The sequence below is a fragment of the Pseudoliparis swirei genome, chromosome 9 (genome assembly GCF_029220125.1).
Source record: "Pseudoliparis swirei isolate HS2019 ecotype Mariana Trench chromosome 9, NWPU_hadal_v1, whole genome shotgun sequence".
Classification (NCBI taxonomy): domain Eukaryota; kingdom Metazoa; phylum Chordata; class Actinopteri; order Perciformes; family Liparidae; genus Pseudoliparis; species Pseudoliparis swirei.
Window position 1 is genome coordinate 6,684,019 of NC_079396.1, and position 132,856 is coordinate 6,816,874.

General features: G+C 43.0%; 5 protein-coding genes and 1 non-coding gene across 7 annotated transcripts; 4 read left to right on the plus strand and 2 right to left on the minus strand.

Annotated features, from left to right (window-relative positions):
• Positions 1-17,441: 17,441 nt before the first annotated feature.
• On the plus strand, positions 17,442-17,513 carry trnaq-uug (transfer RNA glutamine (anticodon UUG)). Its single transcript has one exon. It is a non-coding gene; the product is annotated as a tRNA-Gln (tRNA).
• Positions 17,514-27,667: 10,154 nt separating this feature from the next.
• On the minus strand, positions 27,668-53,450 carry calcrl2 (calcitonin receptor-like 2). The gene is made up of 13 exons (XM_056423503.1): positions 53,351-53,450; positions 41,358-41,415; positions 40,353-40,527; positions 37,249-37,356; positions 36,845-36,957; positions 35,754-35,842; positions 35,309-35,438; positions 35,016-35,169; positions 33,754-33,814; positions 33,342-33,408; positions 32,443-32,661; positions 31,885-31,926; positions 27,668-30,629 (listed from the first exon to the last, which is right to left on the minus strand). Exons 1-13 carry the CDS (start codon positions 53,398-53,400, stop codon positions 30,348-30,350), a joined length of 1,548 nt encoding a protein of 515 aa, XP_056279478.1. The 5' UTR covers positions 53,401-53,450; the 3' UTR covers positions 27,668-30,347.
• A 1,454-nt stretch (positions 53,451-54,904) lies between these two features.
• itchb (itchy E3 ubiquitin protein ligase b) lies at positions 54,905-77,380 on the plus strand. The gene is made up of 24 exons (XM_056422949.1): positions 54,905-55,049; positions 57,689-57,780; positions 58,243-58,384; positions 60,504-60,628; positions 62,391-62,525; positions 62,788-62,833; positions 62,927-63,102; positions 63,249-63,543; positions 64,790-64,885; positions 66,278-66,452; positions 66,898-66,967; positions 67,413-67,497; positions 67,626-67,754; positions 69,450-69,522; positions 70,392-70,463; positions 71,164-71,252; positions 71,482-71,641; positions 72,305-72,438; positions 72,924-73,064; positions 73,283-73,403; positions 73,572-73,676; positions 74,061-74,157; positions 74,400-74,472; positions 74,710-77,380. Exons 2-24 carry the CDS (start codon positions 57,711-57,713, stop codon positions 74,807-74,809), a joined length of 2,709 nt encoding a protein of 902 aa, XP_056278924.1. The 5' UTR covers positions 54,905-55,049; positions 57,689-57,710; the 3' UTR covers positions 74,810-77,380.
• A 1,300-nt stretch (positions 77,381-78,680) lies between these two features.
• Positions 78,681-86,352, minus strand: znf341 (zinc finger protein 341). Of its 2 annotated transcripts, none has more exons than XM_056423034.1 (16): positions 86,313-86,352; positions 85,512-85,622; positions 85,048-85,238; positions 84,374-84,523; positions 83,797-84,234; positions 83,513-83,696; positions 83,338-83,431; positions 83,153-83,243; positions 82,163-82,343; positions 81,720-81,949; positions 81,400-81,608; positions 81,151-81,247; positions 80,941-81,073; positions 80,596-80,707; positions 80,421-80,491; positions 78,681-79,578 (listed from the first exon to the last, which is right to left on the minus strand). In XM_056423034.1, exons 1-16 carry the CDS (start codon positions 86,341-86,343, stop codon positions 78,968-78,970), a joined length of 2,934 nt encoding a protein of 977 aa, XP_056279009.1. In that variant the 5' UTR covers positions 86,344-86,352; the 3' UTR covers positions 78,681-78,967. The 2 variants fall into 2 exon arrangements, with proteins under 2 accessions (XP_056279009.1, XP_056279008.1); XM_056423033.1 differs by having other exon boundaries at positions 81,720-81,946; positions 86,313-86,343.
• Positions 86,353-86,563: 211 nt separating this feature from the next.
• On the plus strand, positions 86,564-94,481 carry e2f1 (E2F transcription factor 1). Its single transcript, XM_056423963.1, has 7 exons — positions 86,564-88,395; positions 88,595-88,694; positions 89,170-89,389; positions 89,464-89,616; positions 89,704-89,818; positions 89,963-90,245; positions 90,839-94,481. Exons 1-7 carry the CDS (start codon positions 88,144-88,146, stop codon positions 91,078-91,080), a joined length of 1,365 nt encoding a protein of 454 aa, XP_056279938.1. The 5' UTR covers positions 86,564-88,143; the 3' UTR covers positions 91,081-94,481.
• Positions 94,482-96,028: 1,547 nt separating this feature from the next.
• Positions 96,029-106,598, plus strand: LOC130199852 (protein-glutamine gamma-glutamyltransferase 5-like). The gene is made up of 15 exons (XM_056423663.1): positions 96,029-96,062; positions 96,528-96,722; positions 97,429-97,665; positions 98,156-98,274; positions 98,370-98,498; positions 98,658-98,835; positions 100,769-100,904; positions 101,063-101,166; positions 101,326-101,568; positions 101,671-101,712; positions 101,815-101,850; positions 102,633-102,887; positions 102,997-103,157; positions 104,076-104,215; positions 106,013-106,598. Exons 1-15 carry the CDS (start codon positions 96,029-96,031, stop codon positions 106,215-106,217), a joined length of 2,214 nt encoding a protein of 737 aa, XP_056279638.1. The 3' UTR covers positions 106,218-106,598.
• The last annotated feature ends 26,258 nt before the right edge of the window (positions 106,599-132,856 follow it).

Sequence of the window (132,856 nt, forward strand, 5' to 3'; positions counted from 1 at the left end):
CTTGATTTTTCAGCTGCAATCCCAACACCAAAAAAAAAGAAGGGAAATGAAAAAGCACAAGGAGCAGCGCAACAGCACAAACATGTAGCCAGGAATGCGCTCTTTGCGGGTGGATCGGTAGCAGCGTCACCCTCGTGCGCCACACAGATGATCACACAGTGCGTGGGAGGGAGCTGCCTCAGTGACCAGCGGGCCTTTCCCCGTGGCCCCTCAGCTCTGCCTCAAAACCCCGGAACTCCTGAACAATGTCGTCATCGGCCTCCAACATCAATAAACTCAAACCATATTCACAACAAATTCGCTGCATTCTTTCCAATCAGACATGGGGGGGGGGGGGATTTGATATTGCTGAGGAAAAAGACCCAACATACTTGACAGTAAGACGAGTATTCCAAAACAAGCAACCGGTGTGTTGCAAGTGTCAGTTTCCCGACCACTGAAGAGAGGAACATAGTTCTTTTGTTTTGTTAAAAGAAGAAACTGATTATATACACATTTTCTTTATTTAAAAAAAGAAGGAATCTCTGTCTTCCTTCATTGTGGAACACACTATGATACTATAATACACCAGTATACTACATAGCTCTGATGAAGTAAAGGTTTTAATACAACAATGTAAGATTACTACTTACTACAAAGTCCTTCACTTTACTTGAAGTACAACAGTGTTCAGCAAACTGTATGTCAGATATAAAAATGCTAGTGTAAGCCGCCCTAATTGCTGCAAAAATAACTCAGGTCCTAAACATATTTTGCATTCATTGTGTATCATAATGTGACGTAGACGAGTGGAAAATAAAAAGTTTCCTGGAGCCAGTTGACTTGGAGGAGAGAAGAGGGAGAGGCTCCGCGCTGCAGTCGGATGAGACAACAGACTGCCGCGTCATCAGTCCAGAGCCCTGATCAATGTCGAGCTGTTTCACAAGACCCCCCCCACACACACACACACTATTTTGTCCCCCTTTCTTGCCTTGCTCCTTGTCGCGCTTTCTGTCGTCCTCTTCCGCCAACAGCAGAAGACGGCCAAATCAGGATTCAAATGTGTCATTTTTTGATTATTCAACCAATAATCAAATAGCTCCTATAGCGGTCACTGTAGTGAGTCGTCTCACGGCGGAACCTCTTGTTTCCGTTTTTTGCCCGTTGTGGGCGAACATTGAAAGGAAAATGACACTCTCCTCTTGCTGTTTTTCGTTCCAGCCCTCCCTCTCCCTCTGCTCCCTCGTGACCTCTGCCCTAGTCGGATTCGTCACGAGTGGCGAAGAGGAGGTCCGAAAATCACGGCTTCAAGTGAATCCGTGTGTGTTTGCAAACAGTAAAGCTCCCCTCCCACAACAAACAGATGGGAGGTATTTGACTTCTGCAAGCATTCGGAATTCCAGTCTAATTGGTGCTCCCTTCTGTGCTTAATTCCCCCCCTCCCTTCTGAAAGCATCCCTCGTCCCGGTGCCATGTTTCATAGAACGGTGTAACGTAATGCTCCCCCGGCATTGCGTCAGAACCAAAAATGGATCCTCACATGACAAACAACACATTTTCTGACTAGGGTCCCCGGCCAGAACGAGCTCCACAACCGCCGCGAAGAAACACGGTGAATCTCATGTATAACAGATGAGGATTGTCCTTTTAGAACGCACAGCTGCCCAGCAGGGTTAGGCTCTTTTTTGTTGTTGTCTGAGTGCATTTCTTGGCCTCTATTTTAAAGATTTTCTTTTTTTATCGTGGCATTTTTGTCCCTATTTTTTATCCAATTTCAGTGAACTATGAAATCATACACTTTTGCGCCAATACTGGCAATTTCCTCCCGCGAGGATTTCTGTTTTGATGTCGTTCCCCACGGCTGGAAACTGGCAGCAGGTTTCAAAGGACAGACCGGATCCTTTCTCCCTTCAGCCAGTCCATCCTCAACCTCCCATTGTTGGTTAGTTCATTTTTCGTTGACATTGTGGCTCCGGTTGGCCGGCATTCCCTCCTTCCACTGCGGGCTGTGTGGTGTCAACAACTTCTTTATTGGGCTTCATTCTGTGAACTTCTCTATTCTCTCTTCTTGCCTCTTTTTCCTTCCCAGAATCCCCTGCAAAGTATCCCTTTCACATGTCACTCACATTGAGGCATTTTTCTCTGTCTTACTTGTATTTCCTGTATTTTTCTTTTAATCCATATCCCCCCAAACACAGACACGGATGACGCCACAGATCCCCGTTTGCTGAGATCTGTATGAAGCTATTGCTGGACGACTTTCAGGATTTCTGCCGACTTGTGCAATCACTAAGTGAGGACACAGACGAGTGCACAAACAAGTTCTCCTTGTTGTCAACAGGAGACAGCTTCAGCCTTTAGGATGGCTTCAGTGCTTAACTCCTGCATAGGCTCGGGCATGAGGACGGACACGTTCAGCAGCGGATCCTAACATCCTGAAGCACATGCTGAGCTCCAGGGGTTACCGAGAGCACGGAGCATGTGACTGCAGGAGCACACATGTGGAGGATAAGAAAGCTGAGGTGATGACGTGGATCGTTATTCAAAGGGCCATTTGTGACATACCGCTGATATGCATTGTGCACTAGCATGCTGTTGGATATCCATGCAGCTGGGTTGCATAGGTCACGTGCATTTGCAGTTCTATACCAATAGCGTTGGTTTGACTTGAGCTGATCTAAAAGGTAACTTAACGGATGTTAATCAACTTCAACTGAGCTGGAATTTCCGACTCAAATAATACGTGCTCAACACAGAAGACTAGGCTAGATTAAGCTAGCAGCTAACAGTGCAACAAATGTCAACAGTGCTTTGCATTCCAGCGATTATATTGTCAAACATATACAGATAATACTTTACTTAATGGTGCTATAAATATATATATATATATATATAAATAAATAAATATATATATATATATAGCACCTTTTACAAGTGAACTGAATCTTTTGCATTGAGCATACGTGACTTTTAAAACGCTATATGTCGGTTTAGGTCACTGCAGTGTGCACAGCAGTAATAAAGGCCCTCACACGATCTGGAAGTCTCATTATCATAGCTGAAACAACAACAATTTGGATAACTAGTGTAGACCCTGCCCTGACCTTTAATCTGTCACAAATACATTGAAAGTGGTAGAAAACGATGTGCATATGACATTCAAATGTGCCAAGGAAACGCACATCATAAACGATCAGTTACGAGATTAATAAGACGTGATGCCTTTTGGCAGTTGTTGGTGTTCTCCCGATACCTGCGTGCGTGTTTCAGACAGAAACTGCATGTCTGCCAGTACACTTTGATGTGTGGATGCCCGAGTGCATGTGTGCACGTGTTTGGTTACGCAAGAGGATGTTTGTGTGCGGCTGCACGCGTTGCTGAGGTTACTGCCTCTGTCCTTGTGCTCCGGCAGCAGCGGAAAAGTTGCAGGAGCAAAGTACAGACTGTGCTGATGTTATGTTCTCCTCCCCAAGACAACAGGTGCACTTCTCTGTAAGCTTAACTGCTTCCTTGTGTATTTCTGCTGTGCGATTTGTGTGTTCAGATCTCTTGTTCAAAGAGGGGGGGGGGGGAGAAGAAAAAAGAAAGAAAGAAGAAAAAAACATATTCTGGCAACCCTGACCATAATGCCTCGTAGCTGGAGTTATACATAGACAATTACACACTGCTGTGCCAAGCCCTCCTGACTCAAGCCTGCAACTGGATACAGGACACAAAGAGACACACACACATAAACACGGACACACTCCAAACGGATGCATACCTTAGAAAAAACATTTCATAAAACAACACAAAATAAATGGGGCACCCGAAAACAAACGCTCGGCCAAATCACCACGCACCCTGACTTATTAAAAATAATCAGCATTAGTATCATTTTGTCCTTTTTTTTTTTTACATCCCGGTTTTATATTTACACCGCGGCTGAAGTTCTGCCGCCGCTACAAAGCCACATGGCTGTTACCCAATCCAAGCCGACTGGCTATTCATTTTTTTTATGTGGACTAAAACGTGAAAAAGCTGTGAGGAAGAAGAGGGAAAGCGATATTGTTGGAGCTCGCCCAGCAAAGCAATAAGCTCCCTAACATTCTCAGGTTGAATCTTTCATGCTAGGGCGGGAAAGGGAGTGTGTGTGTGAGTGAGTGATGGGGGGGAGGATTAACTTGGTTAATCATGTCAAACTCGATCTCTGAATCCTCAAGTTTTAGTAAAAACAGCTCTTCCAAACGTGCGGTCCAGACTTTTAAAACGTGAGGTCCGACGATTGGGCACTCAACCGGGAGGAGAGAGTAGAAGCAGCGCTCCCCAGACAGCGCCCGCAGCTCCCTGACCTGCTTCGGGTAAATGTTTGAGTGTCGCCGCCTGCCGCATTTGTTGCACGCTAAGCGTGCAGAAGGACGCCAGAGAGTGGCGCAGAGACAGCGGGATGAGCACGCTTGAAATCAACCTGAACTGAGCTTTTTCCAGCTTCCCGTGTAGCTACTGCACCGTTAGCTATACTGTGCTCACATTTATGGATGTTAGATGCATTTATGCGGTTATATGTTTACTGGATCTGTATGTTCTTGCCCGCAAACTAACACGTCAGCTCTTTTATGTGTTGATTTAAAGGTGCCAGGCTGGAGATTGGGCGTAATGTGACAGCCTCCGAATGGCTTTCGACACGGCGGCTCGCGGCTAACGGCTAACGGCGCAGACTACGGCAAACAGTTCAATTCAATTCAGTTTATTTGTATAGCCCAATTTCACAAATTACAAATTTGTCTCGGAGTGCTTTACAATCTGTACACATAGACATCCCTGCCCCAAAACCTCACATCGGATCAGGAAAAACTCCCAAATAACCCTTCAGGGGGGAAAATGGAAGAAACCTTCAGGAGAGCAACAGAGGAGGATCCCTCTCCAGGATGGACAGGTGCAATAGATGTAATGTGTACAGAAGGACAGATTTAGAGTTTAAATACATTCAGATATAGCTGAGAGGAGTGTTTACCTGAGGGTGGGTGCTTTAAAAATAAATGGGAAATACTGTCAACTCTGACAACATTTCACATAAAACAATTATACTGTGTGTTAAATGTTGCTTTTTTTGTTGTAAATCAGTGAAACAGGACTGAAGGTCTTGTGAGTCATTTAATTAGTCTCTTCCTTTGGTGGTCTGCTATACATGCTGCTCCGAAAGCTTTTCCAGCCGGCGGGGAAACACTGTCTTCTTGTAACGTGGACGCGTGGAAAATAGAAAAATCTTGAATCTTAGGTTCGAAGTTCTGACATTCCTTTGAGGTTTTCAGTCACCACAGACTGTGGAACGCTCACAAATAAAGAGCATGAAGTCCAGCGTGTGGTCACTCAACTGTTAAAGTGCTAAAATGAGACCATTAACACTGTTGCTCTGTAAGAAAAACCACTTAGCCTGCCCTAACCTCGAACGGATTACAGTCCAAGACGTTGTAAGCCAATCAGACAAGAGGAATCCCTGACTGAACGGTTACTGCAACACGAAGCCCCCGCGAGACTGTTTTGAGGTTCTGGGAGTTAAATACGCCACGATCGGAACTTCTTCTCAAAGACCCTCAGTTTGACAGTCTGATTAAAAAAGAGTGGGCATCCTTCCTAGAAATAAATGATTCCCCAGAGTCATCACCGACCCTTCTATGGGAAACAGGGAAAGCAGTTTTAAGAGGAATAATCATTTCATTTTCCGTCTACAAAAAAAAGAAAGAAAAAAAAGAAGAAGCTGAATTGGAACAACAAATCAACCAACTTGAAATCATTAATGCAAGCAACCCAACATTGGAAACTCAAAACGAATTGAGAAAATATAAATTACAAATAAATGAAATAATAAATAATAAAACTCAATTCCTAATACACAGACTTAGACAAGAACATGTTCACCATAGCAATAAATCTGGTAAATATTTGGCAAGTCAAATTAAACAAAATAAGGAAAAAACTACAATCACAATCATTAAAGACTCAACAGGGAATCCAACAAATTCACCCGATGAAATCAATAAAATCTTCAGAAGTTTTTATGCCAAACTTTATTCATCTGAAAAGGACCCACACCCAGAAGACATCCATTCATTTCTCAACAGCATTGATTTACCACAGATTAACAAAGAACAAAATAACACACTTGACTCCCCATTAACACAGGATGAACTTTGTACTGCCCTCCATCTCATGCCCAATAACAAAGCACCCGGACCTGATGGCTACCCTGCAGAGTTCTATAAACACTTTTGGTTCATCATAGCTCCACTTTTTCACAAGATAACAGAAATAAAACAAAATTTGCAATTCCCAGCAAGCATGAATACAGCCTGTATATCACTTCTCCTCAAACCAAACAAAGATCCAACTCTTCCATCAAGCTACCGTCCCATTTCCCTCCTCAATGTAGACATTAAAATCATCACAAAGGCACTAGCTCATAGATTAGAAAAAGTCACTCCATTTATAATTCACCCAGATCAATCCGGCTTTATCAAAGGTAGACACTCATACACTAACACACGCAGACTGTTTAATTTAATCAACTACTCATCATTACAACAAACCCGAACCATCATCGCCTCCTTAGACGCAGAAAAAGCATTCGATAAAGTAAATTGGACATTTCTCTTAAGTGCATTAAAAAGATTTGGTTTTGGGGAGTCATTTATTAACTGGGTCAAAATTCTATACACTGCACATACAGCCACCGTCATCACCAATGGACACACCTCTCACAGCTTCACACTGCACAGGGGGACAAGGCAAGGATGCCCACTCTCCCTCACTTTTCATCATTTTCATTGAACCGCTAGCTGCTGCCATTCGTCAGAATACCATCATAAAAGGAATCCAAACACTCAATACCCATCACAAAATCAGTCTTTATGCCGATGATATATTGCTCTTCCTCCAAAAGCCATATTCATCGTTACAGGAAACTATTAAAATTATAGACACATTCTCCAAAATCTCTAACTACTCAATTAACTGGAACAAATCATTCATCCTTCTATTAGACAGTAACAGTTGGGATGGGGCAGGCCACACACCACCTATTCCTTTTTGCACTGGTGTCATCACTTATTTGGGAATACATATTTCCTCCAGGCTGTCAGAGCTGTTCACACTCAACTTCACTCCACTACTTAAAACAATAACCGACGACCTCCTCCGCTGGATGAAACTACCACTGTCACTCATGGGCAGAATAGCAACAGTTAAAATGACAATTCTTCCTAAAATAAATTACCTATTCACAATGATTCCATCTCAACCCACCCACTCCTGGTTCAAATCTCTTGACTCACTCATTACTAAATTTTACTGGAAAAATAAGACGCCAAGAATAAAACTGGCCACTTTACAACAAACAAAAAAACAAGGAGGACTTGAAGCTCCAAATTTTTCTCACTACTCACTAGCAAACCAACTTCAATACATTCTTAAATGGATCCACCCCACTCACTCAGACAACACATGGTTAGACATAGAACAGACAGTATGTAAGGACATCCAGATTTCAGACCTACCATTTCTCAGCCAATCAGTCAAACGCCATCCTTGCTTCAAAATGGTAACAATAGCAGAAACTCTGACAGCCTGGTGGAAATTCCACAAAATCACTAATGTCACTTTTGCACCCTCAAATTTCACCCCTATATGGAATAATCTGGACATTCTAAGCAGTAATAAGCCTTTAAATCTCCACACATGGTCCACTAAAGGCATCACTCATTTGAAACACATCTTTAATCACAATACCCTGGTTTCATTCCCCCATTTGGTTCAGAAGTACGGCATCGGGAAAAATCACTTTCTGGAATATCTACAACTTAAATCATCCCTTCAAACAAAATTCAACATTAAGGTCGAAGTATATTTTTAAACTTTGGGAAAGAAAGGGAGAGGGGTGAAGACTTCCCCTTGTTTCCAAAGTGAAAATGTTTCTTGCTGTGAGGGTGTCCGCAGCCTTATGCTCCACCGAGTAGGAAACTGTCTGTGTTTCCTTTCCGTCGGCCAAAAACAATTATGATCTGAACGACACTTTAAAGCTGTAAAGCACAGGGTCAAAGGTCAAAGTCTGCATTTTGGAAAAACGACGTGCTTTCTTTTATGAGAATATGTATACCATCCCGGTCTCTGGTTTGGGTTAGGTCTCCGACTGCTAGCCCCTCCAAAGGTTCCTAATTGAATTTAAGATAGTTGACTATATTTGTGGTTGTAAGGAGGGTAATGTTATGGCACGTCACAGCAGGGAACGCATATGTGGAATCGAAATCGTCGACAAATTAGCCGACCTTGACGGAACTGCGCCATCATCGTCGATGCGTGTTGTTCTCCAAGCTCGACGGACGTTTAGTTCGTGCTTTTAAACTTCGCTGGAGCATCCCGCGCAGAATTTCAAGAGCGGGACAGCTCCTCGACCGAGCCACTTCCCCGTGGAAGCGGGACGCGAAGACCACCAAGAAGAAGAAGAACAATCTGGACTCTCATGTCTTCGCCCTCGAGCCCAGCGTGCTTTAGGACACCCTGCTGCATGTCTATTATGTGCACAGTCTAACATATACTATAGCACCATCAGGTGGTACACGGCGATGATGTCATTGAAGTAAGGGCAACATTGATCGCTTCCTAAGTCATAATCTGTTCTGTTCCAAGTCCCCTCTGCGATATCTGCCTCTACTCGCAGCCGCTCTGCCAACACCTCTTGCCACAGGATTATTTGGGAATAAAATATAGATCTTTTTTTTCTTCTTCTCAATATTACCCTACTTTATTGAAGTGAATAATTTAGACGTGCGTCCATGTATTTTCTTATGTCTCAGTTTTATTTGTCTAACCATCTCGCTCTCTCCTCCTCACACACACACACAGTCCTCGCTTACAGTATGAGCCTGTCTGTGGGAGTTCTCCTCGGTACAGTGTGCCGTCTGTGGGTTTAATCATAGGTGTCCCACCTGGAGGGGGTCTGGGTGCAAAAAGACAGCTTCAGACAGATTTAGAGCTCGTCGTGCTCCGCAGGAATGAATGGCCGGTGTTTGTGTTGCGTGGGGTTTGAATAGTTCCTTTTTTTTCGGCGCGAGTCTCCCATTGGTAAGTGGTTCCTGGAGTGTGAGGATGCATAATGATGCTGTAACGGGTAAATGCCTTGCATCCGCAAAATGCCGACATGCGGTTTTGACCTTCAAAAATAAATACATAAAAAATAGCAGGATGGGCTCTGATTTGTGCGTTGTCTTTTAACGGTGTTCAGACTCTACCTTTTCCCTTTTCCAATAAACAACAATGTTCTCCTAGCAGAATATCGGCTTTTAGTGAACTGAGAGAAATGTCAAAAGCCCCATTGGAGCATGTTTTTTTGGAGGACACAAACCACAGTTGGATTTATGTTTTTGGCCTGAGGACCATTACTCTACTCACCTCAGCCCTTTTTTTAACGTTTTGTTTGGATAGATAGATATTCTCTTAATTGATGTAAGAATTGTGCCATGTATGGTTAAATTAAGTCCTGCTAACTAAGGTAGAAAAAAACAGAGCTACCAACTTGTAGTTCATTAAAACACTTTTTCTTTATACACATGGTTACTATTCCTTATGAATAGCATGTGTATTACGCTTTTTTTCCCTTTAAAAAAAAAAAACTTTGATAATATTACATTTTACAATCTAACAATCTACAGGAGAGGTCTCACTGTCGGGCTGTCCTGCTGGTTTATAAAGACGCTGACCATTAAATCCGGTTAAGGACCTTTGTTGCATGCCCCCCAGCCTCCTCTGCCCTCTCAATGCCTGTCACTGGCTTCCTGTTTGGTATTGAATAAAAAGGGTTAAAAAAATCCCCCACAATATTTCCTTTTACATTCATACAATGTTCAACATCATCAATTATACTTGTGAGCGCTACCTTTGTTGCGTAGCATCCTGTCCATCAGTTCACTTCAATTACTCATTCGTAATGATTATTATATTTATAGAGTCCAGATCTAGCTCGAAGGGATTTACAAAAAAATATTGAAATAGAAATGCGACACACACTGTATAGATAACAAACACACAGTAGATCCTTGAATATTACATTTAAATGAAAAATGAGAGAATTATTAAGTGTGACGATGATTATAAATTCATTAATATAATTAATTCTTATCTGACTTGATGATTTTTGCAAAAATAGCTTTTCTGCTGTTCAAATGTTCACAATTCAACCAAATTGATTCATATTGCATTGTGCATGTTGCGACTTATGTATTACAATACAAAATTAATCTTTAACATGTGTAGTTTATTATATCATATTTGTGGCACGCACATACATATAACCACATCTTGGACATTGATTGAATTTGATAGTTATTGTCACCAGTGAAAAGTGAAGAGAAATAAAATCCAATCGGCACAATAGCCAAGCTAAAAGTGGAAGGTTAAAATAGTGGAAAATACCACTTTATCTTCAGTGTTTTATAAGGATTTATTTAGATTTATTTTAGGAAAAGCAGTCTGATAAGTAACTGATTTAATGCAGACAATAAATTCAAATCTGCTTAAGTGCTCCATGGTTGGTAAACTGTAGATATGATTTGAAAATGTCATCATCACCACAAATACAAATCACAGAGGCACTGCAGTTTGCTTCAGAAGCAACCATGTCTGCCAGCTGACTGCTGATGGTATTTGGTGGCGGGTGTTAAGTTCAGGGCCGGACCACAACACACAAATCAGAGTGTCAGAGGTTAATAATCATCCTCAGAGAGTGCCACTGCGACCTTTAATTCTACACAGTGATTACAGTGCAGAAGGGAAATAATGAGGCAGTTGGGACAGGGATGCTGGACAGCTGTGTGACAGGAAGGACAATCCTGGGACAAATTAAACTCAGTGGTGAAAGCAGTTTCTATTGTGAAATCTTGTGATTTGTTATGATGCTTTTTATTAAATTATTAGATCAAACGACCATGTGGTCTGCGAGGCGAACTTGCGGTAGTGTTTGGCGAATGGGAGGTAAAAAAGAGGCGATGCAGCAATACACAGCAATAAAATAAAATTAGACTTTCAACTGAGGGCAAAGAAAGTCTCAAACTGTGTTCACATGAACCAGAACACAGAGCTTGAAAGTATTTTGCACATTTAAGAGAAAACAAAGTGAATAACTTCTTGTCTATTTTGGATCTGCTTCAAGGAAACAAATTACAATGTGTCAGAATTTATCCTGGAACACTGAGTCCTGGAATAAATTGTCCCTCCGCTGTGTTATAGTGATCATAAATAGCGAATTATCTCAAATACATCTCAATCTTTTAACAAATGTATGACCTCATAATAACCTACGAAAAGTCCTCCTTACGTGCATCTTTTCTAAATAAACTATCATCTTCACAGGAGAGGACTTGGTTAGGTTAAGGCTACACAAGTACATGTTAGGTTTAGGGGAAAAAATGTAAAATTTGGTTTAGGAAACAAAATGAATGAGAAAAGATTGTCATTTGGCTTACGGGTTAGAAAGGGCCCTAACTACGGAAGTTACGTGACACATAAATCTACGTCTTCTCGTTTCACACAAAGAACAAACAGCGTCCTCTTGGGTGACAGGTCAGCTTGTTTGTTTGTCCAATCCATCGCCCCTCCCGTGTTTTTTCTCGGTCATGGTTAATGATTACGTGGATTTCACACAACTTTCTTTCATATGATGTGTATGAATCACAGCGTGCAATTTTTTGTAGGTAACAGTACTGTGGCAGCGGGGGGGTGTTTAGGCTTGGCTGCAGAGTGGGTGGAGCGGGGGTGTGGTTCAGGGAACGGTGTCTGATTGTCATCAGCTGGTCTTTATGGGTAATTAGTCCAGCTGATGACAATCTGTGTTTTGTGTATCTGCGAGGCTTTGTCTTTAAAGGAGCTGGATGGACTAAAGACGGGAGTGGAGTGCCGAGCAGAGACACTGTCTGCGGTCTGGAATAATAAAATATATTACCAAATATCACTCCGACTGCTCATTCCGTGGTGCTTATAGGGAGAACCTACTAGTGACGGCTAGAAACCTGTCACAAGTACGAATGTTGGATGAGAGCATCCGGCCCGGTCGCAATTCAGTACGGCGGTACCCGACGTCGGCTATATGCTTACACGCCCTCAGATAACGAAATTGACGTCCTCGAGGGCGTGGAAAGTACATAATTGGCCTAAGAGGAAATCTAAAGCAACGATGCAATAAAATGACATGAGAAAAAGAGGCTTAAAAATAAATGTGGCCAACACAACATCTGAAGTCCTGATCTCATTCGGGTATCCGGTTCATTCCCCCAACAACGGGACAACCCCAACCCGGAGTCGGAGGATGTCGCTTTCGTTTGCTTTCAGCGACGACCGTCTCCTCTGCTGAGGTCGGACGGGTTAGGCGCGAAGCAAAAGACACAGAATGACAAGATGACATGTGGCAGAGCGCGTCAACCAGCGCGAAGGGAGAGGGAGGCAGGAGAGCGAGATGATGGCGGGAACAAAGACCGAGGAGGAGATATGGAGTGAGAAAGGCCAGTCGCTGTACACCGAGGTGCAGCCTGAGAACGAGAGGATACGAGTACACCGGAATGAGCAGCAAGTGAGGCGTCAAGGCGAAGAGACCACGTACTGCGCGCCGGAGAGAGAGAGAGAGGTGATGAAATGAGATCAAAGGAGATTACGGGTGCGTAGCTGAGGAAGGGGGAAGGGGGTCCAAATGTGCTAATCTGGGTCGGTGCGCGTTGTGCAAACACTGTGCCTGCCAGGTTGGAGCGAGAGCGCATGATCCACAGCCAACTGTGTGCAGTGAGGAGGATGCCAATAACACGCGTGGTACATTACGAGGGGGGGGGGGGTCAGAGCAATCGGATCGGTTGGCCTTTCGAAAAGGTTAAGTCTCGGTTACTTGACAAGGTTTCTTCGTCCGTTGATATTTTGCTAATTTCTTCAACGTCAACTGTGACATACATGTATTGAAGAGAAATGAAAGAGAACTTACTGAGGACATTACATGTGTATTGTGATGTCTTGAGAGGACGGGATCGTGAGGTGAGGCGTGGGTACACAAATCAAGACGACAGGCGAAGGTTTCTTTAACTCAAAGTTTTTGTCATTAGATTCTTCTTCACAAAAAGGGAAACTTAACGCCAACAAAAGTCGTTGTAAAAAACAAACATAAGTGCTTCAGTCTTCTCCTGGTTCATTGTCTTTAACATGATATCAGAACGCTCCTGAGCTCCTCGCAGGCTCATCAGCCTCATCCCTTTCAGCTGTGCAGCAGCCTTGGCCCGCCTGCACTGCTGAGTGGGAATTGTAGTCTTTTACACTGGATGTCATGCTGGTTGTAGTCCCTGCTGCAACCACCGGGAAGGAATGTACCTCCCATTAATCACCATTCCTCTTATGACATCACAGTATCTAGACATAAAAACGTGACAACATCTGATATTGTTGGAAATAAAAAAGGTGACCAGAATGGAGTTTGTAAAAATAGCTCAATGCTAACTAAACTAGCTAACACGCTCACGTCAACAATGCTAGCGTGTTGATGTTTCGCAGGTTGTCGTAACCTAGCACGTTAGCTCATTGGCTGAGGGTGGTGGGAGTGTGGGAGTGCTTTGAGTATTTGTACGCACTTTCAAATGTAACACGGAGGAGCGTACTGTCAGTGGGAGAGGGCTGCACAGTTATGTTCAAGTTGGAAGAACAAAATGTGTGACACACAAATGGGGGGGTTATTTTCAGATTAGGGCTACTTTTTATTTCCAACGCATTAAGCCTCTACGCACATGCAGGACACCATTTTGCTCGGCCATGCATCCGTCCATCTTGTTCTATGAGTGACATTTTTGTCACCTTTTTAAAAAAAAAATAGCTGCCGCCCCAAATGGGATCCTTACACTCTTCATGCCCAGTGTGACATTTGAGAGGCCCGTGCTCCTGGGGGCGGCTGGTGCTACCCGGTTATGACTTTGGCATTAAATAAATCCTTTATCTGAAACCCTGACCCTGTGAGCAGCAGCAGAGGAGTCACTTTTATTTGAAGTCCTGCTCACTATTCCAAAATGAACGGCCAACGAAAACAAACAATATCAAAGCGCTAGCTCATGTTGTTTCAAACCAATTTGAAAGAATTGTCATTATATATTCTGACGCAAAGCTTTTTGCAATAAGTTCATGCAAACACAATTTTAAATCGGCTACAACTCAGGCAACCGAGGAGGTGACGTAAAAGGAGAATGTGGTGAAATGAGTCACATCATTTCGAGCATTAAAAACGTTTTTAGACTCATCTTATGTGTATAATTGTCTTATGTTGCCTCTCTCCTCGCTGCCTCTTTCACTGTAATTGTCTCCAGCAAAAAGGGGCCGAGCATTATTATCTTAATGTTCTGCTCTATGATTTAAAATAATGCTATAATTAAGTTTCAAGTTTCAAGTTTCAAGTTTTTATTGTCACATCCCCTTTTATACAAGTATAATCGGTTTGTGAAATTCTTATGTGCAAAACACCCGACAGCAGTAGCAGACTAAAAAAAGAATAAGAATGAGAATAAACTATACAATATCCACACAAAAAAAAGAAGAAAGTATTAACAATATATATATAAAACAATGTAATAGAATATACATCATGACAATATATATATATAAAACAATGTAATAAAATATACACTTTTTGAGACAATATATATATATATATGTATATACATACAATATATATATACAATATATATATATAAAACAATGTAATAAAATATACACCATGGCCATAGATATTCACAGAATATGTTCTGGTGTATAGTGTTAATGAGGGTCTCAGTCCTTGTTCAGCAGCCTGATGGCCTGACTGAAGAAGCTGTCCCTCAGTCTGTTTGTCGGCACTTGATACTGCGGTATCGCCTGCCTGACGGTAGAAGGGTGAACAGTTTGTGGCGGGGTGGTTATTGTCTTTCATCATCCGTTTGGCCCTGGCCACGCACCGCTTGGTGTATATGTCCAGGATGGAGGAAGCTCACCTCCAACGATGTACTGTGCCGACCGCACCACCCTCTGTAGTGCCCTACGCTCCAGGGCGGTGCAGTTCCCGTACCAGACGGTGATGCAACCTGTCAGAACACTCTCGATGGTACTGGTGTAGAATGATCTGAGGATGCGGGGGGCCATGTTGAATTTCCTCAGTCGCCTAAGGAAATACAGGCGTTGTTGGGCCCTTTTCACCACGTGAGTGGTGTGCGTGGTCCATGTGAGGTCCTCGGAGATGTGCACGCCGAGGAACTTGAAGCTGCTGACCCTCTCTACTGCAACTCCGTCTATGGAGATGGGGGTGTGCTCTCCTCTCCGCTTCGACGACTTTCCTGTTCTGGATTTCTAGCTCTGAGTTGTTTCTGAAATGCTGCTTCTTTAATATATATATATATATATATATATATATATTAAAGAAGCATATATATATTTTTCCCAAATATGTTCTGGTACCATAAAAATACCACAGAAATTTGTCACGTCATCTAATCCACATGACTCTGGTGGTCAAATTTAGAGATGTCGATAAAGTAATTTTTCTAAAGAAATAAAGCTAATCCGGTGTACTTTGGAACTGAGTTATTTTCTTTTATCTCACCGTGATCAGAGTAAAAAACATCTTACAGCGGACCGTAGGGGTCTCTGCTGACTCCCATGACCCAGTGACCTGTGTTTTGTTTGTAGACCCTCTGTGCCGGTGATCTGGAGCTAAATATAGACATGCCTCGCCACCCGATCGAGCAAGGGTTAAGATAAGATCAAACATATTGATCCACACATGCCACAGCAGCAGAAGTACAACATCTCTCAAGATGAAGCATGAAAGATAAAAGATGCGTGTACATCCAGACTTTACTTTTCCTTTTTTTTCTCGCCTTCTTAGATGCTGTCAAGGAAACAAGCAACAAGAATTTCATTAATTTAGAAAGAAAACAGTTCATCTTTCATTCCATTCCCTGTGGACTTTCATTACTATGTCTGAACCACTCTCACACTATAGAATTGTAGTGATTTGTTTCTTCTTTTCATCACAGGTAAAACATGTGTGAATTTATAAAATCACATATCGGAGAGTGGAAAGCAAATAATCCCACGGTATTAATTTCCTTCTGAGTGGTTCACCTATACTTCCAGCAGAGGTTTGACATTATATACATCAGAGTCTTACATAACACTGAATTGATTTCTAAGTCACATCAATGCATCCGAAGTCCAGAACCTCATCGACTCCCCACCAATCCCTCGCGCAAGTGTGTGTGTGAGTGTGTGTTTGAACACTCACGTGTCACAGGGATTGGGATGCTATAGGGATGAGAGTGTGTGTGTGTGTGTGTGTGTGTGTGTGTGTGTGTGTATGCATTAAGCTCTTACTGCTGCTATTGGCTAAACTCTGGGACATCAGGTAAGTATATCCTCACATCACCTCTCTGCTGAGCCACGGATGAATGGAGATGTATGGGCGAGAGAGAGGGAGGGAGGGAGGGAGAGAGAGGCTGAGCAGCAATAAACATTACGCTTCTTTGAGCCTAATGCAGAAATTCAGTGACCATGGTAATCTGAATTTATTTTAGATTAAATGAAAGTTTAATCACCGCATACAGGAATACAATTAAAAAACCGTTGTAGAAGTAAGAATGTTGTAAATGTGTGGTGGTGTTCAAATAATAGATAGATAGATAGATGGATGGATAGATGGATGGATGGCTAGATGTAACAGATCATCTGCTGCCCCCACGTGGCATATTAGTGACTACAACTCCGTGTGGCTAGAATCAAAGATACAAAGGCATCGAGATCGCTCCCCCCATTACAGCCTATGGATATGGTCGACATATGTTATTGTTCACCACAGTTGCAGAAATGAGCTTCTATACAAACTAGCATTCTGTATAAAGCATAGAAAACTATACATGTATTAAGCTTGTTATTTCTGACATGTTTGACTGGTTTCAAGCACACAGAGGGAGAGTCGTGGTTCCAAATCAAACGTGATCACTGAGACGAGTGAGTAAACTCCTCCTGTCAGAGGTCTCACGCCTATCTATTGATCAAAACAAACTCTTCTTTTCTTTTCGTTTATTACGAAACGAAAGTTAAGTGAGAGTGACGCATCTCGACGTGTCATCACACTCTTTACGTACATTAAAAGTTGAGGCTCCGTAGACAGCCACGTGACCTGAACATTACTTATTTAGGGAGCTCGTTCTACACGTTGGACGAGAGGGCTTTTGCTTCGGTAAACAGATAACCCTCCACGCGTTACTGGAACTATCATGGCTGTATAAAGAGACCCTAAACTAACGTTGAGCCAATGTCTAATTTACAGCTAATTCGCAGCTCACGTTTAGAGCTCAACCAGGTGTGCTCTCCCGAGGGATCGCTGTGTGACGCTGCAGCGGCTCTTGTTATTATAGATTCGACTCACTACGGCGACGCTACCATCCGGTCCCATGGTGTAATGGTTAGCACTCTGGACTTTGAATCCAGCGATCCGAGTTCAAATCTCGGTGGGACCTCGAACTTTTGTTTCATATCGTATCAAAAGACACGTTGCCCAGTTGTGCGCGTCAACGTGTGAAGCAAAAGTCAAATCGACTGCCGTGTGTCGAAACGGCAGCCACATCTGGAACACGATCTGTGGGTGCTGTGACCCTATGAGGCCCACAGAGGAAGAACACTTCAGAGTGGAGTGGACATGTTGCTGGCCGAAAATTAGATTTCACAATGAGACTTGGTTAGATACCAAACAGACATGGATTAAGTGGAAGGTAAAGAAAAATTTAGATTTTTTTCTGTAGGGTTCCTTTCAGAGTAATACTAACGATCTGAGTCAGTGTCAAATGCCGTAGTAACGTGGTTCAGACATCTCTGCAGAAACTCAAACTTGTGGTGAAAAATTATAAAGACAAATTCTATTTCACATCATCATTTATACATTCATACACTGAAACTGAGGCTGTTCAGTCTTGTTTGTTTATTTATTGGATCCCCATTAGCTGACGCCTTAGCGACCGCTAATCTTCCTGGGGTCCACAGAAAGGACAAAATACAATACATACAAAAACATACAAAACATATCGTGAAACCAAGTTAAAAATAGTACAACAAAGTAAAAAATAATAAAAATGGTGCAGTCAGATGCTCAGTACAGTTGAAGGATAAGATATATGTTATGTTATGCAAATCAACTTAAGTCATACAAAGAAAAAGAAAAGAAAATCAGATGACTAAAAAGCAATAGAATACATCAAGTGGTGAATGTTCTTAGGTGCGCCTTTAATTGTTTTTTGAATGATAAATTGTTACTTATGTGAGTTAAACGAGGAGGCAGTAGGTTCCAAGCGGTAATTGCACGATAGATAACAGTACGTTTGAGGAGGTTAGTTCTTGGGGTTGGCGGTATCAATTGACCTAAAATAGCATTCCTTGTGTTATGGTTATGTCTGTTAAATGTGTATTGTAACTGATTGAAGAAATATACCGGTGTCTGATTAAATATTACTTTCCTGAAAAACATGAGAAGACAAAAGTGAAGTTGAGTTTCAACTGAGAACCATGACAGGCGAGAGTGCATATATGCAGTATTAGTTCGAATTGAACACTGAAGAGCTAATCTGGCAGCTCTGTTTTGAACCATTTGTAGTTTATGTATGTCCTTCTTAGCAGCCACTGCCCATATGAATGGACAGTACATCAGATGACAAAAGACCAGGGAATGTAACACCTGATAAACAATAGGGAGAGTGAAATAAGCAAAACACTTTCTGGTCATAGCTATACCCCTTACCATCTTAGTGACAATGCTGTTGATGTGCTCAGACCACGACAACTGTTCATCCAACACTACACCCAGTAGTTTGACCTTCTGGACCTGTTCTATCGCTGAGCCAGACATCGACAGGTGAAGCTGTGTATCACCGTTAAGTGTATTCCTAGAGCCAAACACAATGCATTTAGTTTTAGAAATGTTCAGGGCTAGCTTATTCACTTTCACCCAATCAGACACTCTCTCCAGATCCTGATTCAGAATGGTAGCAAGTTCCAGTTTGTTTGAAGAATAGCTGTACAGTGTTGTGTCATCAGCATACATTACCATGTCGGAATTTTTAATTGACAAAGTCTTGGACATTTGGTTCAAATATAGTCATTTGATTTTTATTATAAACAACAGAAACGTGCTCTGAGATTACTGGTGATTTGGCGCTATATAAATATAATTAAATTAAACTCAACCTCATGTTGAACATCTGGCACATAATGTAAATATACAAATTCATTTCTGATATTGGAATATTTATGTTTTTTTTATTGAGGACAGGAGCAACATTGTGCAATTGACTATCATGTTTTTATTTGACTACCACAAACATTTAGATTCAGGTAAAACACACACAATTATGTTAAGGCAAACAGTCACAAACAGTTTGGTTTAGGCATCAAAACCATGACAATAAAACCACAACGTGTTGTTCAAATGAATATGGGTTCAAGTGGGGATTCCCGAAAAGTCTTACGAGAAAAATATATTAGGTTTGTTCGAGAAAACTGCGCCTCGCCTGGAAAGAAGACGAGTAGCAGGCGGAGGCAGCAGGAGGCGTTAACAAAAATATGTGGTCAAGTCGGAGAGTTTTCAGCTGCCTTTAAAGAATACACAAGAAGCCCCAATAAAAAGTGACTTCCTGTTGGTTCCGATCTGTAGGCTACTTGTAGTTTACAGAGCTTGTTCGGATTTATTCACGTGTTTATCAATCTATATTTATTTAGAAATGTGCGTGGACATGCATCCTCTTTTATTTTTATGTCTGACTGAAAACATTGCCGCTTGTGTTGACATGTGTTATATACATACCTGCAAACTCATGAGGGGTGAAAAAGGTGACAAGGGGGGGAGGGTCCTCCGCTCTGACTAAAGGTGCGTTCACACCAAAAGCGAAGCGATTTTTCGCGTCGCCCAAAACCCGTGAGTTTACTCGCTCGACCATTTGCCGTGTTCACGCCATAAGCGTCAAAACGCTCCGCGAGGGGCGGGGCTTATCTCAGTGTCTCGTCTCCGTAAAGACCGTTATCATTTCCTTCATCCACCACGGAATACCTAACCACTAGTTCTGCTTTATATTTGATGTGGACATCCCACACACTAACGCCCTCGTGTTTGGGTTCATGACATCACCCGTAAGCTCTCGCTTATTGCCGTTTATTCGGCCGTAGCCTCTGCTAAACAGGGAACACAGTAACACAAACAACAACATCCCCCTTCACTCACTCAGCCAATCACAAAACACTTTATATACAATAAATATTCTCACTTTTTGATTCAATTTGACTCAAAGGCATTACTGTTATGACTGTTAACTATTGATACTGTTGATATGAATAAAATGGAGAAACGGCCTGCAACGTGCAGTATAATTCTTCCCAATTTTATTCAAATGAACTAAAACAATTGTTATCTTTACTGATTGTGTACCAGAACAGATAGTAATTTATGTATCATTATACATAGATGTAGGTGCAAGGGAACAACATGTGAATGTAATAAAAGGGGGAAACTGGGAATATAATTAATTAATATCATTATTATAATTTGTATAACACTGCAAGTACTTATTTCAAAATTATCATAGAGAACTTACCAACACTGAAGAGGCAACATAACAACATAATCAAAATCATAATCAGAAACTTTTTATTGCCATGTACATTTATATATACAAGGAATGTGTCATGGTGTCAGAAAGAACCATATTGAAAATATCTACATTGTACATTTGCATTTTTACTTTGCAACAAACAAAGGTCCGGCTAAAGGGTATTGTCAGGTCCATACTGTTGGCCTGAATAGATCAATAACACTTTTGAGATATCATATAAAAAAGGAAATTATGAGATGACAAGGGCATCTCATAATTGGGAAGCATCTAGGAACCATTAGAGGTGGTGGTGGAGAACAGGGTCCTCCCGGTCGAGCACTTTCATTAAGAGACTGATCCAGATCCTCTCCAGGAGCTCCTTCCTTCCAGCTGCCATCTCACTCTCTATCCATTATCCAAACCGCTTATCCTCGAAGCCGATCCCTGCTGACATTGGGCGAAGGCATCTCACTCTACAAACAGTCTGAGTTTTAAAAATGTAAAAATGTAAAAATATATATATATAATTAATTGTGCAGCCGTTACCTTTTCTGAAGTCTCGACGTTTATTGACTGCTTTGCGGAGCTAACTCGTCATGTGCGCTCGCGGGCCCCAATGAGCTGTTGGGGATCGTATTCTGTCATGTTAGTAGTCGTCATACTTCTAGTAATAACCCCTTTCTCTATCATAAAAAAGAGTTGCACTGGTATTGGCAAAACTACCGCTTGAGAATTATCCCGTCACCCGTCATAAATAATAATAATAAGAAATAAATGAATAAGAAAAGTTCTGCTAAAATGCCAATATACAGTAACAGTATATTCGATATCCAAAATGTATATAAACAAAAAGAAATTAGAACATTTTAAATAGATGCATCATAATTGCCTCCTGCTGTGTTTTAGCCATTGCACTTAGTAATTGGGTGTGAACTGGGGTTTTCTTCAGTGCATTTGTTGGATGAATTTTGGATCAGGCTGGTAGGGTTCACTCAAGTCCAGGACACTGCTACACTCACTTCATGACGGTCTCCTCATGTCCAGGACACTGCTCCACTCACTTCATGACGGTCTCCTCATGTCCAGGACACTGCTCCACTGGCTTCATGACGGTCTCCTCATGTCCAGGACACTGCTACACTGACTTCATGACGGTCTCCTCATGTCCAGGACACTGCTACACTGGCTTCATGACGGTCTCCTCATGTCCAGGACACTGCTACACTGGCTTCATGACGGTCTCCTCATGTCCAGGACAGTGCTACACTCACTTCATGAGGGTCTCCTCATGTCCAGGACAGTGCTACACTCACTTCATGAGGGTCTCCTCATGTCCAGGACACTGCTACACTGGCTTCATGACGGTCTCCTCATGTCCAGGACACTGCTACACTCACTTCATGAAGGTCACTGTGGCTCAAACTGACTGTTCCCTTAAGAGCAAAAAAAAACTTAGCCTAGCCTGCACGTGCATGTTTTAACATAATAATAATGATTCACATAAAACAGGTAGACAATGTTAACACTGTCAACAATAATAATAAAACTCAACACAGAATCAATGTGAGACCTCACCTGAAGCCCTGATGGTCCAGCTGCTGCTTCTTCAACCTTCTTCGACCTGAGACTAAGAGTCAACAATCGAGCGTAAAGTATTGCAACTACACATACAATAAAAAAATTCTACAAAACGTGGTGTTTGTTGTCAAATCTAAGAGCAAATCAGCTCTGATGTGGCGACAGCCAGGCGTTTCCCATCACGCACTGGGCCACGCAGTCGGTGGAGAGCTAGGCTGCAGTCATCTAGTCCTTTTTGGTTCTGAAGGCGAAGTGCAATGACCCGGAAGTATCTAAGTGGCACTAAGTATGTCGTATGATAAGTGCTGGTCGAATTCTTTAAACGCAAAGGAAAGGGGCTTCATGCTTCATGGTCATGAATAGAAGGTAATTTGTTGACTATTTGATCGCTCCCGAAGATCCAGCGTTTCCTATGCTAAAGGAGCTAAATAAGGAATCATTGAAGAGCCTGCGTTGCTGCTGAACTTTACTCATTTCTATATTCTGATTTCAGCTTTTAAGTACTACATTACATTACATTACATTACATGTCATTTAGCAGACGCTTTACAATAAGTGCATTCAACCTAGAGTACAAACCAAGAACAACAAGAATTCAGAAAGTAACATTTCCTCAATATAGTCGAACTACAAAAGGACCATAATAAGAGCCATTTAAGTGCCACTGAAGTGCTAATCTGTGTTTTAGTCCAGATATAGTCGGAAAAGATGTGTTTTTGTACTATTGCTTCCCTCTATGTGGTTGACATATAGTTGCATTCACTGCGTGCAGCACTTTGTCAACAAGGAATGAATAATAACAGGGGGATGAAAACGGTTGTAATGGTTGTCTTATTTGTTTGTAACTTCATGTAAAATAATATAAATAGATTGCTCTGTAAAATTGTAGCCGTAACACATCTTTATATGTTTGTTCTTCAGGTTGTAATTGAATAACTCCTAATTATTCCTTTCCTTTCTACAGATGAGTTCAGTTGAAGAACTGTGTGTGGAGGACATCTTGAGGGTGAGTCCAAATGTTTACATTCTTGTTTACAGGTGTCTTTTGTCTTTTGCCAACACTATAATGTGAGTATAGATCTATAAGTTGGACACATTTTGTTTTCTTGACCTAAAACATTAAACAACCAGCCTCACAGACATTTTATACCATGTAAAGTTCTCACTCGGCTTCTTGTCTTGAATTTGCAGTGGAAGAAACTATCATGTGCTGTCACAAAATCCAAAATAGATAGAACAATACCTGCATGGATTGTTTTTTTGTATATAAAGGGACACCTGTTTTTTAATTGGCCCATGTGTGTAGGCTCCTACCACATCACACTCTTTTTAATCCTCTCAAATGGAGATGACCCACCCATTGCCCAGTCACCTATTCAGTCACCTAAGTAAAACAAATAATATATATAAATCATTTTCAAACATGTATTTATTTCATATAATTAGGACATTTTTACGTGATGTGATATTGTGTATTTTTCGTGTGTGTTCGCAGTCGTTCATTTGAAGCGGCACATATCAGAGGGGTAGAGTCCACCAGCTCCAGCGACTTGGAGAGTGAAGGCGCCATCAAGGAGCCAACTCGGCTCCCTGTGAGTAACTTAAACGTCAAAACCGAGGCCATTTTCTGCTTGCTCTTTTTTTGTACACATCGTTCATATTGAATAAAGGACACATAAATACACATAAACGCCGGCGCTGAGAGCCAAAGCGCTGCACCTGCCTCTGAGGGCCCCGCTCACAAGCAGCCACTGCTCAGTTACAGCTCAAAGCCACATTTAATTAGCAAAACAAAATAGGTTAAATTTACAGCGACTAAGTCAAAATGTGATATTTAGGAATTTCCTAAATCATTTAAACAACAGTGGCGATCAGGATGACTGTACAGTAATACTTACACTGAAGTTAAATTCTGTGTTCCTGGTCACATCAATTTGAAAGCTGGACCAAAGTGTTTTGATTTCATTCAATTACAATTATGCCAAATATAAAGCCTCAAGTTGTAATTCCAGTCTGGACAGTCGTTTTCTCTAAATGCCAATAGGTATAGATCTTGCCTGTCATCAAGGCGGACTGCAGGGATCTTGGGCTCAAAAAGGTTAAAGACCACTGTCCTACACAATACTACACTGATAAATAATATTTCTACTTTATACATGTTGTAAAACTACCAAAGTGCAGTTACAAATATTATTAGATTAATCAATGTGTTGCTTAAGTGACAAACATTTCAAAAAATATTTGTATTCTAATTTCACTTTAAATAATTAAGAAAACATTTCATGGTTTCAGCTTCTTAAATTTGAAGATGTGCTGCTTTTCCATTTTTCCTAATTTGAATGATTTTTAAATATTGTTATACTTGTGTTCGCCAATAGGTGGCAATAGCGGGTTTTGCCATGACTGGCACCGTAATTCTTGTCAAGCAAGTTAGATCAGCATGTCACAGACAGTGATGCAGCTATTAATGTGAGTCTGTCTGGGTGTTTACAGGTGAGACACGTCATAGATGTTTGTAATGTTTTATCCTCCCACATGAAGCAGAAAGTAATATGTTCATTCATAGGCTGCAGGGTTTTTAAGTTTAAGTTTTTTCTTGACTGGATGGAGAGTTTTGTCAGTTTCTATAACGCATAGTGTTTTTTGTATCTTTTGTTTGGTGTTCTGTGGAAGATCAAAGAAAAAAGGACAATTCATAAACTTGATGTATGATGATTAATTCAGTTATTCCATACAGAAAGCAACTCTTCATAAAACTAATGTTCTCTGCTGGACAACACTGTGAATACAGGTCTTCACCTAGTTTTCTGTGTGTTGCTTTGATTTGAATGTGGCATGGAAAATTAAATTGATAAACGGAAACAATTCAGCCATTAAGGAAAATTGCTAACTATTTCCCTTCGTAATAAATATTATGTATTAAGAGGAAATGCATAAAACAATGTGTATTGTGTTATACCTTTTTATTTCGTTATTTCCAGTGCTCTGCTAAACTTCTTTTCAGTAAATCAAAGTTTTATTTATGTTTCAGTATATCTACTGGAGCCTACAGATGATTTGCCATGATCTAAGTTTCAAGATAAATGACAGCTCTTGAAGATATTGTGGTAAACCAAGGGGTAAAGCCGAGCAGCGGGGGAGGAAACCTAAGCGCAGGTTGGGGGAGGTGATCAAGGGAGAGTACTTCCCAGTGCAGGTGCTGCAGCCAATGGGCACATGGAAGTGGTCACACCTGCAGCCCATCAGGTGATTAGAGGGAGCATTTATTCTCTGCACTGGAAAGCCTCAGGGGAGGAACTGGCTAGGCCAGGAGGTAACCGAGTACGCTCACCTATCTCCTCTGCCCAAACAGGAAGAAGGAAGACCGAACGGCGTGAGACCGAAGGCCAAAGACCCAGACTGGGAAGAATCCTTTGTTGACTTTCTAAACCCATCCCCCTTGGCCCTACCCGTTTTATTAAACGATACTTTATGTTACTTTACGGTTGAGTCTCCTGATTTTATTCACCTGTTACTGTTATTGTCTTCCTTTGCTCTCTCACTCAGTCCCTACCTTACTCACAAAGCCGGCAACCACTGTAACTCCACTTCATGTCTCTGAACACTCGATCAAGCTATCTTTAACCAGGTGTCCTCCTTTCTCCACGATAACAACCTTCTTGACCCTCACCAGTCTGGTTTCAAGCCCTCCTTGCTGTCTTTGAGCAACTTCAAGCTGCTAAAGCAGCCTCTATCTCATCTGTCCTTATCCTTCTAAACCTTTCTGTGGCATTGGACACAGTGAAACACCAGATCCATATGTCCTCCCTTCAGGACCTGAGTATCTTAGGTACTGCACTCTCTCTTTTCTCATCCTACCTCAACGACTGCATTTATAGGGTAACTTGGAGAGGATCTGTGTCTGAACCTTGCCCTCTCACTACTGGGGTACCTCAAGGCTCCGTCCTGGGTCCCCTCCTCTTCTCTCTGTACACTAATTCTCTCGGCTCTGTCATTCGCTCACTTGGCTTTTTCTACCATAGCTATGCTGATGACACCCAACTAATCATCTTGCTTCCCTAATCTGAAACACAGGTAGCAGTACGAATCTCTGCCTGTCTCATTGACATCTCTTAGTGGATCTCTGCACACCACCTGAAAATCAACCCTGACAAAACTGAACTACTTTCCCTTCCAGGGAAAGGCTCTCCCACCCACAAACTGACTACCACTTTCAACAACTCTTTGTTAGCCCCGACCCCGATAGCCAGGAAACTCGGTGTGACAGTCAACAGTCAACTCTTCCTGACTGCCAACATTACTGCGACAACACGTTCCTGTAGGTACTTGCTGCACAACATCAGAAGAATACGTCCTCTTCTTACTCAGAAGGCGGCACAGGTTCTGCTCCAGGCTCTGGTCATTTCACGCCAAGACTACTGTAACTAGGTGTACCTGCGAAGGGCATTCACCTCTGCAGCTCATCCAGAATGTAGCAGCTCGACTGGTCTTCAAGCTCCCTAAATTCACCCACACTACTCCACTCCTCCGCTCTCTTCACTGGTTACCGGTGGCTGCCCGCAATCGTTTAAAAACAGTGCTTCTTGTGTAGGCTTCCGTGCTGCGAACAGAGTGGTTCCCGTCTACATCAAGGACATGGTCAATCCTTACACCCCCAGCCAGTTCACTCCGCTTATATACCATATACCAAATGACTTGTTACTGTTTTCTGTCATGGCTCCTCACTGACAGCAGAGCAGCAGAAAGTCTCTACATCTTCTAAAACCATATCTTCTCCGACTATACCTTGCATAAAAACAGATTAGCACTTCAGTGGCACTTGAATGGCATTTTACAGTCCAGGCTGCTTCGCCAAAGCTAATCCGAAGATTATTTTAGAGGCAATTAAGAACCAAAGCAAATGCACATTTCTTAAAAAGTGCAGCCAGCTAGAATAGTGCAAAGCAAGGAGTGGTTACATAATACGCAACAGGAAAAAGAAACAGAAGATTACCCACCATGAAAATCATCACTCATCTGTACAGTGCAGACTGAACCGCTGGCCAGTGCACGACCCCGGTTACCTGAGCTACATCAACACCTAGAATCTCCCACTCGCTTCCATACAACCTGCATGGACCTTTTTAACTGGCATAGACCTTTTTAATAAAAAAAAAATGTTTTGGGGAAACCTGTTCACCAAGAGAAAAACCCAACATGCTAAGGCTAACACTAACTTTGGCCTTGCTAGCGGTGTTGCCCATTCTTTTGGCATTATTGACCTCCTTCGGCTCTTCCTTATCAAGTGCTACAGGGGCTGCAGGGTTGGGGGCTAAACTGTAAGAACATGGACAAAGTATCTTATTTGTAGTACATCTACTGAACATTGTAGTTTCAACGCCACCAGTCACGTCCATAACATCCGCCTGCAGTCGTACATTTAAGACATTTATCAACCTTGAATAATCACTCTCAGAAATAGATCTCACTGAATATCACACATTTATGTCCAAACAACTTTATTTCCACACATGAATGGCAGTGTTAAAAATGTATACAATATGCTTGAATTGAACTTTTCTTTTTTTCTGTTTTATTGGAATGTTTTTCAAATTTCTTTACAAATATGTTCAAGATAGGCGTTTTTTCTCGACTGGGCAGCATTGGCAAACGAGTAGGTTGGCGTCCCTGTACAGAGATCCGACATCCTTCAATTATGTTTTATTCCCAGTGCATCAGTAAAGCCTGCTGTATCACTTTCAATCATTAGCTATTAGAAAAACTATTTAATTAAATGTGAAGTGGCAGGGAATTGTATTTGCAAATAAAGCACATTGTAACAATACAATCCATGACAAATAGTGAAACCGACTGTTTTGACAGCCACAACAAGAACAGAGATCATTACAAAGCAATAGGAACACTAAAAATAAAAAAGTAAAATTAAATAAACCTTTGAAATTGTCTTCTTACTGTGCAGACTGAAGGGGGGTTTTATAAAAAAAGGAAAAACATTCATTCCTAACAATTTATATAAAACATTTGGCACAGTGTTGTTCTATCTGCAAAGGCTACATTTTAGAGAGAAACATTTAAAAATGGAATCCTAAACATGAACTGTCTCGTCTTTGTTTTCCTCCTAAATGTTCAGTGTATAAAATCTTTTTATCACATTAAGATTTCCCATCGTACTACAATATATGTCATAATAGAAAGCGAAGATTGTGAGATATTAATTAAGTAACATTTATTTCCCCACCAATTATAACAAAGTTGGATTACTCGTGAAAAGCACATGTGCGCACGCTCCCTATATACATTATTTCACAGGCCACAGTGTCTGTACTTCTGTTGCATGTGCACTCACTTTTACCAAAATATCCCCAAAACCTGTGTCTCCAATGGAGTAAACAAGGAGAATGACTGATATTCAGTACTATAGTGAGATTATTGCAGCACTCCACAGCTCCATTATCTCTGCACCAGTAATTATCCTGCACTAAAAGCTCTGCTACCAGTCTGAATTAGGATAGTTGTAACCCATAATATTCGGCACATCATTTAGTTCCAGGATGAGCCTCAAAATTAGCCTCCCACTGCTTTTACATAAGTCTTTTAGCTGTCATGTAGCCAAGATCTTATACCATGCTGAGATATCATAGATAGTGGCAATAATTCATAATTGCCACTAACTTTGAGCTCAAATTCAGAAGCTCTTTAAAAATGTACATCATTTTGGCAACCTGAAGATTTGTGTCACTGTAGGCTACGTAGGGTGACCATCGACTTGAGAAGCTGTTTCTTCCAACCAATCACATGTCAAGAGTTAGTTTTACTGACCAAAATGCAAACATGACTTCTGTTTTTAACATAACGACCTGGCAAATAGCTGAAATATTGACGTTAAAAAAAAGTGGTGAAAGTTGAAACCGAGATCATTCGTTAATTTACAGTTAAACATTTAAACGTAATACGATAATTTAAAAGTGACTGAACTTCTCCACGAATTAAATGAGTTCCATAAAGGTTCAGAGCTGAGACGATAGCTAATGCTATGCTGCTAAACCAAGGAGGAAACCATTAGCACAATCTTTGCTAGGTTACCATTAGCATTAATTTCTTTTTCTTCCCAATCCTAATTGGATTTTTACAACCGTGTCATTTAGTTATGTGAAATAACAAACTGAATAACCAGATCCAGATATCAGCTTTTAAATGTCTATCTAAATAGATTTAGTTTTAGCCTTAGCTAACGTCAGCTATGTCTAATCACCAGCTAGTTTGAACTTGATGTAATGCTCTTGCTTAAGCGGTTATGATGGCTGTCTTTCTGTTTCGACAACTTCTAGACAACTACAGTTTGGGTTTTATCTCAGTTTTTTGTTTGTGTATATGTTACATCCTGTTTTAGCAGAAATAATACATTTCTGGAGAGCATAATACATGTTTATAAGTCAAAAAGTCAGATTCTGGTCTTATAAGTACGATATGCTCTACAAAATGAAGTATCCTATATCAATCGTACACTTTCTCGGACTGAAATTAAATCCTCTTTCTGTTACTTGTTGTTGGGAGATTAACATGTCATGTTTGAGTCGCCTCTCATTGTAATGTGTTATTTTTAAACTGTCTGAAAGGCAGGTTAAAAGGGGGCTGCTGGCTTTTTGTTTTTTAAGGTCAGCGATGACTACACAACCTTTTTACAACAAAAATCATGTAAGAGAACATATCGAAAACATCACTGGGCTATGACATTCATCGGTCACAGGGGTGCACGGGTAAAGCCTTCCGAGATAACGGATTACACAAACAGCTCCGCACTTCATAGAGTAAAATGGAAAAAACAATAATTTAAATATAGAAGTGGAATTTATTCCAGCGACAGAACACACGTATGCAAAAGCCATTAATATACTAGATTACAGGATGACACCATAATATAAGTTTATCTTTTTATCATTAGTATATACAAGTCCACAAACTGGAGCTGTTGCTATAACCTTTATTTTGAAAATTCACCTGGCCTTTCTTTTTTAGTTTTCTGTCTTTCTGTGCGCACAAATAAGCAAGCATGTGTTTATGTGTGTGTGTGTGTGTGTGTGTGGGTTTGTGTGTGTTTGTGTGTTGTTTTGGCACCACCGCCTCTGTGTGTTTCCCCTCCGGTCAAATGTCGGTGATCTCCATCTTGTTGGGCGCGTCCGCCTCGCCGTTGCTGTCCGTCTTCTGCTGCCCGTTGGTTCTCTGCTGCTCCTGGGGCAGGAAGTGGCTGCCTTCATTCGGTTCAGAAGGCACGGCGGCAGCAGAATCCTCCGAGCAGATTGTGACTCGGCTGGTTTCGGTAATGGAGGAGTTGTGGTGGTAGCTGGTGATGGGTGTTTCATCCCAACCGGTTTTACCCCAGGCAGACTTCCACTGAGACCACTTCCTCTTCAGCGCTGTCTGAGCCTGGGATGTCAACAGAGTTCAAGTTTAGTTGAGTTCAAAATAGCTTTAGTTTACTTAGAACTCAGAACTAAGTTTTTATGAGCTGCCAAACTAAAGAACTAATAACTAGGAAACGGACAATGAGAATGGAGAAACACTCCTTATGCCGACAACGTTACGTGTCCAGTTTTAAGCTAACTATTTTTCTGTTTGTCAAATTAAAGACATTTTAACACTGTGCAACTTGTGTCACAGTGGAAAGTCGATACACCGACAAGCAATGCAGTTTGCAAAGGCCTTAGCTAACTTACAGTAGCTTGCTAATGTGTCGCTAATCAGGGACGTGCGGTCAGGGGAGGCAGGTGAGGCAGAGTATAATTATAATGATAATAACACATTTATATTAATATTTGTCCACCGATCTTTATGTATGACTAATTTCGAACATTTTATAGTCAAAATCGCTGAATTTGCCTATTTCCTGTTCAAATACAGGATGAAACGAGAGTTGAGGCAGCGACGAGTCGAGCCTCACCTCTGATTGCGCAATCCATCACAAGCTGGGTTGATACATGCAATTGGCCCGTGCGGGTTGCCGTATCTCTGCATGTCGACAATATAATGTTTGCAGATATGTTTATTTGCCCTGATTTCCCACAGTCTGGCTAAGGTCTTTAACCATGACAGTTTAATGTTTGTAAGTGACATATTTAGTTTTGCTGATGGTAAATAAAACCGCAGTGAAAAGGCACAGGGTGAGGCAGATAATACTCTGCCTCACTGAAGCGGGCGCTCGTGAGCCAACGGGTACTTGTTGCTGCTTCTTCTACGCAGAGGCGCCAGGCGAGTCAAGTCCGTTTGTTTTTGTATTTTGCTACGCCAGACTGCCAACATGGAAGAGGATTATATATCTGAGCTTAAACATGTATCAAAACTGGACTTTCATTCAAAAGTGGACGTGATTAACACAGGTAGACCAACGACGGAGCTAAAAGGTTTGCTTCAAACTTGTGTTCACCTTTACGTATCTGTAATATGTACCGTGTGCGTGTGTGCGCGTGTGTGTTGTGTGAAGAATGCTGATGAGACATGAAATAACCAGTAGCCAATTGAATAAGCTACCCTTTTGGGTTTATATATTTGTACATCTGACACGAAAGGAGTCAGTGCCTCACCAACCATGAACCTCACCGCACGTCACTGTCGCTAATATTAGCTCGCTAACAGCTAACCTGAAATATCTGCGATGCATTCAAATATGAAAGTTTAAATGTACCTCAGCATTGCAGAAACAGAATATAATTGCCACCAGGAATCCCTGTAAAGCAATAGAACATTGATTAAATATCCATATTTAATCAAACAGATTTCACAGTGAGATGGTGCTGTAAATAATTAATGTGAATTAATTGTTTTTTGAAAAGCAGGGACCAAATGAGGGATACTTTCCTTTTCTCTGGTTTTCCATGAGTTTAAACTAGAAACCTTTTTTTCTTTTCTTCTAATAATAATACAATAAAAGGTGATATTTCCAAAAGCAGAGTAGAACTTGTTTAATCCAATTCAAGAGCAGAGAGTGGCTCTACCGTGCTTTGCAGTGGGGTGCAAACTGATGAAATTGATATTAAGTTTGACATTGTCGCTTAATGGCACTTAAAATATTGTTACAGACCATGTAAAAAGCTTGTGAATTGAGATGTGTTCACGTGGGAAAAAATGATCAAATCATAAATCTGGAATTGTTTCCAGGTAACTTTAATTCATCCTCTGTCGTGAGTTGCAGCATCAGCCTTTTGTTAGAGCTCTTCACGTGCAGCTTATTGATGAACCGTACCTGGAAGTGGGAGAAGATGTTTATGAAGAAATCATAGATGGCCCGGCTGATGCGTCCCTCCGGCCTCCAGGGGAAAAGGATGAACTGGACTCCCAGCAGAGGGATGAGGATGAGGGTGGCTCTCACCGCCTTCATGTAGGCCGTGGACTCAGCGCAGTGGGTCTCCTTCAACTTGGTGATGAGAACCCGAACGATGTTCAGGAGGAATAAAAAGTTCACCTGGACAGGTTGATAATGAAATGAGATGGGAGAGACAGAGATACAAATATGTCATGATTTTATTAATATAGAGTCTTTGTCTTGACCTAACTTGAATGGGAGGGACCACCTTTTGCATTATTATCAAAAGACTGGCAATGACTGTCCTGAGGGTGGCACGATAACGACATATTTCAATCACATGTCCATGGAAGTTATCCTCCTATAATCTGAATTCCTGTTACTCATTAAATGGAGAAAGCACGGAATAAGCTTTTGTTGTCAATTTCCTGGCAACAGAACAACCTCACAGACCGGTCGAGACCACAACTGCAGAGCTATCACTAAATTTGCAAACTCCCACACTTAAAATTCACATCTGCAATGCTTTTCATACTACACTTATAAATACACACACACATATATAGTATGTATGGCAATAAAATAGAAAAATGGAAATTAATTTTGGGACTGGCACTGGTCTGGTCTTCATGACCTGGTCTTGGTGTAGGTGATATGAACCACAAAGCAGACGGCCAACAGTGTCTTTGAATTGACTGTCTTTGCGTATGTTTGCATTATGAGTTTGAGGTAAAAGCCCGGTTACGACCTCTGTTGTCACAAGGCTTTTGAAAAGTAGTCGGAGCGAGATTAAATCTATTTATAGCAATCATACATGTATACTTTTAGTAATTACTCACAAATAGTGCAGCTTGAATGGGCCCATGAATGATATAGAGCAGATGCGAGTCAGAGCTGATCCAGCACCTGAAACAAACAAACAAACAGCGGGGGAAAGATGACATTTCGTACACCATTCCGGTGGGATTGTACATGTACGGTGACATAAATAAACAAAGCTTGAAGCGTCTATCATTACTGGTGTCTCAGCAAATAATACCACTTAATTAGAAGCATAAACATTTAAAAAATCCCCTCAGCTTCAAATGGAGAAGAGGAAGGTCAGGGGGGAGAGAGAGCGAGAGAGCGAGAGAGAGAGAGAGACCTAGGCCTGTAGTTATGTTACAGTAGACAGCGACATTCCTGGCCTTGATCTGGACTGTGGCTTCACAGCTATGTCGATAGAAGAACAGCAAACGCGCTACAGCTTACTTGTCGTTGAAGTAGAGCCCGCGAGCCACGGCATACGTGATGGCAGGAATAATGGGAAAACCTTTGGATAGAGAGAGAAACACAGACAGAGATATCAGATGTTCAGCGAAAACAAACCGGCTGCCGGCCGTAGCGTCACGTTGGCCGCGCGGACCATGACGGTGGTCTTGAACTTCTCATCTAACGCAAGAAGTGAAATACATATTTCCCTCCCAAAATATTAAACTGTTTATTTAAGTTTGTAACTCCAAGCAACATACTCAACTCTAGTTGCAATATAGCCTACATATTCAGTCAAAGGGTCACGTTTGTAGAATTTGGCGGCATCTAGCGGTCAAGTTGCAACCAACTGAAACTTCTATCGCCTGCCAAGCGCGTAAGAAGTAAGGTAGCCGACGCGAAAAATGTGAATTGGTTTGTCCATTCTGGGCTACTGTAGAAACATGGTGGATTCCATGAAGAGGACCTGCTCTCTCTGTAGATACGAACGGCCATTTGACCCGGAATGACACTGGCCCTTTAAAGAAAGCTGAAGTCAGCAAGTTTTCAGCTCCTGTGCCGTTGCTCCACAACAGCGAGTTCAAAGTAAAGGTGACACAAAGGACATGCTGGTTACAGGAACGCTATACCTCACGGATATAAAAAGAAGTTAGCCTGAGAGAGAGACATAGAAGAATCCATTACTAATATATAAGAGCTGGGTGCCTGCATGAGAGCTGAAATAAAAAGGTCACTTATCTGAATGCAGGCACATCCAGCCTTCAAGATTACATTTATGTATTGAATTATGCTGGAAATATGATGTTGTGCAACAGTAGAATTGAAGGCTAATCTGTATAAAAGCAAATTACAGATGCTCTTATTACATTCAGGCGAATAAATGCATGTTTTTCCACTTGAATTTGGAAGACTGTTGACTGTTGGAAGACCTTGAAACTGTCTGTTGCAGTAACTCTATAGTTGGGGTGTTGCTCGTGGGGTATAATGAGGTTGCAGTATTGGCCTCTTATTAGTGAATGATAGCCATAACCTCCCACAAAATGCAACGTATTGCGTTTATGCAACTCCTCCATATGTGTCTTGCTGGCAGTACATCTTGTGAATGTGACGCTTCAAGGCTGTCTCTGGAGACCTTGTTTGAATCTTCCAAGTCGTCCTCCCAGTGTTAAACGGTTGAGTTGTTGTTTCATATGGATAGAATCCACAAGATGGATGTACTGGAATCCCAATAAGACTAGTTTGGAACAACCCCGGTGACTCACCCCATCCCACGATGTAGTACCAGAAGAGCTGCTGTTCCCCGACAAAGACGGCCACGATGATGAGCGTGTGGAGGTAGATGCCCTCACACAGCATCCAGAAGTAGTTGGAGGTGGCCGTGTACTGAGTCAGCACCGCCAGGACCTTACAGCTCACCTGATGGGACAGGAAGCCAGCCCACAGTGTTGAGTGACGCACTAAATCCGGACTGGAATGGCTTAAGAGCACGGCGTTAAGTTAAATGCGGAAGTGAACTCCACGAGGGTAATGGTGGGAGAGACGTTCAGGAACTCACAGGGTTGCTGGTGTTTATGGCTTGGTTGTTGGCCACAGTGAGCGAGAGCCACATTATTGTGATGATGGAGTTCAAGATGAAGGAGAGAAACATGTTCTTGTGGAGGGAGATTCTCTGGCAGCTGAGACTCCTGGCAGAGAGAGGGGATGTACTCATTAAGGTTTATTTTTTATTTTTAAAGGCTTTTACAAACATTGTCGGATTGAAATTGCATTCTAACAAGAATTTTCTTCCCGGTAATTTAAGCAATTTACTTTTTCTGCAGTTTTATCCGATAGATTGACACTAAAACTTTGCTGGTCTACATACAGGTGGCGTCTAGCGGTTTCTAAGCCATCGCACACAAACTGGACACTGAAACAGGAAAAAGAAAAGTACGAGAGGTATGTGGCGACTGTCGAGGTGTTGAGAGTCAGACGAGACACGAGAAAAAGTCCTGACTCACTTGAAGGAGAAGATCATCAGGCAGATGACCAGGGAGACGATGGACATGACGTGACCCACCATGGCCAGGTAGTAGAGACTGATGGCGAACTGCGGGGAGGAAAAGTTGTTAAATTCGTGATGTAACTTTATACATACATCAAATTCATAGACTAAAAATGGCTTTATTCTAAGAAGTAAAAAAGCATAGTAAACTGTTTTTTCTGTTCTCAAAGGCAATAGAAGCCTCTTTGAAGCAGGACGAAAGGGAAAGGAAAACCTCTGCAGAGAGAACGAGATTTTAGAAAGGAACAGTTTTCCTGAATGAACACAATGTCAGGGCAAATTAAAGAGATTCATGGAAGGCAATCTTTACAAAGAGCGCTCTGACAGAAAATGAACACAATGTCAGGGCAAATTAAAGAGATTCATGGAAGGCAATCTTTACAAAGAGCGCTCCGACAGAAAAGCCTGCGTGCAGAGCCGTGAGCTTTGCCATGCATCCACCGAGTGGAACAAATCCTAAATGACTCGCACGTTTGAGTCAGAAGACTCGCGGTCTCCGGTTCAGAACACACAACTCGGCGAATTCAAGCCCTCGGGTTCGCGTTGTTGTGCTCAGCTGTCCATGCAGGAAATAACTTCTGACTATCAGATGTCAACGTCTGTCATAAACCCTCCTGGTGTTGTTTCCTGTAGTGTGTTCAGATTACATTTAAGACACTATGTCAAAACAAAAAAAACTTAGGTGTAATGTTGCACTACGTCCTCTCACAGTTCACTCGATAGGGCTTCAAGTCAAACAGTATTGTAAAGGAAGTCCAGGAACATGAAGCAACATTTTTTTTTTTCAAGACAAGAAAAAAACACGTCAATATCAGCATTGTTGTATACTCTCCAAACAGAATATGTTGAATTTTCAATTGTTACCTAAAATGCTAATCTTTAAAACCATTCAGAATAGTGAACGTCTTTGAACGTTTTTATTTTAGTTGAGCATTTTGTATCCTCTTTCGTTTTTGTTCTTCCTGTCACCCAATTTGGTCAAAAGGGTTGAAATGTTCCGAACACCGTGAAACAACTTGCACTCCGCTCGTACACCGTGAGCTTTACCTTGAGTTTGTCTTTGGTGTAGGCCTGACACTGGGTGTAGTTAGTCCAGACTCTGTTGCTCTCTGGGTGGTGGAACCACTGACCCCCAGGATTACACACCTTGGTCACCTTCTCTGTTGAAAGACAATGTTACAATTTACGCCGACGGTAACATCGTTTATGATTTGATTGAGGTACCAAGTAGACAATGAAAAGCTGACGTTTTCATTCGAGGCCATTAGTTATTTTTTGCAAATTAACAATAAGCTAAAAAATACAAATGTTTAATGTTGACAGTTGTCTAAGAAGACACTGTGACAACCGTGGATTAAACCAAATGAATTACACATCATATAAGACACACAAAAATGAACAGCTGTGTTTGTACATGTGTGTGTGTGTGTGTGTGTGCCTTGACGCCTCACCGGCAGGGTCAAAATCTGAGAAGTATTCCGGGCACATCTGCATGACGGTCCCTGGAGCTGTGTCCCCCCAGCACAGCCAGCCGTCCCACGTGCGGTTGCAGAAATGACCTGCAGAGGACATGACATCCGAACCAGACGAGCATTTAAAATGAGACTTTGATATAACACCGCGTGGCGTTTAATAATGAGAGTAACCGCCTCCCAGCCCTAGTTTCAAAGTGAAGCATAAATAAGTGAGGCGCCTAATGTTCCCAGAAGACCGTCTCAACTGTAGCTATTTTGTTTATTGACCAGTGTCTCCCTGGTGCTGAATGCCAATTCCATAAAAAACATGATGCTGGATGTGCAGTCGTCCATTTTTTTTGTCTGTTCAGCCATCGAGGCAACAGTAGCCTCAGCTCATGCTAACCACCACTTCTTTTTTTTTTTTAAAGAAATCAAATAAAGAATAATGAGAGGCACCAATGGCATGGCAGAGGATTCCTGCAGGGACCGATTCAGTTTCAGCCCCTGCAAGTTGGCCACAAAAAACATTGTATCAAGGTCAAGGTAAACGTTATCTTGCCAGAATAGATGCAGAAACACACAAAACAGTCATGAAAAAACATATATGGTTACTGTAAAAATGTATAATTTAAATTTCCATTCAATTTCAGTTTATTTTGTCTAGCCCAACATCACAAATTAAAAAAATTTCTTAAAGGGCTTTAATTCAATTCAATTCAATTCAGTTTATTTGTATAGCCCAATTTCACAAATTACAAATTTGTCTCGGAGTGCTTTACAATCTGTACACATAGACATCCCTGCCCCAAAACCTCACATCGGACCAGGAAAAACTCCCAAATAACCCTTCAGGGGGGAAAAAAAGGGAAGAAACCTGGAGGAGAGCAACAGAGGAGGATCCCTCTCCTAGGATGGACAGATGCAATAGATGTAATGTGTACAGAAGGACAGATTTAGAGTTAAAATACATTCAATGAATATGACAGAGTGTATGAATAGTTCATAGTAGGCATATTCCACGATGGAGACCTCCACGATCCATCAGGCAGATGGCGGTGGGGAGGAGGAGTGGGCGGAGTCTCAACAGGACAGTGGCGTAGTCATGAGCAGGAATTCCACGACCCAGACGATCCATCAGGCAGATAGGATCTATGCCGTCTCATAGGGTCCGATGACCCCATGAGACGTAAAGTCAAAAGGACTTCCGGGAGAAAGCAGAGTTAGTAACGTGTGATTGAGAGATGAAAATTCATCCTTAAGGAGAGAAAAAGAGGAGATAGGTACTCAGTGCATCCTAAAACGTCCCCGGCAGCTATAAGCCTATAGCAGCATATCAAGGGGCTGGACCAGGGCAAACCTGATTCAGCCCTAACTATAAGCTCTGTCAAAGAGGAAGGTCTTAAGTCTACTCTTAAACGAGGTGACTGTGTCTGCCTCCCGGACTGAAATTGGAATCTGGTTCCATAAAAGAGGAGCTTGATAACTAAAGGCTCTGGCTCCCATTCTACTTTTTAAGACTCTAGGAACTACAAGTAGTCCCGCATTTAGTGAGCGTAGCTCTCTAGTGGGGCAATATGGTACGACAAGCTCCTTAAGATATGATGGAGCATCACCAATCAAGGCTTTGTAGGTTAAGAGAAGAATTTTAAAAGTGATTCTTGATTTTACTGGGAGCCAGTGCAGAGCAGCTAGTGCAGGAGTGATGTGATCTCTTTTCTTAGTTTTAGTGAGAACACGAGCTGCAGCATTCTGGATCAACTGGAGGGACCTAAGAGATTTATTAGAGCAGCCTGCTAATAAGGAGTTGCAGTAATCCAGTCTCGAAGTAACGAACGCGTGAACCAATTTTTCTGCATCTTTTTGAGACAAGATGTGCCTGATTTTTGAAATATTACGTAGATGAAAGAATGCAGTCCTTGAGATTTGCTTTACGTGGGAGTTACAATCTGTACACATACAACATCCCTGTCACAGGACCTCACATCATCGACTGTACGCTACTGAGCAGCCGACAGCTGATCACGCGCTGCAGCCTATCACGGTCTCGGTTACGCCTGTTAACGAACCAGGCCAAAGAATCAAGCCCAAGAACAGGATGCTCTGTACAACGGTATTTTGGATTGACTGACCAAAGATTTAACTGCAGTATTTCAGAAGTAATTGTCCCTTTAACACGTGAACTACAACAGTGGTGATGAGTCCACACTGTCAGTGACACACGTGTCAACAGAATCATAAAGGTAAGTCACCGACGGGTCGCATATGTTCTCTATAGTCTATTCAACATAAACGCTGTGTTGCCCTGACATAAACCCCTCGTCTCACTTCAGCTGGCCCGCACAAAGCTCATCAACAATCGTCGGAAACCTGGTACCAGGTTGTGCCGCGGCATGCTGGGAAAGAGACCACAAAATAACATTTCAAAGGCAGTGAAGTCCTGAGCGGGAGCACAAGAGACAAAGGGCAAGTTTCCTTTCTTTCAGACTCACTTCCTCTCTCTCTCTCTCGCTCTCTCTTAGTGTGACCACACATTGGAAACTATATACAGCCGGTAATGCAGTCGTCTAAATCTGCACAAAAATGTACCAAAAATTATATTTTAAACAAATGTTTTGTGGTGGGTAAATGTTTTTAAATGAAGCGATTGCAGTTCATCTTGATAGGGACATCGCTGTGCCACATTTCATGGCAATCCACCAATAGAGGTGAAGTCAGGGGATCGCCAAAGTCAGTACGATCCGTCCTCTGGGGACCGTGACTGTCTGTCTAACATTAAAAAGGCAATCCCTCCTGTAGTTATTGAGATATTTCAGTCTGGAACCTATGGAGTTAAAGGCTACCGAAGCACAACGTAAATGGATTAGTTTAAATATATATCCTGTCATTAAATGTTTTACTCATACTTATACTGTACTTATACTGATGTAAGAGAATAAATGAAAGCAAAGAGAGGAATATCATTAAGTGCACGGCAACTCGGGTGTGAAATGTTCTGATTGTCATTTATCCGCTGTTCGCCAGAGATGAATATGATAGCATTGAGGAAAGTTTACTTTCAGCACAACAGCTGTTAAAGGACATTGAGACGGTCTTCTCACCTTCATCTGTGCACGGCGGGTCGTGGATGATCTTCATGTAGCACTCGAACTGAGCAGCCAGGATCTGGTGTTCGGACTTTGTTGGTACGTTGACTATTTCGCTGAAGTTCTCCTGCCGCTCGTCCATCGCCTTCTCCACAGTCGCCATGGAGCCCACATCCTCACACTGGGACACCTGGGTAAAATAAATATATTTAAAAAAAGAAATCACGTTTTCAAGTTGTGATGGGAAAATGAAAAGAAGGAATGAGGACAAGACAGACAGGACAGAGCAAACGGGTTGGGAGGAACACATGAGACCGAGAAATAATAATATGGGTGAACATACATGGCTTAAAAGAAGAAGTAATACTGTGTGTGGAACAGCGTTGAAAACACACAAGGGCAAAGGGCAAAACTGCCCCTAAGAAATATAATGTCCCCCTGAGGAGAGGGGCAAAAAATGCCCCCATAATTTCAATGATTTAATAACGTTTTATGTGTGTCCTTTGTTTTGTCTTTCTTATCCGTATTGCCTGTACTATAGGTACACACACAAAAATCATAATTTTGAATTATAAAAAAAACTATGAAATGAGTTATAATTGTTAATAGTTGTATACAAAATGTAATAACAATAAATAACGACAAAGAAATACAAATAAAATGTAATATAAATTGTCTGATTTATGTTTTCTGTTCAAACAAATTTAAAAAACACTTTGAATCTGTAGACTACTGCCTATTAGTTTTATTATTGCTATTTGTATGACAATTGCTCATATACTGTAAGCCTAAATAAGTCTATTTATTATTTTTGAAAAAGGTTACATCTTATTTCACAAGTTTCAAAAAGTGCCCCCAATTTCTTTTTAAATGCCCCTGGATTTCAGTCTGTGGGAGCAAACATTGCCCCCTAAATAATATGTAAATGTCCTGCCCTGGTGTGAAAACCTGCTCAGTCTACACATTTAGCGTGTCAAAAGCATCTACACATTACAGATACGCACACATGACCGCACTCACCTCTGTGCCCAATGCCAGTGCCACTACCAGTGAGAGGGTCAGGGTCTTCCACATGTTTCTGAAAGGGAAACCAAAAAAACAGGACATGTTATTTCTTCAAATATTCTTCTGCATATGCAGCGTGACACAAACGAGACAAGTCACAACACTTCTGCACAGCTGGGCTTTGAGCAAAATGCTAACGTCAGGATGCAAATGATGAAAACATGCTTAGTCTTAGTCTTAGTCTACCGTAGGTATTTCAACTACACATACACTCGGGGGAAAAAATCCATAAACCTAGTGGCCGCTTTTTTGACTGCGAGTCCCTGAAAAAGAAAATACCAAAATGCCTTTTGTGATTTAAATTTAAATTGTTTGTGTGAACGTGTGTTCTCACAAGTGTGTGTATGTTTATTTATTCATTCTGTGAGTGTTTGTATTTTCTCATGTGTCAAGACAGGAAGTTCATGCTCCCCTCTCGGGGTCAGAGAAAGCAAATGTGTGTGTCTTACTATATTTTAAGGTGAAAAGGGCAGCAAGTTCCCCTAAGCGGGTTCTCTCTAATGAGCCAAACAATGGTGAAATGAGTACACATGAGAAGTCCGAAGAGAGAGAGAGAGAGAGAAAGAGCGAGAGAGGTGTGTCTAGAAAATAATACATGATACATAAAGTGTCTCTTTGGTGGTGGAACATGGCTTTATCTATCTTCGAGGGAGGAAACTGGATCCACGTCAAGGCCAGCATGAAACCACAAAATAACTTCAGCTGCGTCCTTTCATCTCGTTGGAATGCATAATTACGCTGCCGGCTGATTCCAAATGACGAGTATGACTCTGAAAAGGTGAATTTGTCTCCACAGCAGTAGTGAAGCGAACTGCTCTCATCCCTGTGCCCTGTGTCTCTCCACATTTAAAGAGAACCGTGAAATCAATTTAAGGATCTGAATTACAGGCGTGTGAGGGCTTCGGGAACCGGTGCTGTTAAAAGTACAAAATAATCATACATTTGGACTTTCTATCGGGGGGGAGGGTGGATAATGCTCACTTAAATGATTTTTAAGTGAGCATTCAAAGAACAACTCAATACATTCTCAGTGATTTTTGCGTCACGGCTTATATCCAGAGTGAGTGATGTGCAAAGGTTGTACAGAAACAAGCTATTTGGACTCAACCCAAGACGCACAAGTAATCATTAATACATCTGCAGTACATAAGTTCTCAGCGTTCAAGAATTTAAAGTGTTCAACCTTTCAGTCACTGTCGGCGGTGACTCATGTTTTGATGCTGGAAAGGTACTGCATGTGGATCAAATTACAGAGATATTAGGTCTGAATTTACCCTCCACAAAACACTATCTAATATTGTATTATTTCTAATGGACAACACAGGGACGACCTTTTGGTTGCAGAAGATATCTGATAGTATTGAATTGATCTATGGGAAAATAACTCTACTTCTGACTTGATTTATTCTCTCAGTAAACATTGTAAACATGAGTTTATGGTCTTAATCGCTAGTTTAAAGTCTTCTTCAATAGAGCATGATGTTCATTTAGTAAATGATGGTCCCATTTAGAGTAAAATAGACCATAAAGCAGGCTATGCTTTACCATGTCGGTTTTTGGTCTGGGAGTTTGTTTTTAGTTCATGAAAGTTGAATGCAATATGTTGGTTTCCCTAAAAATGTTGTGTCTAGAAAAAACCAAGATTGTGTCGTCAAAAACTAATATGGCGATGAACAAAATGACGGCTTCAAAACCATAGTTCACAAACCAATGGGTCACGTCACTGTGAAGACATCCCCTTCTTCTGACAATTATCTGTCATATTTTAGATCAAAATATTGAATTATCAGAAAGGTGCTGCTTTTTGCTGTCTTACCAAAATGAGAAGTATTTCATATCTGTAGCTCCGGATGTCCTTATAGCTTATCGTTAGCTTAGCAGGTGCTGTTTGTTGTGTTTCTGTATCTTTGGATTGAGCCTATCCAGCTGTTTCCTCCTATGTCAAGTCTTTGTGTGTAAAGCTAAGATTATCGGCAACTGGCTGACATTCCATATATAAAGGTCAGACATCTAACATCTTCCCATCTAACTCTTTGCCAAAAAAAAGAAGAAAAAAAAGAAAATAATATGTCCCCGAAATGCCAAACTTTTCTTTAACCCTGCTTCGTGCTGCGCCTTCCTCCACCAACCCCCAAAAAAGGCTTTGGTATTTTTGACACTGCTAAGATCCAATGTTCTGCATAGCTATCTCTGATTTCTGCATAACACTGTTTGAGTGTTTATGCTGGAGATTAGCTTGGATTCTTTGAAAGCGGAGCCTTCACCGCCAAGTCCAACTGAAGCATTTATAATTGATCATGGTGGAAGGGAAGCTCTGTAACTGACACAAGCAATACAGAGACCCGTCGAGTAGCAGTTACTCTGGTAGATGTGATACATTACTGAATGCCCTTCGGCAAGAGAAAACCTTTTACTCCATCGAGAGTTGTGTCTCTCCTGCTTTCTCTCTGTCCCACGCACACACACAGCAAACAAAGCTCTTCATCTTTACCTCCTGAACAACTTTGGCTGGAGGGCATTTTGTAATGTCCGACATCTGAAGGCTCTGCGACAACAACAAGCCACGCCAGCACATGAAACATTCTCAAGGCTGATCTTTAAATCGGTTCATTCAAATGAAAGGCAACAAAGAGAGCGCCACGATTTCACAGTAATATTGTGAAATGATCACGGCCGCTTAGCAGCCACATTGCACAAAAACTATTTTTTGTTAGGAAAACACTTGGTTAGGTTAAGAAGAAGAAAAGACCATGGTTTGTATTTAACCCTCCTGTTACCTTTCGGGTCAATTTGACCCCATTCAATGTTTAATGTCGGTGTTCCTTGGGGTCAATTTGACCCCAGGCAGTTTTTCACTGTGTCAAACATATAAGAAATATCAACTTTTTTATATATTTAAAGGGCTATTTAGGTAGTCAACAAACAAACATAAAGTACCTCACACTTAAACTTGGGAAACAATATTAATTCTAATAATTTTCTGGAGATTTTAATTGCTGGAGTCAAATTGACCCCGAGGGTAAAATATGTTAGTAAATGTAAAGGTAACAGGAGGGTTAAATAACGTTGTTACTCGTTTCACTTCATACGTAATCTATTCATCATTTAAATACATAACATAGACTTTTTGTTTAATTGGACACAGACAGTTTCCTGGGTGACAGTCCCGTGTTCGACCCACCCACGTATCCAACCCCATCCATCAGGCTGGTGTCATCCAGCACACGTAGCTATACCTGCGTAAAATAATGTGCAGTAACTCATAGATATATCACACAATGTTTCCGGATGTTATCCATGTAATCTTGGGCTTAAGAGGAGGTGGATCGGTCTAACAAACAGTAACCTTTTAGGCAGCACCGCTGTTTATTCCTTATGTTAAATGCAAAGTCAGCGTTTTAATTTAGTCACTTTGCATACTTCCGTGGTTATTTCAACCCAAACAAGGGTCTATTCCCAAACCCAACGAAGTGATTTTGTTGCCTAAACCTGAGTTTCCTGTTAAGATGGAAGTTAACTTTGAAATGGAGGATTTGCAGAAATGTACGTATATGAACCGTCTGAGGATACGTTGCACCGCTACATTTAGTTTACATTTAGGGGGAAAAACAGACATAAGACCGACTATTCAACAAAAACAAAAAAAGAAAGATGCGTGACGGTCCAGTCGAAACATAAAACGTTTGGGCATGAGCCAGACTGCTATGAAAACGGAGACTGTTAATTAAATCATCAGTCAATAAAACCAACAATGAACGCCTGTCTATCTGTCGTGTACACTGGCAATGTATTGTTATCCATCCGGAAATCTAAGTGAAAGGACACACACACTCTCTCACTCACTCACACACGCACGCGCACACACACACACAGACACACACACACACACACACACACCTAGCAGTGCTCAGTGTGCCTGACATCTGACTGACACTGACATTGGCAGCAACGGACACAGCTCCCAACCTATCAGGTGAACTGTAGCCATGTTTTGTGTTTTCTGGGTTACTTCCTTTGTGACTTCCTCTATCCAGGTTCATCGCCTCTGATCCGCAACGGAGGTGTTCGAGAGCATCAGACACAGATTAAATACATTAAGTCATAAAAAAAACCACTGCAATATAAACTGAGGAATTTGTATCGTCTTGATAAACTACTTATTTTTGTGTTCAGACATTCTCCCCCGTGGGGGAGGGGGTATTAGGAGAAAGGGAGTTTAAACACAGGGCAAACACACACACACACACACAACCACTATATTGTTCTTTCTCCTCTCTCGTGCTATCTCTCGTCGTCCTCTCCCTTTGCTGTTCCTGGACAGTCTGTCCCTCTCAACCTGTCCCTTACTCCTCTGTCTTTTCTCTCCTACACGGTCACCTGTCAGCGTTTATCTTCATCGCTCTGTCTCACGTTAGTGTCTGTGTGCCCCCTCCCTCCCCCTCAGACTCTGCTCAGCCCCTTATGGTTTTCATTTCCTTTCATGTCCTGTTGCTCAACTCGATTCCGGAAAGGGATTAGGACAATAACGCAATAATCTCTCAATGACCATTAAATGGGGAACCATACCTATTTTACACATCAACGTCTGTGTTCAGATCTTGCACTGCATTTATGACAAAGGTTGTATCAGACCTTTCGTGGCTCCAGAGGGAGCTGCATGAAGTCCGATTGTGATGCAATAGTTGAGATACAAACTCTCCATTGTGAGTCAAACAATATAGTTAAAATGCTAAATTAGTGGAGTACTCAATGCTGTTTCTGTCTTTCTCTTGGAGGCTGTAAATAAAATAAAAAATTTAAAGCGTGAAATATCGGCTGATGGAGCCAGGTTTCTGATCCAGGAAGCGTCTGGAGATATTTAATATGTATTGTATACTATCAATCAAAACCAATGACAAATACAACCAGCTATGACGTGATTGACAATGATTGCCTGCGTTTGCAAAGCCTAATATAGCATATTCCTCGTATTCCAAGTTCAGTAGTTTATCTTGCTGCTGTAAACACTCCAAAAAGCACTAAATCTCTTGAATGTCCTCTTGCTGGAGTGTCTGCGTCCGTGTAAACAGCACCACGGGCGATGATCTAAAAGTAAATCACTAATAATCGCTGGTGTCTCTGTTGGTGGATACATCTCCCGATCTCACCGCATTCCTGTAAAGGAGCCTTGATTTCTTTCTCCAGTGTGATGTTTCGACGCTCTGAGTCGTTGCTGAACTGGAATGCTTGTCTGTTTGCAGCTGCGGAAACAACACTGAGCCACAAGTACATCGTGTGTGGGGAAACTTCCACTCATAATATAAATAATCAGAAGAAAGCCGCAGAGCAGCTTTCAAAAAATCCACCTCAGACCCTGTCATTCTGTCAAAGCTGCGGCCCAATGTGAAACCAAGGGACTTGGCACCAAGTTATTTCTAATGAATGCATCTTTTGTCTGCAGATATCACGCACCGTGCAACAAGAACACAACAATCAGAACGATGAAATGGCCCTGTTCGTTTTAGGAAGCACTCAAAAAGGTGACCAAACATTCAGACAGCTTCCTGTGACCCTTGCAGCTATAAGGGTTTAAGGCAAAAAGAGGGAAATTCTGACCAAAATCTTTTACTGATGTAATTAATTTAAATATATTAAATTAAGAGATGAGGTTTTGATTGGATTAAGGAGGGACCCCAGACACAAATGATAAAAAGACATCTGAGCCTTAGGATTTCCTTCTTATTTAGAAGCATGCCAAGGAAGACAAACCTCAAATGCGGAAATTAAACCTGCATCTCCTGAGACAAAAGTAAATAAAATACCTCACAATAATAGGACATGTTAATGTTCGTGGTATTATGGCAGGGCTTTGTCTTTAAACCTTTTATTTTGCTTTTATTTTTATTTGTTGGCAAGCACAGAGGTTCAAAATGAAGAAACAGTGGCTCCAGTAACGTTCCACTTTCGCTGGGAGATATAGGACATGCAGTGTGTGTGTATGCGTAGCCATAACATATGCACATTAATATACAGTATGTGTCATCTGATAAAACACAAGGTGCACTCCTTGTTGACTAATTCTGACACAGACAGGATACTCCCAGCAACAGACAACCAAGTGAGGAAAATAAACAATAAACTTCATTTAGAAATAGCTTTGTTTTGTTTCATCCATTAAGTTACTAACTGATCCCCCCCCCCCCCCCTGATGGCTGGTATAAACCACAATGGGGGGGGGGGGGTTAAGGAAACCATAAGGATTCTCAGTGTACTTGTATGCCACTCCACATCCTCCAACCTCCCTATGAGAGTCATATCGCTCTCATGGGATCATGGGATGATGGGAAACCCAAACATTGCTGTTTTGTCACACCAGATTTAGCTCCATTGGCCATTGCACCCAGTGAAACGGACCGCAGATGCAGCTGTGACGTTTGTCGCGACCCCAGAGGTCATCATTGTTTGGGGTACTTTTTTCCCATTCTATGTCAGCGGAGTGGACGTGCACATTTGCCTCAAAAATGCTGTAATTGGATGCAGTGGCTTTTGGCGAAGTATCAAAGATAATTTGGGAAATTACAGACACACGGATGGAAGAGATGCTTCGAGGAGCACAGAACAAAAGCCTGGACGAGGAAAACCTCAATGAAGAATAACCTCTGAGGGGACTGGATTTGTTCTGCTTCTGCTGTCAACAAAAAAAGAAAAAAGATCATTTTATTTTTAAATGATGTACTTTTAACTATTGAACGTTGTGCTGCAGATGGTAGTGTTTGGCAGACATGTGATGAAATACCAGAAAGACGCTGCCAAAACTAAAAGGGATCAAAGATGAACAGCCAATCCCTCCAGAGGTGACCAGGAATGAGAAACAATGGTCTTAACCTGACATTTCGACCCGCCGCAGAAGCAGAACAACAAACTAGGACTGCAATTAACAAGTATTTTAATTCTTAGTCACTGATATTAATTCACAAAGGGAATGTCTTTCAACAAAACAGCAAATGTTGTTGTTTGGGAAGCTAGAAATTGAAAACATAACACCAATGTCCACGTCTCGAATTGACGATGAATCAATTACTATAATTAATTAATGTCCTGTATATCGTGCGTTCCATCCACTAAGCTCTTCAAACTACAATGTATACTATATTATCAGGGGGGGGATGAGTATTTGCATTGTTAAAGGAAAGCATTGATACCCTAAAAGAATGCAAACATTACCTCTCCATAACACGATCTGAATTCAAAGTATTGAAGATATGATAATAATCAGCAAATGTTCTTAAAAAAGGACACATTCTGGTTAAAAAAAAGAAGTCTCCCGATGTTATATTCTTCTTTATGACATGAGCTACTTTACAGTTGGGTCATTTTGTCCGGTGGTTCTCAACAATGGGGGCCAGGCCCCTTAAAAGGGTCACAAGATAAATCTGAAGTTGTCATAAGGTGATTAATGAGGTGGTAAAGGAGTGAATGAAAATGAAATGTAATGAATCTTTGCCATTTAGTGTACTATGGAATAATTAAACTTCGTTGGGCCTCAAACTGTTATTTAACTCGTCTGAAAAGTTCTAGAGGGACAAAGACCTTTTGATGTAACTGCTAACGACCATTCATCATGACAAGGGGCCCCCGACTACACACAGATACATTATAAGGGGTCACAAGCCAAAATATTTTGGGAACCACATCTTTACCAATTAATTATATTTCTTAAAAGGTATCACGTGTTTTTTTTAATGTAAAATCATCATTTTAAACCTGCAGTGCTATTTATCAGTCTAGACTGTTTTGGTATGAGTTACCTATACTTTTGGAGATATTGTCCGGGGAGATGTCTCGGCTTGTGGGGCCTAAAAAATAAAAAAATATTTGAAAAACTCCCTTTCCAGAAATCACGTCCTGTTTACACCAGGTAATCTATACCTGACAGACCTCGCTGTGAGCAGCTTCATGGAGGATCTATTTTCTGTTTCACTCATGAAACTGCTGGCAACGCTCTGTGGACCATGTTGATGTATTTTTTTTTGGTGCTTGGAACAACACAAGCCGAGTGCCATCTAGTCTCATATATTTTGGAGGGAAGGCAGACATCTCTCTAGCCTGACGTCTCCAACAATCCAGACTGATGAATAGCACCCCAGGGAAGAGGAAACATAATGTGTTTGGAGCAACTCTTCATGTATGTTCAGTACTTGGGTCCATGGACATAATTGGTTTCCACTATGATGAATTCCTCTCTTAAACCATCTATAACAGCTATTACCGCTCAGTTCCATCTCCCGCTGTTCACAAACACATTCAGCAGCTCGTTCAAGCGGCCTCTTCTCGTCTGCCCAAGGAGAACAGATTCAGTGCAAGTCACTTAAAGATTCAGGGCTGATGGATTCATGGCTGAATTCACCCTTTCGGCTTCCTCGAGTTCCCTCTAATAAATAAGCGGCTGTCGAACTGTCGGAGGGTTACTCTCACAGCGATCCAGGGAGAAAAAGAGTGTGTGTGTAGCCAGGGAAGGTGGAGGAAGGATGAAGGGTGAGTAGGGGATCTTCCTCTGTCGTCCCTCAACCACTTCCTCCCTTCTCTCCCATCGGCCAAGAGGTTAAAAATAGGCCATTGTTACGCGTACACAAAGGGACATGGAGGGCACTTTGGAAGTGAGGGGACCTAACTGACATCGCTAAAGTGCCTTGAGTACCTTGTAAAGCGCTGTACATATAAAATGTATTGTTGTTATTATTATTATCCTTATAGCCTTTTGATGTGGACACATCAGACAACCAAATGTTTGCTATTCCAGAATTAAGTCTGAAATCTTGTATCTGAACTAGGGCTACAATTCATGATAATTTTCTGATATTCACATGAAACTACAGCTGGAAACAAAGACGAATGTGAGCAATGCATGATATTTCAAATATGCTTGGAAACCAAAACAATTAGCTGTAGCGGATAAAAAAGATGTTGCTTAGAATTCTCTGTAGGTTCCTCACTATGGAGTACAAAACATTTCACATCATACCCATTTCTGATTCAATGCTTTATATATATATATTATTTTAATATAATTTATTTTAGGTCTATATATATACAGTATATATATATATGTACCAATAATTAGATTCAAATAAATGTCTGTAGCAAAACAAAACAAAACAGTCGGCACAAAACAATCCTGGAATGACTAAATTACAGGTTTAAAGTGGCCCTTGAAGAAGTAAGGACGCTTTGCACCTTTATAGATCAACTGTTTTTGGAGGCAGTCTCCCAGTTGAGGATTAAAGCGGTGTATCTATCTGGAACATTAGTTGATCTGCATGTATACGATATTTATACAATATATATAACGATATATAACGGAACGTGGGCCCTTGACCCTGTTGGGTCCTGCAGATCCCCCTCGAGGGCCGGCACACCAACACACACCCGGATTTACGACACGAAACCGAGCTGTCCGCATATGAGTGATTGCGGACTTGGTGATTTTCCCATAGCTGGACCCAGATATAGCTCCTGCAGCTTGGAGCGGTGCCATGCAGTGTCTGTGTGTGCTTCTTGTCCCCCGGCGTGGGGGAAGGAGGGGGGGGGGCAACAAAAGCAGCACGAGCCCTTGAAGAACGGAGAAGAGAAGCATTGCTCCCTCGACACAATGGACGAACCGTGATACAAGAGCAAAATCTCTCCCACCAGACAGCTGACTGCTGTTGTCTGTGGGCCATGGTGAGACAGCCCAAGATATAGCAATCCCCCCCCCCCCAACATCCCTCCAACCTATCAGTCAGTGTGGGAGCCAGCACACCCTGAGAGTTCTCAGATGTGGTCAGCCTGACACCACGTCCATCACCAAAGCATCGGCGCTTATTATCTTCATTTCATCTCACAGAGGGCTTTCTTCAGTCGAAGTCTTGCTCGACTTGGTCAACAAAAAAACATCAACGAGGTGTCTCTCACTGTGGGAGCAGTCTTGAATCCCGTGAAAGGAGCATCCACATTTAGATTGTCTGCAGCTTTAGTGAATAAAGATAAACATAATAGAAGGAGTTGATTATCGATCACAGGGACTCAAGCATGAGACGGGTCCACATCATTTCAATGGTGCAACATCTTTGACACTGTAACTACAACCCCCCCTGCAATTATTTGTGTGCAACCCTGACGTGTCAGTTATCGTGCCCTGAATCTAAAATAAGCACATGTTTTTTGTCAGCTTCTTGCATAGGGAGGGGGTGGGGGGGGTATGTTGGCTTGTTTGTGTTATGGGAGGGAGGAGGGGGGTGGGGATTGGGGACCGAAGTAGCTGCCAAAAAACTTATTAATACACTGTAAACTGCCTGGCAAGAGCAGGCTGTTCCAGTCTAAAACCCACTAGGGGGGCTTGGAGTAGGGGAGAGTGGGGGTAGGTGGGGTAGGGTAAAAGTTTCCCACGGACGGACACCGGGGTCAGATCGTATGGGCCAGGAATTCCGAAGTTAAGCGAGGAGCTGGTCTGAGATCGTTGTCCTGGGAAGTGGGGATTACAACTTTGCCACACTATATAGTGGTGGTGGTGGTGGTGGTGGTGGGGGGGGGGGGTTGTTGGAGGTAAAAGGGTGTTCCTGAAGATGCAACACCAGAATAGAGCCAATTACAGACGGAAACACACACAAAGCAAACATGGAACTAAAAGCTGCACTGGCGAATTTAGCAGTGGCAAGTGCAAGGCCAAGAAGGGTATTACAAAAATACAAGCGAGTGTCACGTTAATATAGAGAGTGTAACACATACGATTACACACACACATATATATATATATATATATATATATATATATATATAATAGTATACAGGTCTGCTTTCTATGTGAAACCAAGAGAGCAACTCCTGCCAATGGAAATCACCCCAGAGAAATGTAAATTCTGAGAGAAAATAACAAAGCCTGCTGGGGTTAAAGGTAGCGCTGTGTGTCTACACTGTCGTGGTCCCGTCATGGTCTCCCTCTGTTTTTGGTGCTTTGGGTGCATACTGAATATCAAATGGACGGGATGCTTAATTTGCAAACTGCATCATTCTGTCAGACAAATGTGCATCTTTTTTTTCTTCTTCTTTTGCTTGTATCAATGAGAACTGAAACCCCTCAGATGTTTATATTTAGATATTATTCATAAGTAGATATATAATGCAAGTCAGGTGACACAATAACTCTGATGTGACTCCTTTAAAAAGCTACTGTATTAGAAGCGGCCTGATTGTCGATTGAGCCCAAGATGACAGGAAATGCTCCAGTAAATGACTAAAATCACCTCCACACACCCCCAACCCCTCTTTCACCCTGAACGCTGAGCATGGGACTCTTCCGCCATATTTGAAATTAGTGGAGATAATCACAGTGACACTCTATTCAACTCTATATATTTATATTCATATACTTAAAAAATGCAACTGTAGAGGCAGGACACAAGCCAACTCGGGGAGTGAACTTGCATCAACCTGCATCCATCCTCAATAACACACGTTACGACCCTGTGCAGAAATAATAATAAAGAAATTAAAAAAACACAGGTACATTATTTTAAATGTATTACTGTGAGAACTTTCAGTCGTGTGTGCATGGCAGTCAATGGTCACTTCATGCTGACCTTAATGTGGTTTGTGATAATAAAGACAGTTATATGCTGTTCCTATAGTCCTCGTATGGTAACTTCGTCCTATACTTACACACTTTAAAATATCTTTCAATACTTTCCTTCAGGAACAGTAATTGGAGTATTATACAAACGTTGTTTTATACAAGTAGAAATATCTTCTAAAAGCACCACCATTACTGTTTGTCGCACAGCCACAGCTCTCTTTCATCCGAATTTAAGGACACGTTTCAGGCGACCACGTTCAAGTGAAACCTCAAGAAAATAAAACTGTCGCATGGGTTGTTCTGGCAGTCTGGCTTCTTTTTTCTTTCTTTTTTAAAAGAGGAACACAAAGCACGACCTTACCTTTTCTCTGAGTTTCCCGTCAAATTGTCGTTTCCTCCAAATATTCCCATGCTCGCCTGATCCGCGCAGAGAGGGGTCTCATGCTGACCATCCGACAACACTGACCATCCTCGACTGCTCAGCCCGCAGTCGAGTTGAGCAAGTGGCAAATGCACATCTTCTCCGGTTGTCACTTTCAAAATAAAACTCGCCAAAGGAAGAAGCAACTTTAAAGGTACTCATCTGCTGCCCTTTGATTGTTTATTCAGCACATACATTCAGCTATTGGAGCACGGTTAGAAACCAATAGAAACATATTTTCTACTTTAGTCATCTTTTAGATCATATGTATGACACTGCAGATGCATTATTTAAAATAAATGTATAAAAATGTGACAAATTCGTAGCATTTATTTTGACGTCGTGGAATATTTTGACAGATGAGGCTCAGTGGTGGTTTCAAGAACCAGCTGGTACAGGCACCATCGTTACAAGAGGGCTCGAGACATTACACGTGTATGTGTGCTGGATTTGTTCGTGTTCAACGAACAATCCCAATCAAGGTATTAAGAAAAAACCCAGCTATGTCACAACATATTCGTAAACTAAGGACGTGTAAGAATATTAAATATGATCAATAATCTGAATACTATTATTTATGAGACGAAGAATAAGAATAAAACACATAATAATAGCAGCAACAATAACAATAATAATACTTAATATTACTAAGAAGAAGAAAAATAATAGGAATAATACAATCATTCTATTTCTAATTATAATAATATAAACACGAAAAAGCAGTCAATATGTACTCTACTCTACTGTACACCAACAAGCAAAGCAAAAATGATGTCACTTCCTGAGTTTCATTCCAGCAAAAACGCTGCTGTTGCCAGTTAATTGTGACGCAATATTAATTTGTTGTAGGTTTACCGAAACCAAATTCCACAGAACTCGAAATTCGGTTGATGGATTAAAGCTATCAACGTCCCAAATGAAGAGACACTAATAATTGGTGACGTTGGTGTATTGTCTGCAACCGCAACCTGTGGTCATTTTGCTATGAAATACAACAATGCCATCTACTGTTTGTCGTCGGTGGCAGCAGGACCGCAGTGTCTAACAATACAATAAATAGAACAATCTAAACACAGGAGAGAATACCAGGATGGTACAATGACATCCACATGAAACAGTGTTACAGCAAGTTGAATACACAATTTTGTCATTTAAAGGGGTCTGGTACAGGTGTATCTTAGTCCATGCTGCCTTTACGTTTTGCGAGGAAGTACAGCATAACATATGTTTTGGTTTTAGTCCGATACAGACGCTGTTTCCTCGTTGTATTCTGTTCACTTGATGACGACAACGAAATGTGCGTCGACGGCACTTGAGGAAAAATCCCTTTGACGTAAGATCCATTCGGATTTTTAGAATACTTTCAATAGGGACGCCGAACGCGTCATCGTGTTTACTGGCCGTCCATTGGTCCACCCTGTCCCAACGCTGGTCCAATAACAACGCACAGGGGAGGTGGGAAGAAGCGTGCGCCCCACCTTGTTTCGATCACGTGACGTGAGTTTACGAAGATGGTGGAAGTTTATTCTTCCTCGAAGTGGAGCACTGACTGAAACCTAAACATCCCGCAGCACCGAGGGCTCGGAGTTCACCGCGGCGTTTTCAGTTTTTTTTTTTTACAACCGTCTCTCGGTTCTGGGTAAGTGGTTACTCAAAGACTAGCTACAGCTCTCACCGGCGGTATTTGGCTGTTTGTTTCTTTTCTCCCGTTAGACTTTGAGATTTCCAGCCATGGCGATGACACGAACTAGTATGCTAGCAGTTAGCCAGGCTGGGACGGAAGCGGGCTGTCAAAACCGGTGACCGGCTGACATTCAACATGTTCTCGGCCTGACTCCCTCGAACGCACCGCCGCACGCGCATAGGCGCTGCTTTAGCACCAGCGCGGTGAAGCTAACTGTTCCCCACTCTGCGGCTAACCGAGTTAGCGTTAGCTCGGTGTTGCTCTAACGTTATGTAAGTTGTGCCGACGTTCGTTGGTTTAGCATACCGAACAAAAATGAAGTTCAGAGGGTTGGCGTGAATGATTACGTCGGGCAGTTGTCAGTGGCTAATAAACACGCTGACCGTCGATTACAATGTAACTAGTTACGCTCCGTATTCTGATACGGACAGAACAGTACGTCTAACTCTATTGTTATTAAATATATCCGGTAGTTTGCTGGTCTCGCGCTCTTTGGTAGGTTCTTTCGAATCACACACACTAATTATTGGGAAAGAAATAAAGAATATACAGCAGCCATTCCCACCCCAGTGCAGTCCATTGCAGACATGATGTAAGCTAAGAAATATGTTTTGCTGATAGCAACCAAGCGCAGTGGTTGAACTTCCGGAAATAAGTTAAAGACACAATGGGGTTTTATTGTCGCCGTTATTAGGCGTTAGCAACTTGGCAGCTTGTGTGTTGTTTGTGTTCACAGGCAGTGTCACGTTGTTAGTCATCTGGTGACTGAAGAAGTAGCTGCTGTCTACGCGGACGGCCCTGCTATTGGCAATGGTTTTAGTATTAATATTAATCCATGACAACATATCCAACATCTCTTGACCTGCTTTTTTATTATTAGTTTTTAAATCTGAAACCCTTTTTGTGATCTCATAAGGGTTTTTAGTAATTCATGACATAATATGCTGTTAAGGTGGTGTACTTAAGTTCAATCCATGACTTGCCTTGGTTGGAAAATATGTTATTGTCTGGCGAATATTGTCAAACAAGACTTGTAAGTGCCGTTTCCTTAAAGCATCATAATACCTGTTATAGTCAGCTATCACAAAGGTTTGTTTTGGCGATGTGCACCATTGTTTTGTACACTCAGTCGCGTGTGAACAGTGCGTTTCCATCAGTTAAGCACGCCAATAACCTCACTGTTTTTGAAATATAATTTTACTGACCTGTGTTGCTGGTTGCAAATTAACAAAATCCAAGTCAATGCAGGCCATTGTAAAGTTTAATATTCAGCGAATAACCTCGTCTTCAGAACACAGTCGGTTCGTTCGTGAAGCTGCAAAGTCAGCAGTTGCTATAAATTATTGACAGATCCAAAAGCAGTAGCCGGAGTAAAAGTTTACTGAGGAGCTCCTCCACTTTCTTCTGCCGTGTGCATGCTGGATTGACTGAGGAACATTCATTATTCAGGGGCGCACTGACACAGATCACAGGCTTACGTTTTAATTACCAGTTTAAACGGACGCTTCTAAAAATTGTAATAACAGACATAACGGTGTGACCCTCTTTCATTATGTCGTTTACAATTGTGTACTTTATGGTTTTGTTTGCAATTAGGTATATTTTGGTTCTCGGGTAAAGAGGAGTGTAGACACAGGCTGTATTTTGGTGTCTCTCTAAAGTCAAGGATTCAGCGCTCGCTGGTTTATACAGGCTGCAGGCCTGACCTTTGTCTCCTTTTATTACCTTGTAATGATGCCACGTCTTGTGTGTTTTCACATCACATTTCATCTGACGGGTTACTCTCAACAGTGGCAGGTTCGTTTCACTTTGTGACTTGTTCTACATTTTTGGCCTTTATCTGTTCTGTTTTAGGACTAGGTCTTACAATCCCTGGTTGATTTGCACTCCTGAGATGTGAAGTGATGTGTTTGGCCTTTTATCTTAGTATACTGAATGCAAATATGAACAGTTGAACGCTGTTTCATTGTTATTTGATTGATTTCAGGAATTTATAAGTGTAGCCTCCCCATCTATTAAGTTTGATGCTCCGGATGAGAGCGTAATTACATTTCATTCACTTTTGTCCAAAGGGACCTCTAGCATTTGGCCTCCAATGAAAAAAGGAGTGTAATATCCTATAAACATACAGCAGTGGTATTTTTTATATATATAGCTGAGGACTACATGGGCTATTATGGGGGCTTTGAGAGCTATGTTTGATTTAAAATGATTACTTAAAACTGCCTCATGATCCTTGCAGAAATGGCGCAAACCGTCTGTGCAAAGTCAAAGAAGAGAGTGCGCATATTGGACGTGCACACGAGATCATTAAGAAGCAACTGCCAGGCAGGTCTTATGGTCAAATCAGTTGGCCGGTCCTTCTTTGTGTAGTTTTGTTTAAAATGTAGGTTTCTATTGAGCATTCGAATGTTAATTCTAGACTTGAAAATGTCAACATTATGACTGAAGCTTCAACATTTTCGTTACCGCCCTTCCAGCTCTTGCAAGTCTGTCATGTAGCTGCTCTAAATGATCTCACCTGTATGCTGCACATCTGCAGCAGTGGGGGAGGGAGGTGTCGTCACCCTAATGATGTGTTGTCTGCGCTGCAGGCCTTCACCCCAGCCCTATGTCATGGCAAGTGGAGTCACCAAGACGGGCACTTCCAACGGTTACCCGATGAAGGCACAGCTACAAATCATCGGTAAGTCTTCAACATGAACAGCGGTCCGTTTTTGCTTCTTCTCATTTTGAATTCAACACGATGCTATTCAGATGATGATAATAGGCATTTCTTTTTTAACATAAAACTGTGAAAATCACACGTTTAAGATCATACAGTTGATGATGGCTGAATTCTATTTAATTGCTTTAATTTCAGTGTCCTGCTATTGTGCGTGCTGGACAACGTTCACACTATCATGGCTCACTGGGACTGAATAGGGCGGAGCCATCGTTAATGTTATGTAGTAACACCTATGCTTTCCCCTCACTAAAACCGTGACGTGGGCCTACTACTGTGGGAACTTAATTGCAGTCATCTTCCCCTGTTCTGACCTTCATTTAAAAAGCGTACAAAGTTGTTGTTTTGACCATTTGTCCTTTTTCTTTCTGCACCAACGTGACTCGACTCTCCACTGGCTCGCTTTTCCTCTTCCTGTTCCAGTGCTGTCGGCGAAACTCAAAGGGAACAGGAAGAACTGGTTCGGTCCCAGTCCCTATGTGGAAGTGACGGTCGACGGACAGTCCAAGAAGACGGAGAAATGCAACAACACCCACTGCCCCAAATGGAAGCAGCCGATCACTGTGTGAGTCAAACGATTGCCTGGATTGCGAGCCCCGTTTCATCGTAATCGTGTTCATGATAATCACAATCAAATTATTCTATTGCTTCTATTAAAAAATGCGAATGCTGTGGTGTTTAATGCTGGGATATGCCACATAGGGCACACAGAGTGAATTCTAATGTTTGATTGTTCCCAGAAAGCATCCTGGAGGCAATTTAGTCGGCTTTGATAGACATCTTGCCCTAATTATTATTCTCCGTAGTGTGTTAAATGTCACCAGTCTGGTATTCCAGGCAGCTCAGAACGACCCTAACTGTTATAAACAAAAGTTCATTTCTTTGGTTCTAAGTCCTGGCATTGCACTTATTGAATTTCAAAGCTCCTGTTTTTTGCTTCAAGCCTCTATTGACGCAGTACAAGAAGCGCGGAAAGGTTCTAGCTTAGTGGCAGTTTTTTATTAGTATACAAACTCAACTTGCTCATCAGGAATGTTGCCATGCTTTTGAAATCTGGCAGCGGAAAACGTAGGCGAGCAGTAAACGGCGCGTAGTGATCGCTGTCTGAGCAGCCGGGCAAGGGACAGCCGAGGTGTACCAACGCGCCCGCCAATGTTATTGGTGCAGCATCTACTCATTGAGTGAAACCAGTGTATTTATTTTGGGTGGATGGCTTTTTTTTTTTAATGCAAAAAAAAGAAGAAACACTGCTGCCTGTAGTGTTTGGCATAGCGACTAATAATTTCCTAAGAAAACTGTGCGGACCATGAGAAGGTTCTCCAAAAGCACTCGGAAATAGACTTCCTTATTCTTGCTCAGAATAGCTGGTGTAACATACAATCCTCATAAGGAGGGTTTGCTTGCAGCGCTTTATTTTAACGAGTCACCGGGACTTGGTTTTCAGGAAGAATTTTCTCTCTCGTGTGACATTACATTAGTATAACATGTCATTGAGCCGATGCTTTTATCCAAAGCGACTTACATTCAACCAAGAGTACAAACTCGGAACAACAAGAATCTAGAAATTTCTTCAAGAAAGTCAAACTACAAAAGTACCATAAGTAATATCAATAAGTAATCCCATAAGTAGACGCTACAGATCACTGTTCGCCAAAACCTCCAGACACAAAAACAGTTTCTTCCCCCTCGCCGTCTCACTACTAAACAGCTAACCCACTGTAGCATATATATTTATATATTTATCCCTGCACTTCTCGCACTCTCCACTTCTTCTTGCACTACTGATTCACAGATACTGTATATAGCCATTCTGCCTTGTATATACTTTCTTAAGTCACTTTCTTAAACTTCCTAGACCTTTGCACTGTTTGTTTTGTACTGCACTGTTTTGTTTTTGTATTGTATTGTGTTGTAATGTATATTTTGTGTAAGCACACAGAGTCACTTTACCAAGTCAAATTCTGATCCTGATTCTGATAAGTGCCATTTCAGTGCCTCTGAAGTGCTAATCTGTTTTCATTCCGAATATAGTCTGAAAAGATGTGTATTTAGTTTCTGGCGGCAGATGTAGAGACTATTCTACTGTCCTGATGTCAGTAGGGAGCTCGTTCCACTGTGCGTGTGTGTGCGTGCGCCTACGTGTTACTGGGTGTGTGTGCGTCCTCTTGCTTTTGGCCTGTCAAGATCTTCTGCTGTGCACCGTGACCTTCTTAATATAGAGTCCTACAGTTTCTCTTGCCCCAGTTATTATGTAACAAGTGTTTACTATGGTGTGTAATCGGACCTGTGCCCGCAGATGTGTGTGTTTTTTTTTTGCTCGCTAAACAACTATCATAGTGCTGGTTATGGAGCCTCGTTGTCCCTGAATAGCCTCTGAACGTCATTGTCCGCGGGTTGCTTTCACATCAAGAGAAAGACTTTTGCTGCTCGCACAGCCTCGGTGGCCGACACACGGCCAACCCCGAGCAGCTTTCACCTTCTGAATCCGTGAAAAGAACAGTGGGGTGTCATCTGCCGAAAGCTCCGCCACATCTGGGGTTGGGGAGGCACTCCACTGAAGTCAAATGTTGATTTTGAATCAATTGTTTGCTGCGAGCAATATCGCTTAGTTTCGCAAAAATATAATTGGAATGAAACTCTTCTGGCGGGCAAAAGTATCAACAACGCTTTGTTTGTCCCAACAGGATTGTGACTCCGTTCAGCAAACTGGTGTTTCGCGTGTGGAGCTACCAGACCCTGAAGTCCGACGTGTTGCTGGGCATGGCCACGCTGGACGTCAGTGACACGCTCAAATCCAACGACTTTAAAAGTGGGTGTATGACGCGCACACACACACACGCACACACACACGCACACACACACACTGGTCACAGTGGGGTTTTGCAAAGCGCTGACAAAGAAATCACTTTAATTCTGCATCCCAACGGAAAAGACAGCACAGGAAATACAACCAGCACGCACACACGCACACACACACACAGGCAAGTAAACACCTTCTCTCATAACCACAATCATAGTAAATTGGCACACGTTTGAACACACACTTTTGGTTTAAAAAGGTCCTCGTTCAAAGCACACACACGCACACACTTTTTTAAAGAAATACTGGTCATGTGCTCCTGCAATGTAATCCAAGTTTCATGCCAAGTACTTTCCAAACAAGTGAATATTTGCTGAAATTTAACTATTAAAATGGAATAGGCTAGCATGCCTGCACAAGAGCACTTGTATTTTTTGCAGTTTTTTGGGGATTACTGACTCCTGGGGGAGGAGGCATGAAAGGGAAAGTTTCCTTCAAAGTTTCAAGGTAACGTCGGCGAAGTCATTGATATACAAGTGATCATTTTGAGTGTGAACTATTCTTTTTAAGAGACACTTTCAATCGGTCTCATCTGTGTAGACAAGCATTGTTTTAGAAAAACATTTTCAACCAAATTTGCTGACTTATCTTCTATTTTCTAAATCCTTCTGGATGAGTGTGGCCCAATTTCAACTAACAGCGTGTGCAGTTGTTGAGACTAACCAAACCTGTACTGGCTTATCTCCACTCAAACCAGACTAAGATAAATGACAAAGGGCATCGCCAGTCTACAAGCAACCTCTGTTTGAGCTCAGAGGGAAGGATTTTGTGTAGATGTCACCATGAAATGGCCAGAAAGGGAAGATTCATATCCGGAGCGTGTGCCATGTGAAACTGTATGACATTAATCCAAACATTAAGCTGTTGTCTGTTTCAGCAGTTCTGTTTCTGCCACCTACACCGGTTCTTCTTTTATTCATTTACAAACGGCTGTTTGAAATCATATTTCCAGACGTTGCTTTGTCCACACCAGAGGTTTGTACAGAGACCGGTCTGTTGTGTTGATCGTTGATGATAAAATGCCTAATCGACAACGTTTTGTTGTAATGGAAAAGCTTGAGGCTGTAAAGTCCTCTTCTAAAGATACAGGAAGTATTTCAACGCATTTACAGAATGTGCTATCTGATTTTTCTCAGAAAAAAATAAAATAAATCAATGATGAACTCGAGTTCGCATTCCTGAGAGATTGCTATTTTTTCTCCACTCTTGCCCTGGTCGGTTAAAAAAAAAAACTTTGGTTCGTTTCTCACAAGGAATCCATTGAGTCTCCTGCCTCGTCACTTTCTATGCATGCAACCGGTCCCGCAGCGCTGATGGTGGGAGCACTCAAATGCCAAACAGCTGATTGGTGTTCCATGACATAGCAGGAAAATACACACTGATCTGTATTACATATTGCTCCGTAGACGTGAACATGAGCCCTCGATTACGCGAGCAAGAACAACACTCAGCCTGAACGGGACCAGTATAGGTGTTGGAGTTTGTCTTGTTCTTCACATTCACTTCCATCAATTCATTAGAATTCAAACTGAATTGTCCCTCCGCACAAGTATGGGACTGCTATTACCAACATGTGATTGTCAATATTAATAGAATATTAGTAATATTAAATTTTTTCTATTTGCCTTGTCTTTGACAGCGTTGGCTCAAGGTATGCCCCGGGAAATACATTTTCAGTTGACCATCTTGTGTTGTCGTCGTCCCAACGCAGTCTCCGAGGTGGTGCAGATCCTCCAGCTGTGTGCGGACCGAGACCAGTCAGATGTGGTGGGAGACCTGTCCGTCTGTCTGGACGGCATGACCGTCGACTCTGAGGCGTTCGCCACGGCCGAGGCTGACCAACACAGTGAGTTCCCGGTGTGCCACAAGCTGGACCTCAAAAGCCTGTTTGATATGTTTTGTTTTTTGATTGGTTTATTTGTCATTTCAACTGAAATAAATACTGTTATGGGCTATACAAATAAACTGAATTGAATTGAATTCTCTGCACTTTTCGAGTGAAAAAAAAACCCAAAAGTAGCAAACCGAACCGATTCATGTTTTTCTTTTTTTTTCTCTCTGTGAACAGCTGCTTTCTGCTTCATTCTTGTTCTGTGTTTTCACCTCAGATGCATCAAATGGGAATTCCCAAACCAACGGGGATCAGGCCGTAAGGTACGGCAGCTGCTTCCGTCTTCAGTCGAGTCACACTAGTTCCATTGCTGATTTTCTGCTTTATTTATCCTCATTGAAACTCCTCCTTCACAGGCAGAAGAGTCGAGACAGCTCCCCAGTGGTGGATGGCGTGGAGCACAGGTCATCTCCCAGTGGCCGGAGGTCAGTGAGCAGCTCGGGGTCTCCCTCGGTGTCATCAAGGCCTCTCCGACCTCCCAGGCCCTCCAGGCCTCCACCCCCAACCCCGCGCAGACCCGCCTCTTCGCCAGGTCAGACATTTACTGAAGGAGGGTCCTGTAGTCTGCTCCAGACACTCTTCAAATTGCTCTTTCATTACATCTACCGGTCCTCCTCAATAAAGAGTCGTGTTTTAGGTACAATTTAACCCTTAGTGATGTCTGATTTTTTTCCTCAGCGTCTTCCAGCAACGGCTCTGCACCAGCCGACGGCAGCGATAACCAGTCGGGCTCTGACACGCCGGTGCGAACACCGGCTTCACAGCCCTCGGCAGCCCCAGAATCGAGTCCATCGGCAGGTTCTGACAGGAACGCCGCGCCGGCCTACAGCTCTGAAGCCGCAGCGACCGGCAGCGTCACCCCTGCTGTCACCCCTGCTGTCACCCCTGCAGTCACCACTGCAGTCACCCCTGCTGTCCCTACCGCTGTCACCCCAGTGGTCCCTGCTGTCAACGCTGGGCCGTTGCCCCCTGGGTTAGCTCTATTTTTTTGCAATCTTTCCATTAGAACTGATGGAGGTTTTTTTATATAATTTTTTTTATCTTAACACTAATTATTTGACCCAACCGTCACCTTATCCATGTTTCAGGTGTCATTAGTATGATCGAGTTAGCAGTTTTATGTGATCTCCTAATGTCATGCTAAGCAATAGTACAGTTATAGTGCCTAATCCAAACTACTGATCATATGTTTGGCAGCATTGTGTGATTAATTGAGACAAAGACACTGAACAAAGACACAAGAGCAAGTTACAAAAACACTAACTTCATCAACAGAAACTTTAAGAGAAAAAAAAAATAATCAATTAACCACTCGGCAGTGGAATAGATTAGTGTGTTCCAAATAAATTGTGTCATCCTTGAGCCAAAATGTAGAGTGCATCAAACTCTGGGATAACATTAACACCACCCCAACAATAAAACAGCAACGAGGCAAAGTTAAATCCCGCGGGCCATTTCTGGATACATAGAAGTGTGTGCATCCGAAGAGGGGGGAGATGGTATGTTTTTAGCATCATGGAGGAAAAAGAAAATCCATAATAACCCTTTTTATAAATTCAAGTGGTCTGAGAGAAACCTTTTTTCAGCCCTTAGAAAATCTAGCCCATTACGGGAGTTTTTGTCCAATCGACGGTCATATTAGAGGGAGTCTGTTCCCATTGATTGGTCTAGGAATCAAGATGCTCTAATAATCTGTATTCTCCCCGACAGGCAGCAGTATTACAATCATCAATTGGCGCACAAACCGGTGACGCGTAATGACGTAATGGTACAGCGGTGAGGATTGTGGGATTTCTGTTCGGATTGGTTTTAGATGTCACTGGAATCCATAAGAAGAGATCTAAAAACACACACAGAGAGAGAGCAAGGAGAAGCGACAAATGTGCGGGTTGAAGAAATGTTTTCAAACTTGGAACATATCATTATGAAGAGGAAAGAGTGACATGTCACCTGTAGAAAGCCACACAGGTGTGACTGAGCATTAAGTGGTTGCGTGGCCATCGTCGCTGTCCTTTTGTCTCCCTCTTTGTTGCAATTCCCTCTAATACCCCTTTTTGAGGCGTGTCCTCATTGTGTCTGCATCATGACCTCCACCGCCTATTTCTTTTCTGCCTCTCTGTAGTCTGGTGACTCATGTTTGTGAGAGCGATGTCCATAACAGCTCTGGGCACCATTACCCAATGCCCGTAACAGTTTTTTATTGCCGTTGTTTCAACCAGATGGGAGCAGAGGGTGGATCAGAACGGCCGGCTGTATTTCGTCGACCACGTGGAAAAGAGAACATCGTGGGAGCGCCCTGAACCGCTGCCCCCTGGGTAAGAAAAAACCCTTCCCTTTTTGATCTGGCTTTTCCTAAACGCAGAAGGCTCTTTTGCTTTAAGTTCATTGGATTCTGTTTCTAGAATCAAATCTTTTTGGTGATCAAACGAGAGGGTCTCTCCATCTTCATACACAGGGTTACTGAATGCTGATAGTACTGGTTATGTCATTTACATGTACTGGTTAATTACAGTAGCTGCTGTTCCTGTATTTCACCAACACAATCCTTCTGACTAGCAGTTTTGTTAACCTCATCAGATGATGATGAGGATGGAGGATACGTGCTACAGTTGGTTGCAGCAGTGATAGTTAATGAACGGGAGCTGTTCTTTGAATACTTGAACTTTTTGTACAGACTGCAGCTGCGCTTGCAAATTTCCCACTGTTGCATTCAATTACAACATACCACTTCCTCATGGCATGGCACTTTAAACTTTGACCCTCTTTTAAAGCATGTTGGTCTGCAAAATGCGATCGGATGCAGCCGAGCATCCTGGTATTTTTGACATTCTATGTATTGAGACGCTTACAAAATATTTTTTCTGGAATACAAAGTAGTACGTGTCTAACTGTGCTTTCCAGAACACAAACTGCCATACAAACACTAGAATGTTCTACTACATACGGCGCATTTTGCAATATGAGAGCCAGCCTGCTTCTCTGACTATTCTGACCCACAATCCTTTGGGAAGCAGATATACGAGCAAGAGGGTCAAAGTTCACTGTGTCATGTTATGAAGGACTATCTCCTAATTGAATGCAACAGTAGGTACTGTGAGGGCAGCTGTTGTAGGTACTAAAAGTAAACGGTATGGTATTTTTTAGATGCCCACAATGCCTTTTGGTGAAAAACTGGTTTGTGTACATGAAAATGCTCGTGGGTGTCAATTATCTCACGCAGTTTGGACCCAATCGATGTTTACATCGGATGGATGTACAAACCCTACAGGCGTTGTTGATTTTCTAAGTCCCATCACTGCAACCTCTTTGATTGTTTTAATTGTGTAATTTGCAGAGAGCAGCTTGCGGCTACATCCTGCGTACCGTTCATCCACCACATTGATACTTTACTTTATTCTTGAGCTGTGACGCATTTACTAATATCCAATGACACACACACCTGGTTGGGTAATGTGGCTCACATCTACCATAGTGGCCTTATTTCACTATTCTCTTCTTTCTGAACATGTGTTTGTGGGTTTTTCTCTTCCTATTTCTTGACATAGCTAGTCATCAAATGTTGTATTAATTTATATAAAAAATGTATATTCTTAAACTCCACTAAGCTAGACTTAATAGATTTAAATATTAATTTTGAGATTGTTGCGTTCGGAGTCGGTCTACCTGTCATCTCTCCTGACATCCTCCCTCTTTTCCGTTGTCCTCAGCTGGGAGCGCCGTGTGGACCAGATGGGGCGGGTCTACTTTGTCGATCACATGACGCGAACCACCACGTGGCAGCGCCCCACGCTCGAGACGGTGCGTAACTACGAGCAGTGGCAGCACCAGCGCAGCCAGCTGCAGGGAGCCATGCAGCAGTTCAACCAGAGGTTCATATTCGGGGTGAGACTTCATCTTACTCATCTGGTTCTGTATGTGGGAGTGGGTCACTGCAAAACAGCACTCTGATTCTCTTGTGAGGAAACAGCCATGCCTCACCTTCACGAGTTCATCGGCTTCAAGTGTTTAAAACATGTTTTTTCACACTAAAGTGTTTTGAAAAAAAATGAATGTTTACACTGAATCCCAGTTTCTGTTAATAGGCAGAATAAGGTCATAGTTGAGTTTAAAGTAATGTTTGCGTTCGGGACATTTACGGTTTGTGTCGAGCAAGAAAACTGGCTAAGAGATGTCACTTGGTTCGAGCTTAGTTTGTCTTTTTTTTTTATCTGATTTGTACCGAAAACTAAAGTCACTCCCTTTGTTTTTTTGTGTATCAAATCCTTCCGACTCTACTTGCCTGTGGGGTTTTGATCCTTACGAATTGTTCTGACTCTCCGCTGTGTAGCAACAAGACCCGTTATCAGCCACTCAAGATAAGGAGTTTGATCCCCTCGGGCCTCTGCCACATGGATGGGGTAAGAACTTTACAGCTTCTGATACCTAATTTAACCTGTGACAGTAAACATTAACCATCGAATAGCGTAGATGTAGATTCCATTCTAATGTGTTAAATGTGTGTCAAAGTACTCCCCATTATTTTTCATCTCAAGAACTTAATCAACATGTTTGTTTTATTTTTCAACGGCGAGCCCCAAAGGTTTTCACCAAAGTTCTGTAATTATGAAAACATTGCTTGCTAGCTTGGTTTTGTATAGAGGCTTCACTACATTGATTAAGGCTACTCCAGATGGCCTGGGAGGGAATCATAATATTCATTTAAACCCCCATTGTCTCAAATTCATAAAAACTTTCAAAGGAAGTTTAATTTTTTTTAATGTGTTCACCCAAAATGGCTTTTTATGAATGATTGCAAGTTAAATAATCGACTATTTCTTTTTTTGTTTTTTATTGTCTTTTCAGAAAAGAGGACTGACTCGACTGGTAGAGTTTATTTTGTACATCACTCTACGCGAGCAACACAGTGGGAGGACCCACGATCACAGGGGTCAGTTTGCCTCTTCCACCGCTGTCCTTTCACATAACGGCGCAGTAATCATTATCACTTTAGGTTCTCCTGAAACTATTTGTCACTAAATGTTACTCTCATCTCATTTTTATATATTTTGTTTCCAGTTTGCTGAATGACAAGCCACTCCCGGAGGGCTGGGAGATGAGGTTCACCGTAGACGGTATTCCCTACTTTGTAGACCACAACAGGAGAGCGACCACCTACATCGACCCTCGAACTGGAAAATCCTCACTGTAAGTCCCTCAACTTTCTGTTTTCTTATTCGTCAAATTGATTGAGACTTAAGAATCCCATAACGGTATTACTTTGGCATCAAGTAATCTCTGATCATGGAATATGGCCTCTCGACTACACAAAACAAAATTGCAGCAAACGCATTAAGAAAAGCTTTAAGTGAAGTTTATTGTTGTTTTTCTAAAGGAAAACAAATGCCTAGCTTCCTGCACACAAAAAGATTACGGCGTTTTAGCATCAAACCTGTGTAACAAAGGACTCCCCATAGTACCATAACGCTTTTAACAACCGAATGTTTCCCTGAGTGAAGATATTCTGAAAGGAATGTCAGGAAATCACTAAGAGGTTAAAACGGATGAAGAGAGTTCAGACTAATTAACTGGAGTGGATAACTCTATGCCTGCGATCTTTCCAGCACTTCTGCATCCCAGAAATAATGAACTGATGTGTCAGCCAGAGAAAACCAATTTGTTTGTGACAAATGGGAAGCTGATGTTGAGAGAATATTTAGTTGAGGCTAATCGGGATGTTGTTGTTTTTTTTCTACTTATTTGTATCATCCTAAAGTATTTGACACTTAAATTATTGAGCATACAGCACCAGCAACTATACTCTACAACAGGGGTTCCCAAACTTTTTAGACCACGCACCCCCTTCTACATCCCGACCGGGTTCACGCACCCCCAATCCCCCACACCGTAAAAAAAAACCGCAACAGAATGCAAGAGTTGTTGACGGGGGGGTGCTAGTGAGAGAGTGAGAGTGTGCTCACCTGTGCGCGCATCACGGCTGAGCGTTACGCGCGCCGGCATCGAGCCGAGAAGAGTTGTTGACGGGGGGCGACCACGATCGACGTATTGAATACCCCTGCATTCAAACATCAAATAGCCGAGAGTTTTTTTTCAGCGTAAGAAATACGATGTGTGGCGAGAGTGCGTGAGTTAAGACCGAAATGACACTTGAGAGCCCTGAGAATGTTTAATATTCATTATTACACCATTAGACCACCATTACATTTTTCCTCTAGCGCACCCCCTCGAGGCAGCTCGCGCACCCCCAGGGGTGCGCGCACCACACTTTGGGAATCCCTGCTCTACAAGGTTGTTGTGTTTAGGCAGATCTCAAAATGTGTCACGGTCGCTGAACTCGCTCTCTATTTTTAGAACTTGTGAAGCATTGTCCCGATATGACTGACGAGTCATAGTGAGCATAATATAACTGGAGAGTAATTACCATGTTAAAAAACTGTTTGGTGGACGGGAATCTGAGTCACGATGTAAACTGACGTGAACTTAAAGTAGATTTCTTATGCTCATTTTTCATACTTGTATTACGGGTTGCTGCCGGAACAGGTTTAAATGCTTTAATGTTAAACATTTTTTAAAATTATTCTCATACTTGTGCCTGAATAGATTTGTTTTCACCCTCTGTCTAAAACGCTCTGTTCAAGCACCTTTCACCTCAGCGCTTTTAATACAAAATCATACTTCGAGTTCATTTGTGCAGATCCGATAAGTAGTAAGTTTTTTTTTTTTTCTTCAATATGGAGAGAAATGGTTAAAAAAGGTACAAATACTTTCATCCCATTACCGGGGATACAAATCATGGATTGAATGTTAGTAAAGATAAATATGTATCCTGTTTTTAAGGTATGAAAACACATTACGTCTGTCTGTGCTTCTTTACCTTCACAGTGAAAACGGACCTCAGATCACCTACGTTCGAGATTTCAAAGCCAAAGTACAGTACTTCAGATTCTGGTGCCAGGTAAGAGTTGGAGCGGTACGGCAGTTTGACACGATTACTGGATCGTTGTACTTCAGTAAAGTTCTCCTGGAGTGCGTGCTTCTCCTCCAAGCTTTATCAATCTGGGAAAAGTACACTGAGCGTCAGTAGATTGCTCATTGAATTTAGTCCGCCGTCTTGTGGTCGTGAACCTCTGAGTTTTTTAGTCAAACGGTTCATTGATGAAATCACTATTTGCACGTCATTGTAAATTTGTTTTGAAACGCTTTAGAAACTAGAGGTCCTAAAACTGTTCATAGGATATTCAACCTCCGTTTCTTTACAATGCTTTTTAATATTTTACCTTTTATTTATTTTTTATTACAGGTTTTGTGCAACAAAGGCGATTTAAAGTAGTCTCATCTCATGAATATGAGATATACATTTAAAGATAATTAAAACCCTTCCTCGGCCTTGTGGAGTTTAGTTCATGAATTTTGACCATTACACCTACAGCCTCAGGGCTTATGGGGTTCCACTTGTTGTCTTTTTGGGATTCTTCACAGTTTGTTTTGTTTGTACCCCCCCCCCCCCCCCCCCCCGGCGTTTCGGTGAAGAACCTCAGCGTGCCTCCGTTCATGCTCGGAGCTAAACAAAGCAGTAGATATTTTGAGCTGTTGGATGTTACATCAAAGGTCACTTTGATTGTTGACATTATGGCACACGATTGCCCAATCCAACATGTCTTATGTCAGCTAAAAGCACATACCGTGACTACATTTGAAATGTTTTGGCTGCTGTTATTGCCAAATTGTTTGAATTGATTACTGTACTGCACTTTGACAGTGATAAGCAATATAAATAAACTTTACTTGCATGCTTCTGATGCTTTCCCCATTTTTTTTCCTCAGCAACTGGCGATGCCGCAACACATCAAGATCACAGTAACCAGAAAAACCCTGTTTGAGGACTCCTTCCAGCAGGTACAGCAGCCAGCCACACAGAGCTCACTGAACACTGATATTTACAACTCCTCTAGTGAGATCTGTTGCCTTGATTGTTACACTTTTTTGTGGAAATATATTTTACAAATCTGGGTAATAATAACTAATACTAATTATTAATGTGTTATGTTAGAATGGTACATTCTTAGTGCCACATTTACAATACAACCTATTGTTTAGAAGTAATTTCTTGTTAACTGTTATACAATTTTTTGGAACTGGTCTTCTTTATAACTTTGTTTTTCTAGACTTGAACAAAAGTAGTTTTTAATGTAGAGTTGTGTCCGTTGGACTTCTTTAGGCATCACAGTTGCTGGATGTGGATAAGACAAGTTACATTGACATACAGCCCCCACATAGAGGGGAGCAAAGGGTTCAATGTGATTGGACAGATGAAGGGCGGAGTCTCTTGGCCCTCACTAAACGCTACTTGTATTTCTTCGATGTCACTGATGTAGTTACTTGAGTGCCTTGCCTTAAGCAATGATAAATAGAAATGTTATTTTTAGTGGCAGTGATAAACCTGATGATGAAGTTTTTGAGTAAGTGGTGGCTCTTAAGGTGCCCTTAGTTTTTTTGTTGGAAAACTGCAACATAGTTTAGGAAAATGTGCTTAAGCGATGAAGACAAAATCTATCCGACCATTCTATCAATACATTGTCTCTATTTTATATTTTAGATAATGAGTTTCAACGCTCAGGATCTGCGAAGGAGGCTATGGATCATCTTCCCGGGAGAAGAAGGCCTCGACTACGGAGGCGTTGCCAGGTAAATGTATTTTTTTATTGAAGTTGACTTGGTCCTCATTATTAAGATATTGCAACTAAATTAAACGGAAAACATTTCTCTTTTCCTAAACCTTTACATCAAAATTCCCTTTCCATACTGTTTTGAGAGGGTTATTTCTTAAATGTTGTAACACAAATTAGTTTACTACTCCTCCCGTTTAATATGCTGTTAGCTATGTGGTGACGTCCTGTCCTCATGCATCTCTCAGGGAATGGTTCTTCCTGCTGTCTCATGAGGTTTTGAACCCCATGTACTGCCTGTTCGAATATGCCGGGAAAGATAACTACTGTCTCCAGATCAACCCTGCCTCCGACATCAACCCTGACCATCTCAAGTATTTCAAGTTCATAGGACGCTTCATTGCCATGGTTAGTCTTTTTTTTAAATATATATATATATATATTTATTTATACAAATCTGTTTCTTTTATGTCATGTAGTATGGTCAAGAAAGTGTTGATAATGGAAACCATGGAAGAAACGACCACTGTTGCTGCTTTGTACATTCATGGTGTGGAATACATGTACACGGTGTCCTACGTATCCCGGGAACCGAAACGCCATCTTGTCTGAGTTCATAACATTATCCAGAGGCGTTCACTGAGCTGTACTCACTGTATCTAGCAGGCCACACGTTGGCTGGTTAACTCCAGCTGTATGAACCCCAAATAGACTTGCTGTGATTTTAATTGCAATAAACAGATAAAAGGAATACAGAAATACCAACATAACGATGTCGATTTGTAAAAATCCACAATTCATGTCTTGTTTTGACATCTAGGTGTAAATACGGCAGCCTCGTTTTTGTTTGTACCATGCGGTTTATACGCGTACATTTATACACATCGTTTTTGACACTTTTGAGAAAGTGTCATGGGAATTTATCACCTGGGTAAAAAAAGTTCAACTCGTTGCATCGACTTTCTACATCATACTGTTACGCGAAACATTCAGGCCACATTTGGTCTACGTCTCGTGTTTTGTACCACAAGTAAGCTTTGTGTGTGTGTGTTTGGTTTTCTGTCCCCTCAGGCTCTTTTCCACAGCAAGTTCATCGACACTGGTTTCTCACTGCCATTTTACAAGCGCATCCTGAATAAGCCGTTAGCCCTCAAAGACCTGGAGTCAATAGACCCGGAGTTCTACAACTCCCTCATGTGGATCAAGTGAGTACGGAGAGCCACGTGGTTCAACTAGATGGACCTTGCTTATTAGTCTGTCATTAATCATGAAATAATAGACGTACGATGGGTGGTATTAGATTGTTCCTGTTTCTGTGCGTCTCGGGTTCCAAAAAGTTTTGTTATTTCATGCTTTAATCAAAAGTTAACTTGGGTGTCTGACACACAGGCCCCGTTTCTTTTAATCTCCCTATATGTGTGTGTTTGCGGATGATGTACATTTTTGATCAGAATCAGAACCTTTTTTTTTCCATGTATGTTTTCACAAAGAACTTGTCGTGGTGCAACATTGGACAGTAACAATAAACACAGTGCTAGAAAGTCTCTCCCCCCCCCCCCCCCCCCCTTTCCTGCGACAACTCTTCAAAGACTTTAAACTCAATTTGATGGACAAGTCTTGTCATATCTGTCAAACGGATGGCGTACGGTGTTGTAGCAGTTGTGCTGTAATTGTCCGTGCTGCTCTTCAGGGACAACAACATCGAGGAGTGCGGGCTGGAGATGTTCTTCTCTGTTGACAATGAAATCCTGGGGGAACTCTCCACCCATGAGCTGAAAACAGGAGGCGGAGACCTCCAGGTCACCGAGGAGAACAAAGAGGAGTACATCAGGTGGATTGTTGATATCATTCAGTCATATTCATTCAGCCTTTGTTCTTTCGGCACACAATAGTCCCTGCAGTAGATTCCATGTCAGCTTGGTTTTACTCTGTGAAACCTCAGGCTATAAAGTAATATATAGTATGTGTGTACACTATGAATTGGAATGTTAAGAGTTTGATGAGGGGGGAGTGTAACATGTGACTATTTGCCTCTGTCTCTCCCTGCAGGCTGGTAGCAGAGTGGCGGATGTGCAGAGGAGTGCAAGAGCAGACGCAGGCTTTCTTTGAAGGCTTCAACGAGGTCCTCCCTCAGCAGTACCTGCAGTACTTTGATGCTAAAGAGCTCGAGGTATGGATTATCATTCATGTGATACCTGATGTGTTCTGGTGAAGAGACCGGTCTGACATCTGCACTTCTTGTGCTGTACACTTAATTTGTGTTGCAGAAAGCTCTGATTTAAAGAGCTGATTAAATCCAAATAAATCTTTGGATATTAATAAATGTGTCGTGTTACAGGTGATGCTGTGTGGTATGCAAGAGATCGACCTTGCAGACTGGCAAAGAAGCACCATCTACAGACACTACGCTCGAAGCAGCAAACAGATCATCTGGTTCTGGCAGGTCGGTGTGCGTCTGCAGCCGTCACCTGGAAACCATTTTACATTAAAGAACAGAGATATTGAGGAAAATAGAAATATAGATTTAATGACTTTTAAATGTTCTGTGTTTTATGATAATGACTCATAATGACAGCTTATGTAATTTTACATTGACAGCTTTATTTTTGAGTGGTTTTGTTTTCAAAACAATGTCAATCAGTAGTTTGTTGTGGTACTTTTTTAAAAATCTGTACCCAACGAGTCCAAAAAGTACCCCAGCTAACAAGTTGAATTGAAATCCTCTCTTTGGTTTATATATAAAGTTTAAAAAAGGAAATGATCCCTTTACCCATCTTTCCCTTCTCACAATCCTTTTCTTTATTCTGCTGTTTACTTTGTTCTGCAGTTTATAAAGGAGATGGACAATGAGAAGAGGATGAGGCTGCTGCAGTTTGTCACCGGGACCTGTCGCCTGCCTGTCGGAGGCTTTGCCGACCTTATGGGTAATAACTCTAGCTTTTTATAACCATAACAGACGGCATGTAATGCAGCTGAAATCTGTGTCTAGACCAGAGTGTGGATAATACTTTATGGAATATTCAGCAAGGACTTCTGTTCTCCTTTTTGCTCGTGTGGTTTTGTAAAACTTGGAATCAGTGGCATTAGATTGGTTTTGTCCCAGTTTCTTAAAAACTGTCTGGCGATGGTTTGTTGAATCGCCCATGACTTCCATTCCACTTTACAGGAAGCAACGGTCCCCAGAAGTTCTGTATTGAGAAGGTGGGAAAAGAAAACTGGCTACCCAGGAGTCACACGTGGTGAGTCCATGCGAACCAGACTAGAACACACACACACACACACACACACACACACACACTTCGTTGTGGGAAGCTGTGGCGACTTCCTCTCAATCAGGAGAAATGTGGTTCTTTATGGATCACATCAAAGTCACATATGATGCCCATTCAGCTCTTAAAAAAAAAAAAAGAAGTTGTGCTGTCTGAAGACAGTGAGCCCGATGCCAAGCTGAACAAATGCATTTGTAACCCTCCCAGCTTCAACAGACTGGACTTGCCGCCCTACAAGAGCTACGAGCAAATGAAGGAGAAGCTGATGTTGGCCATCGAGGAGACGGAAGGCTTCGGACAGGAGTGAGGGCGACCAGGAGTGCGAAGGAATAAACACCACCAGTGTTCCACCGGAAGGGTCACGGGTTCTAACATTAGTCTCCTGTGGCTTCCTGATTTCTTCTTAGAGTTGCTCTGCATTAAAGCAACTGGTAAATGTCCAAACTGGGTTGATTTTCACCCCCCCCCCAAAAAGCAAATGTTGTTGCTCTAAGATTGTTTCATCCTTTTTTCTTCTTCTTTTGTTAGCATCATCCACATCATTGTCAGTCTCCATCCCATCCTCAAATCTCTCTCACTTCCATCTGCTTCTCTGCTCATGGCTAAAGTGGATATTTTTGAACGGTAACATGTGGCGATGGTAGCCGTGTGTTCCCGGTTCTGGAGTATTTGATATGCGATTTATTTTCAAATTATTGTTGCCTCCATTATTTAAAGTGTTGGGAGCTGTGAAGGACTTCAACAGAACGTAATCTGATCCTAGTTTTATAGGGACAGAGTTTGTAAACTGTGATGGGGAATGGGACCTCCTGGATTGGAGTAAAGATATTCCTCTTTATATATAAGCTTCAAACACACTTTCATTGCGTGGTCTTGTTAAAGACAAGATCCTGAGGAAATCCAGTGTGGTTGAAGTAAATATTTTAAGATGACCAGTGTATTGAGTATTTGACTTTTAAAAAAAATTACAAAAAAAGAAACTAAAATTTAGTGAACAGTGAAAAAACACCAAATGCAAGTCAAACCAAAAACAAATAAAACTGTTTGGGTAATATCTTTAATGACATTTTGAATGCAGACATTTTGCAAAACGAGTAGCTCCTCATACACATGTAGCATTTGAAGGACAGTGATAGTTTTAACCTCTTTTTCTTTTTTTTATATAAATGAAGGAAAAATATATGAGTATTTAGAAATCATTGGAGGGGGAAAAGAGGTGCAGTGTTGTGTTTTAAAACTTTATTTCTCTTTCTTTTCTTACGCTTAAAAGATCTGTGTGTAGGATTTAGCAGCATCTAGTGGTCAGGTAGCAGATTGCAACCAACTGTGAATACCCCACCCTTCAGGTACCGTTTATTGTTTTATTTATCCATTCTGGCCGGCCGTAGAAACGAGTCCGGGAGGGGAACCGGTGCCCGTTCAGGGATGCCATATTTATTTTGGCCAAGCAGAAAGTCAGCAGAGCCCTCGTTCCTTCAACAAAAGAAGCCAGGCTATTTCCACTGAATTCTGGGTCACTTCTGCAGGAAATGCGCTCTGTGGCTTATACGTACACGTTTTGCATACAAGATAGTCTTCACAAATACAATACAAAAATCCTGGTTGCAGGACTCATGAGTGCACCGCTCTACAAAGATGGGAAGGGTTCATTCTAAGCTAAAAAAAACCCCAGTATTTGTAGTCCATAGTTAAGAATCTTCCATATCCATCAATAGATCCCCCTGAATCTTACTCACTGGACCTTTTTTTTATTTTTATTTTTTAAAGAAAATGTACCTTTTGAGTATTTCGGTCACATTTAACAGACAAAGATACAGCTTCAAAATGAATGTCTGGAATGCAGCGAAATTATGCGCGTGGCTATGTTTTCAATTTGGAAGATGTGTTCAAGAGGTGCATAATTTGAATATTAATTCATCCTAATGAAAACGGACGCACACAAAAACCCACCAGGTGGTGTGGTCGCTCATTTTGAAGTATCCTCTTTTTTTAAATTGGATAATTGCACACTGAAAAGACAGGTGTGGTTACTGAGGAACATGCAGGAGTTGTTGACCTGACAAAGCACAGCACTTTAAAAACTACAAATATCCCTCCACTCTCTTTCTTCAGCATGTGGCGTCTCCAGTCCTGGTTGTTTGTGACTCTGGGCTCGTTGAGTTCCACATGCGTGGGGAGGTGTTTGTCATTAGCCCTCAGGTTGCCTTATTTCCTCCTCCAGGCATCAGGTATCCTTTCTTTTTTCTTTTCTTTTTTAAATCAACATGCTCAAAGGAGATTATTGACCATGTGGGCTTTCTGGTTCAAATTGATACTGTGGACTCCGGATCTGGTCGGTCCTTCTCGGCCCGGCTGTGGAGAAGAGACCAAGAGGAGTTTAACAAGTTCTTTTTGTGGAAAAGCTAAAACACTTGAGTTGATGACACTCAGATTTTTTTTTATGAAGTCTAATTTTGGCTTTAGCCGAGATAACAACTACTGAGATAAAAATCTGTGTAATATAACGAATGTATCTTGATTCAAAGTTGATAGGTAAAGTTGCCTATTTACATTTTTGCAGAGTATTCTTTAAATCGTGTTCTGGGTCGATTACAAATTTAAATCCCAGAGATGTAGAAGTTAAGCAAATGTGTGAATATCATAATTCACAGCTTTTTATTTTTATTTCATTTATTTTCTCCAGAATCCTCCATGTGCAACCAAACCACTGTCACTCTCCTGTATATGAAAACAACTTGTAAATGGTGTCAATAACAAATTTTCTTTTGTAAAAGAAAGGTTTATGGTAACACTATTTTCTTTTTCCTGTTTAATTGCCGATGTACATGAAAGATGTGTAATATAGAAATTGTCACCTTAATAAATTAAATAAAAAATGTGTGTTTGTGCCTCAAATTAATACAATAATCTGTCGGTGTGAAATATATCTATTATTTAGTATATGGACATTTCTTTTATTCATGTAATACTAACATCAATTTATGCATTTACTTAGTTTTTATTATTTCTCACAATAAAAATTACATTTTAATTTAAGAGATTTCTTTAAATTATATTGATTAATTTGAGCTTTTGTTGCTCTATTGTAAATATAATTTATGTGGGTATTGAACTTGAAAGCTCAAGCAATGGTTTAAAATCTGTGGGGAAAAGATTTAACAGTAAACCTAAACCATGCATTGAAATGTGTGTTCAAATCCAACTGTCAACATTAAGAGATGTAAGCAACCACAACAATTTCAAATGTAAAGAAAAAATCCAGAAAGCCAAGTAAGAAAAAGACAAATCCGTTCATTAAAATATGTTAACGTAAATCCGGGCTTCGTGGATTCCTGTCCAGACCCGCGGTCACTTGCTGCTCTTTGATCTGAACCGCCCTCCTCGGTTGTTCTTATCTAGGTTTCTCCCTATTTTCAATGTTCAATGTTTTCTTCAGAGCGATGTATGTTTTACTAATTATGACGACCCCGGAAGAAAATGTGTGATATTTGGCTCTTGGTAAAAAAAAAAGTAACTTGCTTGACTTTAAAGGCTCTATAAAGTATTGTGTATGACCAAGCCATACACTTTCAATATAATATTATTATTTGGACGTTTATTTGATACGTGTTCACACTCCTATAGGTTAGGTCATGTCTTCTCTTTTGTCCCATTATATTACATACTTTAGCATAAATATAATATAACTTATAATTGTACTTTAAATACCAATAACCCAGTTAATGTTATTCATTCTACTCACATGACAAACCTACGATGACTAGAAAGTCACTTCTGTGAAGAGGGGGGCCTTTTCATTAGTCAAACCTGGAAAGGAATTATTCCTATTATGCAATATCAAACCACAAACAGCAACTATGTAACTATACAATACATTTAGGCTATTTGTATATCCGGCATTTGATTATTTCAACATGTTTTCATTATTTATCACAATGTTTGTGTAATCTTCCAGCATCTGGTGACATCATCTACATAGTGGAAGGTAGAATTGGACCTGCTCGTGTGCATATGACAAAATATGCATTTGGACATAGTGCGTTTTACTTTGTGCTCGCACTCGGAGGACAGCTGAGGGGAAGTGGGCTCAACAACAACAACAACAACAAATGTCCGTCTGATCATCCGCATCAGTTTAAGAACCTTTCTACGGACACAAATACACTTTGAGACACGGGTTAGCTTAAAATAATTTACTTTCTGCCACATCAAATTCATGAATTTATCACTTTTGACATGACGTTTTAAAAAGAACCACTGTGGCTTTTCTTGCACAACAATTGTCCACCAGTCCATGGCAAAGGTCCACTGATCATGTTGACAGTGTAGATCTACAAGGTAACGTGTAAAGTTTTAATATAAAACAAATCGTGATTTCTCAGACGAGAACAAATAAATATGAATGGATCGCTCGGTTTGTTTGGTCCATGTGCCGAAAACGTTCCGGCTAAGCTCACGCTTAAAACTACAAACATGGCTGCTGCAAACAGTTTTGGTCATTGCTCTGAATCTGATCCAGTGCCATGCCACCATGTTCCATTCCATCCATCTCCTCCTCCTCCTCTTCTTCCTCCTCCTCCTCGTCCTCCTCTTCCTCCTCCTCCTGTGCTTCGATGCTGGTGATAGTCATTGCAGCCTGACAACTCTCGTCAGTCATCTCCTCCTCTTCTTCATCCTTTTCCTCCTCTTCTTCTTCCTCCTCTTCCTCCTCCTGCTCGTGTGTGTCCGCCTGCTCTTGGCTGCCCTTGGAGCTGTCGTCATCAACGCCCGGCATACTTTCTCTCCTGAAGAACATGCTTCTCCCCCCTTCGTCCTGTCCGTCCTTCTCCTCTGGCGCCGGCACTGCGGCGGCGGCGGCCTCGTCTCCCTCCTCGTCTTCGGCCCCTCCTTCGGTCCCCGTCCCGTTCCCCGCTGCAGGACATCTGTGGTCCCTGTAGTAGCTCTGTCGGGTGAAGCCTTTGTTGCAGGTGGAGCATCTGAAGCGGTAGTTGTCCGTGTGGGACTGCTGGTGCTCCAGCATGTGAGCCCTGCGGCTGAACGCCTTCTGGCAAAAAATACACTTGTAGGGTTTGATACCTGGAGGGAAGAGGAGTTCATGAGAGTCACCACAGTAATGTCATTTTGATACTAATAAAGGGGTTGCCTACTTTCAGGTCATACCTGATGCAAACTTGTAATGTATGGAACTGCAACAACAACTCTCTCATTTTAAGCTACTTCTACATCAAAATATGATATTTCTATCCTTCTGATTTCCAGCTAAGTCTCAGGTATTGTCATCCTATAGCAATATTTCTGGGTGACCACCTTTTATATAATGTATTCGATCTTATCATTTTATTACCTTCGCATTGAAAATGCGGAAGGTTATGTTTTGATCGCCGTGTATTTATTTGTATGCGTGTTATTCGCATAACTCAAAAAGTATTAAACCGAATCGCATGAAATTGGGTGGGATGATTGGTTATTATCGGGGGACCATTTGATTAGATTTTGGGATCGATCGGGTCAAAGTCATGAAAAGGTCAAAATCTTATTTGAATCGCATGAAATTTGGTGGGATGATTGGTTATTATCCGGGGACCATTTGATTAGATTTAGGGATCGATCGGGTTAAAGGTCAAGGTCATGAAAAGGTCAAAATCTTCTCTTTACCATAGCGCGTTGCATGTCAATTTTTATCCAATTGACATGCAACTAATGCCAAAATGTTCATAGTTCAATGCCCAATCTTGTGATATGCGAAGGTATGCACTCTACCGAGTGCCTGTTCTAGTTTTTATATGTATATTTATATATATATACACATCATGTTGGAAAGGATGTTTTATTATTGCTACGACTTCACAACAATATCACAAGCAATTATCGGTCCTCTTTGTTTGGATGAAAACGATGGCTGGATATTATTCACTCACCAGAATGTGACAGAATGTGGGCCTTGAGTTTGTCGGGTCTGTTGAACTCTTTGGTGCATCCCACATGTGTCCTGATGACCCAAAAACAGAAAGATAGCGTGAAATAATATTAAAGGAAATGACAAGTAGGAGACGAGGGAAGTTAAATAGCCACCCCAATCGGAGAGTCTCTCACCTAAAGGGACACTTGTATTTCTTGAAGGGTTCATGGATGAGCATGTGTCGCTTCACTTTGTCCTTCCTGTTGAACGTCGCCTCACAGAGGGAGCATTTGTATGGCTTTTCACCTGGAAAATGGGATCAGCATTAAACTCACACCGTGACTCTCATGTTGTTTAACTGATGTGAGGTACACGTGTGTGAATGTTCCTGAACTCTTTCCTCAGCCTTCCAATACTTTCAAATGCTGACTTATAGCCATCAACTTGTTTAACCTGGAGTTTACTGAGGCATTGTTCAGCTTTTATTGACCACTTCCGTATTTTAACAGTACATAATGCTTCCTAGGAGTCTTTCAGACCTGAGTGAATGTGAGTGTGCAGTTTGAGGTAGTGCTCCGTCTTGAAGGCTTTCTTGCAGATCTGACACTTGAACCTCCCGCCGACGCCGTGCGTGGGCAGGTGGCGTCGGAAGTACCTCTCGCACGGGAAAACCTGACGGCCGGCAACAAGAAAAAGATCAGGGGTCTTCCGATGTGACATGAAAAAAACGAAACACGGCAGACTCTTACCTTTTGACAGTGTGGGCAGGGAAAGTTGTGCGAGGCGGTCAGTAGATGCTGCTCCAGTGCCTCCTGGGTCGAATATCGGCTTTGACACTTGACACACCTGAAGTGAAAACAGGGGTGTTCTTCTTTTTGTTAGGGATAAGAAAGATGTACCAACTACCTTTAGGATGCCAGTGGTGTGTCCCCCCCGACCCTCTTCTATGCTGCTATAATCAATACAGAAGCTCCACAACTGTGAGAGATCGAGCCCACCTGTAGATGCTGGTTTCCCTGCGCGTGCTCTGCTGCGGGCAGAAGGAGTGGGAGTACTGGTGGACTCCCAGTTCGAACAGCGAGGGGAACTCCTTGCTGCAGAGGTGGCAGCGGTAGGTCAGCAGCTCCTGGTGCGTCCTGATGTGCTCCAGGAACTGATCCAACTTCTGGAAGGTCTGGGAGCAGGACTTCAACACACACTTGTAGACCTGCGGGGGAGGGGCAGTTATTGCATCTCGCCGTGGAAGAAAGAAGATCCCCCCCCCAAAAAAACGAGACAAAGAAACAAGAGGACGTGACGGTGCGGACTCCGCTCTCACCTGCTCCCCTTTGTGCTGGGTCAGGTGAGACTTGAGCTGGAAGTAGGTGTTGAACTTGCTGGCGCAGAACTGGCACTGGTAGGAGCTGTCGATCACAACTATTTGCTTGGTCGGAGCTTGGCACTGCTGGTCCTGGTCGGACTGCACCTGCGCCTGCGGATGCCCGTTCTGCGCACACTCCGGATCGGTCAGAGCCGATTCCGTGCTCTCCTCCGATTCCACAGGATCTTCTGTAAATCAGGCATCGCACCTCGCTGTCAGGGCCAGAGCTGCAAATCTGATGCTGGATCAGTAGCCGGCATTACTTTCACAATTAGATCCAGCATTTAATGCAGGTTAATGTAGAGTTTTAACAAGGTGCACCTAATAATCGGGCAGCTGAATGCATGTGCTCATCAATATCATTTACATATCACGCATGAATATTGTTCAACGGATTTGACCTGTTTGAACGACCTCTTCCTCTGGTTGTGATGGACAGTTCTGCTGCTGTGACCCCTCCTCCACCGGTTTGCCTTGCTGCTGCTGCTCCACGCCCACTTCCTCCTCATTGGACGACACTGGTACCACCTTGAGTGTGATTGGTAATCTGGCCACCGTGCTGGCCACACCCATGGGCCACACCTTTAAGATAAAGAGCGGCTGTTCTTACCGTGTTGTTGGCACGACGCTGCGTTCACGTCTCACAATTTTACGTTAACCCCCCCCCCCCCCCTCCAGAAAACAAGTCATATTGTCCAATCATAGCTCAGCAACCGTAACTAGCCATGACCGATCAGAGTATACAAAGCTTTCAAAATCAAAACTATAAGAGTAAACGTGTAAGGAATGGATTAAACATTGTGTTTGTGACCCCTAGCGGAAGCTGGAAACGTTAGGATTGAAGACCAACGTCTCTGTCCTTAACACTCCGGCAACCGGCTTTAAAAAAAATAAAAGGCACAATATTAAATGTTTGTCGCCATCAAGTGCGTACAGAACACGGTTCTCTTTTTAAAGCTGTAATCTCGTGTGCTTAGCTGTGTTTTAAATGAACTCTTGGCGCTAACGTTAGCTTAATTAGCCAACTAGCTAACCTGATAACGATCGGCTCGAAGCAATAACGTCTGCGCTTGTCTGCGTGCGACTGAAACTAAAGGCATTATTGTTTCAGAGGTGGTCTGTGAATTCTGCAGCGGTACATGTGCAGTGGCAATAACAGAACGCATGACAGGTAAATAATGGGGGGGGGGCGGGGCTTAGCAAACGGTCACATTTTTACATTTTGGGGCTGGCATTGCCGAAAATCTGAGGAGGGTTGTTACTTGTTTGTAAGAATTTGCAAGCTTGAGTTTCTTTTTTTTTAAAGAAGAACAAAATTAATACAATTAAAAATACATAATAAATAAATAAAATTAAAAATAAAAAAATAAATATCACAAACTATTAAGAACCTTGTGTGTCTGCATGTGCTTCTTCACGTTGGACTTCTGGGCAAAAGCTCGGCCACAGACGATGCACTGGAACGGCTTCTCTCCCGTGTGACTGGAGAAAAGAAAGAATGAGTTACTGGAAGGGAACGGAGTAAACTTATATTTCCGTGCTGGGTGAAAGCCTCCAGTGCTGGCCAGTAACTCACCTTCTAATGTGCTGCTGAAGATCGAAGTTTTTCGAGAAGATTTTGTCGCAGAAATTACACTTCAGCTTCGGAAGGTTTCCTTTCAGCTGCTCTGCTGAGGACGGAAATTGTGTAATCTTAAAATCATTAATATTACTAGTATTTAGAATATATCGTAGATCTAATATATACACACCTGTGGCTCCTTCAGAGATTTTTTTGCTGCTCCTTGACCGCTTGGGGATGATGACCTTTTCGAAGTCGCCCAGCTCCGTCAGGTTGGCGGTGATGCTGCAGGTCTTCGTTTTGGCTCCCTGCTTCCCGGGACTGTAGACGGTGGGGGTCGTGTACGACTGGCTCTCCGCGCACTGACTTGTCACCTGAGGAGGGAAACACGACGGGGCTGAGAGCCGCTTCGCCTTCGAGCCAGAAAAAAAAAGGTCTGAGAATCGAAACGGCGCATTAACGTTTCATGCTCACTTCCACGGGATGGAAAGGCTGCAGACCTAAGGCGTGGATCTCTGCGCCCCCGCCCATGTGGGGCAGTGCGCTGTACACCTGGACCACTGAGTTGCTGTGACTCGTTGGGACCTGTGAGGAGAGTGGCTGCTGGGCGGGCTGTCCAGCTGGTAGGGGGTGGGCCGGTGTTTGGCCCGAGGGCAGGGGGTGGGCCGGTGTTTGGCCCGAGGGCAGGGGGTGGGCCGGTGTTTGGTCCGAGGGCAGGGGGTGGGACGACTGCTGCTGTTGCTGCTGCTGCTGCTGTTGTTGTTGCTGTTGTTGTTGCTGCTGTTGCTGTTGTTGTTGCTGTTGTTGCTGTTGCTGTTGTTGCTGCTGCTGGTGATGATGATGATGGTGGTGGTGGTGGTGGTGGTGATGCTGCAGGTATGATACACCAGCTGCGTGCATGCTCAGGTTACTCTGCAACACAAAATATCGATTAGGTAAAATTTCAGAAAAAAATATTCATACGATGTATATTGTAAAAAAATTGACATTTTGCTGTGCATCGTAATTTTTGGTTGGCTTCATATTTGATGCGTAATGTTGCGCATAATACCTGCGAGGGCGTCTGCATGGCGGCCATGGGCTGGTCGATGGAAGTGAAGGCTGAGATGGCCGACATGAGGACGTCGTCGCTGACCAGCACGTTGCCCTGGACTAGAGTGTGTGTCAGAGGGGAGGGGGGCACTGCGGTGTAGGTGGATACCTGATGTGTGAGCAGGGGAGTGTCACACAAACATGAGAGCAACACAGAAACACACGCAAGTGAGAGAGTGCAACGGATGTTGGTGTAAAAAAAAAAAGTGCACCTCATATACCCGCGATTGCCAAAAACTGTCAACCCCCTGCAGGAAATTACAAATGTTTGTGGTGGTCTCAGAAAGCATAATTAATGTCACCGTATGGCTTCATCTTTAGCTTAAGTCTCAAGTAACTCTTCTTTTTTCCTCTTCTCATCATCCCGCTCTCACTGCTCTTGTTTTTTACATAAATGAAAAAATATTTCCAAGATCTTTTTATTCTGTTTTTTTCTTCTATTCCCGCTCCGTCGTGCCCACATACACATTCATTTATACCAGGTGACAAAATGCTTGCGATTAAACTAACAACATGTAACCTAACCCACTTTACTGACCCCATTAATTAGACATCGCTCAAACACTTTTGTCAACTCCCCCCCCCCCCCTCACACACACACACACACATTAAAACTCCCCTAACTCCCCTCACCTGTCTGTTGGCAGGGGTCTGCTGTCCCGAGCTGATCGAGGGCACCGGCGTGTAGGCGTTGGTGGAGGCTAACGACACCGTGGAGAGGGAGGGGACGCTGGACTGGCACTGCTCCCTCTTGTGTGTCATGAAGGCCGGCAGAGAATTGAACTGTTTCTTACACTTCCCACACAGGAACACGTCCTCGTCGTCTGCATTTAAAAAAACATATATACCTATATATATGCGACACAAACACATGTCGCAATGCCGTAACACTCGGGGCATAAAGGCAAACGATGCTAGTGTAAGTAAGGTTTACATTTGCTTGTAATTGCCACGTGTGACCAGCCGAATATATAAATGAATCCAAATATAAGTACTTATCATTTTATTATGATAATACATTATAAAAACACGTTTTCAATTCCGATTGGTCATTATTAGCATTTCCATGCATTCAGCTGGTCATTTGCTGTACTGACCCATGGACTGTAAAGTGGACGTCCCGGAGACGTTCCGATTGTCCGGGTCGGAGACTCCACCGTGGCCGTCCAGCAGAGACTGGACCGCCAACACTGTCTGGTTGTCCATGCCTGAGGAAGAGGAGGAAGAGGAGGGTGGAGAATAATGTCATAAGTTCCATACTGAAAAAAAAGGAAGAAGCCCCATTGTATTCTGAGAATATCATGCTTGCATGTTTGACTAAAACTATGAAAATATGAAGATGGAAGGTGAACGTGTGTCTTTTCAGTGTGCAAAGGTTAGCCATTAAATCAACATCAGCACCTTTATCTCCAACTACTTCAGCTCTAAACATCCTCTATTGATCTTATGATGCATGTGGGGAATAATGTACACACATCTAATATTAATTATTATTATTATTCAGGGAACTAGTATTGGTCGCTGTAAATTCCATACCGGCCAACACAGACACACTATTAACACTTATAAAATGCCTACTACAGCACCAGTACAGTGTTGTCATCAGAAGGGCCCACTGCAGAAATATCATATGATTATTATTAATATAATGAAAGCGACTCCCAGGCGCAAGCTGCCCATTAAGTCTGAGCAATAATCAATCTGTGTGTTTGTTTACAGTCAGTCACTCCTCCCTCTGCAATGTTTCCATCGTTATAACTGAACCAGACGCATTTGTATCGTTTCATCGTGACTTGTATTCACGTGGGAAACGGTCCCCGGTACGTTGGTGCTGTTTAAAATGCGAACAGCGTTTTATTCCAGCTGTTATTACGTGGTTGTTAACAAATTGTGCCTACCTTCAAGCACTTCAAATATTGCTTGCGCCATCTTGCAGCTCCTCTTTCTTGTGCGATCGGCAATCGACTAGCAGGGGCTGCCCATTGAGGCGCACTACCCCCCCTCGACAGGAAAGTGCAACGACACACCCGCAAGCAAAGTATTTGGAGGCAAACGGTTTCCGAATAAATGTTGGCAATGGACTGACGGGGGTCAGGACATGTTTACCGGCGGGAGGTAGAGCTTGTGTGTTTATGTGAAGCCGTCGAGACATCACGGTTGAGGTTTTGCGTCGCTCCAAATGGCATTGTCTCACGTGTCACTTCATTAAAATAGGGCGTGACGCACTTTGCGTTTTGAGCGCAGCACGGTCAACTGCAGTCGTTTTAAGGGGACACATTTTGCGCGATATGGAGTGTAAGCGATAGTGCGTTAAATAACTAAACTAACGTGGCGGGAGTGCGGATTTTTGCCTTGGACCTGAATGCACCGTCACATCGATGACTCGCCGCTCGACTAAAAATGACAGACAACGGTTCACACCAATCAGAGGCCGCCCGTCCCAACCTGCGGGTAGTGAGGCTTTTTGACCAATAGTAACCGTTGCATTGGAGCACGTGCCGGTTTCGCGGCAAAAAAGATTTCGCGCGAAAACTGTCCGAGTCCTGTTTCGATGTAGATCAGCTGGGACAATAACAACAATAACAGCCGTTAACGGGGTTGGACCGGTGCTTTCTTTCTTTTAATAATTGGACTGCGCCCGGTGCGAGTAACCGGCGGACCGGCGGCTGCTGTTTAAAAAAAGGACTCTCTTGCATTTCACCCGGTTTATTCCATACATTTCCAGTTTTGCCAGACACACTTCCTGCGTGCCCCCAACACAACGAGGGGGTTGAAGAACTGCGGCTAATAACTCAGCTAGCATGCTAGCCCGCCCTATATCCTCACGTGTAACTTTCTCGCGCTTTGCTCCGCGGAGCTAGCTGTCGCTTATTTACGTGCACTCGCAAAAAAAGAGAAAAGATTGTGTCCGGACTTGTGGTTTTGGGTGGGGGGGCGTCGCATGTATCTTTTTTTATTTCGATAGCTCACCAGCTGGAATTCTGCTCCAAAGTTTTAACAGCCGTTTGACTGAGCTGCGAGGAGACATTGTGATGTTTTATTGACTTGAACCGCGAGTTTGTCCGCCGCTCCCGGTTGTTTGCGAACTTGTGTCGGGTCTTTTGTCGTCGGGGCTCGAGCTAGCCGTGTTAGCAGGGCTGGTGGTTGTGTGTTCGGGGCAGTGCGGCCGGGCCTCGCGGCTCCACTCCCACGTCACTGACAGGAGAGATGACGACAAAAGATTAGCTTGCTAGCTCGCTAACACCCCCCCAGTGTTTACCTCGGCCGCGGCCGAACTGTCGACCCTTTCCTCGCGGACACATGAGCCCCTATGCTCCGAGTTGGAATGTTTTGGTGTTTGAGAAACAGTCTTTTTATTTGCCAAATTTCCTGTTTGGCAGAATATCCTGTGAGGCCGTTTCTCCACCAAGCCCCAATGTCGTTTGTTCAACAGTTGGCTTCCAATAGGTCGTCATTCATGCTGAAGTGATATAGTTTTATCATTTATTTGCTTTTGCATTTTTATTTTATTTTTTAAATGCAAGAAGATTGAAAATAGGGGTAAGGGGAACTTTGTAAAGAAATGTCCAGGCTGCCTGTAAATTCCTGCAAGCAAACTTTCAAGAAGTTTCATTGTTCCCCGAATTCACCATCTACGGCAGATCCAAGTGGGTGTTGATACTCAAACTGCAGCGTCAGAGCTTGGCCCTGAAGTCCAGTGGAGGGGCCCCTGCCCCCCCACACAGCGCAATGTCAGAGACTCTGATAACGGGACAGACATCGGAGGATCTGTTGGCTGACTTCGAGACCTTGCTGAACGCCGGGAGCATTGACCTGAGCGAGAGCCACCAGATCGTGATCATCACCAGCCCCGGCGATGAGGGGTTCCACCCGGCCATCGCCCCCACCAGCACAGGGGAGATCCTGCTGTTCGCCACGCCACAGGGCCCGGTCGACATGGGGGTCCAGGACAAGAGGCGGCCAGCGCTGGGAAGACCTCCGGTAAGGAGAGAGAGAGAGAGAGGGAACAAATTGTTGACAAATGTGCTTCTACCCGCCTGACGACTGTAGAAGTCCATCTACCGGTTGCTCTCTCGCAGTAAAACGAGCAGGAATTTATCCTTTATGGGGGGGCAGAGCAAACGGTGGATGGACCCTTCCCCCTTCCTAATACATAACCGGTGCATTTGTGTCTCTTCAGGTAAAGAGGAAGTTGGACCTGGACAGTGACCATCAGTACGTCAGCACAACCCGCCCGTCTGTCGGTCTAGCACCACCCTCCACACCTGCTCCTCCTAGAGGTACACAGACACACACACAGCCACAGATTTTTCTAGAGGCAATACGTTAGCTGCACGTGTGAGCACTAGATCCATCTAATCCATACGAACTCTGACCTTTGCTCCAGCTGTCATTGTCCGGAAAAAAAAACCCCGGCAACCAACTGCTGTGCTTTTTATCAGCAAAGACAACGGCCTGGCAACGTGTCTGACGTGGCGTCACGCTTCAGGACATGCACAGCAAACACAAAACAGAACATCTATGTGGATTGTTCAAAGACAGATGGGGTCACATGTTATGTAGGTGTAAACACTCTTGTTGTGGTCATTGTACTTCCTCTTTAAAAGCCTCCAACATAATTGATTATTTTTGAAAGTATTTCCATGCAGATTAGTGTGAACATCTGAATGTTTTTATCCCGTATCACGAGCTCTCCGCGTTGTGGTTAAACGCAGCCCCCCTTTTTAAACCCACGCGTGCTCCGTTTCCGTCCAGTTCCCCGGACGGCGACGGAGAAGTCCCGCTACGACACCTCCTTGAACCTGACCACCAAGCGCTTCCTGAACCTGCTGTCCCAGTCGGCGGACGGCGTGGTGGATCTGAATTGGGCTTCGCAGGTCTTGGATGTCCAAAAGAGACGCATCTACGACATCACCAATGTCCTGGAGGGAATCCAGCTCATCTCCAAGAAGTCCAAGAACAACATCCAATGGCTGTGAGTGTGACGACGGAACACCTACGACTCCGTGGTTCGTGTTCGGATTCCACAAACGCCTTCTTCTCCCGCAGCGGTAATCGTGTCGACGCGGCGTTGGTTTCCCGCCATAAGGAGTTGCAGCGAGAGGTGTGTGACCTCACAGAAGCCGAGGAGCAGCTGGACGAGCTCATTTCCAAATGCAACCTCCAGCTCCGACTGCTCACGGAGGAGCCGCAGAACAAGAAATATCCTTTTCGGCCACTTTGAATGACTGGTTTTATTTTTTGCCACCTCAGCTTTCTTTGTGTTCCTTAACCGTTTGTGTGTGTCACGTTGGGCTACGTGCGCTGCCAGGACTTGAAGAAGTCCTTTGATTCTCCCGACCAGCTCGTCATGGTGATCAGAGCGCCACCAGAGACACAGATGCAAGTTTCAGAACCCAGCAAGGTACCGAGGAATGGCTGCTTTTATTTTTAACCTGCGATGTTGTGTTGCAAATTATTTGATTCTCATTAAAAGTTTAATGAAACTGTTTACCTCGGGCCCCCGAGTTGTGATCGTTTCACCTGATGTTTTGTTTTTGTCTCCCAGGGTTACCAGGTGTCGCTGAAGAGCACACAGGGTCCAATTGACGTCTTCCTCTGTCCAGAGGACAGCTCGGGTGTCTGCAGCCCCGTGACGGGAGCCAGTCCCTCTAAACCCGATGCCGACCCTTCCCTAGTCCCGCCTCCCACCCCCCCCGCAGACCAGTCGCACGGCAGAAGCTCAGCGGCGGCCGAGGACGCGGCTTCCTCGTCGCCGGCGTCGACATCGTCCACCGTGACCGCGACCTCCCAGCAGGACCCCTCGGCGATGGTGTTGGGTGGCGACGCAGGTGAGCGGTCACACTTCTCAGTAAATGCACGGACATTTATTGAAATGCAATTTCATAGTCAGAAGTTCATCCAACCCCAGTTGGGTGCAGGCCAAACAAACCGCGGTGTTAGACAGCAGCGCGTTGGATGTGTCCCGTTACTGGTGGAACATCGGGGGCGACGCATGTATTCTGCTCAAAGTGAAGCTTAGCAATGCTCACCCCAGTGCTGATTCCTGCGCTACAATTATTTTGTGTTTATCAAATATTATTTCGTCTCCTGCACGCTTTTTCCTGCGACCAGTTGTCCTGTGACCGTGGCACAATTCGCAAGGTCACCAAGTGATTACAATCACACACACACACACACACACACACAAAAGGAATGTGTTGAAACCAAAAAAGCGGGAAAAGCGCTGGTGTTATTAATATTGTTAACAATGTTTTTTTGTTGCATCGGAGTTTGCCAGGAATGGCGTGCAGCTGTTGTTTATATCAGTCACAGATGCTCTCCTCCTGCTGTGACTGGTCAAATGGAGTTGCTCTATTTCCGGTACTCTTGCGCGAACACAAAATGCTTAATTTTGTCGTTATTGTTCCGCTTTCCGCGACAGAATCGCTGCTGGGAGGCGACCCGTTCTCAAGCCTCGGAGACATGCCCGACTTCGACCTCTCGCCCCTCTCCTCCTCGGACTTCCTGAATGCAGATGGCATTCCCCTCCAACTGGACGGTTTCATCAACCTGTCCCCCCCACACAGTCACGACTACCACTTCGGACTGGAGGACCACGAAGGCATCAGTGAACTGTTTGACTGTGACTTTGGCGACCTATCCCAAGTTTTGGGGGATGGTTAGACGCAGGCAAGGAGATCCCCCGGGGGGGGGGGGGGGGGCTTCCAGGAAGAGGGCTAGACATCAATGTTTTAAGGGCAAATAGTCCAAACTTAATGTTTTAATTGGGGGTGGGGCCGATGATTTGTGCCTGTGATCCTCGAAAAATACTACCCTAACTCCTCAAGGTCTGTCCCCCCAAATTGTTCAGCACATTATTAGCACTGCTCTTTGGCCATTTAAACTCTAGACAAAGATTTTAGCTTAAGTATAGCTATTTAAATTATTTTTATGAATGTTATTTTGATAACTTGTACAAGCATTTTATTTTTTTGTCCGTATAGATGATGATTAACCCAAGTGGATTGTGTGTGTGTGTGTGTGTGTGTGGAGTCGTAGGACTGGTTTCCTAAACCCAGATTAGCTGACATGTGACACGATTCATGCGGCTGTTTTTTTACTTCCCACATCTCGGTGTGAAGGGGAAACATTTGCATCCCGCTGCTAAAGGCTGTCCAAAAGCATCGTTTCACACTCAATTTTTTTCATTTCCCCCCCGTAAGAGGCTGTCATAAGCAAAAACGTTTCTCCATCGGGAAAATGAGTTTGATCTCAAGCACTGGAATCCTGACCGACTGGTTTCTCTGACGGTGACACAGCCCCGATTTAAGGACTAGATCTGCTTCCGTTCCACAGTCTCCTCGAAGGATTAACAAGAGGCTGCGACGAACAGCTGAAGGTTCATGTCGAATTCACCTCTGACTACTATGTTCACGAGGCTGTCCAGATGTATCTGAACTACACGAGCTGAGATGGGGAGCTTGAGCTCGGTGGTGCTAATAAAGCCATTTGCAGAGACTCCAGGGGGCGAAAGGTCCAGATGGGTGGCGTTGGTGTGCCAGTAAAGATGCTGCGCTGCAGTTTGTAGCTCGCTAGGAGTTTAGCCATAGAGGTGTTCAGAGGAGCAGAGTCTTAATTCAACGTTTTGGATGCAAGCATGTTTGAGAGTGTCACGAGTGTTTGCGACGCATTCCGTTGCGTATCGGGTGACGATGGTTTTTTGCGCAGGTTTAAGAAAATCCTTGGAGACGGCGCACGCTTCTTTTCTTTTCGTTGTCGTTTTTTTCAAGGTTCAAAGCGAGACGTTCACCAGATGCCTGTAGACCGATGCTCCCCGGAAAAACCACCCGACTGTTCTTGGCACGTGGGGAAGCCCCCCGGGCCTGACGCACAGTTCAGGGACCTCCGCGGGTCCTTACACACAGTGTTCACCATTCCTCGTGAATCACAGCACAGCTGCGTCGTTGCTTGTACTCAATCAGTCTAATCGGTGCAGAGCGGGGGGGGGGGGGGGGGTGATAGACTTCTTGAGAGGTGTTCAAAAGGGGGGTGGGGAGGAAACCTGCTGTTATTGTTCAGCATATGCACTTCATTTCAGAAAGTTAATGTTCATGCCTTAAACCAATGGCCTCGAGCGGAGAGTATCTGCCCCCCCCCCCCCCCCCCCCATAAGGATCAATTCCTGCTTGTTTCTCTACGATGGTCCCAGCTGCGTCTCGACGTTCTACCACAAAGACGTTTTCCCATCATGCACTCTGCACTCACGAGGTGGAGCAACTGCTCCGCGTCACGCATCGTTCGTCAGAGACGTCCGCGTCTGATTTTTTTCCTCGTTCTAAGTTATGTAAGTTAACCTTGTTTCATTCCTGAAGTGTTGGGGTTTGATGTGTATATTGTGCATATTGGTTTTTTGTTGAATTTCATATTTATTTCAAACTAAAAAAGGGTCAGGGAAGGGTGTTCGGGAGATGTCAGAGAACAAATGATACTGAATTTGCCACATTTTCTGGCAGGGATACGTTTATCTGGAGAATCCAAGCAGATCATGAATTGATAAGTGTGTTCCTTTACTAAGTTGTTTGTTTGTAAATTAGCTTCTCATCAGTAGCACCTTTTTATATATTTGCCATGCATTTTTTTGTGTATTTGTTTGTTCCTTCTTAGAGAATATACTCTTACCTGTTATGCATGTGCAACCTTTGCATCGGCTAATGATGCATAAACATGTTCAGGAATACAGTTTGTCTTTTCGACAGGACTGGCTAATACGTTTAACTTAAATATTCTTCGTACCTTTCAGTGTCGCGTCTCTTTTTCCGACGACGGATGTCTCTCCATGTTGCGGGCAACATAGCTGATCTGAGGTGGTACACGTGTTGTCGCGTGAAGCCCTTGGGCGCCTCAAACACTCGTGGAACATGTGGGGAAAACGCATCGCTGCGGTCGTCTTTTGCGTCCTTTTATCGTCCTCGGAGCCCGTGAATGACGACCGCGACTGAAACATTTTTCGACAGGCCGGAGTTACGAGCCTGTCGATGTGTGGCGTCCCTCGTGACCCTCGGAATGTGTCGCGTGTTCGGTCTCTCTGCGTTTGGCTCCCATCGGCAGCTGAGCCGCTCGTCGTCGTCGTTGTTGTTGTTCATGTTCATCGTCATGTTTTGGTTCTCTGCCGAGGTCAAACTTAAATTATAAATGAATTCAAATCAGGATTTTTGTTTCGTGGTGAAAGAATGGAATTTTTGTGTGTGTGTGTTTGTCTTTTTTGGGGGGGTTTTGTTTGGAAAAAATGTTTTTGTACCAGGGTTGAAATCGAATCACTTTCATTTAAAAAAATAAAATAAAGAAAAAACTTGTAGGAATCAAAGCAAGGTTAGTTTTCGGAAATATTCTAAAGAATACCCTCATGCGATGGTTTGTAAGTCAATTTGCCGAAAGTTGTTCTTCCCTTTTTGTGCGTTCTTCTACGAGTGTGTGCAGTGTTTCCTTTTGTTTTACATCTCCAAGTAAACCACCGTCTCCGCAGCAAACAGCTGGTCCAGGTTTAGGGCACAAAATGAGAAGTGACAAATAAATCACTGTTGACTTCCAATACAAGGGACACCAACACCGGCCTCCAGGGTGAAAGTCTGATTGTTTTTACACTCGACCGCCCTACCTATACAGATGTTCACACTATATGTCCTGGTTTACGATTGAAGGGGTTTACGTGCATACGTGACCGACTTATTGTGCATTGAAGTCGCTGCTCGATGCAAAAAGACAGGTTTGCTAAGTGGAATCTAGAATTGTTTAACGGGAGGAAAGTGACTTGACTTCCATCCGGTTAGAGTCGCTGTTCAAAGTGCTTTTAAGGGAAATTAGCTTATCCAGCAATCAGTTTTTGTTTTGGAGTTTGTTTTTTATGCTACCAAGTGGGTTAAAGAAACAACACAGTTTTGTACTTAATTATTGGGACCCTATATGCCCATTTTGTATAATAAATAAATAAATAATTCTTTGACAAATGTAAAAACGTATCTATTTAGAGACCCATTTGCCCCACATCTTGACTTTCTGTTGCATAAAAATGAATCTGCCCCCCCACACACCCCCACACATGATTTGTATTATTTTGTCATAGATTGTAATGAAATACTCTAAGAGCTGTAGACGTTCCACACCTGTAAGAGAAGTTTGCAACGTCAACACATTTTATTTTTTTCACTGCTCAATTGAACCTGTCATCTCCCCGGATCCTCATTCCTTCAGTTAGTCTCATCATGACTGTTGTATTTGAGGACGTATTACATAATATGTGATGTCATCATTATTAGAACACAAAATAAAGGCTCAGACTGAGGCGTTCACGACCAGAAGTAGCCGTAAAAAAATACATCTCCAGCATTTCGAGCCGGTCAATAACTCATTTGCCATCAGAATTCATCACACCCACGTAAATAGAATCCCGCCTGTGCCGCTAGGGGGCGCTATTCACCGTGAGCCAGGATGTGGAGCGGGTTTCCAACAGGTTGGTCCAATGTGACCTCACACCGGTTGTAATTAAAACCGGGTCATTTGACCTCTTGGCACAGAAACCAACATTTTACCATTACTGCCTTAATATTATACTTCCAGATTTACATCTTACATTTACATTGTGATCTTTTCAGTGGGCCCTTTGGCCGTGAACGGAAACCAATATACGGGGGAAATATTATTAACTTGACTTGATTACAGATTAAGTTCACGTAATATTTAAAGAAGGCACCATTGGACAATGAATCCTAACGCATGAATACATGAATTCCAAACATCTGGTCGAAATTGAACAGTGTCCAATTCTTTGGTACACGATCAAATACCTGAAAAGACACTGATGGTCTAAATAAATGTGTTCTGTTTTCCATTCACTGTGTCGACCATCATAAGAGCAGATATTACACATTAAACAACATCGCACTCTTCATTCGTCCTTGTGTGTCTTACGTGTTTACTCTCCTGTACGTACCTTTTTCTATCAATGCCCTTGTCAACTATATTTAATGTCTTTTTCAAAATAAAAGCACTCCCGTGTTCATGACAAATATCAATAAATATCCAATAAAAACGTCAATTGGAAGGACAAATTGAGCTTTTGAAACCCTGTTTGAGCATCGAGGTTCATAAATGGAGAAGCAGAGATGCTGTATTCTTAACTTAATACAACAAAATGTTACTACAATGATGAGCACCAGACTGTCAAGACCAATAAAGCATCCGTTCTACATAACTACTATTCATTACAGGGCTGTTGCACTGCATTTATCAGGCATGTCGTTGTGCCTGTCTGGTAAATTCCACTGTATTCATATTGCATTCTGATGAATTGTAGTGCCTTCACACCGACGTCTTAGTATACCTCTATGCTTAGATTCCATCTATCACTTGCTGCTCCCTAGGGTGGTGTTGGTTTATAAATAATATTATAAAATTATTGCTTCTGGGCCTTGGTTTTCCACTATGCACCACGGTTGAGCAGTTGTTTTTTAGTTTGGCTGTTGTCATACAATGATGGACGGCCACAATGAAAAGAGTGTTTGTGAGATGCTTATCATTGGGAAGGTGGAGCCTGCTTGTCATTCCTTCAGTCCCTGCTATGTCCCGCTGTCACACCATGGATTGCACTCAACAGACCACACACATCGGGGGTGAGTTCACTCTGAAAATCATGCTTCACTTTGAGAGAAAGTGTGACCGCTTTTCAGTTTCCTTAAAAAGTGTTGTTTGATGGCATTGGTGCAATTTCTTATACTATATAAATGTCTGATTCAAGATTTATTTCACTTGGCATGGCTCACATTAATCACATGCGAGTATTATTTTAACATCAACAAGTCAAATAGATTTATTTCTGACAGAATACTCGACCGAAGAATGTGTGTGTTTGTTTGAATACCTTGTCGAAACAAGAGGGTTGGCGTTTAGTCACTGAGGTGTGAAGATATTCACCAAGACAGAAGTGTAACTCATTTGTCTGCATAGCAGCGTGTGTGACGCCACTGCAGCTTTTCAACAATGGGAAAAGAAAGGAAAAACTCCACTATCCTGTCAGTGAAAGACGTGTTTGTCCTCTTTCAGATGAGGTGTCTGTAACATGTGTTCTCTTTCCCCAGGCACCGCCGCCAGCCGGTGTCGACTGAAGTTGGTCAACTTCGAGGCTCTCGAGAACCAAACCTCCCATGAGACCGAGGGTCTCGGCAACAAGCACCTGGTGGTGAGACGAGGGAAACCTTTCAACGTGACTCTGCTGTTTCACAACCGGTCCATTAACCCTCACACAGAGAGCCTGGTCCTGGAGGTTTGTCTAGGTATCAAAGATGTGATTGTGAGGGAACCACAGCTCCTTTTGCAAATGAAAAGTTACATTCATAAGAATGAATAGCTCCTTTGGTCAATCCAATACTGTCAGGGGTGTTTACAGCCTTACCTCTAACGTGGCAGGTTTGGCCTACAAGAAACCTTAACATGGGTATTACAGGTCGAGTTACTACGGCTGACTGACTGAAGGTCTATCTCCTTCTTAGCGAAGTAGTCTCAAGGGGCCGGGAGGACGAAACCAAAATAAGAGGGTTTTTTTTCTTGTTTCTTCCACTTTTAGGCAAATTTGACAAAGAACTTCCCAGTACCAACACTTAAAAAAACCTTATTTAAAAAGTTTTTAAAATGCACCAGTAGCCGAATCCATTTCCAGTCATATATGAACGACAACGAGGCTGGGCCGAGGGCTGGGAGGTGGCGGGGTTTAAGGAACGCTAGAGTGTGCTTGCTCTGTTGGCCCATGGATGAAGAAGATTGCCAGAGGCTGCAGGTATTTTCATCTGAATTCTGGTTTTCACTGGGCTACTTTCATAGGAATGAACAGGGTGCTACCTCCGACACTGGATCCAGTTCTCTATGGATCCATGATCATTCCAGACCACCTAAAACTTCTGAATGTCTTGACTCCAATGAATTCAACTTTGCATTTTAAAGATGGAAATTACATAGTCTAACTGTTTTATTTCCCCCACACAGGTAATTTGTCAGAGAGGATCCCAGTGCAGTTCTCTGACCAGCTCTCCGACCCCCACAGCTGGTCGGCCAAAATCTACCCAGGCGGCATGCATCCTCAGTCGGTCAGCGTCCACGTCTGCTCCCCTGCTGGTTCCTCGGTGGCTCTGTATCACCTCCTGGTGCACATCGAGACCAACCAGGGCAGAAGGAGCTACGCAGTCGGAGACTTTGTGCTGCTCTGCAACCCTTGGTTGAAAGGTGGGTCCATGTAATAATACCATAGCCTGTATTTAGGAAGCGGGTGTATATGGAAGGGACCATTTTTGGACTGAGATGCTGTGTTCAGCTCTGGTAGCAGTAGCTACCCGTCAATCACAGGTAGCCCCGCCCTAAAGCATACCCATGCTTTGGTGTCTTTTTGTTTTGGTCCGTTTGACTCTTTATGGATCAGAATTTACTCAATGAACGTCATGCTGTATTGAAAATGGCGTGAAACCCGAACCATTAGCCCATGTTTACAATGTTTACTGAGTTAATAAATAAAGAGAGAAGTAGTCATTTTCTCATAGACTTCTATGCAAGCAAAAGAGTCGCCCCTGGTGGCCAGTAGAGAGAATGCAACATTAAGACACTTCTGCATTGGCTTTACCTTTCAGAGCTTGATTGATACTCCTCCCCATTATTATCCACCGTTGTTCCTGTTGTTTCATCGTAGATGTTAATGCACACCCCTTCTATTGTCTTTCAGATGATCCGGTTTACATGCCGCTGGATGTCCAAATACAAGAGTATATCAAGAGCGATTACGGGCTGGTGTACATGGGCACCTATCAGAACATTATTAGGCGGCCCTGGTCGTTTGGTCAGGTATGCGACACTTGGCTATCACGAATGGATCATGTGTATCATTTATTTGCAGGTAAGCTCACGACACACCTGCGTTTCTGTTCCCATGTGTGTAGTATGAGCCGGGGGTGCTGGAGGCGTGTCTGAAGCTCCTGGAGGTCAGCCCACAGCACCTCTGGGACAAAGACAAAGACTACATTCGCCGGGCAGACCCCATCTACCTCAGCAGAGTGATATGTGCCATGGTGAGAGACGACAACTCGCTGCATGTGCGATCAATATGTACGTGGACATTTCTTCACATATGATATGATCAACGACATGACTGGGACATGTTGAAGAGCGGTTTGCTTCCCAGTGAGAGAAAAAGATAACTCCCCCCCCCCCCCCCCATTTGTTTCAAGGTGAACTGTAATGATGATCTGGGTATTTTGGAGGGCAAGTGGCAGGGCAGCTACGGAGGTGGGGTCAACCCCACGGAGTGGAGCGGCAGCGCCGACATCCTGCACCGCTGGGTCTCGTCCAACTGCAGCCCTGTGCGCTACGGACAGTGCTGGGTCTTTGCGGCGGTCCTCTGCACAGGTACTTTGAATAGTTTGTGACACTATTATTAACATTAAAGCAAAACTCATGTGTGATGCTACCGATCTGCGTCCAATGCCGAGCAGGTGGAAGGGCCCAGAAACCCATCTAAGGTTTGAACTTCTTCCAATGCTCCTGATGGGATGAGCTGAACGTGTTTTAAACTTTAATGGTGATTCTCGCATCGGTCTGTGTTATTAATCGGGTTTCATCCCAATTGTTAATGTCTCTTTCTTTCAGAAATCAGCATTGTTAATTCGTAAGAAGGCAATTCGTTTAGAGGTGAAGTGATTTCACACGACGTGTATGGAGGACAGAAAATGTCTTAGGCCCAGGTATAAATAAATAAATGCATGAATAAATACAGGAATAAATAAATAAATGCTAAAATAAATGTGTAAATAAATACATAAATCCACGAAAAAATAAATGCTTAAATAAATGGGTAAATAAATACATAAATACAGCAATAAATAAATAAATGCTGAAATAAATGTATTAAATAAATAAATACAGGAATGAATAAATATAATTTATACCTCAACAGGACATCATTAAATAAATATATTTCTACATTTCTGTATTTCTTAATTTATTTATGTCTGTATTTATGTATCCACACTTATTTCTTCATTTAGGTATGCGTGTATTTACGTGTCCTTGTATGCAAATGAGCTGGGGCGGGCCGAATCTCATTGTCAAACAGGATTGGTCAAGGAGGGGAGCAAGACAGAACCGGTTAGTTCTCCTGTCATTAAAAGAGAACATCTTGTTGATCAGCTGCCTCTCCAGCCACTGGCCACTAAATTAGAAGCCAAGTATACAGTCGTGACAACAATTGACCCAACACCTCCTCGCTGGTCTTGGTGCTGTTTTCCAGTTCATCTTCGGGATCCTGAGGGTCTTTGTGAAAGTGCTTTGTTCTACGTTGTCATGTCTTTGCGGCAGAACAATTCTGTAAAAAAGAAATCGTCGGTAAACATCCTCCTCAAAAACATTTTTATTATAGACGATTAGATGCAAACATGTGGTTTTACAATATAAATCCATATTTTGGACCTCATCCCAGAACCACGATAAACACCCAAAGACCACAGTGACGATTTCATTCCCCGCCTCCCTTTGTAACATCAACCCCGTCCAACTCAAACCGTGCTTGTTATGCAATGTTTGCCTGATTATGTTTGTTTAGTCTTTTGTGGGATACACTGTGATCTTGCCAGCTTAGTTCATACCGTGTGTAAATGTGAATACATTCTGTAGATTCTTTTCATTGATTGTTCGGAAAGAACATACAGGACTGTCTCAGAAAATTAGAATATTGTGATGAAGTTCTTTATTTTCTGTAATGCAATTCAAAAAACAAAAATGTCATGCATTCTGGATTCATTACAAATCAACTGAAATATTGCAAGCCTTTTATTCTTTTAATATTGCTGATTATGGCTTACAGCTTAAGAAAACTCAAATATCCTATCTCTAAATATTAGAATATCATGAAAAAGTATACTAGTAGGGTATTAAACAAATCACTTGAATTGTCTAATTAACTCGAAACACCTGCAAGGGTTTCCTGAGCCTTGACAAACACTCAGCTGTTATAAATCTTTTTTTTTACTTGGTCTGAGGAAATATTAAAATTTTATGAGATAGACCTTGATGTGAACAATTTTCAGACAGAATGTCTGTGTTTAAAAAAAATAAACAATAAACTATCTGTATCTGCATGGCCAGATATCATGAGAGTTAAGACAGAACATATGTAATTGTCTTCTTGTTTTTGTATTTCACGGTGAACTGAACCTTTTTATAATATAATCAGCATATTTGTACTAAACAGGCATGACATGTGTATGTCAATACAGCTGATTTCAAAATCTACACTATAAAGTGTTAAAGACTTTTTTAAAATTATTATTATTTTCTTTTCCAGTGATGAGAGTGTTGGGGATTCCCTCCAGGGTGGTGACAGTTTTCAACTCCGCCCATGACAGCGATGGCAACCTGATAATTCAAGAATATTACTCAAGCACTGGGGAAAAGCTCAACCTGTCAAAAGACAGCATCTGGTTGGTGTCTCTCACTCTCAAACCACAAAGATACCTGTTGGTATTGTACTTGTTAATCATCAGGATCATCAGACAATTTTCACAGCAACCGGATTTTTCCAATATTTCATGTATGTTATTCCTCTCTGTGTGTGTGTGTGTGTGTGTCCTCATCGTAGGAACTTCCATGTGTGGGTGGAGTGCTGGATGAGGAGAGCGGACCTCGGTACGGGGTTCGACGGCTGGCAGGTGGTGGACCCGACCCCCCAGGAGAAGAGTGCAGGTGGGTCGCTGCCCCGAGTGGCTCTCAGAATCCGTCATTTGGATTGAAATGTTTTAATTTGATGCTTTAACCTTGTCAGACCATGAACGGATCAACACTGAATGTGACAGTGGAGAAGAAATCCCTCCCGTCACAACCGTCACAGCACTTTCTCCCCAGGGGTATTCTGCTGTGGCCCTTGCCCGGTGGTCGCCATCCGGCGCCGCTCCATCCGCACCCCCTACGACGCGTCGTTCGTCTACGCCGCCGTTGACGCCAACGTCGTGCAGCTGATCCTGCATGAGGGCCGGGTGGTGGGCAGGACGCTGGACGCGGAGTGGGTGGGGCAGCTGATTTACACCAAGAGCATCGACTCAGACTCACCAGAGAATCTGACTGGGACTTATAAGAGCAAGAAGAAAGGTGAGACCGAGAGCAGCGAGGTGTACACCCGTGCAGCGAGTAGAGGCCGGAGAAGGAGGGCTTTGTTGTCCTCGTGTGACAAAGTTCTTCTCCCCATTTCAGGGACGCAACCAGTCGTCGTTACGGGGAACAGGATGGCGTCAGGTCAGTGGATGTGATGAAGCGTCTTCCCCCTCCTCCCTCCAGAACAGAGGTTTGACACTGTTGCTTCTTTTCACCACAAACTCCCTCTCACTCACACAGCAGCAGTTTCTTCGGCGCGCTACTCTTCTAACCAAGCGGGTAAGCTTTCCCTCCTCATGCTGTTACAAATGCCACAGGGCACATTCACTGGAGGTAAATGTGCATATTAATTATACACTCCCGTTCAACAGTTTGGGGTCACTTAGAAATGTCTTTATTTTTCAAAGAAAAGCACTGTTTTTTCAATAAAGATAACATGAATCAAAAATACACACTATACATTGTTAATGTGGTAAATGACTATTCTCGGTGGAAGTGTCTGGTTTCTAATTAAATATCTCCATAGGTGTATAGAGGCCCATTTCCATCAACTATCACTCCAGTGTTCTAATGGTACATTGTGTTTGCTAATCGCCTTAGAAGACTAATGTCTGATTAGAAAACCCTTGTGCAATTATGTTAGCACAGCTGAAAACAGTTATGCTGGTGATATAAGCTATACAACTGGCCTTCCTTTGAGCTTGAAGTTTGAAGAACAAAATTAATACTTCAAATATTAATCATTATTTCTAACCTTGTCAATGTCTTGACTATATTTTCTATTCAATTTTCAATTCATTTGATAAATAAAAGTGAGTTTTCATGGAAGACACGAAATTGTCTGGATGACCCCAAACTTTTGAACGGTAGTGTATATGTGTTGTATATAGTATTACAGTAGAAAAATTGGACGTAAATGGCAAATTTTCAAAAAGAACTTCTCAATTGTGCAAAAAGACATGGAGTATGGAGATTATGGAGCCCTTGTCGAGCTATTAAAAATGCTCATAAGTCATAATATGCTTAGTTTTTGTTTGGTTTATGCGTCACTTTATCCGCAGGCTTTCTGGAACCACGCACACATCTCTCCCCATCACCTCTGGGTGGAATGCCACCCGGTTTGGAGGTGTCCCTAAGCATCGGTGGGCGGCCATCGGTGGGGGAGAACATCTCCGTGCGCGTGACAGTCACAAACCAGTCGAGCCGCCCGAGGCTCCTGATGGAGCACCTCGACGCTCAGCTGAAGGACTTCAACAGCAACCCAGAGCGGAGCTTCTGGAAAGCACAACAAGAAGTGTGCATACAGCCGGGGGAAGGTGAGGAGACGGGCCTCCGACATCACGGTCGGAGTACAGTATTTGATGTGTAAATTACATTCTGCCCCCCCCCTTCCACACACACACACATCTGGTCCGCTGTCTGCAGTCTTGACGCTCCACCAGACCATCCCTCCCTCCGCGTACGAGTCGATCCTGGCAGGCGACGACATTGTGAACGTGGCGGTGGTGATCAAGGACGAGAGGACCAGAGAAAGAGTCCTGGCCGTGCAGGAGTTCAACATGAGCTCGCCGCAGATCACCATAGAGGTACGGCAGCATCCAGCAAGCTTCCTCTTCTTCATCGCTATCTCTCCGTCTTCCGTGAGTCAAGTTATTTAAATGACGGAGCAGCGGCAGGAATCCGTATTCAGCATCAATTCACTCTCTGAAAATATCTACGTTTGTTTTTCTCAGAAATTGACAACTTTTTGAGTTTTCTCTTGGATTATTACTGCCTTCCTGTCTAAACCAAAACATATTCCCCTTTTGAGCACAATATATAAAAACACTTCAGATGGATGATGGGCCAAAATGGTCATGTATTGCCAAGTTAATAACACATCTGGATTCAGCTTAGCTGACTTGAGGCCAATATTATTGATTTGTACATCCACAATCGGCACAATCAGCATCTCATGAGAGATTCATACTTAGAAATAACCAAACACCCTGTTAAAATCAGTTTCTTTGTTTCGGTAACTTTTTGAAAGAAAAATCGGCTTTTGATCTGTCTTGATGTTGACAAGGAGGAAATTCCAGACAGGAGGAACTCTAAAGATAACAGCATCATACGATCTAAAAAATGACAAAATGACAAATGCCATTTTTCATAAAAATCAGATGACAACATTTTAATTTTGCCTCTACATTAATCACACATTGCAGGGCACTTAAACTATGGAAAACCTCTGGCTTTTCTGTTTGATGCAGTCCTATTACTTTTAGTTTTAGCAGCACTTGACCAAGAGCACACCGTTTCCTGTGGAGGAAAAAACAGAACTCCTCATGGGAACAATGAAATGTAGTCTGTGCTGATTCAAACCCATCTGGTATACCTGACCCTGACATGTGTTTTAACTTGTATCCTAGTGACCGCCGTCTCAGCACAATGTGGACCAAAGTGTGAGTGTTTGTCTTTTTCACGTGACTAGGGTGTACTTGTCTATAACTGTGACTTCTCCTCAGATTGAAGGAGGAGACGGCATCCAGATGAAGAAGGAGCACACAGCCCAGGTGTCCTTCACCAACACTTTAGCCAAAGCTCTGACGGGGGCCGTGCTGACCGTCGAGGGGTCCGGCTTGTTGCTGGGAAAACACCAAGCCAGGTAGGTCTGTGTTTAAAAGTCGGCGCCTCAAGAAAAACAATGCATCTCAAGTTGATGCGGTTGCCTTGCGTGGCTCGGTGGGACAATAAAAAAATACATAAACATATTGTGGAAGTGCCGCATTCCAGCGGCGGTTGCACACGCATCTTCCCCATCGGTCTGAGCCGCCGACGATAGGATGGTGTTGTGGAATGCCGTCTGGGAATGCCGTCGGGTACGTTTCCCGCTGCAGCAGCGACGTCACCTTGTTGCACCCAAAAGCGTCCGGCCGGCTGGTCGGGAGGTCCTCTTTATGCACCTGTTTCAAATTCAGAGCTACATTTGTCTTTTTATTGCCAAAGCAGCTTGTTACAAAAGAGAACAAATGGTTTGCATGTAAAAGCTCACTGGTTTATAATGGAAGTAAAAAAATAAAAATAAACGATAATTTCAACAAAAATAGCTTGATAACTGAAAGTAATGATGAGTCGCCGACAAAACCATATAAGAAAAGAGACAACATCCAGATTGTTCACATTCATGTTTTGATCTGTTTTTTAAATTTATTTAATTTGACCTGAAGCTGTGACATGTTCTCAAGACGATAATGACGGAAGTATACACTACCGTTCAAAAGTTTGGGATCACCCAGACAATTTCGTGTCTTCCATGAAAAATCACACTTGTATTTATCAAATGAATATAAAATGTAGTCAAGACATTGACAAGGTTAGAAATAATGATTAATATTTGAAATATTAATTTTGTTCTACAAACTTCAAGCTCAAAGGAAGGCCAGTTGTATAGCTTATATCACCAGCATAACTGTTTTCAGCTGTGCTAACATAATTGCACGGGTTTTCTAATCAGACATTAGTCTTCTAAGGTGATTAGCAAACACAATGTACCATTAGAACACTGGAGTGATAGTTGCTGGAAATGGGCCTCTATACACCTATGGAGATATTTCATTAGAAACCAGACACTTCCACCTAGAATAGTCATTTACCACATTAACAATGTAGAGAGTGTATTTCTGATTAATGTAATGTTATCTTTATTGAAAAAACAGTGCTTTTCTTTGAAAAATAAAGTCATTTCTAAGTGATCCCAAACTTTTGAACGGTAGTGTATATATGTGAGCAACTTTGGGCTTGATACATTTGAGTTGGTGTAAAATGTACCACTTATAAATGGATTAAAAATATCACATTAAGACACAAAAATAAAATAATCCAAGCTGTGATATTTAAATCAAAAACTTTTGACAATAGTCCCCTCCTATTCAAAGTCTCATATAATAAAACGATGTATCATCAATATTTTCTGCAAATTTCTTTAGTCCATATTTTGCTGTTGTTTTTTCCCTTTTGTGGTGTTTAGACTTAATCCTCTGTTTCCTTCCTGTACCTCTGGACAAACTTTATTAATTTATTAAAAGTTTGGAGTCATGGTGGCTTTTTCCTTTTTTTATGGACACGGGCAAAGATGTAAATTCAGCTGAAACTTCTAATAACCTAAGAGGTCATACATACAGAACAATAAATCGGCTTTAGAAAGGGCAGGACGTTAGCTCTGGTTGCCAGAAAAATCTCTGCAACATGACTGAAGGGATTAGTTGAATAATTGATGGTATTAACTAACACACACACACACACACACACACACACACACACACACACACACACACACACACGCATATATTGATTGTTTGCTCTCTCTCTCTCTCTCTCTCTCTCTCTCTCTCTCTCTCTCTCTCTCTCTCTCTCTCTCTCTCTCTCTCTCTCTCTCTCTCTCCACCCCCCCCCCCCCCAACAGACTGGTTCACCTGCAGCCAGACCAGAAGATCGAGAAGACGGTGACCATCGTGGCCGCTTCGGCAGGCACTAAACTGCTCATGGCCACTTTCTCACACAGCAGCAGCCCCGGAGTCGTTTCCAGGAGCTTCCGCAAAGTCTCCGTCATGGCTGCACGAGTCCATCCTCCCAAAGAGCACCAACAACAGGGACTTGAATTGCATTGATATGCAAAAAGTACGCTAACCGGTATTTCAACAAAATATGTATTTTGTTGAAATACCTGTTTGGTTTCCATTATATTATTTCACATATTAAGTGTAGACTTTAACCTGTCAAATGTGTGGATTCCCTCCTTTGCATTGCTGCAACTCAATTATACCACTAGGTGGCAGCATTGGAGTTTCCACTTGTGTGTGTTTCTTCTCTGAGCATATCACTCTCACTGTGGAGCTGTTGAAACGAAGAAGAAAATAATTCCTTTTGTATACATAAATGTTTCTGAGGGTTCTCTTTTAATTTTCTGTTTGTCACTAGCTGGCTCCTGTGATCGTCTTTTGGAATATATGACGTTTAGTTTCGGGCTCAATAAAAACATAAAAGTTAAACTTTTCTTCTCTGTATCTGCTGTCAACAGTTAAAGGGACACCCAACATCTCCTCTGCACACCAGTTGTGGACGTCAAGAAACCGATCTTCTCTTATTGGTCAAATGAGCTTAAAAAAAGAGGCAATTCCATGTCATTGAAATGATATAGACCCAAGTTACGTCTGTGAAGGTTAGAAATGGGCAGAAAGACTCTTACCATCAACTCAAAATGTGATTAATTTATAGTTCTTACTTTCTGAACTTCAAACACAGATTCTTCTGATTTTAATTCTTGTGACGTGAAATGACGAGTTCAATGAATCTCTAAGCTCCCTCGATGAAACACGATCAGCGCATGAGGAGAAATCCCAGCATGCACTGTGAGTTGAAACACTTCAAAGACCCAAATGCTTTGCAGTGTAAAGTCAAACATACATATATACACTTAACACACATGAATATAAAAACATGGTTGTTTCTTCTTTCAGGGGGGATTTTCTCCCGTATTTGACGGATGAAAGTGAAGAGATATGATGTGCAACAAAGGCCCCAAAGATAGAATGATATAATAATATAATAGTAATGAAAATAATGTTAACCTCGATAACAGCGGAATGGACGACTGTGTTGTCTTTCTAACAGTTTTTTTGTCGCGGGTGCAACTGAATGTGGTTTATGCTCAGAGATGATCGTGGTCGATGTTGACTGTCGCTAAAACTGGAACCATACAGCGGCGACATTTTGGTGACACGTGCAAAAATGAATTTGTTTTAAATTCGGTTCAAACAGTTGGTTTAGCGTTTTCCTTTTTTAAATGTCTTATGTTCACGAACAGACTAAAATAGTGGCTGAAAAGCCATTTTGAAGCTGTGTTCATGCTGGAGACCAAGTCATTCCGTCAGATTGCCTCTAAAACTATCCTGAGTGAGCTCGAACAAGAGCCCTTTCAATATACAACGGGCTTATGAATGGAACCATATAGACAACCTCAGCTCTGTATTTGGGCGTTTAATCTCGGGTAGCTGTGAGCGGTTCAGAGATTCTTTACACGGGGACACTTTATGTCTGTATGGATGTAGCTCCTGGGCGATGACCGCTTTGACCTGGAGGATTCCGAGCTGACGTGCACGTCGTTCCAGCTTGTGATCCCACCTCGGTGTCGGGGAGATTGAAGCCGAGGCGTTGGCAGACGGAGACGATAATCAGACTACTCGCTCGCTGATTTTCAGACAAATTAAACGTCAGGGGAAAGCAGCGAGCGGGACCGCTGGGCTGCTTTGAAAAGATGAGGGTATCATAAATTATTAATGGTTCCCCGTCACGGCCTTCCTCTCTTCATCCACTCGCTCTTTTGACCATCCTCCTCTTCATCCATCCCTCCCTTGATCGCGCCTCTTCCTTCTCTACTTCGTCCTTCCTCTTCTGTCATTTCCCGCTTCCTTCCTCCTCTTTTCATCCCTCCTTCCCTTCCTTGTCTTCAGCCCTTCTCCTGCCCCCAACCGCACTCCCCCCCCACCCCCCTCTCTGCCTTCTTTTTGACTTCACTGATTTCCATCCCTCCCATCCAGCTGCTCTTCATTACTTCTACCCGCCCTTATCTTGATTACTTTTTCCTCCTCCGCACATTCCACTTTCCTTTTCATTGTTTTCCTTCCCTCCCTCTCATCCTCCCTTTCTCTTCACCCTTCTTGCTTCCTGTTTTCTCATTGTTTTTCTCCTCTGCTATAATTTGCCCTGGTTCGTATATTCCTTTCCCGCCTCTGTTTATCATTTATTGCGTGGAAACCTCTCCTGGCGGTAGCTCGGTTAGCTATAAAACCTTTTCACTGATTGTGCTGCAGTGACTGGAGGCCAAGTTCAGATATGATTTATCCAAACTCTGGCCATGAGCAAATATCCACCAACCTAGCCCAGAACCCTCGGAATTAAAGTTCAGTTCGGTTCCCGCCGAGTGAAGCCAATGCGGAAGTGCCTTAAAATCTGCATTCTCTCTACTGGCCGCCAGGGGGCGACTCCTCCGGTTGCAAAAAGAAGTCTGATTGATAAAACGACTTCTCACTTGATTTATTCCCTCAGTAAACATGAGTTTATGATTTCAATCTCTAGTTTTAAGTCTTCTTTAATACAGCATGATGTTCATTTAGCAAATTATGGTCCATTTAGAGTCAAATAGACCATAAAGCAGAGTATACTTTAGGGGCGGGCTTACTGTGATTGACAGGTTGCTGCCTCTACCAGAGTATACAGCGTCTTCACGCATTCCAAATATGGTAACTTCACATGACTGCAAAAAGAAATGTAATCCGAGATGGCAACACACAAAATTGCCATCCAACAACGAATGGGTGACGTCCCGATGACTAGGTCCACTTCTTATAAAGAGTCAATGGTGCAAACCTAGGAAGTAGTGAACCCTTTATGTAGCAAGGTGGAAAGTAAGGGTATTTGGCCGTGGGTGGTGCACTGGTCGTGAACCTTTCACTTTGATGCAGGGGACAGAAACTCGTCTCCTGTCACAGACCTGCAATTCATCAGCCATGGTTCTGACTCTGGGTACATGAACAGCTGGTCATTCGCTGCTACCTCTTTGCATCGTGAGCTTTCAGCAAGCACAGCGGGCCCACCCCCTGATCCTGTTCCTGGTACAGGCCGACAGATGTCAGAAGCACACTCGATCTGAACATGTAGCTGTCCAAACACAAATCCATCACTTCATTTATTCCCCTAAAATGTGTCTGCAACGGTATGAATGTATAAAAAGTCGACACTTTTCAGTGTCTTGAGTATAGCTGAAATGGATCTGGGTGTGGTCGGTAAAACAAACCAGCCGGCTTTACGCTGAGCAGAACAGCAGTCGTTGCTTCCGGGTAAGGAATCCGTCAAGTCGCCTCGGTGCTGTGGAAAGCCGGTGTTACATTACACCGCGCACAGCGCCGCTAATCTACCGCTCCCTCTGCCTCGCTGAGAAGCAGAAGAGGTTCGTGAACTTCCCGCAGCAAGTCGACAAGGAGACGGAGCGGTGGGGGGAACAGATTGATCGAGAGGCGTTTGATGGATCCCGGCGAACAGATGGAACAGCTGGAAAGCCCTGAAGTGGCCGTCTATCCCAGAACTTGTGTGAGCAAACTGAAACAGGGTTTGTAATGAGCCTATTCGCCAGATTTAGAGCTGGAGCTTCAGCAGATAATGGTTTAAATGAATCCCCCACAAAAGATGAATTCCATAGTCTACATGGGCAAAATGAATGGAGTCCAAATGTTATTAGAAAGCACAGGCCGCCTCATTACAGCCGGTAAAATATGAGCGAAATCTAGTCAAAATGTTCCGAGCTATCGAAATAGGCGAGGAGATCATTTCCCGCGGTACTGAACTGCTCTATAACGGCTTGTAACGATGTCTGTCTTGCACTTTCATTCATTCATTCACTCACACACACTCGATCCACGGTCCACCAGCAGCCCCAGCGAGCTGCGATAATGGCGGCGCCAATAATTATAATAATGAATCTAGCTTCTGTCGGCAGTCCATTGTCACCTGGTAATGAGTTTGTCCCAAAGGTCACTTCTGTAACAGCTCATTAGCAGCGCCGGCTAATGCTGCTCTCGTATGTAGTAGCCCATGATTGCCGGAGGTGCATCGGTCAGGCCGGGGTGATTTGTGGTGCTATGATGTCGTCGTCGTTGCCCCCCCCAACCCCCGGCCTGTCATGGCCTATATCTTGCATGTCTATGTTCAAGTGTGCACAAGGGAGGGGGGCCAGAGCAAATAGCATTGACAATGCTAGAACAATCGATAAATGTAAAACATTTTCTTCTTCCTCCTATTATGAAATAGAATGTATATTAGTATTTACATTTTCCATGGCCATCTTTAATTAAAAAAAAGTAGAAGACCTGAGGAGTTGAATTCAAGCAATGTTGTTTATCAATTACACTTTACTTGATTTTGAATAAAATCAGCTTTGAATCACTGAGTAGTTTAATTATATTGAATCAGTAAGGTCTAAGATACAGGACATTGATGGATTCACCTTAGTTAGTAGTCACATTGTCGCAAGTCTCTGTCCACGTTACTGAGAGGCCGCAACAGAAGATGTGTAGCAATGATTTATTAATTTTAAAAATACATATTTGACATCTTTTCTCTTTTTAATCAACTTACACTACCGCCTCACGCATTCTGCGCAACATGGACATCTTCTGCCCCATGTAGAAGGGGCTATTTTAATGTTTCCCTTCATGGTGTTGGCATTATTTACCTCCATCTGCTCTTCCTTATTAAGCGCTAAAGGGGCTATAGGGTCAAAAATGTAACTGATTGGTTTGGCATACACGTGTCTATATGCTTCTCAGTGAGTTTCTCCAAATTCTCACCGAGTACCACGATATCTCTATCTAACTGGATCTTCTCCATACGATTATCGTCTTCAATAGAGCCACTCACTCTTGTAGCCTTCTCTCTGCATCTCTTTTTTTTAATTACATTGAGCTGAATTCTACTAATATTGTTTATGAATTACATTTGACATACATTTGCTTTTAATAAAAATCAGCTTTGAATCACTGAGTAGACTTCAATTATATTTAATCAGTAAGGTCATAGATGCAGGAAATTGATGAATTCACTTTAGTTAGTAGTCACGTTGTCGCAATAAGTCTCTGTTCACGGTACTGTGAGGCTGCAACAGATGATGTGTTGCAATGATTTATATATTAATAATATATAAATCCACAATGATATATTATTAATGTTTTGATCTCAAGTGGTTCTCCATCCACTGGAACTTTGCCTGAAGCTGTTCCAAGACATGTTGCTGGACTGGACGACCTGGCCCCCCACAGACTTTACCAGTATTACGTCCGATATGTCCGTCTAACTGCATCTTCTCCACCACTTTTTCACTCGGCTCCGATCACCTGCCTGCTGTAGATTATCCTGACGTGCCTGTCACTTCAACTCCGTGGCTACCGACAAAAGACCTAAGTCTTATCATTACATCCTCCCCAGCTGGCATGGTTCTGCAATACTCCACCTCGCTACTCCTCAAACTCAACAACTTCTCCTCTGCTCCTCCGTTCATCTCAGCCATCCTAAACACAACATTTCAGAAAAACACTAAACTAACACCTAATGACTTCCAGACCACATTAATCCTGACCGTTCTCTGTCTCCTGTGTGTAATTCTATATATTTATGAGTGAATGGTGTTACCCCCTGGCTCAAAAGAGAGGTATTTTTCAAAAACACTTTATTTACATATTTTAAATTTCTAAAATTTCATTCAAAATAAAGTGTTTAAAATCAAATGAATAAATACAAGACTCCTCGTCAAAGACGGAACAAACACAAACATTAAAACAGCAACGATTCATTCACAAAGAGAAGGGTTTAAAAAACAGACAAGAAACAAAACAAAAACAAAAGAACTGAAACCAATACATTAATAAAAAACACACATTGGGGCTTTCACATGTTTATCTTGTCTCTTATCATTAGCGACACATTTCTTAAATCGGCACAACTCTGCCTTAGTCACTCCTGCCTCCTCCATCTCGCTTACTTGGTGTGTGACAGACTTATAAACAAAGACAGATCAGGGAAGTAATCCAACACTCTGAACTTGCTTTTGTTTTTCATGACCTTTAACAAAGCTTTGAGTTTTTCAGGCTCGTACAGTTTTTTCCTTAGACTCCGAGTTCAAATCAGAGTATCGTCGCTGCTGTCTGACAACCCCTCGTCACCGTCTGTCCCCCCCTCGTCACTGCTCCCCCTGACTCGGCCCCATCTGCTCCTCCTCTCCCTGGCTATCCTCTGCCTCACTGTCTGCGCTCTGATGCTTCCTCTTCACAGAACCATCCTGCCCCCACCCCACACACACACACCTCATCCTCCTCCATCTGCACCTCTTCTACCTGCCCAGCCCCTCCGCACCCACTTACACTTTCCTCCTCTGCTTCTACACCTCACCCACCACACTCACACTCATACTCACCACCTGTGGGTCGGGAATGGCAGCAGTGACGTTGTGAGGCGGCACTGGAACGGGCGCCACGGGCCCAGCCGCAGTCGGGCCCCAGTGTTTCGGACAGACCCTCACGATATGCCCCTCCTCCCCGCAACCGAGACATTTCATCACCGACGATGTCGCGTAAACCATGTAGTCATAGTCGTCCACCCGAACACGGAAGCGGATGGTGAGGAACATGTAAACATAACGACGTGCTTCAGGAGATGGTCTTTAAACCAAGACAGGACCAGCTTCCCGTGTCAGGAGAGCTCTCTACCGAGGATTACCAGTGTGGGGGAAGTCAGGGACGACCTGAACACATCTGCATCAGTCATTTCCTGGGACTCTGAGGAAAAACATATGTAGAGCATCTCAAATATTCAGAAATGCCCGATTTCTTGTAAACATTTAGGACATTTACTTTAAATAATCTCCTAATTGGGACAATACAATTGTTTGATTGCCAGTGTAGTGGAAGTCAGTGAGGTCCTACACATATCTGCATCAGTTGTTTCCTGGAACTCTGAGGGTAAATATATTTACAGCGCCTCAAACATACAAATTGACACATCTCTCTAAAGAATGAGGACATTTACTTTTATAAACTCTTCCTTGGTACAGTAAAACTGTTTTAATTTCATGGCACCTTCCAAAGCAGCAGTTTAATATTGTCATGTTGCATCGTGGTTCAGAGATGGCGAAAAGAAAGCTTCAAGAATCGCTCAATCTCATAAGTATTGATAGAGGTCTGGATCGTGGAATATGCCTACGACCAATTATGCCATGGCCCCGCTCCTCTTTACCTCTGTCCGCCTGATGGATCATGGAGGTCTGGATCGTGGTCCATGCCTACTACCAACTATGCATACACTCTGTCATACTCATTGAATGTGTTGTTACTCTGTAATGCTTCCTTCTGTACACATGGCATCTGTTGCATCTGTCCATCCTGGAGAGGGATCCTTCTCTGTTGCTCTCCTGAAGGTTTCTTCCCTTCTTTCCCTGTGAAAGAGTTGTTTGGGAGTTGTTCCTGATCCGATGTGAGGTTCTGAGACAGGGATGTCTATGTGTACAGATTGTAAAGCCCTCTGAGGCAAATTTGTAATTTGTGAGAATGAGCTATACAAAATAAACTGAATTTATTTGATTATTAAAATGTAGAATTCTTGCACCTCAAGATTTTGAAAAGTAAAGAAGGAGACAGTTAAGATTTACAGCCAGTACTTAAATGCATTACTCTATTCCGTATAGCCCCCAGAGGTATCCTTATTGTTAAATTTGGCCAATAACCGCCTTGAACTTTTATCCTTCTCCGGTCATTCAGAGGAATTGTCCATGGATCATCATACTGAGCTGAGCTGAGCGCCAGGGCCACATTTAAAAATCTGAGTTTATTTCCCCTTTAATCTTTTGATGACTATAACTCACGCGGCAGCAGCGCTCCAGCACTGCGGTGGTGATTATTCATTCACCGGCCCATTTCTCTCTCGGCTGAGGTTGCTCTGGTCCAGTCATATTAATCAAGCTCCGCTCTAATTGACTGATTAAGTCATCTCTCAAGAAGCCAAAATGGCTGACTGACTCATTAAACCGTGACACATACTCTGGTTGCAAAATGGCTGACTGCAATCCAATTTCCCCCGACTTTTATGAGCACTATTAAATGCTATTGAGCACACGGGACAGCTCGACACTCACATTCACACATCCCCATTTGCAAATCATGCTCCCTTTTGAAATAAATAATAGTCCACTGTTTTTTTAACATTGCTGTTTTACTACAGATTGACATTACGAAAAAACACCCTTAATCTGCAATCTTTTGCATAAAAGCTTTGCCTTTTTAAAATGGCCGCCTGAAGGGAAAAACACTTCAAAATCTCTTATTTGTTTGCTGTGGAGGGAATTGTTTTTCCCTACAGTTTCCTTTCACAGTGGAACAAATTTAAGTTAACCAAAATGCATCACTTAAAGCGATGTGAGAATGTTCACTGTGCTCCTTGCGGCATGAAAGTAAACACAGAAGGAGGGTCCTAAAGAAGGCTCCGTTTGGCCAAATATCAAGAAGGCAACGACCTTTGTTCGTAGTCCGGGTCAGACCTCCATTCCCTCTCTCTGTTAGCAAGTTTTCATTCTGCTCATCTGCAACCCAGTAAGCCAAAGCACACGAGAGCTGTTGACCTCAAACTTGTAGAGCTCTCCTTGTAGTTTGATGAGATCAACGTCGGATCACAAACAAACAGCTCAATCCGAGAGAAGTTCTTGGTGCGGTTGTTTCGGTCCGTACCGAGGTATGACTGCTGTGTTTAGATCTGCCCACAGCAATCATACTGTGGTTAGGAACAGTGATTTAAAAAAACTTATTTCAGGAATACAATCTTTCCAAAATACTCGTAACCCTTAAATGCATATCTCAGGTTCGTAAAATATTTTGCTCTGTCTAACTTATGTACTATTTAATTTAAAGATTTAGTGGCATGTAGTCTGTTGCAGGTTGTAACCGACTAAATACCCCTCTGCTCACCCCTCCCTTTCCAGAACTATGGGGAGAACTACAATGGCCTTGAGGTAAAGGATTTATCTTTAGGATTTTAGTACAAGTAGGAGCTATACTCTTATCAATGCTCTGCTTTTCTCCATGACTATGTCATTGCTTAAAAAATAATATATAGACTTAAAAAATCTTTTATTATTATTTCTAAATCTAAATAGTGTTTGTAGAGCAGACATAGTTATGGTTACAACAATATGGTCACAATATAAAGTTATTAATATCTTACTGGGAAAAAATGTAAAATATTCATAAAATAAAGTGAAGTTTATAAGGATGAAGAAGACAGACATCATGGCCTCCTGTCTTTTGTTCTCTTGCCTCTCCGTTCTGGGGTGCAGGATGGCGGACTCCGTGGAAGATAACCTGTGAGATATAAATGTTTTTTTAATGTAATGAAAAACGTACAACTCTTAGTTTAGTTAGTGCCAACAGTTTGGTGCGAAGATTAAACCTCCAAGGACAAGTCTGTTTGGAATGTTCCAGAAGTAAGTGCACGATGGTGATCTGTAGACCAGCATGCGTTACGAGGAAGAGGCTGGAAATGATTATATCAGGAACAATAAAAAGGGTGCCATGGACCGAGTAGACTCCACATAAAATGTTCATCCATCAAATGTAGGCTACTGTTAAGTTGTAATAGTTTATTTTGATAACATCTGCAGAGGTCTTATGTTTTAAATTAATACATATAGAAAGATATTATAATAGACAATATTAAGGAGAATATTGATATTGTTATTAATGTATTATGAAGCATAGGGGTAATGTTACTCTATGCAAATGTAAATGGCAAGAATTAATGTATATTGCATGAGAGTGACTGTATGTTCGTATTATAGATTGACGAAGCCGGTTGAAATCCGTGAAGTGACTCACAATAACAAGACTTTTATTGTGAAGGTGACTTTTAATCCAGTCAAAAACGACGGGAATCTTATTGTGAAAATACTTTAGCGACGGGACCGGAAGTGACGTTTCGACCGGTGAGACGTCTCAGAGAGACCGGCCTCTTTTCTCTCAGGTAAGCTCGACGGAGGAGGCTGTGCTGCCGGCGGGAGCCGGCGCCGGGACAGAGGAAGAGCGCTTTAAATGTTTGATTCACATTTCCTGCCATTAAATGTTGATAACTTAATCCACGCGCGTCCGGAAGCCTGTTTTCCCACCATCTGCGAAGTGCCCAGTTTCAGAATACTCAACACTACTCTGATTACAGTACTAATGAATCAACTGATTGAGAATTACTGACACATGAATATTTTGTGTCAAAACTATGTTTCTCCCGCAGGCATTCAGCAACCGTCGATCTATGATTCACTTAAAAGGCCAGAACTAAAACTATAATACCCAACCGAATTATGTAGCTAACAGACAGTGTCAATCAAAAATATAAAAATGACCTAGCTTTTATGGCAAATAGCAACAGGTCTCCGTAATCCCAGGGTAAGGATGAATTTGTCATCTGGGACAATAGCTGAAAAATAAGTGCCGATGCAAAAACCTGCTGGGGCCAATTCGTTTATATTATAATGCCCTATTGGCAGCAATAGCAATACCTTGTCTGAGGGGAAATGCAGTGACAGTGCAGTGACAGTCCATCTGCACCTCTCTCTCTCTCTCTCTCTCTCTCTCTCTCTATTCTGAGCGATTAAATGGTTTCTTTTTTCTTTTCTTATATATTAATGTGTATTAATAAAATTTGGTTTAGTGGTTAGGTTTCACGTTAGTTTAAATTGTTTGGTGGCAATTTGGGTTTCTATGGGTGTCTTGCCGGTTCGGCGTCTGACGCCATGGTGAATGGAGACACGCTGTCCCACCTCATGAGGAAGCACGGTATTAAGATCACTACCGACTTCCCGTGCAGCGTGGAGGACATCGGGCGTGCAGTCGGGGAAAAGGTCAGGCAAGACAGCGTTAAGTCCGTCGCCCGTTGTCATGTTGTCGTCAAGACAAGACAGTGTTTCCCTGTGTTTCCTCTGTTTCCCTGTCCTTCTGTCTCCTGTGTGTTTACCCTGTCTGTCTAGGGCTCACCAAGAAGGTGTGGCTGTCTCCTCCCTCCCCTGGGCGGTGATTGCCAGAGCAGCTGTGACTGATCATCAATTAGGACGCTGGCTACTTAAACTGCCCTCATACCCCTTTATGTTGTTGGATCGTTTGTTTATCTCCTGTTGCCAGACTGTGGTTCTGCTCAGTGAACAATTAAAAGAAACCTTTTTATTTGGAAAGAAAGACTCCTTGTGCTGCTTTTGGGTTCCTGCCTTGCTCACCCCTTAACAGAACGATCCAACCAAAAGAATGGACCCAGCTGACAAGGAAGATTTTCAAAGGGCAGTTGCTGGCCATGGAAATTTATTAGGACGACACCAGGAGGCAATACAAGAGCTTTTGGATGACAGCAGAACCATCAAGACCCAATTGTCGGAGATTCAAGGATTTTTGGACACTGTCAGCAGTCAATCAGCTCCATCCCCCGCTCCGCCTCAGGTAATCAAGGAATCACCTGTGCCACCTCCTGAACCTTATGCTGGAGATCTGGGGAGGTGCAGATTGATTCCTACTCCAGTGCTCACTAGTGTTTTCTCGCCAACCGTTCACTTTCACGTCCGATGAGGCTAAGATCTCTTATGTTACGGGACTACTAAGAGGAAGAGCATTAGACTGGGCTGAGTCTGTGTTGGGAGATGGAGGAATCAGTGGGTATTGCTTTGACCGTTTCATGAGTGAACTAAAACAAGTTTTTGATCATCCTGTTTGTGCTGAAGATACTTCTAAACGTCTGCTTAATTTAAGACAGAACCAAAGGAGTGTTGCAGATTACTCTGTGGAGTTCCGCATTGTGGCAGCGGGTCCGGATGGGCGACAAGGCTCTGAGGAGTTTTTCTGCACTGTTTGTCTGAGCGACTCAAGGATGAACTCGCGGTTCATGATGTGGCCGACTCCCTAGACATGGTGATCAATCTGGCGATAAAGTTAGATAATCGTATTCGAGAGACGTCGGGAGAGGAACGACCCGGCCCACTCTTCTGGGAGCGTCCATGCCACCCCATTTTTCGTGAGACCTTCCTCCGGTTTCTCTAACACCCATGACCCAAACCCCTGTTCCTCGATGCAGCCTGAGGAGCCCATGCAGGTTGGCCGAGCTTCAATCTCTCAATCTGAACGCCAGAGAAGGATCAGAGCGGGTGAGTGCATCTATTGTGGTAGGATTGGACATTTTCTTGCTGCGTGTCCGCTCCGCCCAAAAGACAGGGCTCACCAGTAGCCGTGGGGGTCCTGGCGAGCACATTAGAAGACCCCTGCAAATTCAGATCCAGAACTCAAGTCCCAGCCAGACTCTGTCTTAAACAGCTCACTCTCCCCTTATTAGCTTTGATTGACTCTGGTGCTGAGCAGAGTTTTCTGGACACAGAGGTAGTTTCCCAGGCGGGCATCACAACGGAACCTCTGGATCCTCCAGTCAGAGTTTGTGCATTAGACGGCAAGTCTCTAGCTTTGGTCACTCACCGCACTGAGCCCCTGACCCTCATTTTGTCTGGTAACCACCGTGAGTTAATTCAGTTTTTTGTTTTTTCTGCTCCTAAGACACCTCTAGTTCTCGGACATCCATGGCTGAAGCAACACAACCCCCACATTGACTGGACAACAAGTAGGATCATTGAATGGAGTAGTTTCTGTCATTCATCCTGCCTGCAGTCCGCGTTGCCCCCAATAGAGGTCAGCGTTGCCTCCCCAAGATCTGCTGTCCTGGACCTGTCGCTTGTGCCTACGGAGTATCATGACCTCGGTGAGGTATTCAGCAAGGAGAGGGCACTCTCTCTGCCACCCCATCGCCCTTACGACTGTGCTATCGAGTTGCTACCGGGTACCACGTTTCCCTCAAGTCGCTTGTACAACTTGTCACGACCAGAGAGAGAGACAATGGAGACATACATTAATGACTCACTGGCTGCTGGCATTATCAGACCATCCTCCTCCCCTTTAGGGGCAGGATTTTTCTTTGTCAGCAAGAAGGACAAGTCTCTCCGCCCTTGTATAGACTTCCGTGGCTTAAACAACATCACTGTTAAGAACAAGTACCCTCTGCCATTAATCAGTTCTGCCTTCGAACCCTTACAGGGAGCCACCATCTTCAGCAAACTGGACCTAAGGAATGCATACCATTTGGTGCGAATTCGTAAGGGAGACGAGTGGAAGACTGCCTTCAATACACCACTGGGCCACTTCGAATACCTGGTAATGCCTTTCGGACTAACAAATGCACCTGCAGTTTTTCAAGCACTGGTTAATGACGTTTTGAGATTTTTTGAACCGCTTTGTCTTTGTGTATCTTGATGACATTTAGATTTTTTCCCGGGACCGCTCAGAACATCAACATCATGTCCGCCAAGTACTACAGAGACTGTTGGAGAACAAGTTGTTCGTGAAGGCAGAGAAATGCAAGTTTCATTTCAACTCTGTTGGATTCCTCGGCTACATCATCGAGAGTGGGCAGGTGAGGACCGACCCAGAGAAGACCAAAGCGGTGGCAGAGTGGCCCGAACCCTCCTCCAGGAAGATGTTACAATGGTTTCTTGGGTTTGCCAACTTTTACCGTCGGTTTATCCGGGATTACAGTAGGATTGCGGCCCCTTGACAAGACTCACCTCTCCTGCTGTTCCTTTCCGGTGGTCTGCTGAGGCGGATCAAGCTTTTGCCTTATTAAAGGACCGCTTCACTTCTGCACAAATTCTGGTGCAACCCGACTCTGTGCAGTTTGTCGTTGAGGTTGATGCGTCGGACATTGGGGTGGGGGCTGTTCTCTCCCAACACTCCGGACCTGGCCAGAAATTGCACCCATGTGCTTTCTTTTCTCGACGCTTGTCTCCAGCAGAGAGCAACTATGATGTGGGTAACCGCGAGCTATTGGCGGTGAAGTTGGCTCTGGAGGAGTGGAGACACTGGCTGGAGGGATCGGAGACCCCTTTCATCGTATGGACAGACCACAAGAATCTGGCCTACATCCAGTCAGCTAGACGGCTGAATTCCCGCCAGGCCCGATGGGCATTATTTTTTGGCCGCTTAAACTTTACCATCACTTACCGCCCTGGTTCAAAGAACATCAAGCCCGATGCCCTGTCTCGCCAGTTTGCCTTTGAGGAGACCCCGAGTGGGCCCGACACCATTCTGCCTGCATCATTGGTTGTGGGAGCTCTAACCTGGGAGGTTGAGTCAGCGGTCCGTGAGGCGCAAAAGAAGGAACCAGATCCGGGCACAGGACCTGCAAATCGGTTGTTTGTTCCTGAGGCTGCCCGCTCTCAGGTTCTGCAGTGGGGACATAACTCTCGATTCGCTTGTCACCCAGGGATTAGTCCGACGTTGTCCCTCCTCAGACGACACTTCTGGTGGCCCTCCATGGGTAGCAACACTAAGGAATACGTCCTTGCCTGCTCTGTTTGTGCTCGGGCTAAGGCCTCTCATCAACCACCTATAGGGTTGCTCCGCCTTGCCAACGCCTGGCCGTCCTTGGTCTCACATCGGCGTGGACTTTGTCACCGGTCTCCCTGTTTCTGATGGTATGACCACGATACTTACCATTGTAGACCGGTTCTCTAAGGCCGCCCACTTCGTTGGTCTTCCCAAGCTCCCTTCAGCTCATGAAACAGCAGTCCTCTTGACAAACCATGTCTTCCGCCTTCATGGCATTCCATTAGACATCGTCTCAGACCGTGGCCCTCAGTTCATCTCTCAAGTTTGGAAAGCATTCTGCCACGCTCTGGGAGCAACTGTCAGTCTGTCGTCTGGTTTCCATCCACAGACCAATGGACAGACTGAGAGAGCAAATCAAGATCTGAGTCCGCCTTGCGCTGTGTTGCCGCTTCTAATCCTACTTCCTGGAATGCTCACCTAAATTGGATTGAATATGCACACAACTCACTCTCCTCCTCTGCCACAGGTGTTTCTCCATTTGAGGTTTCATTAGGCTATCAGCCTCCACTGTTCCCGGCACAGGAGGAGGAGTTGGCTGTCCCATCGGTGCAACATCATCTTCGACGCTGTCGCAAGATTTGGAGAGACACCAGGGCAGCGCTGTTAAAGACAACCGAGAGAAACAGGAGGACTGCTGATTGTCACCGAACCCAGGCACCAGACTACGCTCCAGGTCAGAAAGTTTGGTTGTCTTCAAGAGACATTCCATTGAAGGTTGACTCTAAGAAATTGGCACCACGCTTCATTGGACCGTTTGTGATTGAGAGCATCATTAACCCCTCCACTGTCAGACTCATCCTTCCCAAGGCTCTCCGGGTTCACCCATCCTTTCATGTCTCCCGACTGAAACCGGTCCTCACCAGTCCTTTGGTCCCTCCAACCAATCCCCCTCCTCCCGCCCGGGTCATTGACAACCATCCAGCATATACAGTCAAACGACTACTTGATGTCAGACGACGAGGCCGGGGCTTTCAATATTTGGTTGATTGGGAGGGATACGGCCCAGAGGAGAGGTCCTGGGAACCCCGTTCCCGTATCTTGGATGCGGAGTTAATTCGAGATTTTCGCAAGACTCACCCTGTCAAGCCCAGAGAGTCGCCTGGAGGCTCCCGTTGAGGAGGGGGTACTGTCATGTTGTCGACAAGACAGTGATTCCCTGTGCTTCTGTCTCCTGTGTGTTTACTCTGTCTGTCTAGGGCTCACCAAGAAGGTGTGGCTGTCTCCTCCCTCCCCTGGGCGGTGATTGCCAGAGCAGCTGTGACTGATCATCAATTAGGACGCTGGCTACTTAAACTGCCCTCATACCCCTTTATGTTGTTGGATCGTTTGTTTCTCTCCTGTTGCCAGACTGTGGTTCTGCTCAGTGAACAATTAAAAGAAACCTTTTTATTTGGAAAGAAAGACTCCTTGTGCTGCTTTTGGGTTCCTGCCTTGCTCACCCGTAGGCCTATGGATAGCGCCGTGGGGATCTTCCTGGATCAGGTGGAGAAGAAGGTGAGCCGTGTGGTGGAGGCGGGCCTCGCGGTGGGAGTTTGATTTGTTTGTCCCGGTGTTTCCGCTGGTGCAGCCCGCAACTCGAGACCTCGGTTCTAACGTCCCTCCATTTGTCACCGACGAGCACCTCAGACTGCGGTCAACTCAGCGGACACTCGGATCTCCGTGGTCAAATCAGCAGACACTGACATTTTAGTGCACCTATATACTGATGTTCACGGTAAACAGATTTAAACGACCCAGATCGGGAGCGCGCAAGGGTTTTAACACATTTAGCGGACAGATCCACATGAAACGACATCCGTTTTTCAAAATAGGATGTCGACAAATGCATTTTGACAAGCCAGGTCAGGAAGAGTTGTGGGTTCGCGATGTGTAGCTAACCACAACATTTATTTAGGCAGTCTCGCTCACGTAGGAGGCAGAAAAAAAGAAAATCAGGACTCTGAGAAGCTTGGGTTTTTATTGATAGAGTGCCATCATGGGTTATTGGCTGACGTTACTGTAAACGTCCAGTCAGATTTCAGGGAACGGGAGATTACAGTTAGTAATTGGAGGGGAGGGTGTGACTGTTTTTATAATATTCTTTAACAGTAAAAGTTCAGTTTAGGCCATAAACAAATGAATGAATTAACTTAAAAACCTACAACCTCAAATGACTTAGCCAGCGTTTCCAGACCTGTCTCTTGGCTTCAAGCATCAAGGCTTGGCTGCCAGTTGTATTTGGCTGTAATAAGCACATTTTACAGAATGGACTGCATATTTCTTGTACGGCAGACTTTCTTTTCTGACACATTATTGTCCAGGCCGAATTAAATCAACCATGGGAACCCATCATGTTGATCAAGTAGGGTACTTCCAGAAGATATTCTTGAAGGTATCCCACGGGGCAAAACACTTGGGAAGGGTTTGTATTACTAGTGTGGGTTGAGCGAGCAAATAGTCGTTGTGGTCTCACACAGCAGGCTTCTCACAATGCGAGGTCCCTTAATGATGCTTCCCTTTTTTGTTAAAATGGTCCGTATCGTCACAATATACTTCAGTCAGGAGAGACATGAACAAGGCAGAAAGAGAATCATATTTAAAAGTAGACCAAGGCGAGGCAATAACAATTTGACAGTTGTGTTAATTGGATGGATGTGAGCAGCTCATGTCAACAGCTGATTTCCCGATTGAAGGAGATTGTGAGAGGAGTGAGTGGCAAGATGAGCTTCAGGCCGAAGCATTCAAAGAGCACAGTCATCGGGACCCAAGCGAGCTTGTGACTGAGTGGTCGATCCCTGGCCCGATTGGGGCTCAATCTAGGTGGAGAAAGTGGACAAAAGTCACCCCCCCCCCTTGTTGCCACCACAATGAGCAAGGGCGCTTAACCCCGACCATGCGTGAATATGTGTGGTGTCTGGTCCTGCAAACGAGAGCGGGTCTTTCAGTGAAGCTTCCCCGAATAATTCAAGGTTAAAGTCACAGTGTTGGTAACCTATCGTTTAAAAAAAGCTTTCCATCTTTTTAGTTTGATCTGTTCTGGTGATTTTAGACAAAATCTATTCAATTCCATTCAATTCAGTTCATTTGTATAGCCCAATTACACAAATTACAAATTTGTCTCGGAGTGCTTTACAATCTGTACACATAGACATCCCTGCCCCAAAACCTCACATCGGACCAGGAAAAACTCCCAAATAACCCTTCAGGGGAAAAAAAAGGGAAGAAACCTTCAGGAGAGCAACAGAGGAGGATCCCTCTCCAGGATGGACAGGTGCAATAGATGTAATGTGTACAGAAGGACAGATTTAGAGTTAAAATACATTCAATGAATGTGACAGTGTATTAATAGTTCATAGTAGGCATATTCCACGATGGAGACCTCCACGATCCATCAGGCAGATGGCGGTGAGGAGGAGGAGTGGGCGGAGTCTCAACAGGACAGTGGCGTAGTCAGTAGCAAGAATTCCACGACCCAGACCTCGATGATCCATCAGCAGATAGGATCTATGTCGTCTCATAGGGTCCGATGACCCCATGAGACGTGAAGTCACAAGGACTCCGGGGAGAAAGCAGAGTTAGTAATGTGTGATTGAGAGATGAAAATTCATCCCTAAGGAGAGAAAAGAGGAGATAGGTACTCAGTGCATCCTAAAACGTCCCCTGGCAGCTATAAGCCTATAGCAGCATATCAAGGGGCTGGACCAGGTGAACCTGATTCAGCCCTAACTATAAGACTATCGAAGAGGAAAGTCTTAAGTCTACTCTTAAACGAGGTGACTGTGTCTGCCTCCCGGACTGAAATTGGAAGCTGGTTCCATAAAAGAGGAGCTTGATAACTAAAGGCTATTTAATCCATTTGTTTGTTTCGTCGTTGTAACCTGAATTTTTAAAAAGATGGTGGCTGCCAATTAGCTTTGCATCTGTGCGTTACGTCCCGTTTGGTTTATGTTGAGATTATGTAAACTCTGGAGAGTTAATTGGGATTTTCTTTTGGAATAATTCAATTCAATTTGTGTTTAGTGTTTGTCTTTGCGATCGTGGAGAATGTCGTGGTGGTGCTCGGTAAACAAACTCAAATCAAAACGACACCGTGGTCCAGCACACAGGTGTTTTTCAGACCTCTCCTCGGGACTGTGTTGATTGACAGCTTCCATCGCTGTGTTGTTGCACCTGTTGAGGCACAACGACGATGCTTTCAACCTGAGCAGAGGACTAATGACTTTAAATATTTGTGCGTGATGTCTAAGCTGGCAGTAAGCGAGTTCCTGTTAATATCGACACAGAGAGAGAGAACATATTTTATCTGATCAATGATTTCTTTTTTACTACTTTTCTTGAGGACCAAGGAGGGTTTATGCAGTGGTTTCTGTTTTCATGTAAAACAACTCACTCTATTACCTTTATTTAAGGTAACTCTTTACTATCATCATAATGAGTACAATAAAACAGTACACAGTAAATTCCCCAGTGTTAGAAATTCATCGTTAAAGTGAATTTATTGTCAGACTCATGACAACTAGAGCAAGACTAAAACCCCCAGTGTTGATGACAACGTTCACTGTTCCTCTGGAAAGCTCCGCTCCCTCCTTTCTTTCAATTTGAGTTTCATCATATTCGAGAAAAAAATTCTCTGAATCACTTTTTTATATCAAATGTTCATATTTTTAGCAGAAGCAACATTTTAGAATAACTCTATACTGTGTTCTACTTACACTCGATATGTTTTTGTGTCTTGAAATACCGAATTGCAGACGGCGAACGTGATCGAGTCAAAAGCTACACAGTAAAATGAAGGAGTACATTAACACTAAGCCAGTACACATATGGTCCCTATCTACAGACTGTTGAAGAGCCACTGTAGGTCAGTGGTTAGCAGGTCTGTCTTTCAATCGGGGGTTGGCGGTTCAATCACCGCCCTAGTCGATGTGTCCTTGGGCAAGACCCTTAACCCTGAATTGCTCTTAGCTGTGTCCATGGTGTATGAATGTTACATGATTGTAAGTCGCTTTGAATAAAAGCGACAGCTAAATGTAAAGTAACACTGAACATAGTGATAACATTTCAGAGTTAATGTAACTCTTGTGCATTAATCCCTGCCTAAAGATAAGGGATCATATGTTCACTGGCTGAGTGTTAAAATGTACTCTTTAAGTGTTAAATTCACAAAGCCAATTTTACTGTGTAACAATTGACAATGGGTAGTAGTGAGAATAGTTCCAAGTGAAATTCACAGATACATTGCAAAGTGTAGAGTTGAGGTTTATGAGAGGAGTCATTTATTGACAGTGGCGTGTCGAGGATGCCTCTCAAAGGAAAGAAGCTGCTCTGAAGTTTGATTTGGAAGCCGATACGTCTGCGTCTCCTGCCAGACGGCAGCAGGGTGAGCAGGCTGTCGCTCTTGTCACCAACTTATGGATGAATTTTCATCTCTCCATTGCACATTACTAACTCTGCTTCCTCTCCGGAGTCCTTGTGACTTCACGTCTCATAGAGTCCATCGGACCTGGCTGGGTCTGATGCCATGGCCGCTGACGCTCCGCCCACTCCTCCATCTGCCTGATGGATCATGGAGGTCTGGATGGTGGTCAATGCCTACTACCAACTATTATACACTCATTAAATGTGTTGTTACTCTGTAATGATTGATTCTCTACAGATGACATGTTATGTTCTGACCATCCTGGAGAGGGATCCTCCTCTGTTGCTCTCCTGAAGGTTTCTTCCATTTTTCCCCTTTGAAATGTTTTTTTCTATCTCTGGGGAGTTTTTCCTATTCCGATGTGAGGTCCTGGGACAGGGATGTCGTATGTGTACAGATTGTAAAGCCCTCTGAGGCAAATTTTTATTTTGTCTTAATGGGCTATACAAAATGAACTGAATTGAATTGAATTGAACCAATGTTGCTCGGTAGACGGGCACCAATGATATTCTGGGCTGTGCACATCCCACGCCGGTTTCAAATGTTTACAGTTGGGGAAGTGTTTTCTAATGCTTGTTTGTAACGTTTCCTTGAAGTACTGCCAAAGCTGCATAATAATTTTTTTACGGCGAAATATGACAACCCTGTCAGGAATAATCGCCCTGAGAGGAGGGCAGTGAAGATGGCATCCACTGTGGATCTGCTGGCTGGCTAGCTTCCAGGCAGACTGGGATGTTGTTTTTAGATGTCTCTCAAAGCCCAGGCTGTTGTCATTTACACTACACACTGCAGACTTTCACAGGAACGATGACGGCTGACATGAAACAAGTGGAGGAACATCCTCCTGAGACAAATGTTCTTCGACGTGCTCTTAGAACGCGGCCAGGAGTGTTATCGGGCCGACGGCGTCACTCACATTCCCTCGGGTTCCTCTCACATCCGCCGTGGAGACCGAGAGCGGCCGGTTCTCTAGAGGCGTTCAGAGTTGACGGCTGACTTTCTTTGTAAAGGAGATTAAAGCGAGCATTGACGGTGTTAACGCTCATCTGGCAACGAGACTTCACACGTGTTTTTGCAGCCTGTGATGGTCTGGATCGCCTACCGGGTGTCCTCGGAGTTGAGGTCGCTCTCCAGGTTCTCCTCGACGCCAGCTTTTAGTCTCGCAGTGCAGAGCCACAGATGCCCCCCCCCCCCCTCCCCCTCGAAGGCTGCAGAAAGGCCTTTTTAAAACTATGTGGTAAAACATGCACCCTCCAAATCACTGACAGCAGGCAGCTGAATTACCAGATGAGAGTCATGTATGTAGAACAATAATAAGCAGTGGATAATTCCACCATCAAGGAAAATACGTGTGCAAATAGTTTTTTCCTCACAGAGCCTTGGACCAACTCCAACCTCATCAGAGGGGCACATTTTATTTCAGTCAGAAATGGATTGGCTTTAATTTCACGCTGCGCGCATTCCGATACCAGCAAGAGGGTGGAAAAAGAGAGGAACAGGGCGAGAGATAAAGAGGAAGAGAGAGGGAAAAGATTACGTTTAATTTTAGGCCAAAAGTCACCAAACCAAAGACAATCAAAGTTGATAAATGTACAGGGCAGGGGGAGGCCATTGGAATGTTGTTGTGGAAATAATTGAATTTGTGGTGTTTGTGTCTGAAGATTTCTGCAAATGATGCTTTCAAAATGTTATTTGTGCAAGTGGAGTCAAAGACAGGTTATTAACAGAAGGAATTGACTGTATCGTTGTTAAAAAACGTGGTCAGTGGAATGAGGAAAGGGATAAACTCTTGCAATAAAATTTGTGGCTGATATATATCTATACATACATTACATTTTCAATTCAATTTAGTTTATTTTGTAGCCCAATATCACAAAGTTTGGTAAATACAAGGGGGAATTATTCAGATGGCTCCTAGAAAATGACATTGGCTACGCCATCTACCTGATGACAATGGAAGAAGAGGAGAGAGATGGTAAATTCAACCTCCGAGGAAACAGTAAGGACATCCTGCTGTCATTTCTGGACTATGCCAGGAGCTTCCAGGAAGTTGAGGACCTGAGGAAGTACCTTTCCTCCAGGAAGCCTGCTTCACCTGTGGCATCAGAAGGGGAGTCAGGGCCAAGGAAACCTGGGAGCAGATCTGGAAGAGCAGGGCTGATGGTTATGCGGCCTTCATTTTAGGAGTGAAGTGCATCAAAAACAGCAAGATGTCCAACCTGCAGCAGTACATCGTCAAGCAGCAGAGGGCTGAGTCCGGTCCACCCACTGCAGCCACATCTAGAACTCTAGGCCAGCTCACTAAAACATGCAAATACAGTTCTGTTGTGACCTTGTTATGTACCCCACACACCTCATGTTCATGTTTCTTCTCCCAGTGATGGAGGAAGACGAGGAGCTGGAAAGAGAGATGTTGAATCTGTCTCCCTCTAAGTTCGACACTAGTCTAGGTAAGTGGATCTGCTCTAACAAATGGAGCTTTTTTAAATTGTACTGTACATGTTAACCAGGCACGTGCACAGATAGAGCCCTAGTGGTGCTCAAGCACCTGCCCCTTTGCCTTGGATGAGAAAAGTGCCCTTTCTGTATTCATGTCAAATACACAATATTGTGGTCGTCACGCTTCGGTTTATTTTGTCTGTTTTTTAGATGTGAGACGGGAGTTGTTCTTCCAGAAAGCCCGTCGGCCCAAAGATGAACGGGATGATTAAAGTCTCCGTTTGATTCACTCTACAGGTTGGAAGCGACATGCCACGTTCAACGAGTCCAGAAGGCTGAGCCCTGTGTCCGGCTGTTGGGAGGCGAGGAGCTTCCAGACGGACTCTCCAGGAGCTGCTGGACGAGATGCCGGCTCATGTCTCCTCTCCTCAGCCTCCAGAGGACGTCATGCTGCTGAGGTCCAGCGGTTGTGGAGACGTCCTCCTCCATGTTGTCTGTTCTTTGGTTTTGTTTCAATGTTCTCCATCCAGTTAGGAGTTTGGTATAAAAGCAGCATTTCATATACTGCCGGGGTCTGTTACTTACTTTCCTACTTTATATTTTTGTAAATATAAATGAGGCATTGCTTTAGTTGGATTATTTAGAGTGAAGATATATGTTGGTATATGTTACTGATTGTTGCCAACTGACATGACACATGTTGACGTTTTGCCATTTAGGATGTTTTGTACGATAAAATATCCATGTGGTCATTTAAGCTATTTTTGGCAAAACACAAAATTTGGGGTTTAATCGTTTACCCGTTATGAAGATGAAAAATGAGCACTGGCGTAAACTAACAATATATTACTGACATTAATTATTAAGAATCAACACAATAAGTAAATATATAAACTATAACATTGTAGTGCATAAGTCTCAACCATTAAAGTTGATTTATAACCTAATATGAACATCATAACAGTGTTTGCTGACCCAGGAGTTTAAAATAAAAAGACATTTAGATTTTGTTGTACATATATTCATTAAAATCAGGAGACAACAATCTAAATACTGTACACAGTTTACATGAACATACAGGATTCCAAGTGACAAATGAAATACTTCAAAGCTTTTAGAATTATAATGTCTTGTTCAGGCTGAGGCGTCCGTCTTCTTCTTCCTGGGTGGGCGGGGCGGGCGGTGTCGGGGGGTCTGGGTGGGCGGGGTGGGTCCTGATTGTCCTTGTTCAGTGGTCTGCTGAGGGTGACGGGTTGGTTGACGTCCTCCCTCAGCTGGGAGAGAGACAGAGGAGTCCTGCCCTGTGAGACACAAACACCAGAGATGAATACGTTTGAACTGAACTACACAACCTTTACATTGTTGTGTTGGATCTGGCCTCCAATGATGGGATCATATTTCTGATACATCTGTAGTCTGAGTGAGGGATTACTTACTCACACCCACTAAAAGAAAGGCAACCGCCGCTCTTCATCTGGTCCTGTAGTCCTTCTCGTGTGGTCCTCCCTCGTCATCTTCTTCGTCGTCGAAGTGGATTCCCCCGCCAGGCGCGAGGGAAGGCTGTCTGGCACTTTATCGGTCCTGCCGGGCAGTCGAGCTCCTCCTCTTCCAGCTCCTCCTGGGAGACTTCTGGTTTCTGGGGGGCTGGGGCCGGAGCTTCTTCAGGACGTTCCACAGCTAAAGAGAGGGTGAGAGGACAGGAATACCCAAGGACAGATCTATCTATCTATCTATTGTCTCTCGGTCTGTCTGCCTATCTATCTATAGCTCTATCTCTCTATCCATCTATCGCTCTATCTATCTATCTATCTATCTATTGCAAAGTATGTTTTCACATACAAAGAATGTGTGGTGGTGCAACATTAGACAATAACATTAAACAATCAATAATCAACAAAGTGCAAGAATTGTAACATATTACATTTACAGTAGAATATAAAATAAAGTGCACATACAAACCAATAACAGGACTTTAAACAGTGTAGTGTAAGTTTAAAGGGACAAGTGTATTACTTACCTGATAACTTACCTGGGGGCCTGTCCGGGTCGGCCCCGTCGGAGTTGGACGCGGGCCATGCGTCGCCGGAGTCGGATGAGTCGGAGTCGGATGAGTCGCAGCTGGCCCTCATCTGGGGGGACACGCTCCAAGACAAGCAATAAAGCCACATACGCCATGTCAAAGTGAATGTCCGCAAGGTTACCTTCCAGGACAAACCTGATGGTCGCAGGGCGGCCAGGAGCTCCAAGGTAGTCTCCACTGGCTGGAGGGAAACATTTAAGGATTCGTCATGCCATGAAATATTTCTGGATTACATTGAGCAATAATAGATTCAGATTCCAGCTGCTAATCAATCAGTTAGCAGGTCAATGTACAACTGTTTAGACTCGTGAGCCACACCTTCCAGACTAAACAATGTTTCATATCTTCTCACTTTCCCCCTATATAAACCTTGAATTGTGCATTGCTCTGATTTCTTACCGCCGTAGTCCATTCCGAAGGCTGCCCGGGGAGGGGCAGGCGGGGGGGGAGGTGGAGCTCCAACGTTGTCGCCACCGGCTGCAGGGAAACATTCAAACAGGATTCGTCATGCCATGAAATATTTCTGGATTACATTGAGCAATAATAGTTTCAGATTCCAGCTGCTAATCAATCAGTTAGCAGGTCAATGTACAACTGTTTAGACTCGTGAGCCACACCTTCCAGACTAGACAATGTTTCATATCTCCTCACTTTGCCCTTTCTAAACCTTTAATTGTGCGACAGGAGGGTTAATTGTTAAAGAAATCGTTTATGGGATAGTATTAAGTAAAAGGAGCAGTAAAATAAAATAACAGTGTTTTCAATCCGCTACACTAATAGTTAACACATACCACAGATATGCAGCGACTTTTAAGACATTCCGGTCCTCAAATAATCATTTTACATGGAGAAACCTCCACCAAATATGTATGTTTCAAACAGGCCCCTTGACATTGTGAACTGTACAACTATAAACTCAAAAGGTTTCACTGATTTCACAACTGAACGAGAATGGTTTTAAATGGTTTTAAGAAACAATAACAATATGCGAATATAAATATAAACTTACCTCGGGCTCGCCAAGGTAGTCCTCCATTCTCCGCTTCTCGCGGAAGGAAGAGAAGTCAGTAACTAGAACGAGATTCAAGGATAGGTTTCAGCTAGCGGTCAACAGCTCAAGGAGTTTCACAGCTCCGGTCAACAAGAGGGTTCAAGCTCGAGGGCAAACAACGCCGATTGCTGTCATAATACGCAGGCGAAACAACATATAACATAATAATAAAAGACTAGAGGAACAGTGAAACATGGCGACATTAACCTCCTCATTGTTCTCCACTTCTGCACTCCATCAGCAAACAAAGCAAACGCGACAACGAGCACAGTGCATTTTAATATTAAATAAATCACTTTAATATGATAAAGTAAAATGAGCAGATGTGTGTACAATAAGGCCCGGTCACGACAGAGCAGCTCAGGTCACGCCAGGTCAGCGTTTCATATGGTTACCATGGTGCCGAGTTTATGCATTTTACAGAGTATATTTTTAGAATTCTATAAAAATGGTTCAGGCGCCATCTTTTTTCTGTAATTTCAAAGTTACACTTCAACGTTTTGATGCCTTAAAACAAAAATAAAAGAGGTTTCGAGGCTTTGCACTAATTGTTAACACATTCCGCACATCTCCCGACATTTTCAAGACATTCTGCAGCTCAAATCTCATTTTACACGACGAATCATCGACTGAGGGTCACTTTTCACAAAATATATTTTCCTATCAACATTATAAACCTTTAAACTCAAAACGTTTCACTGATTTCTAAACTGAGAACACTTTTATGGATTTAAGGGGATACATTCATCATAAAAATGCTAAATTAAATGAAGAAATGGTCTTACCTGAAGTTATAGTCCAAATCACAGCCCGGTCGCTTCAACAGGGGCTCGTCCTCGGCTCTCGGTCGTCGGAGGGCCTTCCTCGGGGTCTCAGGTCTCTCGTAGTCCGGTTTCCTACAAAAAGACTCAAGCAGTGCAAAAGTCTCAGAGTTTCCTTCACAGGTTTGGGTTCACAGGAGGGTTCACAGGTGAGGTCCGCTCGCGTCAAAGTCCAAGGTGCAAAGGGAAGAATCAGAACGTCCGCGGCCTTAAATACCCTCGGTCCGGTTTCCATGGCATTGACGTGCGTGCGTGCCTGCGATTGAACAATACAGAGAGACATATTAATTATGTCCTCCATGTTTTTTAAATATATATTTGATTCATACGAGTTAATATCATTATTATTATTGTTTTTATTATTATTATTATTATTATTATTATATTATTATTACATTACATTACATGTCATTTAGCAGACGCTTTTATCCAAACTGATTATATTATATTATATTATTATTATTT

What these genes read in the sequence shown, in the direction of transcription:
- calcrl2 (XM_056423503.1), bottom strand. Translation starts at nt 53,400, where the DNA reads ATGGGAATATTTGGAGGAAACGACAATTTGACGGGAAACTCAGAGAAA. An exon ending in CCCGCCGTGCACAGATGAAG is followed by an intron (nt 37,357 to 40,352) that starts GTGAGAAGACCG and finishes TGTCCTCTGCAG; the next exon opens with GTCATTTCTGCAACCGCACG. An exon ending in CTCAGATTTTGACCCTGCCG is followed by an intron (nt 36,958 to 37,248) that starts GTGAGGCGTCAA and finishes GTCTTTCAACAG; the next exon opens with AGAAGGTGACCAAGGTGTGT.
- itchb (XM_056422949.1), top strand. Translation starts at nt 57,711, where the DNA reads ATGGCAAGTGGAGTCACCAAGACGGGCACTTCCAACGGTTACCCGATG. An exon ending in GGCACAGCTACAAATCATCG is followed by an intron (nt 57,781 to 58,242) that starts GTAAGTCTTCAA and finishes TTCCTGTTCCAG; the next exon opens with TGCTGTCGGCGAAACTCAAA. An exon ending in AACGGGGATCAGGCCGTAAG is followed by an intron (nt 62,834 to 62,926) that starts GTACGGCAGCTG and finishes CCTCCTTCACAG; the next exon opens with GCAGAAGAGTCGAGACAGCT.
- znf341 (XM_056423034.1), bottom strand. Translation starts at nt 86,343, where the DNA reads ATGGCGCAAGCAATATTTGAAGTGCTTGAAG. An exon ending in CCTGCCCACACTGTCAAAAG is followed by an intron (nt 81,074 to 81,150) that starts GTAAGAGTCTGC and finishes GCCGGCCGTCAG; the next exon opens with GTTTTCCCGTGCGAGAGGTA. An exon ending in AAATACAAGTGTCCCTTTAG is followed by an intron (nt 80,492 to 80,595) that starts GTGAGAGACTCT and finishes TTGGGTCATCAG; the next exon opens with GACACATGTGGGATGCACCA.
- e2f1 (XM_056423963.1), top strand. Translation starts at nt 88,144, where the DNA reads ATGTCAGAGACTCTGATAACGGGACAGACATCGGAGGATCTGTTGGCT. An exon ending in CACACCTGCTCCTCCTAGAG is followed by an intron (nt 88,695 to 89,169) that starts GTACACAGACAC and finishes GTTTCCGTCCAG; the next exon opens with TTCCCCGGACGGCGACGGAG. An exon ending in GAGGAGCCGCAGAACAAGAA is followed by an intron (nt 89,617 to 89,703) that starts ATATCCTTTTCG and finishes TGTGTGTGTCAC; the next exon opens with GTTGGGCTACGTGCGCTGCC.
- LOC130199852 (XM_056423663.1), top strand. Translation starts at nt 96,029, where the DNA reads ATGGATTGCACTCAACAGACCACACACATCGGGG. An exon ending in GGGGAACAGGATGGCGTCAG is followed by an intron (nt 101,713 to 101,814) that starts GTCAGTGGATGT and finishes CTCACACAGCAG; the next exon opens with CAGTTTCTTCGGCGCGCTAC. An exon ending in GTGCATACAGCCGGGGGAAG is followed by an intron (nt 102,888 to 102,996) that starts GTGAGGAGACGG and finishes CGCTGTCTGCAG; the next exon opens with TCTTGACGCTCCACCAGACC.